Source organism: Brassica napus, chromosome C1 (genome assembly GCF_020379485.1).
Source record: "Brassica napus cultivar Da-Ae chromosome C1, Da-Ae, whole genome shotgun sequence".
NCBI classification, from domain to species: domain Eukaryota; kingdom Viridiplantae; phylum Streptophyta; class Magnoliopsida; order Brassicales; family Brassicaceae; genus Brassica; species Brassica napus.
The window spans coordinates 41,415,831-41,558,315 of NC_063444.1; the positions used below are offsets into that span (position 1 = coordinate 41,415,831).

Sequence of the window (142,485 nt, forward strand, 5' to 3'; positions counted from 1 at the left end):
TGCTATGAAATTATAGTTGAATAATATATTATAATTTTAAATAATATATTTTTTGATGGTAAATACTAACAATTTTTTAAATGATATGTATCTGTAAAGAAAGTTTTTATTTTAGAATATAATAAAATGTGAAACTATATATTTATATATATATTATTGTTCTATGTTTAAATTAACACTCAATTTACTCTTTATATTGTTGGATCGGAAGTTATTATAATATAATTCATGTGGTGCATCTAATATCGTTTTAGTATATCACTACTCATAGATTAAATATTTAGGAAACTAAATCTTAAAAATTTATTGACTATAGACGTGAACCTTCTTTTAGTTAACACTAGGGTCGGCCCGCCCTACGGGCGGAATATACCTTACTTGTGATTTATGTTATTATTTTTTATATAATTTTGTAATTTTTGTTTTAGGTTCACATTTGCAAAAGGTGCGTATGAAATATACTATTTTATTAATTTAAGTTATTGGTTAGTTAATTTGTAAATAATTTTTGTTTGACTTTTTGCTTCTATGATATTACCATGATTGAGTTATTATATCATTCTCAGATGAATTTTTTTTTATTAAAGTATTTTAAAAAATCACATTTAGTTAATGTCACTGATTTATTATATATTAACATCTAAATAATTTATTTTTTATATCTCAATTTTAGTGTTTGGCCCTTTTAAAGTAGGAAGTTTGAGTCCGTGAACTGATCCTTATATTTTGTCTTTTAAATGTTGTTTGGGTTAATATGACAATTCTTTTTGGTTTTCGTATGTGGCCCTGCAAAATTAATAGTGAGTTTTTAGTGGTGGTATGATAGGTAGACGATTTTGAACTTTTTTGGAATGTTTATAGTACTGTAAGTATTAACTCGGAGGTTAAATTAACATGAAATTTTTAACTTTATTTGGAAAACCACTTGAGTTCAAAATTAACATGCAATTTAAGTCTGAGCCCTAAGTTTCATATTCTTCCAATGATTTATAAGAAATATTTAACAGCCCTAGTAGGAAGCTCACATAAAGATTGTCGGAGACCGTTTGTTCTCTTATTCTTAAAGGGCAACAACCTGTTTAGGACCATATAAACTCATAAGTTTGGCGCTAATAGTTTTTTTTGTTTGGAACACAAAAAAAATAGTTTACTTACTAAAGTTGTGTTTAAAAAAAAAAGTTTGTGTTTTATTGGAAGAGGTAAGAAAAAAGTAAGAGACGGAAACTATCGCACTTGCACATGAAAGTCTGGTGCTATTTAAATTGAAACTCAAGTGGCATGTTTTTGTTATTTTCTCTTATTTTTAGGATTTTAAGGATTTACTAAAAGTTAAATGAATACTGATGTTTTTTAAGACAAATTAATGGATCAAAATTAAGTTTTTTTTTGTCACGAAGATTTTCAAAACATATACAGACAGTATACAGTGTATAGATTAAATGAAAATGCATTATTTAATTTTTTTCCGTAGTAAATACATAACTTAATAGGAAACTATTGTTCGTTTCAGTAAAAAAAAACTATTGTTCAAAAGAAATAATGTTTATTAATAAAAGAAATTGCAAATTACAAATTACAAAACTGGCATTTACTACTTTGTATTTGTATTTCTTTGAATGGGGATTTAATTTTAACATTACTAAATAACTCTATTTAATAAAGTTAACAAAAATATATGATCGGACAGTCGTAAAGAAGCTATTTACTCTATTTTTTTAATATATATTTTCGTCACCATCATCTTAATAGAAAGGACTTGAGAAAAATCAAATGCATCTTTATCTCTTCAGTTTTATTTATTTATTTGAGAGCTGGTATTCAATTAAAATAAAGAAGTGTAAAATATTATATCCCCAATGGGGAAGATTCGATTGAGACTTCAAATAAAAATCCTAGTATTATAATAGCCCAGAGTTTTATATCAACGAAACCAGTTGCCCATGTTTGTAGCCCATTGGATAGAATCACGAAGAGGCCCATCAAAAACCAATCAAATAGAGGAAAAGTCAATTCTAGAAAATACATGCAGACTTTGGTTTTGTCGAAGATTGACGAAGATCCGAGAGAAGAAGTGCACGAAAGAAACCATCTGCTAAATTGGCAAACCAGGAAGCATCAGGAGGTAAAGTACCAAACTTGCATCAAGTAAGATGAGAGATTAGGATTAGAATCCCGAAGACCTGAGATTTTATTCCTGATAGTAGAGTCTATCAATCGCAAGACATGAGAGAATTAAGAACAGAGTCTAGGCATTGCCAGTTAAGGAGGAGTAAACGTCTACGAATTGAAGAACCTCGCCAATTAATGAGAGAGTCAAGAACAGAGTCCCAGTCTCTCCAGTTTTCTTAAAGTTATCTAATCTCTCTTTCTTCTCGGCTTTTGAGAGAGAATAAAATGGCTTCAGGATTCTCCAGCGACGGTGGTGGGATGGAGTTTTACGGCGGTGCTGGTAGATCTATCCTTGGCGATACCGGAACTGTCATAAAATCCGATAACAAAATCTTCAACCGACGTATAAGAACCAGATTCCTAGATTCTTGAAATATTCCTCGATTAGATCGGAGACTGGTTATCTGGTGGGAATATATCACTGGAAAACGGACTCTAGATGATTATCAAGCAAATCTACAGCAACATTTGTTTCATAATCAAGCAGCTATCAACACATAATAATCTGTTGCCGACAATCGAAAAAAGACTGTAGAAATCTACTGAATGATTTAGAAGGAAAAAGTGATGATCTTCACTGAATTGAACTCACTTATTTATAGGTGTAAATCCACAACAATTTGAGATATGAGATGTATGGAATGAGACGTCTTGGATGAGTGGGTCGGTGATATTAATGAAAATATTAATTGTATTTAATAAATCTAACAGAAAACAGTAACGCCGCAGTTTTTTCTCAGCGGGAGGAAGAAGAAACATATCATAACCTAAGTCAAATAATGCTTTTCGTACAGACCAACTTTCAAAATAATAGTCTTGTTGTATGGCTCATCCTAAGTTAAACTTCTTGGTTTTTTAGCAAGCCTAAATTAAACTTATCCCATTAATTGAAACGCAGCACTTTGGAGTTGACTGACACGTGTCGAGACCAGAACATTCGACTTAATGACGTGGCGCTGAGGTGTCTTCACAGGAGAGAGACCAACATTTTTTTATATATATAGATAGATATATAGTATAATCGAAAATTACAATCATGCATACTCACACATGATTATATATCCATAAGTGTTTGCACTAACTGTTGTATCCTTGAGATCAGGGCCAACAACCTTTTATGGAGCCACATTAATGAAAAATCAACACCAAGATGTTGGAAATTATTATGAGCTAAAGATAAATAGATCTTTTAAAAAAAAGTTCACTAAAAAAAGTTATCTCCCTTCTTCTATCTTCTTCCTCTTTTCTCTTTTCTCTTTTCTCTCCTTCTCTGTTTATTCTGTTTCTTATCTCTTTTTTTCTGTTTCTTATCACTTTTCTGTCACAATCCGTCAAGTACAACGATGAGCTTCTTTTTCATCACCTTTTTGTGTTGTTTATTAAGAGAAATGAACTGATGATTTTCTTGGAAGAAAACCTCCATATTTATAATGGAGGATTAACACAAAGAAATGAATGAGGAGATTCATTGAATGCGAGATCGCGTGAGAAGTAGAGAGTATGTATTAATGTGAATGTTAATGAAGATGCATGAACCAAGTTAATTTCCGTAACGGCTCCAGATTAAAGAAGTCTATTCGGCTTCCGATTGACATTGATCGGAATCGTTCGTCACCGGTGAAACCGTTGGATTTCTATTGTCAGTTGACTGAACGGGAATTGTTGCTCGACGGCCACTTTCCCTAAGTTTCGTATACCGTTTTTTTATTTTTTTAGAGAAGATGTATTTGGACCGTAGTACATAAAACCCATTAAATTCAGGAATTAATGAAACATTGACTTTTGATTGGCCGTGACACGTGTCGGCTTCTCAAGACTCGAATTAGTGACGTGTCCGCCTATATGGACTGCCTAGGAGTGAAGGAAACCATTCTTTATATGAATAGATAGATATTTTATATCTATGTTTAAGTGTTAAGTTAGTGGAGTGAAAAAATTATATCATTTTTCTATTATGCAGTTGGCTTTTTTTTTTGTAACAACAGCTTGCTAAAGATTTTATAATCAAACATCTAAGTCTATTGATAGACTTGAGAAAACAACGTTTGATAAAAAAAATTTGTAATGTGATCAGTGTAATCAAAAGCGATCACCATATCTTAAGAATTTTATTGGTTTTATTATGATAATTTTTTTCAGACGGAAACACTACCAGCCACAAAAGTTTCATTAACTTATTCGTAAGATAGTGTCTTCAGAATTCATAATTGAAACAATGTGTTGAACCATGTACCAGGATCCACGGGTCACTTTTGGGTTCAAATTTCTGAGTAAACAGAAAGCCCAAACATGAAGCTCAAATATATTATGAACAATCGTAAATGAAATCGTAAATGAAACGCAGCGCATTGTGAGATGGGACACGTGTCACGCTGTCGACGCTCGACTTTCTGACCTGGATCCTAGGTGGAATCACAGGAGGGTCACCACCATTTCTTTATATATATATATATATATATATAGATACCCAGCCCTAGCTCATAATTAGTAAAAACAAGATCAATTTGAAATTCCTGTGACTTTATTATAATGTCGTCTATCATGTAAAACTATAATATCAAGGTTTTAGTAACCAAGAGATGCACTTTGGAACTAGTTTTGCTAAACTATAAATATCAAAATGAATATTAATGTGTTACAATATGTGATGTCAATAAACTATGAGATTTAAAAAGATTGTGCCACAGTAAAATCAATAGAAGCGTATCTCATACAATACGTATATTAACAAAACAAAGAGTATCAAAGGTTCTTCTTCCCAGTGTTGAAAGAAATTATAGAAAAATAAGACATCAAATCGGTCACTCGAGTAACAAAAACAATGGACTATAACGCAAAACGAAAGCTGTTTCTTTCAAACGCAAACGTAAGGTAAAAACCCATAAGAGTTTTGTTACACGCAAGTGCACAGAAACAAAAGAAAGAAAATGAAACAAACAAATGGAGAAGCAAATAGGATAGGAAAAAAAAAAGAAACTTTGATCCCATTCATAAAACCCACAGCTTTTACTTGAGAGAGAGCTTAGAAGCATTTTCTGTGAACAATCCCTGGACCTGCCTCATCATACTCAGCCTTGGAGATCCACATCTATTCAAGAACAATCATATAAATGATTATCAGTGCCTTTAGTTATAAGAAAATAAATAATCATGTTCATGTCAATGTCATACCTGCTGGAATGTGCTGAGGGAAGCAAGAATGGAACCACCGATCCAGACACTGTACTTCCTCTCGGGAGGTGCAACGACCTTAATCTTCATGCTGCTTGGTGCAAGCGCTGTGATCTCTTTGCTCATACGGTCCGCAATACCCGAGAACATAGTGGTTCCACCACTGAGCACGATGTTACCGTACAAGTCCTTCCTGATATCCACGTCACACTTCATGATCGAGTTGTAAGTCGTCTCGTGGATTCCAGCAGCTTCCATTCCCACGAACGAAGGCTGGAACAAGACCTCCGGGCACCTGAATCTCTCAGCACCGATGGTGATCACTTGCCCGTCGGGCAACTCGTAGTTCTTCTCGATGGAAGAGCTGGTTTTGGAAGTCTCCATCTCCTGCTCGTAGTCGACAGCAACGAAGGAAAGCTTCTCCTTGATGTCTCTCACAATTTCCCGCTCGGCTGTTGTGGTGAACATGTAACCTCTCTCGGTAAGGATCTTCATGAGGTAGTCAGTAAGGTCACGACCAGCAAGGTCAAGACGGAGGATGGCGTGGGGGAGAGAGAAACCCTCGTAGATTGGCACAGTGTGAGACACACCATCACCAGAATCCAGCACAATACCTGTTCCAAGGAAGAAACAATCAGCGATCAATGAGTACAAAACAGAGAAACCAAAGAGGCTTGGCTTAAGATGTACTAACCGGTAGTACGACCACTGGCGTACAAGGAGAGAACAGCTTGAATAGCAACATACATAGCCGGAGAGTTGAAAGTTTCAAACATGATCTGAGTCATCTTCTCTCTGTTAGCCTTTGGGTTAAGAGGAGCCTCGGTAAGAAGAACCGGGTGCTCTTCAGGAGCGATACGGAGCTCATTGTAGAAAGTGTGATGCCAGATCTTCTCCATGTCATCCCAGTTGCTCACAACACCGTGCTCGATCGGGTACTTCAAGGTGAGGATACCTCTCTTGGACTGTGCCTCGTCACCGACGTAGGCATCCTTCTGGTTCATCCCAACCATGACACCGTGATGCCTTGGCCTGCCAACAACACTGGGGAAAACAGCCCTGGGAGCATCGTCGCCGGCGAAACCAGCCTGTACATATAAATTATAAAGCCATCAAAAAGGAGAACATTCCACAGATCTGATAAAAGAGAGGATAAGTAACTAACCTTGACCATTCCGGTACCATTGTCACAGACGATGGGTTGAATGTCATCAGCCTCAGCCATTTTTTTAATAAGCTGCACAAATGAACCACGATCAGACTAGCTTTCTACTCAACCAACCACAGTGTCTGGTGACCGAAGTCAACCCACTAATCTTGAATACATCCATGAACAGAGTGTTCCTTAATCGGTTAACTTCATACTCAAAACTTCACCTGAGTTCAAGATTTCAATCTAACCTTAAGAGTACAGATTCTAATTGGTAAAAACAGTGAATCTGAATATGGATCTATGCCTATAGAGATCAAGATCAATCATCAAGACTAGTCAATCTAAAGATGATCGGTCAACTGAGGTTCGATTCTCCGAATATCATAACGGATCATAGATTCGAGTTCAACCGATTCCAGATCTAGATCCAGCAGATAAAGTAGATCCAGAAAGTTACCTTGAATTAGAAAGATCGGAAGAAGAAGAAGAGATCGAAGAAGAACTAAGGAATCAAGACGATTCTCTCTCTCTCTCTTTCTTCTCGCTTAGTCTTCCTCTCTCTCTCTCTCTCTTTCTTTCTTCGTCTCGCTGAGGATAACGAGAGACAATTCAAAGAGGGAGAAACAATGTTGAATTTAAATAGGCGGGTTTATTATCTGTACAACTTTATTTTCGGCCTTTCAAAAAATAAATAATAATCGACAGGGACGAATCATTTCGACCACAAGAACAGATAACGTGACCTGGCTGTCAGACAGCCTTTTCCCTCGTGTTAACTGTATGTACTTAACTGCCCTTTTTTTAATTAATTTTAATCATCTCAGCCGTTTGATTAATTAAGATTTATTTTCGTCATCCGTTGGATTAGTTAAGATTTAATTTGTTTTGCTGAGGTGGCTCCACTGTGATCGGTTCGGCCTAAAATGACAGCTCCATTTTCTTTTATTTTTTCTGATTGTTTTTCTTTTTTTCTTCTTCTTATTAGCTAGTGTTAAGCAAGCCGATTCAATCCAGGCAACGATGGTCGTGGTTGCTTGTTCGATTAAATTTCACAAAATTCAACTTAATTTATTCATTTTCTATTAGGATCGAATCGTTTAATTTTATTTTTGTAAGTGGAATAGTAAGATCAGGCCGTGAAAGAAAGTGACTTTCATGATGTGTTAAAATATAATATTTCATTCCATTCACGACTAATGTATTAAATAGTTCCTACTACATGTACATCCGAAGTCGTCAAAACTATTGTAAATTATTTATACTATATTTGCTGACACACAGATAAGAGTTTCTGAAATAGTTATTTATTGTTTACCATATGTCATTGCTATAAGCCTATAAGTAATGTTAAATACATGGAGTCTAGCCCTTTTTCTAGTGCCATATATATCTCTATGCAATTAGATAATGATAACCTATATAACCTATCTATCGATACAATTGAGATATAAGTCTTTTCTAACGTTACTAACGGGTATCTTGACTCTTGGCACGGAGCTATGTATTAATAGTTTTTCTATTACGAAATAGATATAACCTATGAATTTGAAGTATTTTAGGTTACAAATGCATGTATTACGTGGCCAATTTCCTCTGGACCTCATTCTATAGTTTTTCAGGGACCACATCTTAGTTAGATTACAAACTGAGTGTATTTTATTTTTTTACAAACTTAGTATATATAACGTATGATCGTTAGATCATATCATCCTAGGCATAACAAGTTAAAGTGTTAGCAGTAACGCTGCAATCCTCATATTCAGTCCCTAAAAACTAACAAAATTAAACGACTATGACCCATCCTCATTAGAGCACGTTTATCGCCAGCTCTTAGAGGAAGATCTTAGCTTAATTTTGATTAAAAAAAAAGAACAAACCGGACATTAAGGTAAACGCGTCTCTTAATTAAGCACTCGAAGACACGGTTTTTAATGGCTACGTGTCACAAAAGCATTGGAGAGAGGAGAGGTGGTGTTTCACGGTTCCGTCTCTTTCTTTCTTTTCCTTCTTTCTCTCTTCTTTCTCTCGATTCCTCCGCGACGAAAATGGCGATATCTCTCCCTGTCGGTGGCTCTCCTCAACCAATCGGCGTCTATCTCGGTGGCTCTTGTTGACGAAGTAAAACGGCGTCTCCTCTACCGGTTGCTCTCCTCGAGGAAGGATAACGGCGAGATCTCTCTCGTGGGGGTTCTCGGAGACGAAGGAAAACGGTGAATCGAAAGGTAAAGATGAGTTCATATGTTTTAATGTTTGAATATTTCAATTATGTATGTCTTTGATTGTGCTCTTTCATCGTGAATCTTAAGAAGTTCAATGTTCTGATTTGTTTTGATATTTTTTCTGTTTTTGTGTCTTGCGAGTGATTGAGAAAGAGGCATGATCGAGGATAAACCTTTCTCTTCGTCAGACAAAAATCCCCACTTCTTGTTCATAAAGGTAAAACCTTTCTCTTTGATCATTTGAATTGGATTAAACTTCCTCTTGGATCTGTTGATTTAGATAAATCATTGCTTAAATTCGTTGCTGGTTTGTGAGTTATGATGCGATTGTTTTTGATTTTAATGGTTGTTTGAAATGAATTTTGAATTGGATTAAACCTTTTTCTTTGCTCTTTTGAATCGGATTAATCATGATAAATATATTGGTTGGTTGTTTGTGAAATATGGTATGATTGTTTGTTGATATTTACTCATGTCTGAATAGAATTGAATTGTAGTTTTGTGTTAGGTTAGGTATTAAATAGCTGCTTAAGTGGTTTGCGTGAGATAATGGTAGGTTTAGGTAATAAATTGATTTATGGTTGGACTGAAATGAATGGTGTTCTGTGTAGAAGGAGGTTGTGTGATGAATGCTTTTAGATATATGTCTACTCGGTTATGGTTGGTTGTGATCAATGCGTTGATCCTTCTCTTCCTTACATAAACTGTGTCTCTTCTCTTCCTACTTTCTCACCTCACTTCTTTTCTTTATCTCTTCCTTGTTCAAACCGTGTGCTTCTCTTTCCACTTTTTTTTTCTCTCTTCCTTGAGCTTACTTCGGATATGGATTCTTATCCATCTACCCAGAGTTCAAAATTTGCTGAACTACTTCATAGTCAACAAAGCATTTCGTTCGGTAACTATGAAGATAATGTCTCACTATCTTCATCACAACCTCTGTTTCAACGCACGCTAGGAACCAAAGATAGTGGAGAGACTGCTACGGAGAGTAGAGAATGACGGAAGTGGACGCCAACAGATGATATTCTCCTCATCAGCTTGTTGTTAAACACAAGCAAAGATCCAGTCGTTAACAACGAGCAATAATCAGGCGCTTTCTGGACAAGAGTAGCAGCATACTTTGCGGCAAACCCTCCAGTTGTTGGCTGCGAGCAGAGAGAGCCTAGTCATTGTAAGCAACGATGGCACAAGATCAATGATCTTGTGTGTAAGTTTTGTGGAGCCTATGAAGCTGCAAGCAGAGAGAAGAGTGGCGGTCAAAACGATAATGATATTCTGAAACTAGCTCATCAGATTTTCTACAATAACCATAAAAAGAAATTCACATTGGAACACACTTGGAAGGAGCTCTGGAACGACCAGAAGTGGTGCGACCTTGCTACTGCTAAAAACGATGGGACCTCTAAGAAGAGGAAGCGTGATGACGGTGCTGATTCGTCAAGCTCTCAAGCTACTGAGAACAAGCGTCCAGTGGGTGTTAAGGCCGCAAAGGCTCGCGGTAAGAAGACATTGGCAGAGGAGAATGCTCTGAAAGATTTTGAAAGTATGTGGTCTATTAAACATCAAGATTTGGCAATGAAGGAAAGGTTATCGGAGATGAGTCTTCTTGACAGTCTGATTGCAAAAAAAAACCTCTTGCTGACTATGAAGAAGCACTCAAGCAGAAGCTAATTAATGACTTGTTGTCTAGCTAATTAGTATAAGTATAAGTCTAGCTAATGTCTTTGTTTCTCGGATTATGTCTAACTAATGTCTGTGTTTAATGTACTTGTTATGCTTAAATTGTGCTTGTTATAAAATTGTTTTCATGCTTTACTACAAGGATCTTTTTGCAATGGGTATTTTTCTGTTTATATACGTTCTGCTTAACTTGTTATTGTCATGAAAACAGTTCTGCTTATTTACGTTTGTCTATCTTTTAATAATGCATGTGAGAGAGTGGACCTTTGGGAGCACCCGTGAGAGAGAGAGAGAGCTGGTCATCAATCACGAGCAGCGACAATGGTTTTGTATCCTTGAGTCACATGACAATGAGAGAGTGGAGCATTGGGTCAGTGTTGTTAGAGTGGAGCATTGGGTCAATGTTGTTTGTATTTGTATGTGTTTGTTGTATTCTTGTGTCACGAGAATGTGTTGTGTCTGTGTGTTCTTGTGTCTCTATTGTTTTTATTTGTATGTGTCACAGGAATGCTCTTGTATGTTTGTCACGAACAATGAATGTGTGTGTGTGTGGGCTCTTGTATGTATGTGTCATGAGAATGTATGAATTGTTTCATTCACACTTTATAAATCTGATATAACAATACTTTCTCCATCTCACAACATTTCACACTTCTCTCCATTCTCTTTCTCTATTATTCTCTTTCTCGCAACAATTCATACGTTTTTCCACAACAATTCACACAACTCTACATTCTCTTTCTAAATCTGAAACAATATATAATCTGAAACAAGAATCTCAAAAAAACCTTTCATGGCATCATCTTCTCACAACACTTTCGAGGGTAATATTGATAAAACTTTCGATCAAAAATTTGAGAATTTGTGCTATGTTTATGGTGAGCAAGAAGATGAAAGGAAGACAAGGAAAAAATAGTTTTTATCGAAAGAAATCGTGAAGAAGACCATCTCCGGTTATGGAATGATTATTTCAGTGACACTCCAACATATCCCAAAAATCTATTCCGACAACGATTTAGAATGAACAAGCCATTGTTCATGCATATTGTTGATCGCCTCTCTAATGAAGTTCAGTTATTTCGTCAAATGAAAGACGGTATCGGAAGGCTTGGTCTCTCTACACTTCAAAAGTGTACACCAGCTATCCGTGTGTTGGCATATGGTTCTGCGCTTGATGCGGTCGACGAATACCTCAGGCTCGGTGCAACCACTGCTCGGTTATGTGTGGAAATTTTGTGGAAGCAATCATAAATTTGTTCGGCGATGAGTACCTAAGAAGACCAACACCGGCTGATCTTCAACGTCTACTTCATATTGGAGAGCTTTGTGGATTTCTCGGGATGATAGGAAGCATCGATTGTATGCATTGGGAGTGGAAGAATTGTCCCACCGCTTGGAAAGGGCAATATTCTCGTGGTTCGGAAAAACCCACAATCGTTTTAGAGGCGGTTGCTTCATATGATCTCCGGATATGTCATGCGTTTTTCAGACCTCCAGGTACCTTAAATGATATTAATGTTCTTGATCGCTCGCATGTTTTTGATGACATAATAAATGGTCAAGCTCCGCAAGTGAATTTCTCGGTCAACGGAAGAGAGTATAATTTGGCTTACTATCTCACCGATGGTATTTATCCGAAATTGGCAACTTTTATTCAATCTATTCTGATTTCACAAGGGCCAAAAGCAGTTTTATTTGCTCAACGTCAAGAAGATGCCCAAAAAGATGTGGAGCGTGCTTTCGGAGTCTTGCAAGCTCGATTTGCCTTTGTTAAAAATCCAGCACTTTCTTGGGATAAAGTCAAGATTGAGAAGATTATGAGAGCATGTATCATACTCCATAATATGATATTAGAAGACGAACGAGATGAATACACTCAATATGATGTTTCGGATTTCCAACAAAGAGAAGGCAGCGGAAGTTCACGTGTCGATCTCACCTATTCGACAGATATCCCTACAAATATCGCCAATCAGATGGGTGTTCGAACAAGAATTCGTGATAGACAAGCACATCAACAACTGAAAGGTGATTTGGTTAAACATATATGACGTAAATTTGGACGTGATGAAGACACCGAGATTTGATGCCTCTTTGAAATTATTATCGTTTATTTTAGTAATCTTTGTTTTTATGTTTTTATTTTAAATTCTATGTTTAAGACGTTATGTTTGACTTTGCTTTATTTAATAAATAAATTTAATCTTTGTTTAAAATTTTATGTTTTAAAAAAAATTAATATTTCTTTTTTTGTTAAGAATCTTTATTAAGAAACTACCATTAAACCACTCAATTAATTAAGTGTTTCTTAACAAAGTTTCTTATCTTTCATTTGGGAGTTAAAAATTCTCTAAGAACCATTAAGTGGGTTTTACCCAAAAAGTCAACTTTATGTGATCCACGTGAATCGCACATGCTGAGTACAATCGAATCAGGCCAGAGAGAGAGAGAAAGTTGGAAAAAGAATGTGGGAAGGTTAAGCTGGCACGTACGAAAACGTTGTGTCCATCATTACGAAACTACTTGTGGTCTTCATTGCTGCTATTATGATTACATTTGATTCTCACTATTTATTATATGATGAGGCAGACCATGTTCATGTTTTTAGCATAATATAAAAGTAACCTATATGCTGTCAAAATAAATAAATAAATCTCAATATATAAAAGTTGTCGTAAAACGAAGGTTTTAGGTCCGAATATTTCTGTATCTCATTAATGAATAAGTGTTCCCTTCTATAGGAGAATTACAAGATAAGTAAAAAGGAAAGTATCCAAAACCAAAATCCACTAGGATTAGGAAAACTAATAATACATAATAATGGAAAGATAATAATTACAAGGAAAAGGAAAAATGATTTCATTTTCTCCAAGCCGCATCTCTCTCTCTCTCCATGTCATGACCGACTCTCTCTCTCTCTCTCCAAGTCGTGGGCAACTCTCTCTCTCTAGTTGTATGGGCCGGTTATGGACCGGACCGGTTATGGACATCCACTAATTGAATTATAACACTCCCCCTTGGATGCCATAACCATTCAGGATCGTAGTACGCTTCATGTTGCCTCATTAAAACCTTATCAGGAAAACCCAGTGGGACAAAACCATGATGAAGGAAAAAGAGTACAACACGTACTACTCCCCCTGATGTGGACCTCAGTGGAGGTTTCTTCAGTCTACGCATCTGATGCGTGATCTTTCCTGAACGTGCAGGTAGGGAGTAAACAAATCGGCCAAGTTCATTACTGAACCGCAATTGGATTACTTTTGACCTTTCCGGTCTCTTCTCATGTCTTCTGACATCGTGTGTGCGTGGTCAAGAAGTGGACCTTTGGTTGTCGACTACTCTTAATTAGGTCGGACAGACTAAACACACTAGGGACAATATATATACTAAGCATGGTACTTATGAACTTATAGTCTCAGGTCGTAAACCTATGTTCCGGTGTATCTACTACACGGATGTGTACCCAATATCTCTGTCCATAGATCTTTCTTTATTATCATCGACTATGCACTAATCTGATCAATCCATATTGAGTCATAGACTTCTTCTATACATGTTTATAACTTGTCTCATGAGTGTTCTAGATCAAGATGTGATCAATGATTATTGCTGTAATGAGTTTTATAATCTCATCAAGCTATGGCTCTTCGGCCGAACACACTCATGAATCTCGATCAGTAATCTCTCTTGCATTCGGTAACGCTATTGCAGTCTTTTATCCATACCTTGATGGTGTCCCATGACCTTTGTTGCCGTGGATCATACCACGCATATTAGGTCATGGACCTCGGCCACATGTGTTTATGGACTACAACACGATGGCTGATCTTTCTTTTCACTAGCCATGATCAAAGAAGAAGGGCCGGACGCCTACACAGATTTAATTGATAATTTGTATCAATCAACTAACCTTTCTTTAGGCTGGTTTAGTATAAGTAAACACAAGGAATTCAAATCTATTTTATAAGTATATGGACTGAATTGGATTGTTCTTATACAACTCCTTTACATAATATATGCAGCTGCTTTGTTTCAGTCCATGAACAGCTTAGGAACAATGTTGTTCTTTATCCAGTGATCCATATGCTTCTTACTACATCAGTGTATGTCAATCTAATTTCTTTCTTATGACCAGACCTTTTGTCAATTTTAAAAATCTGTAGCAGCATCCACCACATAGGAGTTTATCTCCTTATAATTTGTTCCTTTGGTCTCTGTGAGTATCCTTGTGTAACAAGCTATGATCAAATGCTGTTAGTAGGAAAACATGAACACCTTTACACCTCGTGATCATGTACCATCTCTCACGGTTTATTTTCCCTCACAAGACCCATCTATTTCACTGGTTTATCAGATGGCATTTCTGAATATATGTATGGACAATACGCCTATCTCTTCTATAGATACTTTAAAACCCCACGTTTATCTTTCAATCTAGTCTTTAATCTTTATGAGTACTCTTTCGTGGGTTCATGATCCTCGTTTATATCTTTAAACTCAAGTGTTACTACTTTATGTATCCTTATACAAATATAACTCTCATGTGTCGACACTTATATATATGTGTGGTTCCATTGTGTTCCAGTCTTCCAGACATGATCTAATCGATTTGAGATTTCATTATCCAGGACCTTTGTTACCTAGTAGCTTAGCATCCCAAGGTACATGGTTTGGTACCTTAGATGTTTAGCTGCGCAGCCTTTTCTCAATGTCTGGTATGGTTTCTATTTTGACCTCGGATCTGTATTCTATGCACCTTTTCTTTCCGAGGTTCCTTATCTTATGGAACACTTTGGTCTATCTTGTATAGACTCTGTAGCAACTTGACTATGTCTCTAGGACATCAGATTTCGTCTGGTGCTAAGCTGGTTATGACTTAGTCATTCTTTTCTTTTCTTTTCGGGTCAGTGTCTGGCATCTCGATTAGCTAGCTATGTATAATCTTTTCTTTCTTTGGACGTCTATAATTCTAATCCAAGGATCTTTGGCAAGACAATAATGGTTGATACCATTCTGTTTCTTATCATTCTTTACTCTTTACCAGCTTATAGCTTTCTCCTTTTAATGTTGGATAGTCGGATTCATTGATCATGCAATCCGTGTACCTGGCCACTTTCTGACCACTCATATTTGGCTCAAGGTCTCTTAGAAGTCGTGGGAGAAAGTCATACTCTTATCCAACATATATTCTCAATCCTCTTCTGAGGTTCCATCTTAGACGACACATATGTCTGTGGTGGTTTATTCAAAGTCTCTTAAGATGGTATATGTCTTGTTTATGACCCGTATTCAATCTGAGATGGGAATATCTATGGTCACTTAAATGGCCTGATGCATCTTAACTTTATATACATGTAATTCATGATGTCCCTAAGCTTTATAGACTTTAGAGTCTGAGTTATACGGCCGAACCTTTGTAGGTAATGGCCTTTGCGGCCAAGCCGTTTATAGCATGGTCATAGACCATAGTAGTACACAAATTTGTAGTATTGATCATGGATCACGGGTTTATCCTCTCTCCCCCTCATGAACATACTATAATTTTGTGATGCTTAGGACAATAAAGCCTAATGAGTTTCCCTTTGTGTACATGTTACACAACGTGAGATCTTATGGGATAACTCTTTGTGCCTTTTCAATATCAATCTTTGCATCAAGTTTAGACTAGGATGGCTAATCCGGTCATGCCATATAGTGTATGATTTCCGTGGGATATATCAGTATGGTCACCACGACTCTTGCCTCTTATCATACTGATTTGTAGCATAGTTTTGATCAGTAGAGTACGTAGGTATAGTCTTGACCACTATCTCATAAGGTCTTAGGTGTTTTCTTTCTTAAATCTGAAGGAACTTGTTTCCTTTTGCCCATTGTTTCTATTTGGAAACCATTTTAACTCAATGGGTCACACATTCTTTGGGTGTATATAATGCCCTTTAGGCAATGCCTTGGCCATAGATTTCTTACTAGGCTACTATACTGTACCATAATGCCCTTTAGGTAGTTTCTTTTATCAATCATTCACATTATCAAATAAGATCAGGCAAGATATAATAGTAATGAACTCAAATCAAATCTATTATTTTATATAAAATCGTGAATGATAATTAGGTTTAAAGCAAAACACAAATCAAAGACTTTAAACAAATGTCGAGATCTTTCTTAGTTAATAGATAAGCTGGCCACACCATCTGTTACATTGGACACATCTGCCTTGGATTCATCTTGATCCATTGCCTCAGGATATCTCATCTCACTACTTTTCTTTAGCAACTTATCATTCTCAATTACTGTTAGGCAAGAGACCAGGTTATTTGTAGGTGGTAAAACCTCTTTCTATGTAGATATGTTTTGACAACAGATCTCCTGGATGGAATGTGGAGTATGTCTTGAATAACAAATCATCATCTGTTACCACTTCACCACATAGTCTCAGGCTGTAAAAAACTTTGGACAAAGCAAAGTGATACTCGGCCACAGACTCAAAGTCTTGGAATCTGATACTCATCCATTCATGCCTGACCTTTGGTAATAACACCATTGTGTATCTGGATTTTAATTCTATCCAAAGGTCACGAGGATTCTCAATATATAGATACTGATTTCTCAGATCCTCAGTGAGATGATGGCGCATAATTGTTATGGCTCTTAGCTTTTCACTTTTAGTTGCATAATCACCCTGAATGATACTCCTACCGAGTCCTCTTGATTTCAGGACAACCGAAGTGTTCATTTCCCATTCTAGATAATTTTCTCCAGAGGGTTTTAGAATGGCATAATCCAAGGGCTCAAATCTCGGCATCTAAAATCATATTATCAATCAATTCATGATTTAGAATTCATGCAACCAATTCAAAATAATCAGTGCATATGATTTCATAAGTCTCTCGACCAAAACACTTTACTACTCGACCATGGTGCGAGATAAGTCGAGAATGAAAGGTCTATATGTGATGCTTAGGCCACACAGCCATTTTGATGTGATACAACGATCCTAGAGATCGGTTCATGAGATATGCAAACAAGGCCACATGACCATTCAGATATGGTGTCTCACTAGACCACAAGGCCAAGCTATGATGCATTAAGCCACACGGCTTTCTATCACATGCTGCAAGCAAGTTATCAATCAAGGGCACAAGGCCGCGAGTATGAGCAATGCATCGGAACGATTAGGCCACATGGCTGTTCGGTATGATTCTTAACAAAGCCACACGGCCACACAATTCATATTAATTAGGTTTTTAGTTTTAAACAGTCAAACAATGCCTCACGGCCAAAGTATATGCCTCACGACCAATGGGTGCAATAGGTTTAACTCTTATGCATTTAGTTAACATGTAATTTCAATCCTAAGACGGTTTGTTTCTATCAATTCATGATTCAATCAAACAAACAAACCAATCGGCCAAGCAATGAAACAAATCATGCGGCCACTTGATTTTAGTTTCAATACAATCCTAACATTAGATTCTAAGTTCAATTGTAATCAATCAGTAGTGATCAGGTTCAGATATGAATGCAACAAGGCCACACGGCCACATGATATGATCTAGAACAATTAACCTAGAATGTATCAAGGCCATAAGGCCACAACTTCAAATTCGATTTCTAGGTTTTTTATTTTAGGATTTTAGTTTAAACAAGATAAGCAATTCAGATTCAAGTTTAAAACAATCCTAATCATAGTTCTAGGCGATCAATCAAACACTCAAGTTTCAAATCAAAAATTAAAACCAATTTTCCAAATTAGGGTTTAGGGGATTTCGAAAACTTTGATCTTTGATCAAAGGGATTAGATTTGAGATTCAAAAACCTTAAAGGTTATGATTTTAATTGATCAATGGATCAATCTCGATTTAGTGTTTAGGGGATCAGACTTATTCGAGCTCCGATTTACTCTTTAGGGTTTGATCTATTATCCTATGGCTTTCATCTTAAGGATTAGATTTTAGGGTTTCAATCTTTACAAACAATCCAAATTCAATTCTCATGTTCTTAGAATTAGGGTTACCTTTTTGTTTGCAGGTTGTTGAAACCGGACCACCAAGATGAACGGATGAACCTCAAGCTGCACACGGACGGACGCGAGCTGGTTGCTACCGAATCGTCGTCGGATGCGAGCGGGACGCGTCTGCTTCCTATCGGGTTTGCGAGCGGCTGCTTCCTATCGGGTTTGCAAACGGCTGATCAAGAATGCGAGCTGGCTGATGGGGAACGCGAGCTGGCTGTGATGCGAACGGGAAGCTGAGGTCGTCTAGGATCAGGAACACCTTAGGGCTGGAGCTGATCGGATGGTGACGAGCTGGGACGCGAGCAAGAACGGATTAGGGTTCGTCGGGTTCGGATTAGGGTTCCAAAGCAAATCGGCGCGCACTTTATCGGGGCGTGAGGGCGCGTAGGTGGTCAGATCGAAAAACGGTTTGCACTGAATGATTCCTCTTGGCAAGAGCTTCGATTTGATATCTTGGTCGTTTTCTGGGTCTTCACGGTTTGGGAGAACGACCCCTTTGAAGTTCTGAGGTAGATTCCTTTCGTTTTAGGGTTTTAGGGGTTTTGTTTTAGCCTCAGGGTGTTAGAGGCTATCGTGCTGATAACGTGTTGTAAAACGAAGGTTTTAGGTCTGAATATTTCTGTATCTCATTAATGAATAAGTGTTCTCTTATATAGGAGATTACAAGATAAGTAAAAAGGAAAGTATCCAAAACCTAAATCCACTAGGATTAGGAAAACTAATAATACATAATAATGAAAAGATAACAATTACAAAGAAAAGGAAATATGGTTTCCTTTTCTCCAAGCCACCTTTCTCTCTCTCTCCAAGTCGTGGCCAACTCTCTCTCTCTAGTTGTATGGGCCGGTTATGGACTGGGCCGGTTATGGACATCCACTAATTGATTTATAACAAAAGTAAAATATACATAGCAGGCCACGTTCATGTTCTTTTGTTGGAGAAAAGTCAATTAAGGTTAGTTTTTCTCTGGATTTAGAATGTAATTAATGGGTTGCTTGATCCTAGAGATGTATAGCTTTTTCGATCCCTCTCAACTTTGCTAGTAGTGGCACGCCACAATCATGAATCCACCCATAAAGTGGTATTGCTTTTTTTGGAATATAATTTAGTTACCTCTAAATTCATGTGGTTTAAGGCTTTAAGCTTACATGTAACAATAAAATGAAATGGATACTATATTAATACTTCATTTTTTTTCAACCACGAAGTTCCAGATTTATGCTTTTTCAAAACAAAAAAAGTTCCAGATATATGTATCTAATAATATATTGTTTCCATCGATAGTATACTTTATATTTAAATCTGTATAAGCAGTAGTATAAATTCGTACAACAAAGAAAATGATACACGCATATGAAGCATCTATCCCTACAATAATGTAATATGAAATTCGTTTTGCTAATTTTTATTTTAAATATTTTTAACCAACTTATTCAACAACTTACAAATAACGCAGTTATGATTTCATTGTTAAGATAACTAAATTAAATAGTTGAAAATAATTAACCACGTGCTAGTGGTCGGATGGTAGCACGGCGTTCCAGCGTCGCTGAGCGAGCTGAGTTCGAATCCGACTATATTCAGATATCCCTAACAAGTGATCACTGGTAATTTAGCGGTTTAATTTTTGTTGAAAATAATTGCTTAAAAATAAACAAGAAATAATGCCATAGTTAAGTAGATGAACCGAATTTTAACGACTACCATTTATTGCTTTATAAGAGATCAAGTCATCTTCATATAGAGGAGGTTAAATACATGATGGAACATAAAATGGGAAATAAAGCTCAAAGTTTTTTATATACTTTTACAAAATGAATGACGTCGTTCAATTATTAAAGTTATTGAATTCTTGTTGGAAAGAAATGTTAATTATTATAAACAAAACATGACAATAATAGATGAAGACCTAACCATTACTTGTTTATGGTGATTCAGTTCACGCGAACCATTCAAATATCCGGTACACCGTACACCGGACGCTTACGGGCTATGATCGTGGAAGATCAACTCAAGGAATTATGTAGAAGTAGAACTAAATTATTGTTTTTCAAGCAACAAATGATGATTATACTGTTTAGTAAACTTTGGTATGTTGGGCTTTATCAATAGGTTCAAAAAAGACCTGACTATACAATCTTTGGTTTTTACCTAATGCACAACTAGCAAAAGCATTCATGTATAATTGGTTTGCTATTTCTTTTTGAATTCCAGATGTCCATGTCTATATTTAGTTGAAACTGAAAACCATGGGCCTTTGGACCATAGTTTGAAGCAGTTTGTCAAGTTTACTCAACTAATTGCTTGTCTCTCTCGAATACTCCAAGATTGTCTCTTTAGGTGCAGTACCAGTATAAGCCACACCATTTTTGTTGGTACTGTTACATTTGATGCTCACTCAGTGGCTTTTCAGTCTTGAATGATTGAATTTTTTGGCACTTAATGTCTATAGATTCTGTAACCTCAATTTTGATATTTGACAGCACCAACACTGGTTGTTAATTCATCGTACCATTTTTACTTTCTATCTTCTGATTTGACTCTATGGTGGTTTTCTTGCTCAGATTCCATTCTTCTTTAAGCCGTTTGTTCTAGGTGTGTCACCTATATATCTTTCTCAATCTTGGACTTGTTCTCATTTGGGTGGATTATATTAAAGCATCTTTTCTCTTGTAGGGTCTTTTTAGTATTCCTTGTTGCTTATTTTGGTCACGTTTTTATATTATCCGATGCCTACTCACTTTAATACAAGTTTGATAACCAAACAAGAAAGGTCTCCTTCTTGTTCTTTAGTTCGAAATTATTTTAATTTACATAGCTTGTTATGTTATTAATCAATATGGTAATCACTATTAAACAAACAAGTTAGTGGCATTACATGATTAAGGATTTCTCTGAGTTGATTTTATACTCTCACTTAAGTGTTTTGCCTTCTTAATTAGCTTCCTTATCTTTGGAGTTTGAGTTGTTTATGATTTCATTCACTCACGTGACTCTAAATTTTTCTACTTTTGTGAAATGTACACTACTTTCAGACGTTCATGAGTGAACAAAGCAACATGTCATACATAATCTTTAAAACTGTACAGTGGAAATGAGAACGCTCTCTTGAATCTATATGAAACTACATATAAACCCTGATTTTATATATCAAGTTTTACAACATAACTGCACCCAAGTCTACTTGGACTGTATTTAGAAACCGAGTATCAATCTTTCTGGTCCTAATGGTGCTATATCCACGCTAATGATGCCATTTGGTGGTTGATTACGTGATGAGGACGCCTCACTGCAGCCAGATATCTTTTGGCTAGTCTGAATGAGGCAGTGCCTGCATGTGGGACAGGAAGAGTGTGAACTTAGCCATTTGTCTATACACCGGACATGGAATCCATGGTGGCACTTTGGCAGTAGCTTGACTCGCTCCCCGGATACAAACTCCGAGAGACATATGGCACACTCTGTACCTAGGCCAGGCAGCTTAAGCTCTGTAGAGTAACTTAACGTCTGGAAACTCTTCAAGGCTTTTCGTTTGACCCCTGTGTTGGCCAAGCGAACTGCGAGCTCGTTACTAGCTTCGGATGATAACAAATTGGAGTACCTCATCACCACTCTAATGATGGAATGTAGTCCAAGTGAGCAAACTAGTGCAAAGAAGAGAACTGATAGGACCATGACAACGTTTGTATCAAAGCTCATATGGTGGGCATAAGAGAGTGAAGCTTCTTGAGTGTCTGCAAATGGGGGCGATGCTATGGTAGGTGGTTGGGAAGATGTATGAAGTAGTAGTCTTCTTGAGTAAAAGTTTCCAAGAATATTTTGGAAGAGCACACTTGGTTTGATTGTGGGAGAAAAAGTTGCAGTCGACATGATAAAAGATAGATCTTCTAGGTTGCATTGCAGGTTCTATATATATATAGTGGAAAGGTAAAGGTTTCATATACTTTCTGATATACAATGTAAATTAGTTTTAATCAAAAAACTTTTGAATTAGTAGAGGCCCTTTGGTGTACTGTTTTATTTATTAGTCTGCACCTTATATAGTTATATGGATTATCCACTGAATTTGTATGATCTTAGTGTGCTTTCTTATTGAGAATGGACCCTTCTTACCATTTACTGCAATTGTAGACCCATGTGGCAGTAAATTTGGCAAATCAAATCCTCAAGAGTTGCTCATAGGGACCCATGAGCTTTAGCTGGAGCAGCCATGAAGCTTCCCTAATCTTTGAAGTAGCATTGAAATATACACCTGTTGGGTGTATACTGACCTTTCTCTGTTCTGTCTTAGATATTATGGTTTTTAGTATATCTTATGCCAAAAAATGTTTGATGCAAACAATTTTTTAATGACTATGAGGTTCTAGACCCTAATTCTTGTACATCTTCTACGATGAGGCACAAACTATACTAAATTAATTCTCCTTAATATAACAGATCTCTCCTAACGGAAATCAAACCTATGACTATGTGATCCAAGAGTTTAGGTAAACTCTTTGTTGGTATGTTTGATGCAAACTAAGTTATGCTTGTGACATCCATCTATACATTATCTTGAATTAGATCTAACAAAATTATCTCATATTCTTTCATCGTTATTATGTTTTTCTTGGTTGGTTGTTACTTAGACCATAATTAACTCCAGTCTCTTAACTGAGATTCTTAGTTTCGGCTAAGAGACGGTTCTTAACTTTTTTTAGATTTTAACTAAGAAAAGCTAAGAACCGTCTCTTAAATAAAAAATATAAGAGTCGTTTCTTAGCCGAAAAGTGTAAAAAAAAAAAACAAAACAAAAAGTGTCAAATCATGAGTTAAGAGACCGGGGTTAATCATGCATATTCTTATGTGTTTTTGGGACACTGATTCCAAGTGATGCATTAGTTAGTGGTAGATTTTATGTATATTGATGTTGCAAAGCAGGGGAGATCTATCTTTTTGGCACCAGTATCACTCTGAAAATTACTTAAAGACTGTAAGCCTATCTGAAAATGATTTGTCTTTTCTTTTGTATGTGCCACGAGGTTCCATATAACAGATAGTGGACTGTTTTCTTATCCCTTCCTGAAAGTGATTAACTTTGCCTTTGTTGCTTTATGTTGCTTGGAATACCATGTGATACTCGTGCGTTCTTTGGTTGACATTCTTTATTTGGTATTCTTCCTACTACGTGATTAAGTGAAGGAGTAAAATGTCAGTAGATTAAAGTTTAGAGCATGATTTAATGCTGTATCAGTTTACTGCATCTCTCCAAATGGCTTGAGAGAAATGTAACTTAAGTGGATCAGCTGATGATGTGATAGGGTGGTAATTGGAGGTATCCAGTATCCTTGGGACACCAATATTAAGAATATTTTTCAGAGTGCATTTGATTTTGAATTGGTTTGGCCTCATCGAATGTGTTTGAAGAGATCTAAACTTGTTATGTGAGCGCGGTAATTAAATATCTTCTTGTGCTGGAATTTGCTATTCTCTAATACAAAGCTTTTTGCTCTTTTAGTTCTATTATTGATCTTCAATCTTTAGTTATATTATTGGCCACCAAATTTTTTTTGTATAGAAGATAGGCTTCCAAATTAAGGAATTTTAAAAAATATATATTTATATCCCTTAAAATCTCAGATACGGTCTCTGGTTTGTCAATGAAAACCACGTGCCTTGTACTCCTGCCCCTACACAGGTTTGGCTTTTTAGGGTAATAATAGATGGTTCGTCCCCTCCCACCAAAGGAACAAGGGCTTAATTGAACACTATATACAGTGAGTGAACCAGTTTCTCATTAATAAAAGGTTGATAATGATTGGTTGCTTTCTAACCAGCCTCGGTTGTTTTTGTAGTTGTACAATCTTAGTCCAACGGGTAGTTTTTTTTTTTTTTTTCTTTTTTTTTAATATATATATTTAATAAATCATCCCCGAAGGGCAATCAGAATCTTACAAGTTCCGGTGTACCGGAGAAACATCAATACATAGGTTACAAGTGATTTGGACTCGACTAAAATACAGCTCAAGCAAAACAAAGAGGAGCTTAGGTTATGGGAAATAAGACAGAGGAAGACTACTCCCTCCTTCGATAGACACCGTGACCCCATAATCCAGTTTCCAGTGACTTCTCACGGCGGTGGTGTCAACGGCCCGCCAGATCCGTACCAGTTACCTTCAACGGAGCCATCCTCGGAGTGTCCCGCGGCCATAAACGTCGACCTCGATACGGAAGCCAACTCCAAAACCCTAACCCGCCGTTAACCGTGACAGCTTCACCGTCTCACAGGTCCGATGTATTGTGTGTTCATCAACTCTTCATGGCGGAGGAAGGAGGAAGACGAGCCGGCGAGATTAAGGACCTAAGAGAACCGCCATCTACAGAGGTGAGATCCACCGACACTGCCAAACCAAACCTTCCCATCGGATATTAAGCCCCTACCCCGATGACTGACTTGCGGTTCCGGTGGGTCGCCGTCGTCCTCTAACAGTAGACTCCAACCATTCACCGACGAATCCCGACGAATTACCAGAGCGGTGGAGCTTCATAGGAATTTCCGCTTCAGAAATTCTTCCGAGTCGCAGCGAGAAGCGAGAACACCTCTAGAAACACCAGATCTTGCATATTCCGTCTCGTTGTGCTGATTCCGTTGAGGGGGAGACCACTACAAACACCGACGAGGCCGCCGGAGATCCGCAGTGGCTCCATCCTTTTCAATCGGAGATTTTAGGGTAGAGAGAACCATGTGAGACGCGCGTGTAATACAACGGCCACTCAAATGCCACTAGATTTGTATATTCGTCCAACGGGTAGTTTAACTGCAACTGTCGAGTGTTGACCACTGTAAAGTCCTACGTTACCTGTAAACCAAATTCTTAAGTTTTTAACTAATGTATTAATTACCACGGTTTGATACTGAAGCTTTTCATTAATGTCTCTTTTTTTTTGTTCAACTCCATTAATGTCTCATACCACGTGTGATGTGCGTTGCCTCTTGACTGATATATTACAAGACTATAATTAAGCATTCCTCAAAGTAGCTTTTAGGTTTGACTATTACCCACTCCCGTAGTGACTTAGGTGGGTTTCCTTGACCTTATTACGGGTTGGGTCCCTTACCCTATACCTTTCCAGGCACACTGAATTGATTTCTTTATCATTAGGACCAATAATCCATAATATAGTCTTACCCAGTATACTTACCATGGGGTCGGTTTTGGGGCATATAGATGTTGTTACTATACCAAGGTTAATGAGTGGATGCAGATGGATTTGTAACTGATTAGCGCAGGCCTAAATGGAATCATGTAGTCTTTGTTCTGCTTCGTCGTGCAATACTTTGGCGTCCCTGAGCTCCATAGAAACCATAACTTTCAGACCTTTCAAAAGTAGTAGTAGTAGTTTTTTTTTTTTTTTTTAATGATACAAAGAAAGAGTTTAAAATGTAGAGTTCAGTCACATGGCAATGTCATCTTCACTATCAGGAAGCTGCGAAGGAACCGAAAAAAGTAGTAGTTACTTAGTTTTACTCTATGTTTGAGATATGAATATGCAGGAGAATTATTTGAAAAGAATTTATCAAACATTTCTTGGTAGATGATGGTTTTGATTTTAATTTGAGTATCTCATAGGAGTAAATAATTTAAATATTGATGAACTTATGATGCCACGGGAAGCTTAAGATAAGCTCTCTTTACATTTTGGGTTTCAAGAAAAAATAAATAAAAAGAAAAAGCTCCATTGTGTCTGACTTTGGAATTCTATTGGCTAGGAACATAAACTGTGTTCAAATCTAATTGTTTTGTTGACATACTCTAGCTGTTTTCTCTATAAGTATTTACTCTTGCTTCATGTTCTAGAGGAGCAATCATGACATCTATCCTCTCCGCTGGTGTTGCTACAACCTGATCAGCTTCATCCCCTAAGATCTTGTGGCATGTCTCAACCAGAGAGTGTCTGCATTTCGGACAAGTCACATGCTGCTTAAGCCACTTGTCGATGCAGCGAACGTGGAAGCCGTGATTACACTTTGGAAGCAGCCGTACCTGTTCTCCAGCTACGAAATCAGACAAGCAAATGACACACTCCTCACCGAGCCCTGAGAGGTTCATCTCACGTGAGTATTTTATTACCGGGAACATCTTGAGAGCTTTCTTCTTGACCCCTTTGTTTGCTGTTGCTGAGCCACGTGGTGTGGACGGGCTAGAGATGGGATCAGCGATCATGAAACTCGAGGAACGTCTGAATATGCAACCGATTACGTAATGCAACCCGAGGGAGCCGATGATACCGCAGACAAGGATAGATAGAACCATGAGAACGTTGCCGCTCAAGTTGTTCTTGTCAGGTATATGAGCTTCTTGTTGGTGCATGTAGTGATCAAATGGTAGTTGCTGAAGCAACTTTCTGGAGATGAAATGTTCTTGGAAGACTTCAGAATACATATTTATTCTCTTTTAGCTTTGCTTTGGTTTCTCTTGTGATGTTTTGCTCTGTGTTTATTCCCTTGGGTGATTGAAATTGGTGTGTATATATATAACTTTAGTGCTACTTAGTTAGTGGGGGCTATAAGAATTAAATATTTTAAAGAGCATTTAGTTGTTGGTTTTGGAAAGTTCATTCTCTATCTCTTAAAATGAGATGAGGAGTTTGGGACCCAGTAAGTGCCTAGCCAATGCTATGAGTCCTCGTGTGCATGTTGTGCCTCCGTCCATATCTTTTCCAAATACAAAATGCTTTTGTAGGGACATTCATTTAGTGTTGTTTTTTTTTGTCAACAAATTTAGTGTTGCTAAATAACTTGTATATCCCTTTACATAATATAATATAAATAAACGTGATACCTGTTATTGTATGAATGTTATTATAATTATGAGGAAGGGACCTAGTTGTATCTCTATAGTGATGTGGCGAGTTGTAAAGGAGTGCTGTGTTTGTGCTTTTATAATTCTCTGTATTATACAGTGTACTTCTCATTACATGTGCCGTGTCGCTTCATAATTCTATTTATACTGTTAAAAAAGTATGTACAAAATCTGGCTTTTTTAATAAATCAAAAATTTAGTTGGTTTTCTCGAGTAAAATTTCCTAATCTTGGAGATGATTTCAAATAAGGTCAGTGAACTTATTTTATATCACTACAAGAAAACATCGATATTCTGACGGACATTCCGACGGAAAATGAAATCCTCGGAATATATCGAGGAATTTCCGAGGAAATTCCGAGGAAACACAAAATTGGGTTTCCTCGGAATTTCCTCGGAATATACCGACGGGATTCCGAGGAAACTACAGTCCGTCGGAATATTCCGAGAAAATTCCGAGGAAAACTCTGTTCCTCGGAAAAAACCGATGAATTCCGAGGAAATATTATAGCCGTTGGAGAGCCGTTGGGGGATTTTACAAAATTCCGAGGAAATTCCGACGAACTAGTTTTGTCCGTCGGAATTCCGTCGGAATTTCCTCGGTATGTCGGCAGGATTTAAACTATAAATACAAGCACTCCTCTTCCTCTTCATTCACTTCATATCTTCATCCTCCCTCTTACTCTATTTACACACGAATTTGATTCATAAAAAATATGTCTTCTTCAAATTATTTTCGTTCTTGGATCGATCGACCTCATTTGGATCCGAACACGAGATTGCTTACGGAAGAATACCAACGAGGTATAACTGAATTCATGGGGTTAGTTCACCGACAACCGGAAGCAAAAACAGGTATGTTAAGATGTCCTTGCTCTAATTGTAAAAATAGAAAGGTTATTAAAGAGTGGGATGTTTGGACTCATCTATATTTGAGTGGGTTTACACGAAGTTACAAAATTTGGTATCATCATGGGGAAACTGATTATGAACATGGTAGTACTAGTGAACCTCAGCCAGCGGTTAGATTAGAAGAACCAATTAGAACGGATGTAGATTATGGTGTAGGTACTGAGCAGATGGTAAATGATCATTTTAGAGGGAAAGATTTACCCAATGCAGAAGCTAGGAGATTTTATGATATGTTGGATGCTGGAAAGCAACCATTGTACGAAGGTTGCAGAGATGGTCATTCAGCTTTATCATCTGCTACAAGATTGATGGGCATTAAAACAGATTATAATTTGGCTGAAGACTGTGTGGATGCGATTGCTGATTTTGTAAAAGGTATTCTACCCGAGGATAATGTAGCTGGTTCATAAAAGCAACCATTGTACGAAGGTTGCAGAGATGGTCATTCAGCTTTATCATCTGCTACAAGATTGATGGGCATTAAAACAGATTATAATTTGGCTGAAGACTGTGTGGATGCGATTGCTGATTTTGTAAAAGGTATTCTACCCGAGGATAATGTAGCTCCTGGTTCATACTACGAGGTTCAGAAACTCGTAGCTGGTCTTGGTTTATCGTATCAGGTAATAGATGTATGCAGCGACAACTGCATGATTTATTGGAGGGTGGATGAACAGCGGGTTACATGCAAATTTTGTGGAAAGCCTCGTTATAAAGATACAATTGGAAGAGTTCCAGTGCCATATAAAAGGATGTGGTATTTACCTTTGACGGAAAGGTTGCAGAGGTTGTATCTGTCTGAACGCACAGCGCAACCAATGAGATGGCATGCGGAGCACTCAACAGATGGTGAGATCAGACATCCTTCAGATGCAAAAGCGTGGAAGCATTTCCAATCAAAGTATCCCGACTTTGCGTATGAGAGAAGAAATGTCTACCTTGGATTATGTACTGATGGTTTCAGTCCGTTTGGCAAGAGTGGAAGACAGTATTCTCTATGGCCCGTCATTCTTACACCATACAACCTCCCCCCAAACTTGTGCTTGCGACGAGAGTTTTTGTTTCTCTCGATTCTCGTTCCCGGACCAGAGCATCCTAAGAGATCACTTGATGTGTTTCTTCAGCCACTAATATATGAGTTGCAACAACTATGGGCTCAAGGTGCTGAAACATACGATGTTTCGTGTAAAGAAAACTTTCAAATGCGGGCAGTACTAATGTGGACAATAAGTGATTTTCCAGCATATGGTATGTTGTCTGGATGGACAACGCATGGAAGGCTATCATGTCCATATTGTCAAGATAACACTGATGCTTTCCAACTAAAGCACGGAAGGAAAACGTGTTGGTTTGACTGTCACAGGAGATTCCTACCACCTGATCATCCATATCGTAGGAGTAGGAATTTGTTTACGAAGAACAAGAGGGTGTTTGACAGTCCACCTCCGGAAATTTGTGGGAAAGATTTGAAGATACAACTAAGAGATTTTGGTGCAGAAAGGACGCCAGAAGTCGGTGGACATGAGCGTTTTCCGGTAGATGCTGTTGGAGAACTACATAACTGGCACAAAAAAAGTATTTTCTGGGATCTGCCATACTGGGAGGATCATCTGCTAAGGCATAATTTAGATGTCATGCATATTGAGAAGAACTTTTTTGACAATCTCATGAACACGATCCTTAATGTTCAAGGTAAAACAAAGGATAATTTGAAGTCAAGACTGGATTTAGTCGATATATGTGCTCGTTCAGAACTTCATGTTGATGAGAATGGTAGGGCTCCTTTTCCCATATACCGACTTGATGCAGCGGGAAAAGATGCGTTCTTTGATTGGATTTCAAACGATGTGGAATTTCCAGACGGTTACGCATCAAATTTGCGTAACTGTATCGACAGAAAGGAAGGAAAGTTTACTGGCTTGAAAAGCCACGATTGCCATGTAATGATGCAGCGCCTCCTTCCGTTCGCCTTCAAGGAAATATTACCACGAAATGTTCATGAAGCAATTGCAGGGATAAGTGGTTTCTTCCGCGATTTATGCACGAGATCAGTGACTCTTGAAGGTATTGAAAATTTGAAGACTAACATAGCCGTGATTCAGTGCAACCTTGAGAAGATATTTCCTCCCTCATTTTTTGATGTTATGGAGCATCTTGTTATTCACCTGGCAAGAGAATTGGAACTTGGTGGTCCTGTGCAGTATAGATGGATGTATCTGTATGAGCGGTATATGTTCCATTTGAAGAAGATGGTGAAAAATTTAAGTAGGGTGGAAGGTTCTATAGTCGCACAGATGATCAATGAAGAAACTTCAAACTTTGCCGAGTACTACTTTCCAGCAGAAGTTCAGACCAAAAACAGAAGACCTGCTCGGCATGATGATAGAGGCGAACGGGCAACATATCATGTTACGGTTCCAGACATTTTCACAGACGTTGGACGACTTAGCGGAAAACCAAAGGACCGTCGACTTACTGAGCAGGAGCGCAGTCATTTGCAAACATATTTGCTCACCAACTGCGAAGACGTTCTTCAATATGAGAGGTAAATAAATGAGCTTACAAATTTTTATTTTAACAAGTTGAAATTTAAATCTTAATTAATTACATTATTGTCATCATATACAGGATTTTCATGGCAGAAAAGCGGTTCGAGTATAGATACGCCACAGAGGACGAACTAGAAGAAATGAAGCAGAGAGAATTTACTGGATGGATGTTTACTTATGTGAGTGCTTTAAACAAATTAAAATATATTTTATCACATATTTATACTAATTCACATTTATTGATATAATATATATATATGTGCTATTAATAGGTGTCTGCTGGTTTGGCCAGAGGTGAAACATTTGACGATTGGATACGTGAGATGGTCGTTGGACCAAACTTTGTTGTGAAGTCATATCCGAGATTTTGTACTCGAGGATATGCATTCACAACTCAGAAGAGGAGACGTTCGAGTACGACTTATGATGCTGGCGTTTGTTCTGCATCAGGAGATGATGTATACTACGGACACATACATGAGATTTTGGAAATCAAGTATTTGGGCATGGTTGGATTGCGCTGTACTGTTTTCTATTGTGATTGGCACGACAACACCCCAGATCGAGGTGTGAGAACAGATGCATTTGGTGTTATATCAGTAAATTCGAGGCGAAAGCTGCAATATTATGATCCTTTCATTCTTGCTTCCCAGGCCGATCAGGTAATTAAATGTTAATTATTCAGAATGATTCATCATCATGTGTATTAATTTATAATTTTTCTAAATGTTACAGGTTTGTTATATCAAGTACCCCCGGGTAAGGAACAGAGATGATCCATGGGTTACTGTTACAAGACTCAACCCGAGAGGCCGAGTTCAGGGAAGTTCTGAGCTGGAAGACCCACTACAACCAAGCACATCCGGCAACTGTAGTGCAGCAGAAGATTTAGCTGGAGTTGGCCTTGTAGTCGATTTAACCGACTTTGGAGAGGAAGCCGTCGTTCACGTAGAGGATGAACCAGTAATTGGAGAGTTTCACCAAGATCCAGATTCAGATTCATCTGGTGATGATGACTCGGAAACAGACTACCATTGAACTTATTTTTTTTTTTTTTAAGAAATACCGAGGAAATTCCGAGGAACACTTGATATAACCTCTTTCCTTGGATAATAGTTATTTGGTTTATCTAGCAAGGCAAAGCTGAATACGAATTAAAAGCTACACAAAACACAACCAAATAAAACAAAGAAACCATGTAAAAGAAATACGAACTCATAATTAAGAAACCTAAAAAAAAACTCAGTTCAAAATTAACAGAAAATAAGACCATAAAACGTTAGAATAGAAAAGAAAATAAAATAGCCGGTGATAGCTCCTACTCCTCGTCTCCTGCTCCAGATGTTCCTGCATCGTTGGGTCTCTTGGACCTCTTTCTTACCCTGTGTGTACCACTCGAACCCGAACCAGAGCTGGATGGAGAGTTGTCCCGATGAACTACATCATCCTTTTGGCAACGACACGGCCTGATACGTGAAATGGCAGCCCAGATCTTGTGTAGCATGTCGTTGTTTGTCTTTATGCTCTGATCTCTCCAATGTTGTTGCTGGCGCGAAGTGGCGTTCGGTGGAAGCTCTTGCAGCTTGTACTGGCTGGAGTCTGATGGGAGTAGCTGATGGGGTTGTGAATCATCTGGAATGGCTTGTGCAGCCTCATCTTGTCCTTCTTCATCAACCACGCCCTTGCCTTTGGTCTGATATTTTGGCGTGAAGAAGGATGGCTTGTCTACTAGTGCGGTAGCAGGGGGTAGAAACTCAACTGCAGCCTCTGAAAGTAGAGCAGTCAGGCCGATCTGAGGCAGGTGGCAGTAGAGTGTTTTCTTCGCTCGGTCCTGGAATACGTAGACGTAAGGACCATCCCGATCGATCCTCGAGTGGGGACCAGCTATGAACTCCTTACTTACTAGAGAAATGACATCCAGGTAGTTCCAAGCAATGTTGTTCGATCTGTCCAGTGCTACCTGGTGGTTCTCACAGTCTACACCCACATGTCTAAGGATCCGAGTAATCACTGCACCAAATCCACATGCATTGCTCTTGGATTTGGTTACTTTCCCCTTGTATCCTGCTAAGTTTGCGGCCAGCACCGCTCCCATGTTGAAGGCAGTAGCAGGTGGGAATGTAGAGTTTCCAAATGCCGGTAGCAAATGCCTCACACCTTGGTACAGGAGGCACAACTCCCATTGCGTGACTGATGCGGCTGTGGTTGTCCCGTATAGCAATGAGCCAATGAGGCGTGTCGCATATCTCAGTACTGGGCTCCGGATAAGTGACTCCTTTGCCTGAGAAGATCTATAAACCCCTGTGCCAATCGTTTCCCAGAAGTTCAACAGCTCTGAAGTCCAATAAAGACCATATGTCCTCTCCCCCGCACTCAATCCAAATAGTCCGCAGAGGTCTGTGAAAGATACCTCATAGTATACTTTCTGCACTACGAATGCCAGAAAACCTTCCTGATGGCTATCATCGGGACGGGTGACGTATGCGGATGCTATGAACTGGCGTACCAACTCCGGATAAGTGGGTTCCTTGAGGTTGCATAGTTGGCCTAGACCCATGTTCTGGAACAGTCCTTCAATGTCTGCTTTGATTCCCAATATTGTCATCGTCTCAGGACATGCTAGTTGTGTAGCCGGAACGGCTACCTTCTTCATGTTGTTGTAGTGGGTGGTATCAGACTTATCCCACTTCTTTGGCCTTTGCTTCTCCAGCTGTGACGAAATTGAGTTGTGATAAAAAAAAACGAAATTGAAAAAAATTCTCTATCCCTAAATCATCTCAAATCATGTTCCAAACTCGTTGATCACAGACAATTGTGTTCTATTCCATGTTTAAACATCTGTTTCATGCATATTTGATCAAGGAATCAACACGGAAATAAGAAATTCACAAAACCCAAAAAATTGCTCAAGAACACGATTTCAGAATGTGGAGATTCGCGGAGTATACCTTTCTTAGGGTGAAGACGAGTGTAGGAATCAGGTAGAGCTCGAAAAATCAAGTGGAATAGAGCCCAAAATTGTTCAAATCGGATGATTATAGAGAGAGAAAGGGGGGGGGGCGAATTATAGGGGAAATCGGAGGGGATGAGAGTTCTAAGGTTTAGATCCAAAAAAGGTCGGGTTTTGCCTTATAATTCTGTTTTCCGAACACGCATCGATCGATGCGTTTTGTTTCTATAACGCATCGATCGATCACATTCTTACGGCCCGGGCCATCTTGGTAATCGATCGATGCGTTTTTGTTCTATAACGCATCGATCGATGCGTTTTTAAAAAAACATACAAGATTTTCCGAGGAAATTCCGAGGAACAATTCAGATTGTCGATCGATCGATGGGATACTCTCATCGATCGATCACAATCTTACGGCCCGGTCCATCCTAGTAATCGATCGATGCGTTTGTGTTCTATAACGCATCGATCGATGCATTTTTAAAAAAACATACAAGATTTTCCGACGAAATTCCGAGGAACAATTCAGATTGTCGATAGATCGATGGGTTACTCTCATCGATCGATCACAATCTTACGGCCCCGTAAATCCTAGTAATCGATCGATGCGTTTTTGTTCTATAACGCATCGATCGATGCATTTTTAAAAAAACATACAAGATTTTCCGATGAAATTCCGAGGAACAATTCAGATTGTCGATAGATCGATGGGTTAATCTCATCGATCGATCACAATCTTACGGCCCGGTCCATCCTAGTAATCGATCGATGCGTTTTTGTTCTATAACGCATCGATCGATGCATTTTTAAAAAAACATACAAGATTTTCCGAGGAAATTCCGAGGAACAATTCAGATTGTCGATAGATCGATGGGATACTCTCATCGATCGATCACAATCTTACGGCCCGGGCCATCTTAGTAATCGATCGATTTGTTTTTGTTCAAAAACGCATCGATCGATGCGTTTTTTTTTAAAAATTACGTTTTGAAACCCCAAACACTAGTTCGTCGGAATTTCCTCGGAATATTCCGAGGAAATTTCGAGGAAGAAGAGGGTTTCCTCGGAGTTCCCTCGGAATAATCCGAGGAAATTCCGAGGAAATAGGGTTTTTAAACCGAAAAAACGTTTTGCCGTTTGAATAACACCTATATAACCCTTATTAAGTGTCTTACGTTCATTATGAAGTCAAAAATTTGTTCCTTACCGTATAATTAACACTTTTCCGATTGTATGAACGAAATCTCGCAACATATGAGAAACACTTATACCTTTTAACGAACGGTAAAGGGAATACTTTCAATTAGTTTTGAAATTTGTTATTTCATGGTTTATGCTCATGTATACAAAGAATCCTCAATGGTATGCATTACAATTGTATAAGAAATGAAATACGGCAAAAAAAATTGATGTTTTGAAACCCCAAACACTAGTTCCTCGGTATTTCCTCGGAATATTCCGAGGAAATTCCGACGGATATTTTACTATCCGTCGGAATTTCCTCGGAATATTTTCATTTTACCGGGCAAATATTTCGCGAAAATTGAAATTAGAATTCCGACGGAATTCCGACGGATAATGTCCGTCGGACCCTAGGTTTTATAACCACGAGCCTCTTCTTCTTCCCCATTTCTCTCTTCTTCCTCTGCGCCTCCTCTCCCTCTCTCCGGCGATTTCCCCCTGAAATCCGACGATATCTCCGGCGATCTCCCTCTTCTCTTACACAAATCATGTAAGGACCCTATCCCACTCTCTTAGGTTCTATTTGTTAGGTTTTTGTGTAGTTTTGATAGATTTTTGTTAGGGTGATTGGTTAGGATTGTGATTTGGTTGTATAATAGGTTTAGAATTGTGATTTGGTTGAATAATTTGTTTTGTTGAATTGATTTAGAATTTTTTTATAATTTTTTTATTTTTTGTATTTATAAAATCGATTTTTGTATATAAAATCGATTTTTGTATTTTACAAAACGATTTTTCTATATAAATTCGATTTTTTGGATTTTACAAAAAAAAATTCTATATAAATTCGATTTTTTGGATTTTACAAAACATTTTAAATATCTATAAAACTTTTTTGTGATTAAATACTATTATTTGGGATTTAAAAATATTTTTCATATATATATATATATTATTAAAACTATTTTTTGTAATTATTAAACAATTTTTATTTATTAAAACTATTTTTGTTTATTAGAACTATTTTTATATATTTATTAAAAAAATTTAATATATATAAATCTTTTTCTGTGATTAAATTATTTGGGATTTTTTTTTATAAAAAAAATTAATTTATATATTTCTGTATTTATTAAATATATTTTTTAATTTACAGGTCTCATGATGATCAGACCCGGCCTCGACAGCGTCGTGGTCGTGGTGGTACGGGGAGCCAGTCTCGGGATTCCAGCCATTTTCAGGATTCCCCTTCGCCCCACAGCTCCAACCATACATCTCCCTCTGCTGCACCCGCTCATGCTCCTCTCGCTCCCGCTGCTGCATCCGCTCCTGTTCCTCCGGGTCCTCCGGGAGTGATGAGGGTTGCGGAGTTGGTTCAACAGCCCGGTCGTGACCATCTTCCGTATCTCACTCCGTATCCACATGGACGGGGTCAAACATGGTAATTAAACATTTTTTTTCTTTAAATTTGGATTCATTATTAACCGTTTGTTCTTTTAATAAGGTTCAACCGATCCGGGAACGGGATCAGCGCATGGATCAACCGTATGATGTACTCGGCCCTCGACAGTGGACATCCGACTTTCACTCACTTCCCAACCGACAAGCAGGTTCTGTGGTTTCGTCAGTTTGCGGTAAGTATTCTAATTTTTTACTTATATTTTTAATCTTTAATATAAATTTTCTACTAATTGTGTTTTTTTTTCAGCAAGAGTTCAACTGGAATTCCGATGAGACGCTCTTTATCTATCACCACTTCGTCCATAAAGTAATGGACAACTATGGGAAGCAGATCCACGAGTGGAAGAAGAAGTGGGAAATCAATAAGGTTCGATTTAATTTATTAAACAATTTTTTAATTTATTAAACTATTTTTTAATTTATTAAACTTTTTCTTTTTTTTTTAATTAAAAGGTCCCAAAGTCGATGAACGATACGGTCTGGAAGGAGTTGTGTGCGCATTGGGATAAGGAGGAGACGAAAGAAACTTCTTCCACCAACTCCACCAACCGCAGGAGCGACCGTAAAGGGAAGGGCATCTACAAGCATAACTTGGGTGCTCAATCTATTGCCACTCTCGGAGATCGCATGGTAAGTTCAACCGCTTTTTCTTCAATTATTTGAGTTTCAGAATTTAAATTTATTGTGCATTTCTTCTAATTTCTAATGTTTCTTTAATTTTATGTTTTTTTTCAAGGCGGAAGAAAATGATGGCGAGCCGGTCGATGATCTCGCCCTAATGAGGAGGGCGTATACCAACAAGAAGACCGGCCAGATTGATGACGGTCTTGTGAGGGACGTGGTCGACCTGGTCCAAACTCAGGTGGTAGACGAAGTGTCTCAGCTTCAAACCGAGGATGACGCTTCGACGGCTTCGACCAACTTGTCCCGGTTTCGAATCAACGAAATCGTTGAATCCGTAAGTTCTTTTTTTTTAAGTTCAATTCATTTATTTCTTGGTTTAAATTTCTAAATTTGGCTTTTTTCTATTCAGTCGGTTCCAAAGAAGAAGGGACGTTTGTTCGGTTTGGGTCGTCGCACCCGGTCGGTTCCTCCTTCTTCTGCACCACCGCCCTTTGTTGATCCAGAAGTACTTACGGCTCAGTTGAAGGACAAAGATGATCGAATATCTTTGTTGGAGACCCAGATGGCGGCTCAACAGGCGGGCTATGAGGCACAGAGGAGGCTGAACCAGCAAATGATGGAGATGATGCAGAGGATGTACCCGAACGAGGTGTTCCCGGACGTGCCAGACCCGTAGTTTTTTTTTCCCCAATCTCGGAATGTTTTATTTTTATTTGTGAAACTTTGAATATTAATTAGTATGATTTCAATTTTACTTTTAATTTCATATTTTCGAATTTAAATTTCAGAAATTTTATTTTTTCAAAAAAATTAATATTTTTTACATTTCGAGGAAATTAATTATATTTTTCACTACATCGATCGATGCGTTTTTGAACAAAAACGCATCGATCGATCCGTTTTTTTTTTTAAATATAGCGAGGGACATTTCCCTCGGAATTTTCCGAGGGACAACTCCCTCGGAAAATTCCGAGGAACGGATCCCTCGGAATATACCGAGGGAACAGTTCCTCGGAATAAACCGAGGAAAAAGTCTGTCGGTATACTCCTATCGATCGATGTATATATGTCCAAACACGCATCGATCGATGAACTTCCGAGGAATTATCCCGACGAAGTTCTACCTCGGTATATTCCGAGGACTTTTCCGACAAACAAGGGATCCTCGGAATTTCCTCGGAAATTTATTTCCTCGGAATTCCGTCGGAAAATTCCGAGGGATTTCAGAGGAAAAAAGAAATTCCGAGGAATTATTTCCGACGACGTATTTCGTCGGAATTGCGTCGGAATAACGATATTCCGACGAAATTCCGACGATTTTTTCCCTCAGAATCTTTGATGTTTTCTTGTAGTGTATGTAGAAATAGAATTACAATTGCTTATCGTGGACGGTAAAAAGATAGACCTATGTTGTTTAGATAACTGTTCTTTTCATTTCATATCTCTATGCTCTTTGTAGGATATATATAATACATACAAAATTGTTTTCGATCAGTGCAATGATTTTCGAAGATTACAAAAAAGTGATTATTCCAGATCTAAAAGGTGAGCTTTTTGCATATATTGGAACCCTTTTCTGAATTATCAAGTTTTATATAATGAATCTATTCGTTTTGGCCAAAAGAAAAGAATAAATGTAACAGATGTTAACTGCTCTATTTCCCTATCTCGCCTCTACTCCACAAACGTTATCGTCTGAATTTCGTTGACTTTTGCGTCGTGGTAATCTTCCCTAACCTTTTTTGAACTATTTTGATGCATTAAAAATCGTTACAAGTTTGATGAAATCATAAAAAGCTATATAATTTGTTACAAGTTTGTTATAAGCAATAAAAATTTACGACATTTTCAATCCATAGAGCTTAATAACACCTTAAGCTAAAAATTAAAGACAGAACTTGACTAGAGCCAGTTATATAATATCATCTTCCCTAACCTTAATCTCTGATGCCATGTTTGCTTTTAATCAATGTTTTCGTTGATTCTATATGAAAATTTATATCTGATACGATAATTCATTTACGGCAATGACAAGCTACAAGCTTCATCAACTTTGACTGAGAAACTTAATCCATTGGTCCATTGCATATGCCACTTACTAAACACAGTACTCATCAAAGTCAATTATACATATTTTCTAACTAGAAAGGGGCATTAACTTTGCTTTTTAAACCTATTTTGTTTTGATTAATTTAACGAGCGGTTGATGAAAAGTCATGAGATACATATTTATCTTTGTAGTACTGTAGTACTTGGTGCATCAGGGGTAATATTTTGTTTTGCATCCGCCCCGTTGCCTAATGACAAGTTATAGATTTTGCATATAATCTTGTAGTAACCCCATTACCAAAAAATGAATATCTTGTAGTGCGTTAAAAGAGATTTTCAGATGAATACTATTTCCCATATCGAAACAAATGTCATACTTAAACGTACATGCAGCATAAAATTTGTCAGAAAGATTCGCATAACCAGGGGCGGACGTACGTTGATGGGTACGGGTCACGTGCCCCCGACTGATTATATAAATTTTGTGTTTAACGTTCGTGCTCTTTGGTCAAATATCTCAGTTGTTTTTTTTTTTTGGGCAAAAATTTCAGTTGTTTTAAGTGTGCCCAGGGGCGGATGCACATTAATAGGTACGGAGTCACGTGCCCTCTACCACTTTTAAAAATATTCTGCGTCACGCTTTAAAAATATAAGTTCAGTAGCTCAGTTGCTTATAGTGCCCCCGTTTGATTTTGGAGCAAGGTTCGATGTCCCCTATTATCAACTTCTATTTTTACCTATTTTCCCTTATTTATTCCTTTTACTTTAGACTAGATCTTTTTTCCGCGTTACGCGCGGATAATGTATTTAAATTTATTGCATTTATCATTTTTAGTTGTATGTGAATTTTTATATATTAAATTATATATAACTAATTTTGAATTTGAATTTTTTTAATATTTTAAGTTTGAAGTAAGTATTTCTATTATATGTAACACAATTAACTAATAAAATATAAAGAATCAAGTATGAGATTTTAGAGTTACGTAAAAAAATATAATTATGTATAGAACATAAATTATCTTAGTTTAAGAGATCGAAATCTCATATCGAATAAATTCACGAAAAGAAAAAAGTACTCCAATAACCTACTTAAAATATAAAACCTCTTTTTCAAAAAAAAAAGTACTTAATAATATTTTTTACGTATAATAGTTAAAAACTGACAATTGAATATCAATCTAGAATATTATTTTAATATATCTAATGGTAAAATATTAATTGTAATAAACAAATTTTTAATTTTTAATATTACATAAATTAGAAGTCTTTAAAATCGAAAATCAATTTTATTAACATAATATATTTTTATTCATTTATTATTTTGATGTTACAAAATATTGTTTTAGTTTTATTTGTATATTAATTTTTTAATAATTTAGTTTCTTTTAGGTAATTTTAAAATTATCAAGAATATAATACGTTTAAAATTATTTATTTAAATATATCCAAATATGATGTCTCATTTTTATGTGTATTTGCGTTAAGCATATTTAATAGCAATAAAAAACAAATTTTTTTTAACATTGTTAAACTTTCATACTAAACCCTATACGCTAAATCCTAAACACTAAACCTTAAACCCTAAACCTTTGGATAAACCCTAAACTTTTAGGTAAAATATAAAAAATAAATAAAAAATAGTAGCAGCTGTAAAAAAGAATTTTTAATGATTGGGCTATTGTACTAGAGAGATGGGTAGAGAATCCCCCTGAAGACTACTTGCAATACATTCCTCTTTGGGTACAGATTAGCAAAATCCCAGTAAACTACTACACTCAGGCTGCGCTGATGTCCCTTGGCGAAATGATCGGAGAAGTAAAGGTTTTGGCCTTTGACCCTACTAAGCCGATTACACAACCTTTCATCAGAGTTCAGGTACGCTTCAACGTAGCCAAACCGCTGAGGATGGCAAAAGTGCTGAATATGGGTGAAGGAAGAACTCACATCATCCACTTCGACTACGAGCAGCTTCAGAAACGCTGCTACACCTGCAAGCGACTTAATCATGAAAAGAGCATCTGTCCTTTGGAGGTTAAGAAAAGACAGGAAGCAGCTACGTTGAGAAGGGAAAAGATCATAGCGGAGAAGACTAAACCGACCACGGTTTTGATACAGAGTGACCCGCTTTTTGGAGTTCTTGAAGAGGAGCAGGTTGGTCTTAACCCGCTCACGGGGAGACCAAAAATTACGACTGAGGTGCTGGAGGAGATGAGGAGATTCCTCATGGCTGATACAGGTGAATCGTTGGCAATTAAGATTGACAAAGTGAAGAAGTCGGTTGCTGAGACAGAGCGTGACCCGATTCTCCAAAAGACAGTTCTCCGCCTGGAAGCTGCACCGATCATCACCACAAACCTCAACAAAGGCAAAGGCCACATCTTTGATTTCAGCGACCAGGAGATTGTTAGAGGTGAATGGGACGTAAACGTCAACTCAGACAAGCTTATGGCAGCTTCTATGAGGGCAAATAGAAGCTCTTCTCACCAGTCCCCTCTGTTGCTTTCCAGTAAAAGCTTTATTGATGATCCTAAGGGTGAGACAATGGGTGCTTTTTCTAACAGTCCTACGGTTTTCAGAGCTGGTTCTTTAACACCATGCTTTACCGGGACAGTTAAGAAAAGGATCACTAACAGGAGGAGACCACCAAAACTCCAGCGACAAAGAAACAAGTTGGCGCCCTCAGAACTTTCAAAGAAAGGGGATGAAGACAGAAGAGAAGGCAAACAAGAAGTTGGGTCTAGAAAAAGGAAGAAGACTAACCAGGGAACAGAGGCTGTTTCCACCAGCAAGGCGCAATGCCTTAAGGTGATCCCGTATGAGGGATCGCCCTCTCCTCAATGAGCCTTTTGAGTTGGAATTGTCAAGGCTTGGGGCGGCCTCAAGGCTTGACAATTCAGAGGCTTCGGGAGATGCGTCAAGACTTTTTCCCGGAGAATTTATTTTTGATGGAAACAAAAAATTGTCGGAATGCTTTAGTTGACTTGCAAGTGTGGTTGGGTTATGAAGGGGTTTTTACTATTGATCCAGTGGGATTAAGTGGTGGCCTAGCTCTTTTTTGGAAGAAAAATATTAAAATCAATGTGAAATTTGCGGATAAGTTTTTTCTTTCTTGCATTTACGGTGAACCTTCATCTGAAGGCAGAGAAGTGGTTTGGGAAAGGCTTAGCAGATGGGGAACGGCCAGGAAGGAGCCTTGGTGCTTAATTGGAGACTTCAATGAGATACTTAATAATGGTGAAAAATCTGGAGGCCCTAGAAGATCAGAAGGGTCCTTTAAGCCTTTTGCTGAGATGTTACAGTGCTGTGGTATGGAGGAATTCACCAGTAAAGGAGACAGATTTACTTGGGGTGGAACAAGGTGGAAGAAATGGATCCAGTGCTGCTTGGATCGCAGCTTTGGCAACAAAGAGTGGCTGGCTCTCTTCCCTGAATCAAACCAAAACTTTCTTGAGAAGAGAGGTTCAGACCACCGGCCAGTTTGGCTTAGATTAAATGCAGCAAAGGAATCCTTTAAAGGTCTCTTCCGATTTGATAAAAGACTCATGCGTCACCCTGAAGTTGTAAAAGAAATTGAGAATTCTTGGAAGGAAAGAACCAGGAATGGAGGGGACAGTGTCTTTGTCAAAATCAGAAAGTGCAGAACTGTTTTAAGTAAATGGAAGAGGCAAAGGCAGTTCAATGCAAAAGACAAGATCAATCTCCTCCAACAAAAGCTTGAATGGTTTCAAACACGGAACTTTCCTTGTCGATTCATGATAGATGCAGTGCAAAAGGAGTTGTTAATTGCCTACAAAGATGAGGAAACTTTCTGGCGACAGAAAAGTAGAGATAAATGGTTAGTCTTCGGGGACAAAAGCTCTAAGTTTTTTCATGGCTCTGTAAAAACAGCTAGGTCCAGAAACCATGTAGAAAAACTGAAAAACAAGATGGGGCAAGAGCAGTGGTCAGATAGTGCTAAAGCGGAGGTTGCGGTGGAGTACTTCATGGATCTTTTCACTTCCTCCAATCCAAAATCATATGAACCTGCATTTGCGAGCTTCACTCCAAAGGTCTCTGCGACAATGAACATAAACCTGACCAGAAGTGTGTCAAAAGAAGAGATCACAGAAGCAATCTTCTCCATTAAGGCTGACAGTGCGCCCGGCCCCGATGGAATGACAGGAGCTTTTTTCCAAAAGTATTGGGGGATCATTGGAGACCAAGTGTCTAAGGAAATCCAAGAAGTTTTTGAAACAGGAATCATGCCCAAGGAGTGGAACTTCACATATTTATGTCTCATTCCAAAGATCCCACATCCGGAGGAAATGACTGATCTGAGGCCGATAAGCCTCTGCTCGGTGCTCTACAAAGCGGTCTCTAAGATTCTCGTCAAAAGGATCCAACCCTTTCTGAACTCATTGGTGTCACTCAATCAATCAGCCTTCGTTGCAGGAAGAAATATTTCTGACAACATTGTCATCGCTCACGAGGCTGTTCATGCGCTGAAAGTTCACCCTACCGTCTCTAGAGAATTCATGGCCGTTAAAACGGATATGTCCAAGGCGTATGATCGCGTTGAATGGGATTATTTGAGGAATCTCTTGCAAGCGCTGGGGTTTGATCAGAAATGGAGTGATTTGGTGATGTCGTGTGTGTCTTCAGTAACGTTCTCTGTACTCATGAATGATCAACCCTTCGGTTTGATAACTCCCCAAAGAGGGTTGAGACAAGGAGACCCCCTCTCTCCTTTCTTATTCGTTCTCTGTACTGAAGGGCTCACTCACCTGATGAATGTAGTCGAAAGAAATGGCCTGATCAATGGTCTGCAGTTTTCGGAGGAAGGGCCTGCAATTCACCACTTGTTATTTGCTGATGACAGCTTATTTATGTGCAAAGCCTCACAGGAGCAAGCTACTGCTTTACACAGAATCCTACAGTTCTATGGAGAGGCCACAGGGCAGAACATTAATTTGAGGAAATCATCGATAACCTTTGGGGTAAGTGTGGAAGAGGAGGTTGGTGAAGAAATTAAGGACATTCTGGGAATCACCAAGGAGGAAGGCGCCAGTAAATACCTAGGCTTGCCAGAATGTTTTTCAGGTTCTAAAGTAGAGATGTTGTCATACATCAAAGATAAAACACAAGGAAGACTTGAGGGTTGGTACCTGAAACATCTGTCTCAAGGAGGTAAGGAGGTTTTACTGAAATCATCAGCAGGGGGAATTCCGGTCTTTGCCATGTCTGTTTTCCAGTTCCCAAAGAAGTTGGTTGCGAGCTTGATAAGTGTGATGGCAGACTTTTGGTGGGGAGCTGATGTCCATAAGAACAAGATGCATTGGGTATCTTGGGAGAAGATGTGTATGCCGAAAAATCTGGGAGGCATTGGGTTCAGAGATCTGGAATGTTTCAACCAAGCGCTACTTGCCAAACAAGCGTGGAAAGTGTTAAGTCAACCCCAATCTCTCCTTTCCAGGTTTCTTAAGAGCAGATACTTCAAGGAGAGTGAATTCCTATCGGCCAAGTTGGGATATAGACCATCCTATGCTTGGAGGAGTTTATTGTTTGGGAGGGATCTGATGCAAAAAGGGCTGAGACACAGGGTCGGTGATGGAAAGTCTACAAGGGTGTGGTTAGATAAATGGGTTAATGATCCAGAGGAAGGGCTCAGAGCCCCGTGGATTAAAAATCCAACCTTTGATGTTAACTTGATGGCATTTTCACTCATTGACCCTGCAACTAAGAGGTGGAATGTAGAAAGTTTGGAAGAGGTCTTCGTGCGTAAAGACATTGAGCTGATTTTACAGAACCAACCTGTCGTGGAAAGGGAGGATTTTTTTACTTGGAAGTTCAACAAAAGTGGAGATATGACAGTGAAGTCTGCATATTGGCTGGCTTCAACAGTTAAGGCCAAGGAAAAGAATCCGGAAGCGTACAGAGAGCCCTCGACTAATGTCCTCAAGGAGAAAGCTTGGCAAGTTAAAACAGTACCTAAAATCAGAGTTTTCTTATGGAAAGCTCTAAGTGCTGCACTTCCTACGGCGGATTTGATCAGTGCTAGAGGTATGAGGGTGGATAGTAGATGCCAAACTTGTGGTGAAGAGATGGAATCGATCAATCATATGTTGTTTAGATGCCCTTTTGCTAGGCTGGTATGGGCTAACTCGTCCATCCCTGAGCGTAATGGGGGTTTTGATGATGGCTCGATTTTCACAAATGTGAACTTCCTGTTCAGTCTCAGGGACTCTAAACGGGTAACAGAGGAAGATCAAAGAGCTTGGCCATGGATCATGTGGAATATGTGGAAGAGAAGGAATGAGGTTCATTTTGAAAACAGATGCCTTAGCGCGAGTGATTTGATCCATAAATCTGTTCAGGAAGCTAACGAATGGTTCACAGCTCAAGAAACAGAGGCGGAATGGGAAAAGGCTCAAACCCCGGTGGTTGTTTCTTCAAAGAAAAAATGGACGCCTCCTGAACCTGATTGGGTTATGTGTAATGTTGGAATGGAGTTCTCTAAGAATAACCATTGTGCAGGAGGAGCGTGGGTTCTAAGAAATAACAGAGGGGTTGTGATGTGCCATAGTAGGAGAGCCTTTTCGGGGATTATGAGCAGAGATGATGCGAAGCTGACGATTGTTCTTTGGGCCTTGGAAAGTATGAGAAGCCAGAGACAATCCAACATCATCTTCGCTGGAGAATTTGGTGAGTTGTTCGGTGCCTTACAACGGCCTCAAGCGTGGCCATCCTTCTCCTACCAATATTCGTTAATGGAGAAGGAATTGGAAGGGGTGATGAACTGGAAGACTAAGGTGGTTACCAGAGAAGCAAATAGAGGGGCTTTTTTCATTGCTCAAAGTGTCATCAAGTATGGTTTGACAAACTCATATGTGGCCAAAGGGCACCCATCTTGGTTGGATGAGCTCTTTGTCAATGAAAGTCGATCCCTCTGATTGTTGCTGAGATGGTAGATGGCTTTTTGAGAGAGATTGAAGGTGGCTCAGAGCTATTGAAGAGCACAGGGAAAAAGGATGAGCTATATTGTGTTGGTTGCTCGGTTGTTTATGGTTTTTTGGTTATTATACCCGACTCAGTTTTCACTGGTGGGATGTTTGTTATGGTTTTTGTAACTGGATTATGGTGTTAGGGCCAGTTAAATTCAATGAAATCTCCTTGACGGAAAAAAAAAAAATGTTGTTAAAACTGTTCATATTAAACCCTAAACCCTAAACTCTAAACCTTAAATATTAATCCTTAAACCCTTTGATAAATCCTAAACCCTTGGGTAAAGAGATATTCCAACAGTTATGAGTCTATCCATGAGTTTAGGATTTACCCAAGGGGTTGGGGTTAGTGTTTATCTAAGGGTTTAAGGTTTCACGTTTAGTGTTTAGGGTTTAGTGTTTAGTATGAACAGCTTTAACAATATTAAAAAATCATTTTTATTGTTATTATACTTTTTTATTTATTTTATATCCTTTTATTTAAAAAATAATTTTAAATATTTTGTTTTCTTTTTTGAAAAAATCTGTATATAAAATAACCAATTTTCATTGGTTGGTGAACCTATAGATTCACCTAAGGGGTGAACCCAAGAATTTCTCTTATTCTTTTCGGTCATCTTTCTTCACTTGTTTTTCTTAAAATATTGACCATCTCATCTTGATCTAGTGTATTTTTAAAGTATTTATTCTATATTAAGATATGCTAGACTTTGAAAACAATAAATCCCATCAAACTAATAAATCTATTTGATTTTTGCAATAACAACCGTTCATGTTTTAAGATATTAGTTTTGTTCTGGGTAGAAATAAGTAGGGAAATCATATAGTTAATTTGTGTTTGCTTGTTTTGGAACAGTTGGTGATTCCCCGTAGGGAGGTGCATAAACACTTGAAATAAATAGATATAGATACCAGATCATAACCAAAGTTTATGTAAAAAGTCTGTCTTGAACTTCTTTATCATAAAATCAGAAAAGTAACGGCGTAGAAACATATAACACACATGTTAAACTTTTGAAAACAAAGCTCCAAGAACTCGTATGTGAAATTTTAAAAAAAAATCCTCTAAGAACTTTTTAAAAAAATCCTCTAAGAAGCAAGTCTATTATGCATCACATGCAAAATGACTGCTTAATACAAATGAAATTAGAGCAAACACCACCAAAATCTCAATATTCATGGCAAGAACCCACGGTTTCCATTTTGTGAGTGCAGCATAGAGATTTAGTAGCCTAGCCCTAGTGTAGCATAGTAAAAAAGACAATTACGGACAGATTCATAAAAAAGCAAGCAACTGTCTTTATCAATTAAAACACAAATCAAATCAGAATCAGAATCATCAAATGCGAACATCACCCAAACTCTGTATATACATGGCATGAACCCACAATTTCCATTTTCTGACTGCAGCAAAGAGATTAAGTGGCCTAATCCTAGTGTAGCATAGCATTAAGGACAATCAAAAACAGGTCCAAATGGAAACCTTTGAAGGATTTTACGGCAAGGGAAGAGGAAGAAGGAGCAGCACACGAGCTTAAACTAAGACATAGAACATCTATAGACCAATCTGGAGATAAACAAAGAGCAAAACCGTGACGAACTTGAACAACTGCCATGATGGTCTTAGTGACAACAGCAGCAGCTCTCTAAGTGTAATGCCCTCTCGCCACAATCCTATCAAACAACTCAACACCTTCACAAAGCTCCATACCCAAATGCACAGCATGCTCATCCTCATAAGTCTCCTTCAAGGTAACAACGTTGGGATGCTCAGGCATATGCCTCATGATCTCTAGTGTTATATATGGTCATCCTATAAGAAGGCAACCAAAACTTTCTAGAAAATAAATATTCCAACTTTTACATTTTACCCAGCAACCACAAGTTCATATTTTTTTATTTTTTTTTCACAAGTTCAAATTTGTTTCAACTCAAACATGGAATCCAAATTTACAATGTCCTAGAGCAGCAACTAATCTTGGTAAAGAGAGAAAACAAAAGCAGTAGAAGTAGAAGAACCTACTCAGAGAGTTCTCTGGTGGGACACAGAACAACAGTCCTGGGACGCCTAGGCTTAGTTATTTTACCAAGGGTTGCCTCATCTTCTCTCATCAGCTGCAAAAACTCAAACCAATACACCTTAAAACGCCATGTTTTCAAGAACATCAACCAACCTATCTTCATATCTAAAGATATCATGAAATGACACTAAAGAAACGCATCAAATCATCTACTGTTACATAAGAATACACCAGCACACTTCGCGCTGAAGGTCCTTGATAGTGTTTCTTCAGGTCTGGCCATTTGATTAAAGACTGCAGAAGATCCTTGATAGTCACGTCCACGGTAAACCACCATTACACTTCCTGCTCTCCATATCACCATTCCACCAGTTCGACGCTGCCCATCAAGAGTAAACCCAATCAGTTCCCAACAAAACAATTTTTTTTTGCATCAACTTGTTACTACTTAACAGCCATGCTCAGCTCCATCTCCTATACAAAACTGCATTATTGTTACTAAGAAAGAGAACTACTAAGTTTCAGAACTAAGTTGAGATTAGGTAATGAGATTAGGTAATTATTGTTCAAGATCATTCAAGAACTAAGAGAGAACTAACTTGAATGATCATTACTAAGACCATTCTATTGCAGAACTAACTTGAGATTAAGTGGTTATTGTCCCTATATATTAGCTATCTAATTTCAAATTCCACACCTCAAATTCAACTAACGTCCTGCACGCAATAAAGAGATCTTTTTTCAACCAGGAATCAATTGAAACAAACCTCAACAATCTCATGAGCCGGTCTTCATATCACGAGCAAGCACCTCATGGAACTTAAGCCTCACAAGCTCCTCTTTCCTCCAAGTATCATGAATCTTCTCCATCACCGCCTGCGTGAGGCCAGCTTTAGGTATATTAATCCTCACCCTCAGATACATCCCGTCTCTCCTCAGCCTCCATAGCTCAGAATCCTCAATCGTAAGCTCCGCCAACGACGGAGCTCTAGCTCTCCTCTTCTTCACCGCCGACAATCCTCCATCTCCTTCATTCCTCTCCGCCACCTGTTCTTCCTCGTTCTTCTCCTACGGCAACAACACATCATCGTCCTCCTCATCATCACTCTCTTCTCCCTCAGCGAGTATCACATCAGGCCTCACCCACTCTCTCTTCAGCAAATCGCCTAACCTCTCTTCTCCAGTCACCGGCTTCTTCACATCCTCCTCGTCGTTATCCTTTGCATCGTCCTCCTCGTCGTCGTCAGAAGCTGCTAATCCTAAGTTCCGTAGACGGAGAACGATCCTCTCAATCGAGCTCTGTCCTTTATCCTTCTCCAAATAGCGGCGTTCGCCTCGGATTCCTTCTCCGGTGACTGGAGATTACCTCGCTCGTTCGCTAGAGGAGGCACGTGAGAGTAAGAAAGAAGGCAATTGGCTGACGTGGAGACTCTGATGAAGTATGAACTCGTGATAGGTTTTGGTATAGTATAATCTTGAGGAGGGAATACGTTTTGGTGAAGATAAGAGGTGGAGTGCGAGATCTATATAGAATCTCAGATTGGGAAAGCCAAAAGGTTCCATTAATGAGATCAAATAGTGTATAGAAATGGTGAGGGGATTGATTGCAGGGGAGGGGATTGATTGTTAGTAAACCAGAACGGCGATCGAAGGAAACAAATACACGGAGAAGACGAAGAGAAAAAGCAGAGACCCGCTTCTGGAGATAGCGTGTCTGACGTGGCAAAACAGAAACTCCTCATTGGTTGATTTAATTGAGGACGTGGACAGCCTCCCTACTCCTCATATATCCCTTTTAGTATATGATGATGATGATGATAGATTCTCGTGTGAGTCCCATTTAATATTATAACAAAATTAAAAAACATCTTATTACTAATTTCATTTATATCACATGTCTGTCTTTTTTTTTCCTTAAATCATTTGTTTGTCTTTCTAACTAGTTATCTTATTTTCTATTTCATTTAAGCAATATATATATATATATATATATATCACTTATTTTACATTATTAGTTGGAAAATACTTAATACTTTCCAATAAACTATTTAGACAATAAGACACTTAAATTAATTGAAAAAAAATATTAAAACCAAAATTTAAAATTCAAAATAGTTTGAGATTAGTTATGTTTATAATGTCATGGTACCAACTTTAAATGTAGTATAATATAATACTTTAAACTTAATTTTGTTAGTTATTCCTGTCGTTATTATATATATATTTTTTTTAACAATTAAATATTTATAAATATATTGTGCCCCCTGATAAAAATATTTTTGAATCCGCCGCTGAGTGTACCCCGTTTCTAGCTTGTGTCAAAGGTTCGATTTTCCTCGCCAGAAGCTTTTAATATAACATTTTGTTTCATGCCATATTGTTTTCTTGCGGTCCCATCAAATGAAACGTAATATATTCTCTCTGTGTTTAATTTGTTTTGCATGATTTTTTTGCTTCTTGCTCTTTGAAACTATTCGTACTTTCTTTTTTTTTTTATGATATTTGAAATTTATTGATCAACCTTTGAAATTTTTACAAACGATTAAAAGTTGTTTAGTGTCTTAGGTGCCAACGACAAACAAATCGAATGCTAAAGAGTAACTTGAAACCATCTTCTTAGTAACCCTTCCAATCTGTGGCCATGAGTGTATCGCAAAGAGCAAATGCGGTTCCGAACTGCCTTGTCTATGAGTCTTCTTAATTGATCCTTCTGGATCCCTCGTTGCTGGTGACGCCTTGAATTTCTTTCCTTCCAGACGTAGTACACGGCAGTTTGGAATAGCATCCTTGCGAGAATTGAGTCGAGGCTTTTTCCTCCCATAGTACGTAGCCGATTGACAGTCCATGCCCAATCTGGGTTGATGTTCCGTCCAACAAGTGGTCTTGCCAGAGATTCCCATATCGTGTAAGAGTATGGGCAGGCGAAGAACATGTGATCTCTTGTTTCATTTCTCTCTCCACAAAAGCCACAAACCTGAGTAATACCCCATGTTCGCATGCGATCTCCCGTTGATAACCTGTTCCTTATTGACAGCCATGTTATGAAGGAGAATCTAGGAACCCCCTGTGCGAACCATACCACTTTACACCAATCCACGTTACTTCTCCTTTCTCTTAGTTGATCCCAAGTTCTTGCCGCTGAAAACGTGGTCCTGTAATCATAAACCCCATGCTTCCATAGTATAATATCGCGCCCTTTAGTGGAGGAGGGAGCAGCCGCCGCTAAGATCTTGCCATAAAGCTCCCCGTACCGCCGACTCCTACGTCCGCGAATGTTCCACGTATTCCCCCTCGCTGCGTCACTGACTTTGGCATGGCGTGATATACCCAGATAAGTGGTGCCCACCGCTCCTGTAATATTAAACAATTTCCCAATTCCAAACCAATTGTCAAACCAGAAGGAAGTAGTTCTACCATCCCCGATATCAAATCTAACGAACTCATAGGCCACATCTCTTAGTTTCAGGAACTATTCGTACTTTTATTCAATTATTTTTATACTAGAATCGATAGAGAATAAATTTTTAAAACAACCTAAGTATTTTTTTCATGAACAAAAAGATGATTCACAAAAAAATAAAAAAGAATTATACTTTAAAATAAATATTTAATTACTATTTGGCTAATATATAATACTCCATCCATTTCACAAAGATATATTTTCTAGTGTTTTCACACATATTAAAAAACACATTAAATCACTATATTAAATGTATCATTTTCTGTAATTTTCAAATTTCAATAACTTTTAACCAATAGTAATTCAATAAAGTCAATTAATTTTATTGAAATTTACAATTTTTTTTTATAGAAAACATAAAATTTCTATTTTTGTGAAACAAATTTTTTTTCTAAAACATCTATTTTAGTGAAACGGAAATAATATTATCTAAAATGTTAATATTAAATTATATAATATATTTATAATATTGTACCCCCAATTAAAAGAATTTCTAGATACACCACTGCGCGTAACGATACTTGATATAGTATTAGTTTTGTCAAGGTGTAGACAGTCTTGCCTTCCCTTGTTTGAGTAGTATTTACGATCACCTAGCATAAGATTTTCAGTGAAGCTGGAGAAGCTTTTTTTTTAGAATTCGGTTTTCACAAATATCAGATATCGGTTTAATTTTATAGTTTGATCTAAATCGATCTGATATGCAATCGATCTGATATGCAATTTTATAGTTTGATCTAACTGATATGCAATTTAAAATATAAATTATATTTTAAAATAAAATTTTATTAATATTGTAAATTTTCATTTTCGTATCAATATTTTAATATATTTGATTTAATTAAACATAGAAATTATATTTAAGAATATGCATGTATATATTTGAAATTATAATCTTAGATATATTTTTCTATCTATTTATTTTAATTAAATATATTAAATAAATTTGTAAAAGTTGCATAATTACCAAAAATTAAAATTAAACAATATTTATAAATTTTGTAGATATATAAGAAAATAATGATTTTACGATTAAATTTTTATAATTTTCTAAAAAATTGTATACATTTTTGAAAATTTTAATAATAAAATTGTATAATTTAAAAAATATATAATTAAATTATATTTCGAAATTTATAATGCCATATTTGAATATATTTATTTTAATGATGATTTATGAGTTATTCTCATATTCTAAACAATTTCCAAAAATAGAAATTGACATTAGATGTAATATATGAGTTATTACCATATTTTAAAAAGTTTACCAAAAATATAAATTAACATTAAATGCAATTGATTTCTTATTTTGTTAGATATATTAATAGGCAATTCTCTCAAATAACATTTTTTAAATTTCTGTCACAAAATAACTTTCAAAAAAGAAAATGACTAAAATAGCCTCTTTTTATTTTGAAATTTTTAATATTTATTTTTTATTTTTTTAAATTTGAAACAATATTCCCAAAACCCCACCCCTTAACTCTAAACCCTAAATCTATATTAGTTAACTCTAGGGTAAAAATGTACTTTTACCCTTTAATAAAACTTCTTTTGATCATTTATTTCATTGAAATCTATTTTTGTTATAAAAACTTAAAAAATTGCTATCCTAGAAAAATTTTCTATATTAATTACTACTTCATTGCAAATCTGTTGAGAACATTTATAAAAATATTTTTTTTACATGACAAAACGGTTAAACGTGTAACAACAATGTAGTTTTAAAGTTTTTTTATTAATGTGCAGAAATCACATAGAAATTCAATTTTTTTACATGACGAAGATGATGATTGTTGCTTCAAAATCACAAAAATACCGCGACATGATGAAATCCAAACTCCGCATTTACAACTGACGATCTTCGACCCATCTTGTCAAGAAGACTCGGTTCACGCCATTGCATTCATAGATACCTGAGCCCATACAACAATTATAAATCCCAAGATTCTTTCTCCGTCAATGTGGCTACCTCATCAGCAAGAATTTCGCGTCGCAAACTCAGGGTCGTTGACAATAAAGCTCAAATCAAAACCAATCAAAATCTAACTTTTCTTCGGATGTCACATCACTACAGAAGTACTTGGCTCTACCGCACATGGAAAAGATCCGAAACTAGGATGGGATTCCTATTATGCCTTCAAGAAAACATTCGATATCTCGATCAAACCACGCAGATTAAAATGGAAATATCTCTTCAAAGCCTTCACGACAATTCCACGACTTTTCGCAATTGAAGGATTAGTCTCTCAAGAGTTTACAAAAATCAAAGAAGAAATGACGGCAATGTCATGTGCAGACTCCCATACAAATTTTCTCCAAAAATGCAATAACCCGTTGTGGCTAAACTCAGAATTCTTTGTTTCCTTGCCTTTCAAAAAAAATATTCAAACCACTCTGACAAAGGCGAGTCATGCAGGATTGTCGCCAACCAGCAAATGAAGAATGCGACCAGCTAGTGAAACAAGGAGTAGTCTCAGCAACCAGCTCTCCATGGGCATGCAAAGCTTTCTACGTTAATAATCGTGCAGAACAAGCAAGAGGGAAGCTCAGACTAGTCATCGACTATAAGCCGCTGAATCAATATCTACAGGACATCAAATTTCCGCTACCAAACAAAAGAGCGCTTCTTCAACATCTTCAAGGGGCGACTATATTCTCCAAATTTGATCTTAAGTCAGGATTTTGGCAACTTGGGGTTCATCCTGAAGAAAGATACAAAACTGCATTTTGCCTTCCTAATCGACATCTTCAGTGGAACGTCTTGCCTTTCGGCCTCAAGACCGCACCATCATTGTTCAACAAGCGATGCTTCGTATATTCAAGCCTTTGCTCCACACAGCCTTGATTTACATCGATGACATACTTCTATTCTCGTCTACCGAAAGGGAACATGTTCAACTTCTTCAACAATTTCAAAGCATCGTTACACAATATGGAATCATGCTTTCAGCCCGAAAAATGGTCATAGCCCAGCCCAACATCGACTTCCTTGGAATGCAAATCACATATGGTAATTTTACACCACAGACCCATCTTCCTACAACACTCTTAGATTTTCTCGACGAAAATCTCACAAAACGACAGATACACTAAAAATGAATCATTGCTACTGTCAAGTTAACAGTGGTAATTGTAATATTTGAGATTCAATCCAGAGGATCAGTTTACTCTTTACTCTTATGAGTTCAATAATAAGCTGAGAAAAAAAATGGGGGTTTTGAGAGTTAATTGGAACGCAAGTAACTAGAATACCTAGATGGTTCAAATTCGATTTAAATGAAGTCGGCTTAGGGTTATTAATCGGGTGTCAATGCAAAACTGAACAACTATTCAAGAGCAATGATGTGCAGTCTAGAACTCATATCACTCGGCTAGAACAATCCACTATCGTTGTCTTGCTCCCTTTGCAGATCGGTCTTGAATCCTAAGTTCTCACTTGGAACAAGACGCGATAACAAGCCTTAGAGACGAGATCTGATTAGTTCACTTAATACCCTAATATCTACTCTCGCTGATTAGGGATACAAAGCTCATTCAATATATGTCAATTTATCTCCTAAGCGGTTAGCTAGGTGATTAAATCAGAAATCGAACATTAAGTGATCAATTCAATGTAAGCAGTAAGAACAATATGAATGAAGAACAATATGAATGAAGAACATTTAAGATCACTTGTTTGTGTTCAGTTCATGCGGCTAACACCCTACAACCCTAAGCAAGCTTAGCCTACTACTCAATCATAAAGCAGGATGACACATACATGGTTTCTGAATAATACTGCATATAAAATAAAGTAGAAAGACAAGGGTTCAGGATGATCTTCTCGTGAGGATGAAGCCTTCTCCCTTACAAGTTGCTTAATCGAAAGAAAATAGTTCTAGGTCTCTTGCAAAAACTAGTGTCCTAAAAAGAAATGATAGCCTAGGCCTTTTTATATGGAGGCGCTGGTGGTAAAGAGATAAGAGAGAGTGGAATCTAGGGCAAACTCCCGGAATAGGAAGTTTCCTTAATGATCGGGAACAGTCAAACGCTTGTTCTCTTCGGGAACAACCTTCGGGTTGTTCTAGATGGCTGTTCCGCATCGAATCCTTCAAAAAGACATCTGACTTCCTGAATCTCTTTTCTTTGCTCTTTCACCTGCTCCAAACCTGGAATGATATCAATTAAACACGAATTAGGACTGAAAATTAGCTCAAAGCACACATATAATGGTATTAAAAACACCATATATCAATATATCAATTCCCCCAGACTTAGATCCTTGTTTGTCCTCGAACAAGGCCAAGCCTCAAGAACAGGGAGAAAGGTTTGAAAGAGTGGGAACTCGCTTTTCCTGAATAACCATGCTCTTACCACACATCTCTGAACCATACAAGCTGTAGACTTAGACCGCACACCCTTACCAGAACACCCACGATCGCTGTTCGAGAATCAGCTCCATACTCTCTATCTCATACCTGAAAAGGTTGCACTATCGAGACAAAATTCCTTAACTATCAATTAAGAACAGCGTGAGCTTCTCTTTACATGCACTATTCAGGGTAGACGGGTTGATAAGGAATAGACTGTTTTATGGTGGAGCTGAGAGTGTTTAAGGGTTACCGTATTTGAGTGTATGCAGGATATCGCGCAAAATAGCAAGAGAGGACGGATCTATTTATGTCCACACCCCTTACTCGTTTCTGCTTCACGGATTTGGTTGTTCTCCACTTCGGGTCAATCATATGACTGTTCTCCAGCTCTTGACTTCTTTTCTTATTCCTCAAAAATCGGTACCAACTCCTTGCTCAACCCTTCCCAGTGGCGTGTATCTTCTGAAGTTACCTTCCCCATCTCCATCATAAAATAAATAAAAGCATACTGTATATAAATAATATATATATATATTTTTTTTGAAGAACAGTGATGGGGTGTCGAGGGAAAGGTATCAGGGTGAATGTTTTGCTGCCACTGGTGGTCTATCCTTTTGTTTCTCACGGGTCGCCATTGTTCCTCTGGTCAGATCATGCACCATTGAATGTTCTTCTTATTAGGGCTTGATCTTGTCAACTGTTCTCATTATGTTTGCTCTCTCTTCTCTGAATGTAAGGCATTAACGAGTAAGGGGATGCGTCAATCCTATCCTCTCCGACCTTTTTGCACATATCTGCACATATGACATTGAAAAACAGAGTGCATGAGGGTGAAAATAAAGGCTTAGGTACAAGGTTGGAACTAGCTAAAGATGAGCTAGCCACTCAGGATCAACAAGATTGATAAAAAGAATAAGAAGCCCTGAGCGTGGGTCTCGTTTCCCTGATCTAGTGCCCATAACAAGAAGAATTTCAGTCAGGATTAGGTTCAAGTTAGGTGGAGTTGAGTCTACCCAGTGTAACCTGATCGGATGAGAGCTTCTGGAGAATCAAATGAGATAAGTCAGAGGGTGTTCCAGGTCCAAGTGTGGGTCTTTCATCACTGCTAAGGTCACTGGATAAGAATGTTAGAGCACGAGGTGGTTAAGAGAATATATCACAAGGTCCTAATTCCCACAAGGGTTTTAGCTGGCTCGATTCTAAATTGACTCAATAAAACATCCAAATGACATTAGGACTGACTCAAAAACAAAGAAATAAAGTTTCAGCACACAGTGCTTCCCCCAGACTTAATTTACACCATCCCTGGTGTGAAATGAATCTGAGGTCAGCCTAAAATCAACACAAGGCATAAAAATAAAACATAAAAATAAAGAGTTCAGAAGTATAGAACAATGGATAGAGAATAGTCCTCGCGGACTCAGTCGGACTCGCCGCTCTCGGCTGGATCAAACGAACGTCTGTTGCGCGAGCGATGAACCTCCTCGGTCGAAGTGCCTGTTCCCATAGGCGCCTTTCTTGGTCGGTGCGATCGTGGAGTCTGCTCTGCTGGAGGCTGTCGTTGGTTACTTCCGCCAATGCAGCCTCCAGTGATGAGATGGAGGATCCTCCGCATGAGGCTGTTTTTCTTCCGCTGTGAGTCAACCATCCAGCGTCGGTAAGCCTGATCATCGGTCACATCAGCCAGCTCTCCAAGGTCGTATGACGGTTCAGCTTATGGGGTGATGTCCTCAACATCTTCCATGTCCGCGTCAGGTGCTGCAGCACGTGGATCAGTGCAAAGAAGGTCAGGTGGAGGGAGGAAGCATATGTTGTCGAACACGCTGAACCTGGTGATCTCGGGGTGAGGCAGTTTGGTGAACAGCTGGGTACCGGCCTTATCAAAGAAGCTGTAGGTCTCTTCATCACGCATGATGTGGCATGCCATAAGGTACTTGATGTCAAGGTACTGAACCTCTTTGTTGACGCTGTACTTGCCGAGATCAATGCCGAAATGCTTGAAGAGCGGTGTGAGCAAGCTACCGCTTCTGTCCTTCTTATTCGAACCGTGCATAAGACACTGCCACCTCTCGCAGATCATGGTCATGAAGTTGAAACCGGGGTTCGTTTTGACCTTTTGAATTGGAATGCCGGACCCAGAAGCTTGGATTTCATCCTCAATACCAGCGTACAGGGTTTCCAGCTCCCCGTTGGTGACCTTCAAGGTGAGATCTTTAGCGAACAGGAGGTTTGAGATGATCTTTGCACTGACCTGAAGCGCCGGGTTCCTGATCTGCGACTGGTAAGCCTTTCCGGGTGTAAAGTTCCCATTCGCAATGCAATCCAAAATGCGTTAGAAGGAGAGAACTTTTTCCCCACCGCTACTCCTTTCGGTTCAGTGGCTGTCTCATAGATCTCATTGAGCTTGTCGAGGGACAAGGAGAAGTACTCTCCATCGGCCATGAAAGAGAATGAGCAATTGGCGTAGGAGGGTGCATTGGAATCCTCCTACGTGATCGTGGCGGTGGCGAGCACTTGGCGAGCAAGGTCTTGGTAGAGTTCATGTGTTGTATAGCACATAGGATCTATCCCTATGGCGTGTAGCGTCTCGAACACGTCCTCGTCGATCCCAAGATCAGCCAGAGTCTCCGCGTGGCAGAAACGAGTGGGTAACATGTCAACCCGGAGGAGGGCGTTGTAACGCGCTGCTGTTCCTTTATCCCATCCCTTGCAGTTGAAGTCCAAGAGCAGTGGACTGTCGAGATCAATCGGTTCACCCTCTTGTTCACGGGGCCGTGGGTAGGTCGCGGGGGTTTGTTGTTGTGCTTGCGGGGGTGGCGTACTGCTCGTGTAGGTCGCTCGCGTTTTCTTGGCTGATTGCTTAGTGTGTGCAATCTGCAAAGCAAACAAAAGAAAGCTTTAGTTCTGTTATGCGCACATAAGAAATGGAATAGAACAATTTCAATCCCTCCTTATGCAAACCGTAAATTGCCTTGACACGACAACCAACAAATCGAAACTCAACCCAATAACTCCATTCAACTATCCAGAAACCAAATCCAAACAGTCCTATCAATTGCAAATCGCAAATGTGAAATGAATCATGAGTTCATCTTCTAAATCAACCCTAACAGCAAAAGGGAAAATCTAAATTAAGTAGTACAACAAGGATCGATCTATTGAAGCGGTTAGAATGATGAACTTTGCAAACTGAGTATTGCGATTTGGATGACGATTGTCGAGCCTCTTACCTGTAGAAACTGGTGAAGTGAACTGCAAAAACAGAGAGAACTCGAAATTCCAAACAAGTGAGAAGCAAAAACCACTTAAAACGGTTGAGAGACAAAGATTTGGTGGTCTCTTAAAAATCACAGGGAGAAAGGTCAGTGTACGGCGCAGTGAAAAGGGGGAAAGTGGAAGGGTGGAGCCTTAAATAGGCAAAGCCCTAACTGCCCTTCTTTTTTTATTTTATTTTTATTTTATTTTTTTGGTTCGGAACACTTACCTGGAATAGGCAATGGGTTGTTCTACCAGAAGAACAGTCCTTTGGTTGTTCTGACTGAAGTGTCTGATTTTTTTTCTTCTTGTTTTTGACCTACAAAATAAATATGAAAAGAAATAAAATAGACTATAGAAAACAAGGTACACACTAACCAGTGGATTGGCTCCCACCAAGCGCTTGGTTAAAGTTATTAGCTTGACTTGGATCAGCCGATCAGGCTGATGGGGGATCGCTTAGGGGAATTTTTTCGCCCTCGGTGATAGTGGAGGCAGCAAGGTAATGCTTTAACCGCTGCCCGTTCACTACGAACTCGTCTCCTTTTCTGTCCAGTAACACAACAGCTCCATAGGGTCGAACTTCCTTAACAGTGAAGGGTCCGGACCATCTAGACTTCAGCTTGCCTGGGAACAACCTCAACCTTGAATTGAAAAGCAAGACCTTATCATTTGGTTCGAAATGTCTGGCAATGATGCGCTTGTCATGGTAGGCCTTGGTCTTCTCCTTGTAAATTTTGGAGCTTTCATAGGCGAGGTGCCTTATCTCTTCCAGCTCATGGATTTGGATCATGCATCGCTCGGTTGCTGGCTTGATGTCGAGGCACTCCAAACCTCCGAAAGATGATGGAGCTGAACATCTTAGTCGCCACTTTTGCATCATTAGTAGGGCTTGCTATCACTTCTACCCACTTAGATACATAGTCAACGGCGACGAGGATGTACTCGTTCTTGAAGGACGAAGGAAATGGTCCAATGAAATCAACTCTCCAACAGTCGAACACCTCAACCTCTAGAATGTAATTCTGAGGCATCTCATTCCTCTTGCTGATGTTCCCAAGTTGTTGGCATGCATCGCACCTGGCTATGTAGGCTTGAGCATCCCTGAACATAGTTGGCCACCAGAAACCTGCTTGAAGGATTTTGGAAACCGTTTTGAATGTAGCGAAGTGGCCTGCGTAAGATGAACCATGGCAGTGATGTAGGATTCTTGGAATATCTGCCTCTGGAACACACCTTCTGAACAAGCCATCCTTGCCATGTCTGTACAAAAACGGTTTATCCCAAACATAACGCCTCGCCTCCCTTAAAAATTTCCTCTTGTCGTTTCCAGTGAACTTAAGGGGTTGCTTTTCAACAGCAAGAAAATTCGCAATCTCAGCAAACCACGGGAGGTGAGAGTACTGCTTTTGGATCACGGCGACTGGATGTTCCGTGACGTGATAACAATCGAATCTCCTTCCCAGAGGCTGTTCCGCGATGCTAGAGCAGTCAGATGTGATTCGCAGAGGTTGTTCCGCGAAATGCAAACCATTCGCATTGACGTGTTCCACTGGGTGTTCTTCATCAAGAGTTGTGTCGTCATCAATCTTCATTCTGGACAGATGGTCTGCAACCCCATTCGCGACTCCTCTCTTATCCTTTATCTCAAGATCGAATTCTTGGAGGAGAAGAATCCACCTTAACAACCTCGGTTTCGCATCTTTCTTTGTAAGCAGATACTTAAGAGCAGCATGGTCAGTGTGCACAATCACCTTAGATCCCACCAGGTAGAATCTGAACTTCTCGAATGCAAAAACAATAGCCAGGAGTTCTTTCTTTGTTGTAGCGTATCTGCACTGAGCTTCATCCATAGTTTAGCTCGCGTAATAGATCACATGAAGTTTCTTATCCTTGCGCTGCCCAAGTACTGCTCCAACTGCAAAGTCGCTTGCATCAGTCATGATTTCGAAGGGGAGATCCCAGTCTGGCGGTTGCACAACAGGTGCGCTGACTAGAGCTCCTTTGATGGTGTGGAACGCAGCAAGACACTCACTGTCGAAATCGAACTTGATCTCCGTGCAGAGCAGTCTGGTGAGTGGCCTCGTTATCCTTGAGAAGTCCTGGATAAACCGTCTGTAAAACCCATCGTGACCCAAGAAACTTCTGATAGCTTTCACATTTGTTGGTGGTTGCAAACTCATCATCACCTCGATCTTTGCCTTATCCACCTTAATTTCTTTCTCAGAGATCTTGTGCCCTAGAACAATCCCATCTGTGACCATGAAGTGGCACTTCTCCGAGTTGAGCACGAGATGTTTCTCCTCACACCTTTTTAGTACCCTGCACAAGTTTGATAAACAGACATTAAAGAAGCTTCCATAGACGCTGAAATCGTCCATGAAAACTTCCATAATGTCTTCGATCAGGTCAGTAAAGATTGACATCATGCAACGCTAAAATGTTGCTGGCGCATTACCAGGCCGAATGGCATTCTCCTGTAAGCGTACGTTCCGTAGGGGCAGGTGAACGTCGTCTTCTCCTGATCGTCTGGATGGATAGGGATCTGAAAGAAACCTGAATAACCATCTAAAAAGCAGTAATATGGGTCGTTAGCCAATCTCTCAAGAATTTGATCAATAAAAGGGAGTGGGAAGTGATCATTTCTAGTTGCTGCATTTAAATTCCTGAAATCAATGCACATGCGATGTCCTGTCACTGTCCTAGTAGGGATCAATTCATTCTTTTCATTTGTGATAACAGTGATCCCACCTTTCTTAGGTACTACATAAACAGGGCTGACCCATTTACTATCAGATACGGCATAGATTATACCTGCTTCAAGAAGTTTCATAATCTCTTTCTTAACGACATCTTTTAGATTTGAGTTTAACCTCCTCTGATGTTCGACATAAGTAATTGATTCATCTTCTAGGTGTATTCTATGCATGCATAAATCAGGTGAAATGCCAGGTATGTCAGCTAGCGAATATCCTAATGCCTTACGATATTTCCTAAGCTCACACAAAAGCAATGCAGTTTCCACAGTATGTCAGCTAGCGAATATCCTAATGCCTTACGATATTTCCTAAGCTCACACAAAAGCAATGCAGTTTCCACATTATTTAGCTCAGCATTGACAACGACAGGATATGTGGAATTCGGACCTAAGAAAGCATATCTGAGCCCCTTGGGAAGGGGTTTTAGCTCAACCTTGGGAGGTTTAAGCTCGCTCCAGGGATCCTCTGGTTGGTTCGACAGAACAAGCGAGTTCGGTGTAGGGGTCGCTCTAGATGGAGTGGTTTCGACCCTGTTGCTTGGCTCCTCTAGACTTAGACTTGCTACCATTCTTCTCATACTTCTTGCGGAATCAAGCATCTTGGCATACCCATATGCATCAATGTTTACGACACTCTGCTCGGCCTCAGCTCTTACTAGTGCAAGCTCTAGTGGGTCTTTTATAAGAATCTCCTCGATCATTCCTTCGCGAGGTTGCAGCGGGTCAATCCCTTCATCAACCTCAAAGGTCTGCCCATCTAACATCGCCTTTTTTGGTAGTTCATCCATCTCGAATTGCATGACTATGTCCCCAAGATTCAGATCAATCTTCCCTTGTCGCACATCAATGATGGCTCCAAAAGTACATAGGAATGGTCTTCCCAAGATGAGAGGATCCTTAAACTCTTCTTCCAGCTCCAGAACAACGAAGTCTGCTGGAACAGAGGTGTTTCCGACTTTTACTTGGAGATCCTCTAGTATACCAACTGGGGATTTGACTGATCTATCCGCGAACACTAAGGACATCTTAGTTGGTTTGAAATGCGTGTATCCTAGACGTCGTGCTACAGAGTAAGGCATGAGGTTCACGCTGGATCCAAGATCAACCAAGGAGCACGCAAAACTGTCTTCCCAATCTGAATAGAGTGGACGAACTTGCCGGGGTCTCCTTGCTTCTTTATCTGCCTGTTCTGAAGCACTGCGCTACACTCCTTGGAAACTGTCATGAATTCGCTCTCCTCTGATATTTTTCCTGAGATCAATCCCATCGTAAAGCTGCACATGGAGGGCATCATCTGGATTGCATCCATCAAGGGGAGTTGGACGGTTAGGTCCTCTAGCATCTTCCTGCACTTCATCTCCTCTCTGTCCTTACGAGTGGCCTTTGTTGGAACAGGGTAAAAGACTTTAAAAATGTATTCGCGAGGAGGAACAACCTCTGGGATCGGGCGAACAGCTTCAGCTGGTTGTTCTGGCCCTGGCGAACTTGTTCCAACTGCTGGTTTCGTATTCCTCTCAACTGCCGGGGTATCGGATGGTAGTTGTTCCGACTCTTTCTGCTTCCCTTCCTCAGCCGTGGTGAACCTCCTCTTCTCCGGCTAGGAAAGTTGTTTTCCGCTCCTCAGTTGAACTACATTGCACTCCTTAGGATTTTTGTCTGTTTTACCAGGTAGAGTCCCTTACTGCCTCTTGATGCTCTCAGCAGTCTGAGCTATCTGAATGTCCATCTGTCTCATATGGCTCGCGACATTATCGTACTTGGTGCTCAAATCTCCGAACATATGGTTCATTCTGGTATTGATCTCGGTAGTAACCTGGTTTAGAGCTTTCCCTTGGAGTTGTTGTCCTTGGAGCAGCTGCTGCAACATGACCTTTGTCTCATCTTGCGGAGCAACGATAGGAGCGGAGGTAGCTGGTTGAGGGTTCTGGTGTTTCTGCAACTGGGGTGTGGTGTTCTGCGGTTGGCTTAGAACATAAGCCCGGGGTTGGTAGTTCTTTTGATACCCCGGCATACTGACACGGTTACTCTGCGCATGATCAGTTGGTTTATCTTGCTTAGGGCAGAAAAGCTGTTGGTTGTTCTGCACGTTAGGGTTTGGGTGGTAGTTTTTGAGCTGCCATCCTTGCCCATTCACGTAGCTCACCTCTTGCTGATCGTCCCCTGATAATTCAGCTTTAAACGCCAGGTCACCGACACTCTTCTCAGGAGTTGCTTCTTCCATTATGAACACTTGGTTTTGGTTTCCCTTAAGCAGTTGGTCCACATTCGCTGCGAGATCATCTATGATGTTCACACTCTTCGAGCGGTCATGCTCCTTGTTCTTGTTCAGTGAACTTGATGCCATGTTCTCAATCAACGCAAACACACCAGGTGTGGTTTGAGTCATGAAGTCTCCATTACTAGAAGAGTCAAGGGTGTTTCGGAACTCATAACTCACTCCATCGTAGAACACCTCTAATATATAATCATCATCAAACCCATGGTGTGGGCACTCTCTCTGGTATTCCTTATACCTTTCCCAAGCTTCATGAAAAGGTTCATCAGACTTCTGCTTGAAGTTGGAGATTATGTACCGTAGAGCCGCGATTTTGGACTTTGTGTAGAAGTGGCTCAGGAATGCTGATCGAACCTGGTCCCATGAGGTGAGAGAACTGTTTGGGAAAGATTGCAACCAGCGAGAAGCTTTCCCTTCAAGAGAGAATGGGAACAACGTGCATTTGACATAATCTGGTGGTACTCCATTAGAGCGAGAGAAATTGCAGATCCTCTCAAAGGCCTCTATGTGGTCCATTGGAATGTCTGAAGTGAGGCCGCTGAACGTGCTCTTCTGTACCAGACCTATCCGTGCTGGTTTGATCTCATAATCTTGTCGAGTACAGGGTGGAGGGTTGATGGGGGAGCGGTTAGTAGCGAAGTTCCGCAGAAGGTTTTCCTCCCCAATAAAAGCACCACGCTCTTCTCGCGCGGCGTTCACGCCTGCTTGTTTCTGAGCAGCTTGTTGATGATTTTGGATGGTCTGCTGCATCTGCAACATCTGCTGTTGCTGAGTCTGCATTTGTTGTTGAATGAGTGCCAATGCAGCAGTGAGTTCATCCATAATGCCGTAATCACCCATGTTGGTGTCGGTTGTTCTTGGCTGTTGACGGTTCTGTCTTTCTAATCTTGCGTGTTCGTCGTTGGTCAATTGATGTAGTGGTCCTTGTGCGTTGCTCCGAGTATGTCTACTGGTCATGCACTTGGATCATCTGTTCCAACAAAGAAATAAAGCAAGTTAGATATCTCAGACTAAATATTAAACCAAAAATAAAGGTAAAAGCTTAGTCCCCGTCTCAACGGCGCCAAAACTTGATACACTAAAAATGAATCCTTGCTACTGTCAAGTTAACAGTGGTAATTGTAATATTTGAGATTCAATCCAGAGGATCAGTTTACTCTTTACTCTTATGAGTTCAATAATAAGCTGAGAAAAAAAGTGGGGTTTTGAAAATTAATTGGGACGCAAATAACTAGAATACCAAGATGATTCAAATTCGATTTAAATGAAGCCGGCTTAGGGTTATTAATCGGGTGTCAATGCAAAACTGAACAACTATTCGAGAGCAATGAGGTGCAGTCTAGAACTCAGATCACTCGGCTAGAACAATCCACTATCGTGGTCTTGCTCCCTTTGCAGATCGGTCTTGAATCCTAAGTTCTCACTTGGAACAAGACGTGATAACAAGCCTTAGAGACGAGATCTGATTAGTTCACTTAATACCCTAATATCTACTCTCCTTGATTAAGGATACAAAGTTCATTCAATATATGTCAATTTATCTCCTAAGCGGTTAGCTAGGTGATTAAATCAGAAATCAAACATTAAGTGATCAATTCAATGTAAGCAGTAAGAACAATATGAATGAAGAACAGTTAAGATCACTTATTTGTGTTCAGTTCATGCGGCTAACACCCTACAACCCTAAGCAAGCTTAGCCTACTACTCAATCATAAAGCAGGATGACACATACATGGTTTCTGAATAATACTGCATATAAAATAAAGTAGAAAGACAAGGGTTCAGGATGATCTTCTCGTGAGGATGAAGCCTTCTCCCTTACAAGTTGCTTAATCCAAAGAAAATAGTTCTAGGTCTCTTGCAAAAACTAGTGTCCTAAAAAGAAATGATAGTCTAGGCCTTTTTATATGGAGGCGCTGGTGGTAAAGAGATAAGAGAGAGTGGAATCTAGTGCAAACTCCCGGAATAAGAATTTTCCTTAAAGATCGGAAACAGTCAGACGCTTGTTCTCTTCGGGAACAACCTTCGGGTTGTTCTAGATGGTTGTTCCGCATCGAATCCTTCAAAAAGACATTTGACTTCCTGAATCTCTTTTCTTTGCTCTTTCACCTGCTCCAAACCTGGAATGATATCAATTAAACATGAATTAGGACTGAGAATTAGCTCAAAGCATACATATAATGGTATTCAAACACCATATATCAACGACAAGTCCAACAATTCCTTGGTGTAATCAATTATGTTAGTGACTTTATCCCGCAACTTTCGAAACTGACAAGACCGCTACTGAAGATGCTGACAAAGAATCCTCCACAATGGACAAAACGACAAACCGAAGCTATCAGAAGCCTAAAAATAGAGGTGCAGAAGCTACCGCCTTTAAAGATTCCCTCTCCTGGAACACGCATTTTACAGACTGGCGCGAGTGACAAATATTGGGGAGCCATTTTATTTGAAGAAATAAATGGAAAACGTCAAATCTGCGGATATAAAAGCAGACGCTTTAAAGATTCTGAAATGCATTATCACACTACGTTCAAAGAAATTCTGGCCGTCAAGATAGCTATCGAGAAGTTCGGGTTCTATCTGATAGGACATCGATTTCGCATCGAAATGGACATGTCATCTTTCCCAAAGATGTTACAATTCAAACAGAAGATGGTCCTACATCAATAATTATTACGAAGGAGCGAATGGTTCTCAAAGTACGATTTCGAGTCCGTCTATTTAAAGGGCTCGAAGAACACTCTCGCAGACATGCTCAATAGAAATCCAGTAAAAGAAATACAAATAATGGAGAGCTCCTCAGCAAGAAGCCATAATCGTCTTATTTCACGTCCTAACGGTGGTTGAGCTAAGCAAGAGTAGTGCCATATTGCTCCCAATACTTGGAAATTGTCATACCCTCGCACGTCAATAAGATAATGTCAATACGACGATCCGTTTGTTTGTTGCTTGGCATAATGGTATCAGATCCTAATTCCCAGACTTGCGTTATGATAGATAAAATCCTCGTTTATCATTGATTGTTTTAAGAATTCTGGAAAACAACCTCTCGTAATGTTCAAACCCTACATCCATTGATTCTCAGTTCGCAATTTCCACTTTCCCTAGAAGTAAAAGTCGTTCTTCCTCTTCAAAAATAGATTCCCTATACGAAATCGAGTATGTTCCGGACGATCAACTTCCTGAAACAACCTTTCCCCTAGTAAATCCATATGAATATTTTGCAAAAAAGCCTAGCGCCTTTTCGGTCAAAGGCGTTCGCGATCTCATAAAACCTTCATCAAATCGGAAGGTCATGGAATATGTCAATCAATCAAGTGTTCAAAGTTATTCGAGAAATGACTGGTTGGCCTTTTCTCGCATGTAAGGTTAAACCAATTCTTACTACACCAAAGTGAAGATGAGTATAGCCTTGTTGCTGCCATAATCTAGGTAGGTTCTCCGGGATGTTCAGAGAAATGAATTGCTCTTCTTCTGTAACTGGAACTTGGCAAGATGAGAACTTGCTGGACTGGACATATTCCATGACCTTCCGATTTGATGAAGGTTTTATGAGATCGCGAACGCCTTTGACCGAAAAGGCGCTAGGCTTTTTTGCAAAATATTCATATGGATTTACTAGGGGAAGGGTTGTTTCAGGAAGTTGATCGCCCGGAACATACTCGATTTCGTATAGGGAATCTATTTTTGAAGAGGAATAACGACTTTTACTTCTAGGGAAAGTGGAAATTGCGAACTGAGAATCAATGGATGTAGGGTTTGAAGTAGACATTACGAGAGGTTATTTTCTAGAATTCTTAAAACAATCAGTGATAAACGAGGATTCTATATCGATCATAACGCAAGTCTGGGAATTAGGCTCTGATACCATTATGCCAAACAATAAACGGATCATCGTATTGACATAGTCTTATTGACAGGCGAGAGTATGGCAATTTCCAAGTATTGGGAGCAATATGGTACTACTCTTGCTTAGCTCAACCACCGTTAGAAAATCGCCTCCCCACGAAAGTCGTGTTGACAGAATCGTGTTGACAGAACCGCTTATGCTTAATTAATGCAACAGACAGAATCGGGACTTGCGATCGAAGATAGAAAACAAAGCCTATCAAAGATGAGATAAAGTTCGGAAAACTTGAGAGGTCAAAGGTCAAACCGATAGTGCCATATCTGAAGGGGTGAAGCTTTGTTATTTTATTGTAGTGTGCTCCGGATTTTTCCAAACATCTTTGTTTGTTTGTATAATGCTCATTTTTAAATGTCTTTAAGGTGGGTCTGGACTCTGAGTAATACAGTACACTTGTAAGAATTGAGACGGCTTGTATCAGATATGAAACCTGACATGTTTGAGAACATGTTCTTTTCTATTTTTCATATTATCTAATAAAAACTTATTTAATGTGACAGTTTTATTTATTATATATATAAAAAAATCATTGTTGGTACACAATGTAATTAGCTAAAAAAGCATACACTGTATTACAAATTCACTGCAAAACATTAAATGTAATATATACTTAAATGTAGTGATAAAGCTTTTTACGGAATATTGACCAATTGAATTCTAACTGGGTACATCAATAAGTTATGTTATTATCAATTTTATTTTTTCAAATTATATAATTAATATTTAGAACACATGGTTTTATATAACTAAAGCTATAAGAACATAATTTCATACATATAAATTAGAGCTTACATAAATTATATAACCAATATTTTAGGATACCGGATTTTGTATAACTTAGTAGTGTTATAAACCGTAATTCGCATACATATAAACTAAAACTTACATAAGTTGTACGATAGTAATGATAAATTAAAAATAATAATTCGAGAGCTGTATATAAAAATTAGTTCAAGAACAAAGGAAGCAAAAAAAAACAAAGAAAGTAAGCATTGAAAAGAAGAGATCAAAGAAGCAAACAAAGCAAAAAGGAGAAATAAAAAAGGATTATTACCCAAAAAAAAAAAAAGAAGTAGAGCAAGCAATGATCTAAACATAAAATCAAGGAAGCAACAAATCACTTTTTTTTTTTTTTGATCAAACCTTTCCATTAGAAACTTAAACAACCGTTACATCTCTAGGAACATAGTTTTGTAACGAAAACAGAGCATCCTTAGCCAACTGATCAGCGGCCACATTACAAGTGCGATTGATAAATTTAAAAGAGATAGAAGTCAAGGAAAGGCTCAACACGCAGATGTCATGGAGGATTCCTTGGAGCTCGATCACAGACTTGTTTCCTGTGATGAGAGAGATGAGACTTTTTGAATCAGAGAAACAAATCAGGTCTTTTACTTCGTGGGATATCGCAGTTTCCATAGCTGCCTTCAATGCCAGCGCTTCCGCAATCAGCACAGATGCTACCACTTCATTTGAAGCTGAGCCCCCGTCTAGCGTAGTTCCGTCTGGTTTCAAACAAATCCATCCCAAGCCTCCTGCACCTGTGGAGTTGTTCCAAGCGGCATCGGAGTAACAGGAGAAGATATTGTTGTTTACCTGAGGGGCGGCTGGAGTATGTATTCGATCTGTTTTGCTTTGACAGTCTTTGAGCGAATCAGAGGGGATTCCACTTGAAGTTTTCAAACAGAACAGTCTCAAAAGATTCATACTATACCTCCACCTCTACGCCATATGCATCTTGAACAGGGACACTCTACGTCTTCCAACTTCGTACTGCAAGAGTTTCTCCAGAAGAAACAGTGGCAAGCCTGCAATTGGCAAAAAGGTCAGGACCTTGGCATTGTTCACAAAAACGTTCTTACTAAGGCAATAGTACCATATCACTGATTCCACTCTCGTACCTGCACGGAACAACGGTGTTTTTTTTTTTCACAGGAAATAAACCTAAGGCCATCAGGAGCTTCTGTTATGCTCCCAAATTTCGAGCTAAGATACGAGACACCTGACTCGACACACGCCACACACCTATGAAACATGAATAAGGTATTATATATCTAATCAGGAGATGAACAATAGCTAGTGAAATAGTTTCTCCAGAGATGAATAGTGTAACCATTTTTCATTACCTCCTCAAGAGCCAAGTTATAAATTCAATCTCTTGACAGAATCTGTAATGATTTTACGACTTTCTTCTGCGCTGATTTCCGGTGGAATTTTGACTCTGATACTTCTAATAACCATCACCTAAAGATGAAAATAAAAACACACACACACACGTTATTAGATTAAAAGAACACCATGCCTTCAAAAATGAACTTCGAAAAAGAGAAAGTTCATAAATCATAACATTTGAAGTTTATTCTCTCACTTTCGCATTTCTGTGAACTAGGAAATTGAAAAGAAATTTGATTGCTCCAACTATAATTCTGAGATGGGACTTGAATTCACTGCAACAGAAACTGAATAAAAAAGAAAGGCAACTATTATTAGGACATGTGAGTAGCAAAGATAAGCGAAATGGTATCTACTTAGTTCTCATAACTGCTCCCACAAGTGGAACATAGTCTCAGCTCTAGAGTGATGTCAGATACCTCAAGTGCCTCACAAGTAAGTTTAAATTTGACCCTTTTTGAAGTTTCCAAAGCTAGTCCAAATAATCAAGCGAATGAGAACACTGTGACATATAAGTACTTTTCTGTTTCTGAGACTACTAATGAGAACATAATTTTGGACTCTTTTTGTGTCTCTGCCAATTTAGAGTTCCATGGTCTGACATGGACATGGACTCTGCCATTTTAGAGCTCTATGATCTGATTATGCAATTAGACACTTAGATTCTTACTTAATCCCTAAATGGTTTCAATTTAGAACTTAAATTTCTAAAGTTTTAGTGGAAATAACTTATGCATATTCCTTTTTTGTCGTATCGCCAACTGCTCCTGCAAAATTGGATCTCATGACTGTGATGTAAGCCCTGAACCAAACATAAAAAAAATTATGGATTCTATCTTATTAAATGGTGTGTGGTAACAAAGATGTAAATCTAAATATATACCTGAGAAAAAATACCAAGACTACTTGAGTCACCAAAGAGGACGGATTAAATAGTGTGTCGTATCGCCTTGTCTTTGGCTAGAATCCAGATTCATTGAATGTACTTGTGCTTTTTATAGGTCAGGACACAGAAAACAAAAAAAGACATTGTGTGTGGTGGCCTCTTGAACATAACCGACCTGATGAGTGTCTTTGATTGGTAAAAACTTCTCGTTCAGTTTATCTAATTCCAGACCTTCTACAAGGTGAACAGCTTGATCTGACAGCAACGCAAGCTCGGTCTCAGGTGCTGAATTTTAAGAAAAAGTTGATAATTCTTTTCCTGCAAATCAAATTATCGTATTGAAACACGCACCAACAACACTGTAAGATTTACTAAAATTAGCTATCGTTCACCAACCTAGCTGAAGCCCCGTATGATGCTTTCCCATGAGAAGACTTGATAGTGGAGTCATCACACCCAGTAGTACAGCTGTCACAAGATGTCTCTTTCACAAACATCTGACCTGAGAAGCGATTGATTATAATCAAATTAAAAAAAAAAAAAAAAGAAAAACAAGGTCGAATCAAATAAGAGGCTGAAATCGAACTCAGGAAACAATCTGAAGAACCATTAACTGCTTAGCTATAAGAATACATAATGCACTTAAAGCAACAGAGATGAAGAGAAACTATACCTTGATCTGCCATGACTACCGCAATTAGAAGTGGCAATAACCACTGATCTTGTTGTGAGCTCTTAGTATGTATGTATGTGTGCATATGAATGTATGTATGTGTCAATATATGCATTCCTCTGAGAAGAACACTAAACTAAGTCTCTGCTCTGCTGCACAAGAAAGACACGCAACATCAATTAGTGAAAAAAGGAATCGAAAGGGCTAAAGCAAAAATTGACTTGAACAGACAGTTTTCTAGAAGCTTCGTGATCAATTCCGAAGATCAAAAACAGTGATCCTATGGTGTGAGATTATTATACCTTTTCTCAAAGAAACCATTAAACATCAGCTAATAGGAGTCTTCATCCATGGAAGATGTTAATTTTTTTTCTGGAATTGAGAAAAGACGAAGGAAGGTGAGAGAGAAGCAAGAGTAACTGAGAAGAAGAATCTAATCGATTAAAAACACGTAAAAAAGATTCAACCCCTAAAAATAACAACAATCGCAAGGAAATAGGAATCAAACCAAAACTCTAATTTCAATTTCGGATTCAAAATCGTACCGTTCAAGCCAAGATCAATCTCTCTCTCTAAACGGCTATATCTTCTTCCTCTTGAGCATCTCTTTACAATGATTCATTTTAATCCGTTATCTTGAATTATATACTATCAAATTTTAATTTGAAAACCAAATGCCCAAAATATATCCTAAGGCTGGCCCGTTTCGTTAATGTAATTTTATGGGTGATTAACCTTTTTGCCTTTTTTTCTTTTAAAAATCCAGTGAAATAAACTTAAAACACTTTTCAATAATGTATCTCTTCATATTTTATTATTTTATGTATAAAAAATTTAAAAATATTTATAGGATCTCATTAAGCCAGATAAAGTAAAAACTAAAAATGAAGTATGAACAAAATACGTCGGACAGTTCGCCCTAGAGACTTTTTTTCTCTGGCACACCGTCCAAGGCACTGTTTCAAGGTCACCCTCCGATCTCCATGGATTCACACTGCAAGGTCATCTCTGTCATCGTCTCCTTCCAAACCTCCATTTAAGAAGCTATGCTTCTCCTCGTCGGGTTGTTGCTGCAACACTGGTCTCTCTTTCTCGTCCATTAATCTATGTTTTATCTCAGAGATTTTCTAACTTAATGTTAGGTGATGAGTTGATATCCTTAGTTTGGTATCTTGAACTCTCTTGTGGTTTGTCTCTGTGTCTCGCCTTGGCCTTGGTGCGCCCTTTTACTGCAGTATTCAGTCTTTTTACTGTTTTGTGCAGTTCTACCTTTGTGGTACTCAAGTCATTATATGTTCAGTTGTGGCAACTTGATGGAGTGATGCCTCACATATCCATTCATCATGTGAATCGGGTTTTGCTGGACAGTTATTGTTTGGTTTCCTCCTTTATGGAGGTTGTTCCTCTCTCAATTTCATCATCTACCTTGTGTGGTTTTGTTGCAGGGAATCTAATGTTGAAGATTAGAAATACTTCTAACACTAAAGTTCTAATCAAAGGCTTTGTAGCTATGTTGAAGATTGTTGATTGTGCACTTGTTGCTGCTTCAATCCTGGGAGTTATATCACTGATTGTGGTCTCTAATTTCCAAGGCTTCGTTTCACTTTACAGCTCGATGGTCGTTGAGATCAGAGGACTTCTCGACGTCATTAGTTGTTTAAGCATTTTGTATGCCCCTATCCTTCTATGTTGTATTTGTTTCCTTGTAATAGTTGTTTGTTTAGCCTAGATGGCTCTGTTTTCATGTTCCATAAACACTCTCTCCATGAATGGAGAGTAAAAATCTATAAAAGTTGAGGTTTGTCCAAAAAAAAAAGAAGTATGAACAAATTGCTTATTTTGTGTTTGTAGTAAACTGGTAATTAGTAAGAAAATAAATCTACTCTTTCATAGAGAAAGATTTGATGACATTGTTGGCAACAGCCAACAGCCAACAATGTACTATGTTGTTCTTGAAATACTAAAGCGCAGATCAAGGATGTGTGGAGCATTGTTGTAGTGATCACATGATTCACATCTATGTGTGGAAGACGACCTTTTTGGGACAAAACAGAAGATAGTGTGTTTAAGGAGGTGTGTAGTTTGAATTCCATTTTTTGGGTGTTTTCTAAACATTTTCTTGTTAAATTATTAATTTTGTTTCTTGTTTAACATAGATAGTACAGAAGAAGTCGGATTTTTTGCTTAAACCATGGCAGAGATTATGAGCAAGAACTCTGAAGGATTTTGTTAAGAAGTTACTTGCAAAAGACTCACGAGAACGGCTAACTGCTACACAAGCCCTATGTATGTGTGGTTTATTGCTTATGGAATACTTCAACTTAATTATGTCTTCAACACTAATGCTGTTTTTTTCACTCACTTGTCTTTTGTAGCACATGAGTGGGTTAGAGAAGGCGATAATGCAACCTGACATCCAAGACAAACCAATGTAACTGAATGATAATAACAACTCACATACGACGTTTTGGGGGATTATACGTTCAAGTGATACTGAATGTATTTTGTTTTTATTTTCTACTCAAAGCTACTTTTATCGTAAGTCAACCAATCCATTCCACTATTTAATATACATATTTGTTTCGATTTTGATGAACCCTTGAGAACCTCCTAACGAAGGTGTTTAAATAACCTAATCAAAATCATGTTTAAAAACGATCTTGAGAATCATAGTCTATAAGGTTTAAGTTCTTAACTCAAATTTCCAACACCCACCAAGAAAATACAACCTTGACTGGAGCTTAAACATCATATATAATTTAGCAAAACCAACCTTAGGTTTCTAACTTAATCAACGATAAAACCCCACAACAAAAAATATAAAACGAATCTCAGAGAGTAAAAAAAAGTTACTTGTTGTTAAGTTTGGATCAAGAAAACTGAGAAATAACAATCTCTTGAGACGTAGACAAAATTAAGCTATTAGATTGCAGCCTCTCTGGTCTCCATTGCCATGTCCCACCCATGGTCCCATAGTTTGATGAGAAGATGATAAAAATGTTGAAAGGTTCTTATATTCCCCTTCCATCTAATTAGCAATCAGATGTTTCAAAGTTGTGTATGTTCCAAAGCCATTGTCTTTGTATGTCTATAGAGCCACTATCATTAATTTAAATTTGTTTAGAAAACATATATTTTGTTCTTATGAATTAACAACAAAAACATATCAAAACTTTAGATAAACCAAACTAGTTTTCTTTTTTTGAACTTTTAAACCAAACTAGTTGAACAAAATGGAGTTGGTTCAGTGGTAAATATAGTCTCTTTCAAAACAAATCAACAAATCTTATAGGTAATTAACTCTTTTCCTAAGGAAAAATGACTTTATCTAAATAAATTAATTTATATACTGTCAATGTATCATATCTAGAAACACATTTATTATACATCCATATCTCATGTAATGACAAAACTAAATCAATTGCATCAATTTCTTTTAGTCAGTTGCAACAGATTTTCCTTAATAACATTTTACTAAATATAACAATTTTTTGATTGGCCAAGCAAACGATTTAAAAAAAAGGTTTTCACCTTGGAGCCATAATTGGTATATTCGTAACTTCCCTCACCTAAGAATGACCCACTCCAAAAGCAAAAATAATAAATTCGAAAGAAGAAAAAAAAACAAATTGAAAGTATAAGTGTGGATCGAACGAGTCATGAAGAAGATATCATATCATCACCGTCTCTGAATAAACAAAGTAAGAATAGAACGAGCAAAGTGTTTGAAGTTCGAAAGTCGACAAAACCTCACTTGATTCAAATTCAGTTTCGGTTTCTAAGGATTTAAAGCCGCAAGACAAAACAAGTTTTCTCTTTTTTTTTTCCCTTTTCCTCGTTAGGGTTCTTTCAATTTTGCCGATAAAATCGTGAAAAAAACCAAAAAAACAGTTCAAAGAAGAAGACGAAGATAGTCTTCGACGTTTAAAGGAGCGACACAGGCGAGGAAAGGAATCGGTGGTGAGTCGATAAGGTTATGATGCTTAAAGTTTAGGTTTTGGGTTTTGTGTACTCTGTTCTGGGTTTTGTAGATGATCCTTAAAAGTTTAGGTTTTTACTGGAGATATTGTTCTGTTCGATTAGTTAATTTTTAGTATTGATTCCCAGGAACAGTGTCTTCAGTCCCAAAAAGATGAACAGGAGTAGCAGCAATTCAGAAGGTGCTAAAGCAGAGCAGATCATATTCGAGTTCTTCGCCAAAAGCCTCCACATAATCCTCGAATCAAGGACTCCTTTCATGTCTTCAAGAAACTTCAGCGGTGACCAGATGATCTGCTCCCCTTCCCCTTCCTCCTCCTCTTCATCTTCCTCTAGCGTCAGGCCTCGCGACAAATGGTTCAACCTAGCCCTCAGAGAATGCCCTGCAGCCTTAGAGAGTTTCGACATCGGCCGCAGAAGCAGCCTCGAGCCTCTGGTCGTCGATGTAGTTCTTGTAGCGAGACAACCATTTGTTGGTGATCAAATGAGTTTGTCAGATCAAGATGAGTTAGCGTGCGAGACAAAGAACGAGCAAGTGATAGAGAGGTGGTTGGTGCAGTACGATAACAGAAAGGTTAGGGAAGCTTCTGCTTCTCGGTCGAGTAGTAGTAACAGTAAGTTGCAAGTGATGTATAAGAAAGCAACTCTGCTTCTGAGATCACTCTTTGTGATGGTTAGGCTCTTACCTGCTTACAAGATCTTCCGAGCGCTCAACTCCTCCGGACAGATCTGCAAGTTTAAGCTCGTCCCTAAGGTCCCCACCATTGTCGAGCCGTTCACTCGCAGAGAAGAGGCGGAGATGCAGAAGTTCGCTTTCGCTCCGGTTGACACCGTCTGCGGTAGGCTTTGCATGTCGGTGTTGTATCGTTCTCTCTCTGACGTGAGCTGTGAACACTCGGCTCCTGTCTCTCCGACGTTTATAACGGATTACGTTGGGAGTCCTTTGGCTGATCCGTTGAAGAGGTTCCCTTCTCTGCCTCTTTCTTACGGTTCGCCTCCGTTGCTGGCGTTTCAGAGGCGGCATAGCTGGAGTTTCGATAGGTTCAAGGCCTCCTCTCCTCCGCCTTCGGTTTCTTGCTCGCCGTCTCCTACACGGTCGGATTCGCAAGCGTTGGTTCGTCGCCTTCCTGATATACCTACTGGTCGTAGGAAGGATGAAGAGGGAGATTTCTCCCCTCCTTGCTCTCCTTCAGGACCTGTCTCGAGAGGCATCACGCGTACTGAGAGTGCTCCTGTGAGAATCCCGGCTCCTAGTTTTGAGTCCAAGCAAAACTTGGTGGCGCCTTCTCCTCGTTTGAAACTGTTGAGACAAGCTTCTTTGAAGCCTGTGAGGAACAGTGGTGGTGCTGTTGAATCTGGAGCAGGATTGGAGAAGGTTAACTAACTCTCTCTCCACGTGTTTATCTTTTTTTTTTTCATTATGTGGTTGAACCTATGTATTGTTTTGTTTTTCTCTTTTAGCTGTTTCTTTATGGGAGAGAAGAATTTAGGAGGAGCGCTGGAGTGAGGCTATCTACTAACAGCTCACCGAGGATATCGTTTTCTCGAAGTTCCAGTAGATCATACCAAGAAGATTTTGATGATAATGACTTCCCTTGCCCGTTTGATGTTGAGTATGACGAGATTACTGATCCTAGCAGCAGGTATGGTCTTCAAAAAGTGACAAATCTCACTTTGATTTTGGAACTGCGTGTATGAAACTGATCTTGCTTTATTATTGCAGACCAGGGTCTTTCGACCAGAGAGGAGATATACATGAACCACCACTAGAGTCGAGCGGCTCCTACCCAAAGAAGTCACAAGATGCTGCAGTTGGTGCTCTTGTGAATATGCTGAAGAAAGCTCCGCCTCTTAGGCAAGACGTCTCTGAAACTTCCATACCTGAGATTTACTGGAACAACAACAAGAAACCTGCAGGGGCTCACGATGTGGCAGCGGCGTCTATGACAGCGTCGGGGATTGCTCTGGCGGCAAAGACAACAGCGGATGCGTTGGAAGAGTTGAGGTCGTACAAGGAAATGAAGAATGTGTTGCTTAGCCAATCCACAATGGGTTCTTCCTCAGTTACTACTTCACCCTTTGCTGTTTCAGGATCTTAACCCTTTCGGGTTTCGGTTTGTTTCTGGTTAGTTTCGGTATTGGTGTTTTGGTTTTGATTACATAATGTGCCTTTAAGCTCTCGTAAGTTTGATATTGGTCGGTGTCCATGTAAATAAACTTTGTACCCCAAAAAAATAACAAAAAACTCTGTAAATAAATGGTAAACCTTTTAAAAAAATATAATATATATATATATATATAAATAGTGTTTTTTTATCAAATGCTTTAAATAGTGTAAAAATATTATTTACATGGGAAAAACAAACTCTGGTGCCCTACCTCATTTTATTATGTGCGCTTTTTAAATGGATAGAATATATAGTTTTATGATGAATAAACAAATCTTTTTTCTTGGCACTTGTATGTCAAAAAAAAGAGAGAGGATATCAGTACAAGCTTTAAACATCAACCTCAGCATATATGTACATAAACTCGCCATTACAGTGAAAAAAAATGCACCTTTCTAGCTTCTTTACCAACAAATAATTCAGGATCACCGGTTTGGTTAGCAGTCATTGATGAATCCTCAACGGTTGAAGAAGACGATGTATTAGGCTTATCGTGTCGGTGTTGAATAGGAAAAGAAAAACAATTGTTTGTCCATCTTTTCTCATATGGTTTGGTCATTGACTTGGTGGTGTTTTGGTCACACAATGAAATATTTTTATTCATGTACAATAATAATTGAGCTTATGAGAGATATTTGGCTATTTTCGTAACAAGAGAGATTACAACGTGAGCAATTAAATGCCACATGTATTGTTGACACGTCATATTGTATGGGCAGGAGAATGGTTTCTCTGTTTTTAGAACAACTTGAAATTTTTCATTTATTTGTAATTTATTTATAAATAAAGGAATTAAAAATAGAGGGGGTGATAAACTTGAAACAAACACTTGTTGGTTCTATTTCCCCCAGATTTTTTTCTCAGTTAGGGTTTCGGATCATTGTTCCTCTCCGTCTCCTTCTCACGTTAGCGATTTGATCATAAACACAGCAAACGCTTCATCTCTAGGTAAAATTCAAAACCGGAGCTCAGAATCATATATATATATATATATATATATATCATTTTGCTGGATTTAATTTGGCGATCGTCGTGCGTTTTGAATGCATGGACATGGTTCTCTCAATCTCAATGGTTGTTTTTTATTATATATATTAATGATGGAATGAGTCAATGGTAATTGTATCTGGAATCTGACTGTTGACCGTAATGCAATCTGGGAAAGAAGAAGAAGAAGAGGAATATTGAATTGTGTTTAAAAATAAAAAAAAAATTAAAGTTAGACGAGCTTCACTTGATTCTTCTTTTTCTTTTCAATTGATCTGAGCTGGTTTATTAAAGGACTAATGTCGTCTTTGAATATTCGTTCGAATCTTAAGGATTTGTTTATAAGATTCTGTGCGTATTTCGCTGATCGTTTATGTTCTAACCTCTTACAGGTGGATACCTTTTCAAATTGTGAGAATAATATGGAAGGTGCGGAGGATACTGCTCCAATTCATGAGCCTCCTGACCCTGAAGTCCTCGAAGTTGATCCTACTCTTCGTTATATTCGGGTATTTTATTAAAAAAGTTTTGATTTTTATTGTGTGTGTGCTGCTTAAAGTCTCTTTTATCTTGTGGAACTTATCAGTATAAAGAGGTTATCGGAAAAGGCGCTTTCAAGACAGTGTATCCTTTCCTCTCTTCCTTTATTATCTGTGACAAAAGATTATTCTTTTGTAATAAGAGATACTTCTTATATCATGTTTTATGTTCTGCATTGTTTGTAACCTTAACTTGAAGAAAACAGTTACAAGGCTTTCGATGAAGTTGATGGGATTGAAGTCGCGTGGAACCAAGTCCGAATTGATGATGTTTTGCAGTCTCCAAACTCCTTGGAGAGGCTCTACTCTGAAGTGCGTCTTTTGAAATCGTTGAAGCACAGTAACATCATCAGGTTCTATAACTCTTGGATCGATGATAAGAACAAGACTGTTAACATCATAACTGAGCTTTTCACTTCAGGGAGTCTCAGGCAGTACGTATCTCTTTACCACACAACACTTTGACTTCTCTTTTTTTCTATTGTGGAGTTTCAAGTAACTCTTTTTGGATGTAGTTACCGCAAGAAACACAGGAAGGTGAATATGAAGGCCGTCAAGTGTTGGGCGAGACAGATTTTAATGGGTTTGAGATATCTCCACACTCAAGTGCCACCCATTATACACAGAGATCTCAAGTGCGATAACATCTTTATCAATGGCAACCATGGAGAAGTCAAAATAGGAGATCTTGGCCTAGCCACTGTCATGGAGCAAGCTCATGCCAAGAGTGTCATTGGTATAGTTTCTCTTTCCCGTTGCTTACCTATTCGCATTTCTCCTTTAACCAAACTTTGTTGAATTTAATCATAGCTATGTTCTTTCTGTCACTTTTTGGTTACTATATAGGAACCCCTGAGTTTATGGCACCTGAGCTTTACGATGAGATCTACACCGAGCTAGCTGATATCTATTCATTTGGGATGTGTATGTTGGAGATGGTGACATTTGAATACCCATATTGTGAGTGCAGAAACTCTGCTCAGATCTACAAGAAGGTCTCATCGGTGAGTTAGAAACAAAAGTCATATATCCCATATTATACTAGTTTAGTGACTACGTTGTTCAAAAAAAAAAAAAAAAAAAAAACTAGTTTAGTGACTACATTTTAACCCAATCTTGTTCTTGGTGATTTCAAGGGGATAAAACCTGCCTCACTCTCCAGGGTTCAAGACCCAGAAGTAAAGCAGTTCATTGAGAAGTGCTTACTCCCTGCATCCGAGAGGCTATCAGCCAAAGAGCTTCTATTGGACCCTTTTCTTCAGGTGAATGGTTTAACGATGAACAACCCTCTGCCACTACCCGACATTGTAATGCCTAAAGAAGGTGCGTTTGGAGAGCGTTGCCTTATGTCTGAAGGCCCTCCTGCAACACGGCCTAGTAAACCCACGTCTATGGATCTCGATGAAGACAGTAACCTGCCGATTGTTACTTTTAGCGACAACTCGGGATCCAGGTGTATCGAGGTCAGACGCGCAAAGAGAGGGAATTTCTTTGTCCTCAAGGGTGAAGAAAACGATGAGCAGTCTGTCTCGCTGATTCTTCGTATAGTCGATGAGAATGGTGAGCGTTTTGGGTTGTTAAATACGTTTCATTTGTGTACATTCTGAAACTTAATGCTACTGTTTCTTGTTGCAGGACGAGTGAGGAACATTCATTTCCTGTTCTATCAAGAAGGTGACACTGCTTCCAAGGTGTCGAGTGAGATGGTTGAGCAACTCGAGTTAACTGACCAGAACGTCACGTTTATAGCGGAACTGATCGACATACTGCTTGTCAACATGATACCCACATGGAAAACTGATGTCACGGTCGATCATCTCATCCATTCGCAGCTTAATCAGAGCTCGAGAAGTCATCAGAACGAAGCTAAGCCACAGAGTCAAGAGGAGAGCACTTTTCACGATGCTTGCGAGTCGGTTAGACACTCTTGGACTTCGGATTGCCCACGTTCAGAAGAGGAGGAAAAGCAGTTTGTCGATGCAATTAAAGGAGAAAACGGGAGTGACAACCAAGAAGCAGAGGAGGCAACCGAACCGGTGAGTTTGGAGGAAGAAGAGAGGTTAAGACAGGAACTGGAGGAGATAGAGGCTAAGTATCAGGAAGAGATGAAAGAGATAGCAAAGAAAAGAGAAGAAGCAATAATGGAGACGAAGAGAAAGTTATCTCAGAAGAAGGTAGAACAAGCTGGTTAAGTAGTTAAAAAAAAAAAAAACACAACAAAGACATCATTGGTGGTTTTCTTTTTTATTTTCCGAGTTTAATTTGTTTCTTGAACAAGAACAAGCACTTCGCTCTCCCTGAAAAGTGTAGAAAGTTTCCTACAGTGTGAAGAGTTTTGCATTGTTTTGTTGTTTCTTAAATGTTGGAGGTTGGAAGCTTTTTTGATTTCGTCAAATGATGTTAGAACATGTAAGAGATTGGTTTTGTTGTGTGAAGGTGATGATTTGAACGGAGCATTACAAACTAAACCATTGGCTGTAATAGAATAGAAATTGAGTTTTCCATTTGAATGGAGACGATAATAATACCTTAAACCATAAGGAGGAGATTAGAGAAACCAAAATATCATTAACCATAAGGAGTTTTAGAAACCAAAAACAACCTACTAACAATCTTTGAATAAGACATAAGAGTTTCATAAAGCAGAGAGATAGGATAACAAAAACATAACAGCTCGTTCAAAAATCAGATTCACTGGTCTCCAGGAAGTGACTTGATGATGTCGGAATCACCAGGATCAACAATGCTGAGGCATGAGACACGGAAGTACTTTCCACAAGCGGTACCCAAATCGACATTGTTGCCATTGTAGTGATGAACACCAACTTTAGCAAGCATAGCGTAGTACTCAATCTCTGATCTCCTCAACGGAGGGCAGTTGCTAGAGATAAGAATCAACTTACCTATAAATTAAAATTGAAAAATCCCTCTTTAACCATTTACCTAACAGAGTTTTTACGAATACTAATCACAATTAAATCGAGTCGGTGAAGAAAGTGTTTACCTTTGGAGCTGCGAAGAGACTTGAGGACAGATTTGTAGCCGAGAGTGTACTTTCCACTCTTCATGACCAGAGCTAATCTGCTGTTGATTCCCTCATGGGACTTCTTCGTCTTCTTTGCCGCTACCATTTTCTCAACGCCGGGAAGAGTCGCAAATCGCCGAGTTAACAAGAAGAGAGGCCTTCGGGGATGACGAAGAAGCTGTTGGGCGGCGCAAAATGAGAAGTTAAATAGAGAGAGACGAAGGAACCCTAATGGTTTTGTTCTTTTCGTCAAGATAACAGGCTTATGGCCCCAACTAAAATCTACCTAAGGCCCAAACACTTTGGATTTAGTAGGCCCAACAAGGCACTTTCAGTTCAGAACAATTATTTTCCTTTAAATCTTTTGTTGTAGCTACAATTAAACCAAATGTCTTCTCATTTTTGAACTATCAACTAAACCTTTTGCAAATAATAAGAACTTCGAAGAGCTTATCATTTCTGAGAGTGCTAAAAATTATAATGGATGAGACTGTGTTTGGTGGGCCTATGAAGGGAAGCTCGGAAACGAGACAGTTACATGTACATCCATTACCGCAATGGACAACCTGTAGTCTCGAGACCTTTTGTTATTTGATTAAATACAGTGAAGTTTCTTAGTAAAGTGATATTTTTTTTTTGTTCAAAGTAAAGTGATATAATAATGAATAATTGAGAAGGTACACATTACATACGTGTATTTGTAGTTTAAGAATCGATTGCGGAATCATCGGATACTAATCAAATCATTTCTATATTTAACGGGTAAATACAATTATCCCCATCATATCCTGAGTCATGCGGTGTTTGGCCATTTACTGCCAATTAAACGAGCCATCCTTTTACATAATTGTTCGAGATATCATTAAATAATAGGGTTGATAATATATATATATATATATATATATATATATATATATATGTATGTATGTAATTTGGAAGATATTAAAGTAATTAAAAGGAAAAAATCATTATCTAGATTAGCATAGTTTTTTTTTTCTTTTTTATCAAAGATTAATATAGTTTTGAGTGAGCTTTTTCTATGTAGCGAGAAAGAGAAAAGTAAAGCTTTTGAACATTTGTATGCATTAGAACCTTCGGCTAAAAAATTTAAAGCTTAACCTTTTGTAAAACGGCACATCTTTCGGCTTCGTGTCTATTGCGTAGCTTGATCTTTTTTATAACATAGATACTTATCATGTTTTCCATTAAACCATATTAAATAACTTAAAGTGAAAAATGTATTATACATACATGCATTTACATATATAACTTTTTATTATAAAATCATTATGCAAAAATTAGTTGGTTATACCACATAATCGTTCTTTAAGGCTCGTGTTTTCTTCACTATGCTGGGATGGGATAAAGATCCCATATTGAAAATATGATAAGGGTTTAACTAATATATATGAAATTTGGGCTACTCCACTTACTGGCAATTGGTTTTAAGTTGGAAACTCAGGAAATTTGTCATGGTATCAGAGCCAGGTTCACATCCTAACCCATTTAATTCGGCCCGGACAGTGGTTCAATCATCCCATTAGCTGATGATCCGTAAAAGATTCAGTTACGACGAGATTGCTAGAAAATAAAAGCATTGTTTCAGAAGAGGTATGATCGATTCTACGAAATTAATGTGTTGTACGCACCATTATCTCGAAATAGGGTGTTGGAAGAGAATATCCCACATTGAAAATATGTAAGAAAACCGAGTAATATATAAAAGACTTGGACCAATGTACTTATCGCCAATTGATTTTAAGCTGGAAGGACCAACACCCTGCCCCATTAATTGGGCCCGGACAGTGACCCGATCAATCCATTAACGTATGGTCTATAGGAGGTTCAGTTCCTCCGAAATTACTAGAAAAAGAGCATTGTCTCGGAAGAGATAGGCAGAGCCGTGCCTCTGTTATGAAAAATGAAGCGTTCGCCTAGGGCAGCATTTGTTTTATAAACTTAATAGGACATCTTTTGCTATAGTTGTTGTTTTTGATTAAAACATTTTTAATTAAGTATACTAATTTTACTCCTAAATAAGAGAAGATATCTACGTATAGTATATGGATTTATGTTAAAATAATTTGGATAAGCTAATATGGGCTGGGTAAAGAAAGTAAGAAAAGATTGATTATTATGGTTTTATGGATTTCTAATGACATTTCCGTAGTTTTATTAGTAGAATACTCAGATAATATTTTAAAATAGAAAAATTGACAATAATAGAAAATAAGATAAAAATATGAAGAAGTGAAATTGGTTATTTTCCATTAAAACGGTTTATGGATATCAAAAATGAAAGTTTTTTTTTTTGATAAAAGAAGAATTAAACCCGGGTCTATTAAAGACACAGATCTAACCCCCGGATGGAGGTACAACCCACGGATAGACCCTCTCCTGGGCATTCAAATGAGCCGAAAGCAATAGCCCATATCCGTGTGGCCAGCGGGGTTCGAACCAGGATTCGCCGTATTGAGTTTATTCTCTCAAGCGCCACTAGACTACCATAAAAAATGAAAATTTAGTCATCAATTTTCATAATAAGAATAGGATAAATTATGTTTAGAATGAATGGTGTATCTTGTTGGTGTTTTTCATCTGTGACAATATTACTTATTTTTATAAAAATTAAGACATTTTATTTTCAACCGCTTATGTTCGCTATGGATGCTCGCACGGCTCTGGAGATAGAGACTTGGACCACTTCATTTACTGCCAATTAGTTTTAAGTTGGAAACCCGAAAACTTGTCGAACTAAAAGTAGTTTTTATTAGTTCGGAAATTCTGATTGACAAGCAAATGAGTCTGTGTCCACTTGCTTTTTACATGATCATAAATAAAACGTAAACGAGTGTCAAATCAATCCGGGCGTGGCGGGATGGGTTATTGGATACTCTGTACATGACGAACGAAGGCTATTCTTATTTTTACCGATTTTACGCTAAATAATAAACCAACCTTGCGTGAATTTTTCACTATTTCAGTCTCTCTTATTATAATATATATAGTATGTTCTTCACCCAAGAATATTTATTTTTTATATCTCATTGGTTGAACGAGTAAAAGATGGTGATCCACGGTAACGATAATGAAGTTGTTGGTCTTTTTTTTTTAAGACGATACACTACAAGAAAACATATTTTTTACTAGGACAGTATTCGTTGTAAATTCGTCGTAAACGGTGTGTTACGACGAATTAACGTCGAAAGACGTTTCGTTGTTAAACGTCCGTCGTAACGGAGGTTTCGTCGTAAACGACTCGTTACGTTTACGACGAAATATATTCCTCGTAAATCGCAGGGAAAGGATTCGTCGTAAACGACACGTAAGCTTTCGTCGTAAAGCCCACGTAATTATTTCGATGTAAAGCACACGTAAATACATTCGTTGTAAATCACTCGTAAATATTTCGATGTAAAACCCTCGTAAATGTTTCGATGTTAATCACTCGTAAACATTCGATATAAACTCCATGTAATGTTTACGAGGAGTTTACATCGTTTCTTATTATATTATTATTAATTAGTATATAATAAATTTTAATTTATATTTAATATTCAGAATTTAAAATAATTTAAATTTTAAAACGAAATATGAAATTGGAAAACATATTTTAAAAAGGCATACAATAATATTTAAATTCATAATACAAACAGAAAAATAAAAAAACTACATATTCTCGAAGTAGTTGGTGGGGTTGCTCGGCTGTTGACGGGTTGGATCGGACTCTTGGGGATCTCGTGGTGGCATTCCAAGAGCGGCTCGTCTCTCACTCAACATTCTCTGCATAACCGGGTTTTCCACGGCCATCACGTCTAGCAAATCCTCAAGAGAGTCTAAACGAACCTGCTGGCTATCCATTCGAGCCTTCATCTGAGCAGTCTCTTCATCCCGTCTCGAAGTGTATGACGAAGTTGCCCTTGCAACTTCGTTAACAGAGCCTATACCGACTATCCGTCCCTTCTTTTTAGGAGCCACCTATAAAATCAAAACATATATTAATATAGTTAATTATGTTAAAATATTTAAAATAATGTAAACAAAAATTTTAAGTTGTACCTCTTCGAAGATTCTGTCGACCTCTTCGGTGGACAATGTGACTGGTAATCCATCGGAAGACTCCTGGGTTAGTTGCGTCTCCCGTTCTTCAATCCGACCAGCCACTGTTTGGAAGAGTTTCTCAGATGCAGGATCCACAAAAACTCCGTCGGATGTGGCGTGAGTCATCTTGAATAGGTCAGACAGAGAAGGTAAGACTCCCGTCTTCTCGAACTACAAAAAAAAAATTAAATTAAATATTATAAATTATATTAATTGAATATTTTAAAATATATATTTAAAACAAAACTTACAGCTTCTAGACGGACTCCTGCATGAGGTTTTTGTCCGGTTCTGTGAAGCATGGGCAAATGACCATCTTTATCCTTCGTCCTTCGAGAAGCCGAGCACGAATTGGCCTTTTTGATCGAAGAGGGGTGCTCCCAATAGGCGATGAGGCCATCCCACACATCCGTCGTGAGCTCAGTGGGCTTTCCCTCATACCCGTAGATCTCCCACTTGTCCTTCCAATCAGAGACTGTGTTGCAGAGGCGTATCTTTGCCTTTGCAACGAATTCCGCCTTCACCCTCTCGGTGATTCCCAAAGACCAATGCCACTTTTGCTGAAACATAAAAATTTAAAAAAATTACAATTAATAATAAATATTAAAAATATATATATATATTTAAAAGTGAAAATTTAATTAAATTTAAAAATCTTACTGCAAAACATTTAAACCACGTGATCTTAACGTGATTTGGTGTCTTGCTCCAATTCGGGTATGCCCCGTCGTAGTAACCCTTAATCGTCGCCGAAACGCTCCGGCTAACACGGTTGTTAGCACCAAACCTGAAAAAAACAATTTAACCGTTAGAAAATAAAAATTAATTAAATTTTAATGTAATAAAAAATAATAACTTACCAATAAGTTCCTCGGGGTCTATCAGAGTCTAGAACATCCAAACCCTCCCGTCCAGGCTGGGCAAGCAAATCCTCCACCGTATATCTCACGAAGGGAGCATATGAAGGCACACGCAAATCCAGATGAACTGCATCTTCTGGGACAGGCTCAGGTGCAGCCGCTGGAGGAGGAGGTGGAGGCATCTGCGGTGGAAGAGGAGGACTCGAAAAAACTCTCTGAGAAGTCTGAGAGTCTGGAACTGCATCGGAAGACGATGGACCGGAAGAAGATGTACCGGAACCATCGCCAAACAACTGGGCATAAGTAGGTGCTGCTGGTTTCCTTCTAGGAGCCATCTAAAAAAAATTAAATAAATTTAATCAATTATGACGACATAATTAAAAAATTATTCCGTTACCTAACTAATCACCTAAACTATAGTATTCTGTCATCTAACTAATCACTTAAACTAATTATCTAACTAATCACCTAAACTAATTACCTAACTAATTAATAACCTAAACTAACTTAAAAAAAAAAAGGAGGAAAGAGAATGTACCTTAGAGGGAGAGGAGAGGAATTTGGGAGGAATGAACGAGGCTGCCTCGTCTCAGCTTCTCAATATATAGAAAAAGATTCGTCGTAAACGCGACGTAATATTACGACGAAGTTACCAGGCCCGCGTTTTTTCATTTACGACGAAGTTACCAGGCCCGCGTTTTTCGATTTACGACGAAATTACGTCGAAAAGTCGGTTTACGATGAATTTACCAGGCCCGCGTTTAGGACGAAGTTACCAGGCCCGCGTTTTTCCATTTACGACGAAATTACGTGGAATAGATAACCATTTACGACGATTTTGCAACGCTTAACCCTAAACACCGAGAATGAAATCCCTAAACCCCAAAGTCACATATCATCTAACATCATATCTCTTCTCTACTACTTTGTGCTCTTTCTCCAACTTAAACTCTAAAACCCTAAAACTCCAAATAATTTTTTAAAAACTAAAGAAATACATAGTATATAAAACAACATTTGTTACACATACATTAGGATGGTAAAAAATCAATATTTCTTTAAACATACGTTACAATAGAGAAATACAACATTTGTTACATATATTACATCACTCTAAATCGTTTTCGTTCTCATCAATATTACATCACTCTAAATCGTTTTCGTTCTCATCACTATCATTACAATCATCATCGTCGCTTCTCTCGAACTCGTCTTCACGTGCTTCATCTGTCGCATCTTCGGGAATATCTTCATATTGAAAGTTTTGCGGGTCGATCAAAAGGATTTCATCAGTTGGTTGTTCTGGTACCTCAACTTCATTGATAGCGTCTTCTTCTTGCAAGGGCGGTTCTTCTCCAGCGACAATGCGTCCACGAGGTGTAATTTTGATAGCAGCTAACCAGTTTATCCCGGAAGTTCGAAGCCGAGGATAAGGAAGGAAGCTAACTTGCTCGGCTTGTGAAGCTAAAATGAAAGGCTCAAATTTGTTGTATCTTCTCCCAAAATTGACATCCACAACACCAAATTTGTTATACCGAATCCCTCGGTTCACAACAGGATCGAACCATTCACATTTGAAGAGGACGCATTTTAGCTTCAATAACCCCGGAAATTCCACTTCAATAATCTCCTGCAAGATCCCGTAAAAGTCTGTTTCACCTTTCACACATATTCCGTAGTTACTCGTTGCCCGATGTCTCCCATACTCGTATGTGTGAAAGGTAAATCCTCGTGTGAAATACATAGGTGATGTGGTGACCTTTGCAACTGGACCTTGAACCAATTCGTGAAACCATACGGGATAATAAGGATCGTCATAATCAACCTGCACAAAGCAGTTATTCTTAATTAATATTGAAGTATCAAAACACTTACTTAATTAATCAATGTATGAGATATATTACGTACCTGTGATTTTAACCACTTGACAAAGTGCTTATCTTTACGTGTGTCCACATCAGTTGCAGATATTCCTGGTATTGCTTCTTCAACTTGAGATACAAACATGCTGCAAATTAAACAAATAATCAAGTCATACATAATTAACTTCAATTCATATAATTAACATTCACAAAAATATTTACCTTTCAAAGTAACGGGTCACTGCATCCTCGCAGTTGAGCAGAATATAAGTGTGGGCACTATGTTTATCCTCTTCACATGACCACCATACTTCTTTCGTTTTACCACCAAACCGTGCAATTTCGCAGAAAATGTCAGGAACACCATCAATTGGATATGATGTCGGTACTCCACCATCATCATATCTTCTAGGAACTCTTTTCCTCGTACGAACAGTTGGAGCAAAGTAGTATGATGTGAAGTTAGATGTTTCGGCTGTCAAACTCCCCGCAACTATTGAACCTTCCACCTTTGCAAGATTTCTTGCTTTCCCCTTCAAATGTTTCATCTGTCGCTCATACGGATACATCCATCCGTTGTGAACAGGTCCACGAAGCAATGCTTCATACGGTAGGTGGACAACTAGATGCTCCATGACGTCAAAAAATGAAGGAGGAAATATCTTCTCCAGGTTGCACAATATGATCGGAATGTTATGATGAAGTTGTTCGATGACTTCTTCCTTGAACGTACGTGTGCTAAGATCTCTGAAAAAAGCGCCGATGGCTGTATATTGCAAAAGTAATCAAATTAATAACATTTCATAACATATGTATATATATTATAAAATTATAATTACCTGCAAGTGCTTCATGGACATTTGCTGGAAGGAGCTCGGCAAAAGCAAATGGAAGTAGTCGTTGCATAAACACATGACAATCATGACTCTTCATTCCGGAGAACTTTTGACCTCGTTCAACACATCTTGACAGATTTGAAACATAACCATCAGGAAACTTAACTTCTGATGCAACCCAGTCAAACAAGGTTGTTTTGGCTTCTGATGACAACCGGAAGATGGGAACAGGAACGTTTCCATTGCTCTTGATATGTAACTCACTTCTTGAGCAAATATCAGGTAAGTCCATCCTTGACTTTTTGTTATCTTTTGTCTTCCCAGAGACGTTAAGTAATGTATTCATGATGTTCTCAAAAAAGTTCTTCTCAATATGTATGACATCCAGATTTTGGCGTAAGAGAAGATCCTTCCAATAGGGTAGCTCCCAAAATATACTCTTCTTATGCCAATTGTGAGACACACCATACCCATCAGGCATATTTCCAGGAACATGCCAATTTCCTCCAACTTTAACTGTTTCCTGAGCTCCGTAATAATCAATGTCTGCTTCGATCTGCTGGCCGGTGAGATATGGAGGAGGACCGTCTCTGACAATTTTTTTTTGCCGAAACAATGTCTTATTTCTTCTGTACGGATGGGCAAGTGGAAGAAAGCGACGATGACAATCAAACAATAACTCTTCCTACCATTCTTCAGTTGAAAAGCATCCGTCGATCCAAGACAATATGGACAAGATAATCTTCCATGTGTTGTCCAGCCAGACAACATCCCATAAGCAGGGAAATCACTTATCGTCCACAGCAGAACTGCTCGCATCGTAAAATTGTTTTTCAAGGAACAATCGTACGTCCTCACCCCTTATGACCACAATTGCTTTAGCTCTTCTATCAACGGTTGAAGAAAAACATCAAGAGACCATTTTGGATGCTTCGGCCCAGGGATTAATATGGTCAAAAATAGAAATTCTTGTTCCATGCACATATCCGGCGGTAAATTGTACGGCGTAAGAATGACTGGCCACAAAGAATATTGTCTACCAGACATTCCAAATGGACTAAATCCATCGGTGCATAACCCAAGATAGACATTCCGAATATTTGTAGCAAAATCTGCGTGTACCTTGTTGAAATGTTTCCACGCTCTTGCGTCTGATGGATGTGCAACCTCACCATCTCTCTGGACATGTTCCGCATGCCACCTCATCGACGCAGCAGTCCTCTCAGATTGACATAATCTTTTCAATCTATCTGTAATTGGTAGGTACCACATCCTTTGGTATGGTACCCTATTCCTCCCACGGCCTTGCGGTTTGAATCGTGGTTTTTTGCAGAATCGACACTCTTCTAACTTGTCATCTTCTTTCCAGTAGATCATGCATTTATCGATGCAAACATCAATCATCTCCGAAGGCAACCCAAGACTATAAACCAATTTCTGAATCTCATAATAAGATTCAGCAGACACGTTGTCTTCTAGCAAATACTCTTTAAACAACTCCGCCCATGCATCCATGCAATTCTCAGGTAAATTATGATTCGTTTTAATATTCATCATCCTAGCTGCTAGAGACAATTTAGAGAGGCCTTCTTTACAACCAGTGTAGATTGTTTGATTTGCAGCATATAGCATTTCATAAAACTTTTTTTGCATCCAAATTAGGTTCTTCTACATTTCCAGTTCCATCAGCTATTGTTGTAGTTGTTTCTAAAAATGCATCACTAATCATATCTTGAACCCTATCATGATCTACCATCTGCTCCTGATCTTGATGATAATTATATTCATTATGCAAATGATTCGGTTCTTCACTACGATGACCATCCTCAAAATTATTATTACTACTACTAGCTTCATTTCCCCCATAACCCTCTCCATGTTGATACCAAATGTAGTACTGTGGTGTAAATCCTCTGTTTACTAAATGCTTCCATACAGTTTCACTACGTGCAAATTTTGAATTCTTGCATTTTCGACAGGGGCAGAACATCTTACCGCTTTCCTGTGTGATCGGTGTACAGCCCGCCTAGTGCATGAATGTCTCTAGCCCGCTCAGAAATGCGTTCGTCACCCTCCCGTCAGAATCTTTGTGCAAATACATCCAACTCCGTAACTCGTAAATACTACCGCCACCGGCCATTTTTTTCTTAGATTTTTTTTTGAAATCTTTTTTTTCGGATTTTTTTAGGATTTTTTTTTTCCGTTTGTGTGGTGTGAGGAAGAGAGTTGTGAGAAATGACATATATATAGAGAAATTTTCGAGTTGGGTAGTTGAAATATAACAACGATTTTACAAGGAATATTTTACATGGATTTTACATGGTTTTAACATAATATTTACAACGACTTTACGACGAAATTAGGTAAGTTAAAGCGCATTGAATACACGTTTTCACCTAAATATAACGGTAACATGTTTCGTTGTAATGTCGATGTAATGATTACGACGTATTTTTCATTCCACGTACATTCGTCGTAAACTTACATGGATTTTACGACGAAAACGTAAATTTTCATGGCGTTTACGACGAAAGTTGGATTCCTCGTAAATTCGTTGTAAACACCATGTAAATTTACGACGAAATATTTTCGTCGTAAATCTTCGTTGTTATGGGCACGTTTTCTTGTAGTTGATAATTTTTCAATTTATTTTACCAATTCAACTTTACGAATTGAATTATCAACAGCTTTGATATATTCAGAAATCAATGAATTGGTTATTTAGGTGAAAAACTAAAAGATGTTAAATTATGTACCCTCTGAGGTAACGAGATTGTTGCATTCAATACTTCATTTAGTAAACTTTAATTACATATACAAAAGGAAAAAAAAAGACTAAGAATAACAAAATCCAGATCTAACCATACTATCTTCTTTTTTTTTAAAAGAACCCATATTATCTTTCACTTCTCTACTCTAAGGAAGTTCATGCAAACAAAAAAATAACTAAAAGATCGAGCAACAACTAGAAAGGTCAAACATCTGAAACCCTAAGTATACATGCCAAAGCATACAGCAGAGATCGATTAATGGTATTATACTGTTGTTTTGTACTTTTGTGTATGAGTACATGCATTACATTATATTGTACAATGTACTCTAGAGAGGGAAAAAAAGAGAGAGCGCATTATCATGGAGACAGCAAGGCTTGTATACCAATGTCGTTGTGTTTTCGTGAAGGACCCGAAGCTGGAACAGGGAAGTGTCTTGGCAAGAACCCCAAGAAATGACCTCTCCTCATGGTATTTCTTTTGTGGTCATTATTAGGGTTTCTGTAGGAAACGCTTGATGGTGACGAGGCTCTCGAGGCGTTGCAGTGGTGGACGAAGAAGAAGCAGATGACCAGAAGAAGAAGAACTCGTGAGTTTAATGATATTCCTTTTCTCCAATAATGCGGATGTGGAGGAACCATTTCTTGATTTCAAATCTAGAAAGAGATCAATAGAGGCGTTTTTGTTTGTTTCAATGTGAGTGAAGTGGGTTTTGGTTGAGGATTTTTGATGGAGTAAAAGATGGCAAGTTGTAGTGAGATCAGCAGATTCAGAGAGAGAGAGAGAGAGAGAGAGAGAGAGAGAGAGAGAGAGAGAGAGATGAGCTTTTGAAAGCAACCCCTTTTGAATAAGTCTTTCTTTGGCTGGAACAATTATAATGGCCAGTAGTAAAACTAAATAAAGGTAAGGGTAAGTACTGAACTTTCATTTATTGCATTTTATATATTTGAATCACTGAACTGAACAATCACTTGTGTAAACATTTTTTTATAAATAAATGTTTCTTCTTTTGAGTCCCTTTTTTATATAAAATGGAGTCTGCTAAAAATCATGGATTTGGAATTTTTTGTTCTATATATATGCAATGTCAGGTGGACCGGGGGACATGAGAAGCAGACTATAAGGAAACGAATAGTTTTTTTAAAACGAAAAAGCAAGAGTATTAGCATTTTTGAGACAAGTGTTTACCTTTTTATTTCTTTAAATCTCTGTATGAAACAACCTCTCTTATAGTTAATTTGAAGCTAATATATGTTAGCTAATATATTTGTTATCACACTTTGCACTTCTATTATCTCGAAAATAGGTAAATGATTTTCCTGTAACTTTTGAAATAGTATATTGAAATACCAAAACTAATATACTTACATTTTCTCACTAACTTCAAACGTAGGGTTCTATCTTATGCATACCTTACCTTCTATCACACAATTTTATACAGAAAATGCTAGTATAATGCATCGAAATAAAGAATTGTCAGAATTAATCATTTATATTAGCAAAATGGATGGTCAATGAAGAAGGATTTTGGGTCCCCAGTCCCCAAAGTTAAGGTTAAGAAGATAGAAAGTGGGAACAGGTTCATCTGTCCTTTTTATTATATTCTCAGTATTTGTTTCTTGTCTTTAGATTTCATTATTTTATATGGTTCGTGCCACTTGTAGGGTTTGATGAGCCAACTATTTGTCCAAGTACTTTTTCCTTTTGTCAAAGATAGTCCAGTTACTTTTTTTTTTTTTTTTTTGTAACACTAGTCCAGTTACTTAATTATCAAAGTTTTAGTATAATAAAGACAGGAATATTGAAATTGTTTGGTTTTATATATCGAGTTTAAAGTCTTAACAACACGAGAGATCTCTATTTACTGGTAAAGATGAATACAAACTCAAACAGGATCAATTTTAGTAATCTCATGTATGCATATTATATATATATATGTATATATATATATGATATGGTTCTTTTTTTCTTATATGATATGATTATTTTATTTAATGCGATATATATCCGTATGTGTACATGTTTTGTTAATCATCAAATATTAGCCCTTTCAAATGGGCTAATAAGAGTACCCATTATGGTTACTTATATCACTTTTCTAAAAGTTTTATTTCCTAGATAATAACAGCATGAGGCTGTGTATATCCTTGTATAAACATATAATAGCTCTAGCATTTAATTAAGACACATTACTGGAGATCTTATTCTTTATGCATATTAATAATTTATCAAAAAAATTGAACACCAATACACTGATATGATTTGTTTTGTTTAAAGCACAGTTCAGACTATTTGGGTTGAACTTAAATGTATATATAACGATACATTTAAATGTATACTTATTGATAATTAATGTTTGTTTTCAATTAAAACGTGTAATAAAATAATAAAATTCAGTATCACTACAAGATCACGAGCTGAAACATTCACTTTTGTAGACGTTAAGATTCTTAGTTGGCTAGCTCATGTAGCTGGCTTAAACGGACCTGTTTGAGTTTTAATGAAAGATCAGATTGATGCCAAAAAAAAATAATTTCTACTGGTGCATTGGTCATTTAAAGAAAGAGTATCGAGAAGGTTTCGAATCTGAATCTCAATGATGAAAAGGTGACTAAATTTGCATGTTAATTTTGATCCCAACTCAAGCAAATGTTTTTATAAATATGTGCATTACAATTTCATACGTATAACCCTCGTACGTGCGAAATTCTTTCAACAATCCTTTGATCCTTTCAAGTTCTGCTGTTATTTTTTATATAAACCCTGGTTGATCTGGTCGGTTCTGGCTACAAAATGGACTGAATACCATACTGCTTGGCCCGAATTTGGAATATATTTCGACTAACGCCAAAAATGAATCGATCATCTGTTATGATCTACCATGTAAACCGTTTGGGCCAAATCCCAAACTCAAACTCGTTCGAAGTGTCACCTTGATTCCAAGCTCATTTTTACAACTATGATATTTAGTTTTTATATTTTTTAGTAGGCCAATTTTTTTGTAAATTTCCCTATGATCAATAAATATGAAATTTCATAAAAAAAAAGGTCAAATAATGATAACTAGATCTTGATCCACGCAACTGCGCGGATATTTTTTTCAATTTATATACATAGATATTTATTTTAAATCATCGGTGATATACATTTTTAACGTTAATCATATATATAAATATTTGTATAACTATTTCAAATACAATAATTTCATAGTTTATATGTTATAATTAATCAATTGTTTAAGATCGTTACATGCATTTTTCGCTTCTTATTATATATTTATCTTATTGTGTTTGCATTTAGTTACTGAAAATTTTAATATATGCATGAAAAAACATATCTGAAAATTGTTTTGTGTTTAATTTATAGTAAATTCTGATCCACCGTCTTTCAAAGCTGAATTTTCTTTTAGCAATATTTTTTAAGTTTATTCATTTTAGATAATATATTATTGTATATACAAAATTTTAAGATATGTAGATTTTTTTATACATGTATTATATAGTTTACGAATATAAGCTGTTCTGTCATCATATTATATTTTTAACATAAATATTTATATTTATGAAAATAAATTTATGAATTTAATATAATTTATCATGTTTAGTTCAATATAATAGTTTATTTTAACATGATTTATTATTATTATAAAATATATAAAAATAAAATAGAATTTTTATTTTTTATTTTATAAACGATAACTAAAAGTAAAATAGAATTTATCATATTTAGTTCAATATAGTAATATTCTATTTAAAATTAAACTATATCATTATTAAAGTAGTTACAAAGATTTTATATTATTAGCTTTAGTGAATATATGGAACTTACCAACATAATTTCTGGTTTTATTTCTAAATTTGAAATTTATATATGGAAGTTAAATTAAATTGGACCTATATAATAATAGAGAAGAAATATTTGGAGATATTTTTAATAACAACAAAAAATATTTTTAAAAGAGAAACTATAATATATTATACGTACAAACTAATTTTGTAGTAAATTTTTTTATTTGAAACATAAAAGATATTTCTTTCTACAAAATCTTTTAAAAATCTTTATCAAATGTATTTTGAAAATTAATAAATTTAAATTTTTATTATCATTTGAATAAAATTAAAATATTTATATGATTTAACTTTTGTTCATCAATTAAAAATAAATTTAATTTGAAATTCTAATTATATTTTATGATAATTAAAATTAAAGTTAATTAATTTTCGAAAATAAATTGTATCCTGATTCTGAAAATATTTTCTTAGAATTATCTTAAACAATATTTATTTGTATTTTAAATAAAAGATAAAGATATTAAAAGATATGATGATTAAGTTATGTAAAACTTGATAAACTTTCTAGAGAAAAGTCCAAACAAAAAAATCACGCATGAACAAAATCATGACTTCTGTTTTAGTATATAAGATTTAGTTCCGGGGTTTTGCTCCTCTTGATTGCATATAAGTGTGATCAAAAGCTTCCCGTATATTAAGGAACAAAAATGATGATCTTTATTCCTTGATATAGTACAAAATTGAACTGTTATAGCACGCGAATAAATTTATCATTATCACCCATTTTGTTTTACAGTACCTCATTTTACTCTCATCATCTTCCTTAGTTACCCGTAGAGTGTGAATATCTTAATCATTAAAATTATATAACCATCACTCCATCTTTTAAAGTTTATAATGTTAATATCTTACCGTAGCAGCAATATTAGTTTACTTTTATTCATGACTAATCTATGTACTTGGTACAACTATGTAATCAAACGTAAGAGAAGTTGGTATGCATGTATAAACACACAAACCCCCACATATATGTAACATAACAATAGTACAATACTACCTAGTGCTGAACCTGAACCTGAAGAAGAAAAGCTGATCAAATCTGATAAATTTGTTAAAAAAATGCTATAACTTTTTCATATATATATTTATGTATGTAACTCACTAAGAATTGGATGATTGACTTCGAATGGGAACATCCGAACATGGATATATATATATTTTTTTTTTTTGCATGTGATGCAAACTAGTTGCCTCTGCCCCTGGCAACCTCTGAATAATATGAAACACAGCCTCACTTGGAACTCGATCCTTCTTCATATCTCTATCTCCCAATATTTATTTTGAACTATTTGGACCATCAGTATTATGGAGAGCTAGTTTTCAAATACGCGTCATGCAGAACTGTCTGTTGCCATTTAACCAGTACCATTTTTTTTTAATCAAAACCAGTACCATTTTTTGCTAAAACTTTATAACCGAAAGCTGGTCACTCAAAAGAAAAAAAGAAGCTGGTCACTCAATCAACATTATATAGCATCTGGCGACAGTGTAATACGGCTCTGCACCTCAACGGCTTCACAACTCCAGCCACTACCTTCAAAGCAATCGACAGAGATGTTCAAAACTTGATCACAGCACGAAGACATAAGTGAATGTTTGCTACACCTGTGTCATTATGGATCCGGTGATACTGTTGAATCCTAAATCCGGTAATAGAGTTTAGAATACAGTAGTTGGTGGTTAAAGGAGATTAAAAGGACCCAAGGTTTTGTTTATTGAAGTGTAAGCAAAAAGCCGAACAGCGAATACAAAGGAAGAACTCCTCGTCCTAAAGACAAACTCGTTGCTAAGTGATTTCTCTCTATATTCTAGCTCTAGTCTTTCTCCGTATTATTTTCTCTTTCTTTTCTTCATTGAATGCACTCTTCTTTTATAGGCGTTCATTACGTGGAAGAGTTGTTGGTTTGTCATCACTGTCTTCTGACTCGTTACAGTGATTGGCGGAGTTGTTAGCAGTTAGGTTCAACGCCGTAGCAGGGGCTTCGACCTATTCCTCCTTCTGACACTCGATAGCGTATGTCAGGTCGTCCTGACGAGTTGGTGAACCAGATCACGCTTTCTTCCAGGGCTATTCATGAATTGGCTTCGTCTTTGCGATTGGGCTGAGTGAACTCCTGGGCCGTGATGCTAGTGGGGGTCCATATCCAACAGATACTATCACTTGACCCTTTCTCTGTGTTCTCCTTGTTTTTCTCTTTTTGCCAAACATTACATAATTATGTATTCACATTTAAGCAACAATTTTTTTTTTTTTTGTAAATTCACGGAAAACATATGTTTGATTGTTTGTTAGATGAGTTAGGAGAAGCTGAGATATTATGGGTTACTTCTGCACCATGCATGAAGTTTGAGAACGAAATCTCATAACATGCAAACAAAATAGGGTAGGTTGTGAATTCAAGTTTTTGAAGATTCACCATGTTGAGATATGAATTGTTTTATGTTACTCGTTCAAGTTATTGAGGATAGGATTGTCCCTATTTGTAGATACGCAGACCTAACATTTAATATGTATTACTAGTACAACATGCTGCAAGCAAAGTTTAGGACGTAAATCTCGTTTTACCCATTAACATTAGTAGTTTTCTGTAGCAATACATCTTTTCTGTTAATGAAAAATTATTTTTCCCCAATTATATTCAACAAACATGCAAAGGAAAAAGAGAGTAAAGTCCTTACATATGAGAACAAACGAAAATTATTGTCCACTACCAAGAACAATAATGGATGAATAAGACGATGAGTAAAAGGTAATTTATTAAAAGACGAGATTATAGAAATTGGCGCGGATTTTGTTTTCGGATTTGCCATAATTGCTAATTGTAGACAATGATACACATCGATCATTATGTTTTTAACTTTCTTTCGGTGCAATTTTACCCTATTATTTACGCGATTAGTAAATTATATGCTCACGAGTTAAATATATACTCAATTCATTCGTCTGCTATGAAAAGGGTTATGAGAAGAACACAAATCGGTAAAAGGTATTTGTAGTCTGATTAAAGTGCTACTTAACTACCATTCATTGCACTTTAAAACACGGACATGTTAAAAAGTATTTGTAGTTTGATTAAAATTCTACTTAACTACGATTCATCGAGTTTAACTTAAGGGTTGCTAAGATCTTACGCTCTTTAAGTGGCCACAACTCATGAAACACTTCAAGAAAACATAAGTTTAACGAGGCGGTTTTCCTCGTGAGTTTGTCGTAAAAGAGGCTTTACGAGGAATTAGCGAGGAAACACGTTTCGTCGTTACTCGTTCGTCGTAACACATATTTCCTCGCCAATTCGTCGTAAATTAGCGAGAAAAATATTTCGTCGTAAAGACGAAGTACATCATTTCGTCGTAAAGACCACGTAAATATTCCACGTAAGGAGCTCGCTATATTTCCTCGTAAATACCTCGAATCGTGTTCCTCGTAAACTACACGTAAATATCTCGAAAATGTTTCCTCGTAAAGTACACGTAACTACCACGGAAGTATTTCCTCGTAAAATACTCGTTTATCTTTCCTCGTCATTTCCTCGTAAACGTTTCCTCGTAAAATACTCGTTTATTTTTTCTCGTCATTTCCTCGTAAAGTTTCCACGTAAATATGTCGTAAATTAGCTACGAATTTACTTCATTTTTTTATTTTACAGAATTTAAAAATATAATCAAAAATAATAATTAAAATTATTTAATTTATTAATAAAATTAAAAAATTTAACAAAAAAATCAATACCAAAATATTTTATATATAAATAAGTTTTTAATTTATAATTCAACAACCGAAAAAAAACTAAGAGTCGTTCATCGCCCGGTAGAATTCATCACTCCTCCTCTCTACATCCGTCTCGGGATGTGTGTCGGATGATGACTCGCCTGGAATAGGATTTTATCGTCGCAAGTTCCTCAACAAGGACTCCCATTCCAGATTTGTGGCCGCTACAACGTCCAAGAAGCCCTCAAATCCACTCATACGAGCTGTGAACGCAGATCGCGTCGAGTCCATCTCATTACGCAGCTGAGCGGACTCTCTACGCAGCTGCTCGGACTCTCTACACAGCTGCTCGGACTCTCTACGCAGCGCAGTGACTTCATCTTCCCGTGTCTGAGCATAAGACGATGTCGCTCTCGGAACATCGTTGACGGAACCAATCCCCAACGTACGTCTCTTTTTCTTAGGGACAACCTTAAAAAAAAAAATATTGTTATTAAAAATTTAAAGTTAAATTAAATGAATAATAAAAAAAAATAAAATTTAAAAAAATTTACCTCCTCGTAAATCTTATCCACTTCATGTGTGGATAAGGTGACAGGTAATCCGTCGGTGGACTGTTGGGTCAGCTGGGTCTGGCGGTCGTCAACCTGAGCAACCAAGTCGTTGAAGATTTGCTCGGACTTGCCATCTAGAATTTGGCCCGCCTTATTCTTATGGGTCCTCTCGTAAAGTTGCGTAAGAGACGGGAGCTGTCCCGTCTCTTTGGCCTAAAAACATTTAAGAAAGTTAGAATATATATATATATATATATATATATATATATATATATTAAAAATTTAATTAAATAAAATATTTAATTACCATTTCCAAACGAACACCGGCGTGGGTTTTTGGCCCGTAGAGTGAAGCATCAGCCCGTGGCCGTGCTCATCTACCGTGTTACGGGAGGCAGAGCAAGACTGGGCGATTCTGATGGACTCAGGATCCCGCCAATAACGGATGAGGCAATCCCATACACCCGTTGTGAGCTCAGCGGGTTTGCCACGCTCATATCCCTTCACGATCCAGTCACCCTTCCAGTTGGAGACCGTGTCCAACAAGCGAACTTTCGCCTTCGCGTAAAACTGTTTCCTCACCCTCTTAGTGACCCCCATGGACCAATGATATTTTTGCTGCAAAAAAAAATCATGAAAAAATAAAAGTAAATATAATTAATTAAAAGTAACTTACAGCGTAAATTTTGAACCATGTCTTTCTGATGTAGATCGAAGTCTTTTTCCAGTTCGGATGTGGCATGGAGAAGTAACCTTTGATCGTGTCGGTTACGTCTGATGCAAGACAATTGTCAACCCCAAACCTGAAAAAAAAAATTTAAAATATAAATTATTTATTAATGTTCTAAGAGAATTGAAAAAAAAATTGAAAAAAAATTAATGCAACATACCACAAAGTTTCGTCCGGTCGGTCGGGGTCTATGACTGGTAAATCTTCTCTGTCTGGATGACGGAGAAGGTCCTCGACAGTGTACTGCGAGTAAGGAGCACTCGAAGGCACCATCAAATCAGGATGAATCTCGGCGGGCATCGGAGGAGCCATCGGAGGAGGCACAGGAGGAGTCATCGTCGGAGGAGCCATCGGAAGAGGCACATGAGGTGCACTAGAAGACGGCGACCGAGAGACTCTCTGAGAAGACTGAGTCTCGGGGACAGTCTCCAAACCCGAAGAACCGGGAGCTGAAGAAGACATGTCTAAACGACTACCAGGCGCACCGAACATCTCTCTGTATTGGGAAGTAAGTCTGTTCTTTCGAAGCTGGAATTTTTTTTTTAATTTTTAAAATTAACATCAACAGTAATTAACAAATTCTATAAACATATCTAAATTCCCTACACTAACCACCTAATCAACACTAATTAACATAAAATCCGTAAACCTATCTAAATTCCATACACTAACCACCTAATCTATCCTAAACTAATCAAATTAGAGAGGAATTAGAGAGACTTACCATTGCTACGAAATAGAGAGGAAGTGGATAGGAATTTGAGACAAAATAAAGAGTGAGCTCTCGGGAGTATATATAAGAGATTACATGTCCTCGTAATTTCCTCGTAAAGTTACGAGGAATTACAAAGGCACACGTTTTACAATACGAGGAAATAGCGAGGCCCGCATTTTACTATATGAGGAAATAGCGAGGCCCGCGTTTTCCAGTTACAAGGTCTTTACGACGATTTTGCCTTACGTGGAATTAACGAGTCCTTCCTTTACGAGGAATTAGAGAGGCCCGATTTTCTATAAATACCCACAAGTTTCCTTCTCAAATCACACACAAACTTATAAATCACACACTATCTCAAATCACACACTAATTACTCACCAGTTTGCTTTTCAAATTAAAAAGATTTGAAAAAAAAGAGAGGAGAAGAAGATATTGGAACACATGTGGGCTAGACTTACGTAGGTCTCGCCACATGTGATTCAAGTATCTTTCTTCTCTTTTTTTCTTGTTTTTATTCTACGAGGAATTAGCAAGGCCTGCGTTTTCCGACGATTTCTTCTTACGTGGAATTAACGAGCACCGTGTTCTTTATTTTTATTTTCATCGTTATTTCCTCGTTAGCTTACGAGTTGTTTACGACGATTTCTGCTTACGTAGAATTAACGAGTCCCGCGTTCTTTATTTTTAGGATTCGTCGTAAGTTCCTCGTTAGTATACGTGGAAATAAAGATGATTATGTTTAAATCCCTAAAATCCGAAACCCAAAACCCCAAACCCCATCTTCCTTATCTTCTACTTCATATATTCCAAACCCCAAACTCATCTTCCCTTTAACCTCAATCTATTCTTTAACCTCAATCTATTCTTTCCATTCAAAACCCCAAATTCTAAAACCACAATTCTTTAACTTATAATCTCAATATATCTTATTTCTAAAACAAACTCCCATTACCTTACAAAAAATCAAATACATCAATCGGATACATCAACATTCTCGTCATCACTAGAAACATCATCATTTTCATTAAACTCATCTTCAACAGCTTCGTCCGTGGCATTGTCGGTAAGATCTTCGTACTCGTGATTATACAGATCAATGAGAAGGATGTCATCAATTTCTTGTTCAGAGTCCTCGACTTCATTTATTTGTTCTTCTTGCAATGGTGGTTCTTCTCCACTGATGATTCATCCTAGAGGTGTAACTTTGATCACGGCTAACCAATTTATACCCGAATCTCTCATCCGAGAGTATGGAAGGAAGCTAACTTGGTCTGCTTATGAAGCTAAGATGAAAGGCTCGAATTTGTTGTACCTTCGTCCACCGTTGACATCAACTACACCGAATTTGTTAAACCGTACACCTCTGTTGACGACGGGGTCGAACCATTCACATTTGAAGAGGACGCATTTCAGCTTCAGAATCCCTGGGAATTTGACTTCAATAATCTTCGTCAAGATCCCGTAGAAATATGTTTCCCCTTTCACACATATTCCATAGTTACTGGTTGCCCGCTGTCTACCATACTCATATGTGTGAAAAGTATAGCCTCGTGTGAAATACAGCTGTGATGTGGTGACCTTTACAAGTGAAGATTGAATTACTTCGTGTAACCACTTAGGATAATCTGTATCGTCGTCATAATCAACCTGCAAAAATAAAAAGAACGTTGAAATACAGATCATGTATGAAAAAGAGTTTGAGTTAATACCTGATTCTTCAACCACTTAATAAAGTGTTGATCTTTACTTTTGTCTACGTCACTTGTGGACATACCTGGAAATGTTTCTTCGACTTGAGAAACAAATAGGCTGTAAAATCACATTTTATATTAATTAATCTTTCGCAATTATATAATTTATACTTATATGTGTTTAGAAGTGTTCATATATGTTACCTTTCAAAATAACGCATCAATGGATCCTCGCAATTGAGTAGAATAAAGGTGTGTGCACTATGAGCGTCTTGTTCACTCGACCACCAAATCTCTTTTGATTTCCCACCGAGTCGCCCAATCTGGCTAAAGATGTCTGGAACACCAGCAACTGCATATGTTGGCGCAACACCACCATCATCATTTCTTCTTCGAGCTCTTCTCTGGGTACGTACTTTTGATGCAAAGTAGTACGATGAGAAGTGAGAAACTTCTTCCGTCAAACTTCCAGCAATTAAAGAACCTTCAACTTTGGCGAGGTTCTTTGCTTTTCCCTTCAAACATTTCATGGCTCGCTCATACTGATACATCAATCCGTAATGTACAGGTCCACGAAGCATTGCCTCATATGGGAGGTGGACAACTAGATGCTCCATGACGTCAAAAAATCCTGGAGGAAATATCTTCTCCAAGTTGCACAATAAGATGGGAATGTTCTCCTGAAGCTGTTCCACAACTTCTTCTTTAAGAGTGCGTGTGCTCAGATCCCTGAAAAAAATGCTCCAATGCCTATTTTATATTCCAAAAATAATTAAACACATTATTAGTCGTATATTATTGCAAACTAAACCATTATAAAATTACTGCGCTATAATATACTACCTGCAAGTGCTTCATGTACGTTTGTTGGAAGTAGCTCCGCAAATGCAAAGGACAGTAGTCGTTGCATAAAGACATGACAATCATGACACTTCATCCCGGAGAACTTTTGACCCTTTTCAACACATCTAGAGAGATTTGAAACATACCCATCGGGGAACTTCACTTTTGATGCCACCCAGTTGAACAACACCGACTTTTTTTCTGAAGACAATCTGACTATCAGAACGGGAACTTGTCTATTGCTTTTTATATGTAACTCACTTCTTGAGAAAATATCCGTCAAGTCCAACCTCGATTTTATGTTTTCTTTTGTCTTCCCTGAGACATTCAATATTGTATTCATGATGTTCTCAAATAAATTCTTCTCTATATGCATCACATCGAGGTTGTGGTGCAAAAGAAGATCCTTCCAATATGGCAACTTCCAAAATATACTCTTCTTGTGCCAGTTGTGGTGAACACTATCAGAATCATGCATATTACGAGGGACATGCCAATTACCAACTCAACGAACTGTTTCGATAACTCCGTAGTAGTCGATTTGCGCTTCAATTTGTTCTCCACTTAGATATGAAGGAGGAGTGTCTCTCACAACCCTTTTGTGCCTATGCAAATTCTTGTTTCTTCGGTACGTATGGCCAATGAGAAGAAATCGACGGTGACAATCGAACCAACTTGTCTTCCTACCATTCTTTAGTTGAAACGCATCTGTCGTTCCATTACAATATGGACAACCCATGTGTAGTCCATCCAGACAACATCCCATAGGCAGAAAAGTCACTTATGGTCCACAAAAGCATCGCTCCCATCATAAAATTCGTCTTCGTTGAGCAGTCATACGTCCTCACCCCTGTTGACCACAAATCCTTCAACTCTTTTATCAGTGGTTGTAGGAAAACATCCATAGAAATTTTTGGATGATTAGGACCAGGTATTAATATGGTCAAGAATAGCAACTCCCGTTGCATGTACAGCTCCGGTGGCAGGTTGTATGGCATAAGAAAGACTGGCCACAATGAATATTGTCTCCCTGACATTCCGAATGGACTAAATCCATCTGTGCATAATCCGAGATACATATTCCAGCTATTGCTAGCGAAATCCGGATGTCTTTTGTTAAAATGTTTCCAGGCTCTTGCATCTGATGGATGAGTCATCTCACCATCCGTCTGAGTATGCTCGGCATGTCATCTTATCTTTCCAACAGTCTGCTCTGATTGGTACAATCTTTTCAGCCTGTCTGTAATTAGTAGGTACCACATCCTTTGGTACGGTACCCATTTCGTCCCCATCCTTGCGGCTTGAATCGTGGCTTCTTGTTTAATCGACATTCTTCTAACTTTTCATCATCTCCTCAGTAGATCATGCAGTTGTCGATGCAAACATCTATCATCTCCGAAGGCAACCCAAGACTATAAACCATTTTCTGAATCTCATAATAAGAATCCGCAGACACATTGTCTTCCGACAAATACTCTTTAAACAAGTCTGCCCATTCATTCATGCAACTTTCTGGTAGATTGTGATCAGTTTTAATATTCATCATTCTAGCAGCAAACGACAATTTAGAGAGACCTACTCTACAACCACTGTAAAGTGGCTGATTTGCCTTGTTTAACATTTCATAAAACTTTTTTGCATCTATATTAGGTTTTTCATCTTCATCATGAGCTATGAATGCATCAGCTACCATATCATGAACCGTATCATAATCTACCATCTCCTCCTGATGGTAACTATGTTCATTATGCAAATGATGATCAACCGGTTCTTCCTGGAAATTGCTATTACTACTACTAGCTTCATTCTGATCATAATTATAATCTTCCCCATGTTGAAACCAGATATAGTAATTTGGCGTTAAACCTATATTTATTAAATGCTTCCAAACATTTTCACGGTTTGCCAATTTTGAATTTTTGCATTTCCGACAAGGACAGAACATCTTACCACTTTCTTGGGCGAGCGGTGTCGAATCTGCTTGATGCATAAATGTCTCCAGCTTTGCAAGGTATTCTTTCGTCACTCTCCCGTTAGCATCTCTATGCATATACATCCACTTCCGCAACTCGAAAATATTCTCGGAGCCCGCCATTTTTTTTCTTTCACGTTTTTGGTTTTTGGTGTGTTTAAAATGATGTTAAAACGTCCATATTTATAGAAAACTTTCGAATCTGGTAGTTGTAATTTTCCTAGGAATTTACGACGAAAATTAGTTAGGTGAAGTTGGTGGATTCAAAATTTCCTCGCTAAGTACACGTAAATTATTTCCTCGTAAAGAACACGCTAATTTTACGTCGAATTTACGAAGAAAGCGTATTTCCTCATAAAAGTCACGTTACTTTACACCAATTTTACGACGAAACGGTTTCGTCGTTACTTTACGAGGAAATAACACTGATTTTATTTTTCTACGTAATTTCCTTGTAAACTCTACGTAATTTTACGAGGATTACTTTTCCTGGTTAATTTTCGTCGTTAAGCTTGTGTTTTCTTGTACTCAAAGTTCTTGTTTAATTATGCTAAACCTAACCGAAACTTGACCTAATTATGAGTAACTTAATTACATAAATACAAAATACTAAATGGTTTCGTACGAGTCAGCGAGCATTTCAGCCGTTTCCTACCCTATGGAATACAGAAATATTTTCAACACCTAAGTTTGATTTTTCGATTAGGCCAGCAACTTTCGGTCACCCTGCTTTCATCATCCACCGAACAAAAATAATAATATAATTTTACGTATTTTAAATTCAATGTAGGAGTAATAGAGTATATATGATCATTCAATTAAATTATCCATGCAAAAATAAATCAATGGAGCAAGGGAGAGATATGGTAAACCAGTTGAAAATACAGGAAAGAGAAAGAGCAATGGACCACACTTATAAGTGGAAAAAAAAACTGAGACAAAGTTGTGAGTACTATAGACAACTTTAATTCTCTTCACAACACTAAATTAAAAACAATCAAGTTTTGGTTAATTTTCTAGAGCACGCTTTTTAATGCTTTGGAAAATGTTTAGTTGTGAGTACTAAACATGTACGCCTCATTTCCTCTATAGTAATATATTTCAGTAATATAAATATACAAATATATATCTTACATATATAATCCACAAAAATGTTACAAATATTATTAAAACCAAATCGCATCACTCAAACCTTATTTTATCATTTTGAACTTATGTAATGGAACAACCGTACGTGATATTAGTCAAAAAAAAAAAAAAAACCGTACGTGATCGTGATCAGCAATAATTAACAAATAAACAGAAGGATCAAACTTTTTTTTTTTGAATTATACGTAAAATTTATTCAGAAAGGATCAAACTTAGTTCATTGAATTTGCATTATTTTCAATAATTATATAATCATGCAACCCCTTATTAGTTGATCATTGATTGACAGAGCATTATCATAAGTATTATATTTTACATTCGTTAAAAAAATTATTAAAAAAATTATTTACCAAATGCCTATGATCTCCGGATTCTATCTGTCAATGCTTTCATATGGAGTTTTTAATAGAGTATTTGCATTTATAATTTATAAAATTGAAAAAAATATATAATTTATCTATTTATTTTATTTAATAATATCATAAATTTATTTTTATATCCAGAAAAAAATTATTTATAAAATAAAATTACAATTAAAATATATATTTTTCAAAAAAGTGTTTCAAATTTAAAATATAATTTAATTATAAAAATTAAATTAAATTAAATTCTAAATGTTAAATATTATTTTTAAATTAATATATAAAATTAATAAGATATAAAATTAATTTATTTTATTTAATAATATTAAAATTATGTTTATGTCAAAAATGTTATTTTAAAAATAAATTTTACAAGTAAAATTAATATTTTTAAAAATAATATTTAACATTTAGAATTTAATTTAATTTTTTTAATTAAATTATATTTTAAATTTCAAGCACTTTTTTGAAAAATATATTTTTTATTTTAATTTTATTTTATGAATATTTTTTTTGGATATAAAAATAATTTTTAAAATGTTATTTAAAAATATATATATATATATATATATATATATATATATATATATATATATATATATATATATATATATATATATATGAAATATATTCAATAGAATTAAATATATTATATATTATATACTAATTTTTATAATAATTTTAAATAACATGTTTATATTGTTCTACCAATCATTTTATTAAATAGTTTAACTAGAGCATAAAGCTTATGTATCAAACTGCTTCTAAAGCATGCTGCTACGGCGTTATCATCCGCCCTGCCAATGAAAGCCTAAGTCAATTATATATCTTCATTAGATAATTACTCGGTTTAAAAGATTTTTGTTTCATGATAAAAAGCATGAAAAATATTCGACCGGGACATAACTTTGTGATAAATTGTTTTTAGTTGGTAAAGATGATTTCAGAATCAAAAGAAGTAGTAGGTTTTTGCAATTTATTTAGAAAAAAATTAATGCCTAAAGGAAATTTTCAGTTTTTTTTGCAGCAACATACGTATTCAGGATTCAAAATACAAAAAAAAAAACAGATAATTGCACGTGTCAGTCCTACTTTGTCTACATAAAGTCGGAGTCTCTAGTTTGGTTAACAAACTCTTAATCGATTTTTTTTATGTCAACGACAAAAGAAAAAAGAATACGTTACTGCTCATCACAGCAAGTTAAAATATTTTATTAACATATTAGTGACCAGAAAACGACACTCCACAAGAAAGAAACGCTTTTGCTTTCGCCCCGAATCAAACATCTTCACTCGAATAATAACCTTTTTTTCTTTATCCGTAGTGGAAGCTACAACACAGCTTATATTGTTAACGTTTGACGATATCTAACACAAATTTAAATGTCAAAAGTATAATTCGCCATGACCAATATTATCAGATTCTATATATATGTACCACATTTTGATACTTGCTGACTCGGAGTTTTTTCTGCGTTAACACAAATAATATAACTTCTTTGTAGTGAATGTACTACTAAAAATAAACACTGACCCTTAATTTTCCATTAATTATCAAGTGGATCATCTGAGCAGTCTAGATTTGGGTTTCTGCTCAAATGGTTTACACGGTGAATCGTAATAAATGATCGATTCATCATCTGGTATTAGTCAGAAGATATTTCAAACTCGGATCATGCAGAATGATAGCCAGTCCACTCTGTAACAATAAGCGTATTTCTTCCGAAACCGATCAAATTAGGCGATATGATTTATCAAAAAAATATAAGTACTACTAAAAATAAGACAAAAATGGAGCAAGTCCTTAGAGCATCTTTATCAATGTGACCCCATATGGGTTTCTTAATGTTTTTAATTAATTAATTGTACTTTAATTGTACTTAAGGATTGTAGTTAAGAAACTATTAGAATGTATGCTCCAATGGTAGTTTCTTAATTAGGGGTTTTTAAAAAAATAACTTTTTTTTAAACATAAAATTTATTTATTAAATAAAACATAGTAAAAATGAAAATTTTAAACATAGATTTTAAATTTTTTTCAAAAAACAAGGATTAATAAAATAAACGAGAATAATTTGAAAAAAAACATTCCGAACTCAGTTGTTGTCTTCATCACGTTCAAATTTACTCCATAAATGTTCAACCAAATAAGCTTTGAGTTGTTGATGCATTTGTCTATCACGAATTCTAGCTCGAACACCCATCATATTGGCGATATTTGTAGGCATATCTGTAAAAAAATCGAGATCGAGATGTGAACTTCCGGTGTCTTCTCCTTGTTGGAACTCTGAAACATCAAAGTGTGATTATATAGGCACAAGCATGTTTGATTCATTACATGTAATCGACTTTGATTCTTTACAAGTCTGTGACTTCAAAAGCACAAGAGTACAAGAAATGTTTGATTCTTTTTTTTTTTTTTACAACAAAAGGCTAGTAACCTAAGCAGATTCCAGACCCGTTAGCCACCTCGGGGGAATTGAATCAACATAAACCATAGCAGAAGGCAGATTCCGAGCACCACGTGCCAGCTTATCCACCAGCTTATCCGACAGTATACAAGTCACATAATACACAAGAGTAAAAGTGAGATAAAAAAGAGAGTGGCCCGTGAGAACACACTCGTACAAAGTGACATATGCATGAGTATCAGTCCGTGACATATGCCTGAGTATCAGTCCGCGACACAACAACCTACAAGACAGGACAAAAGCGTTATCAGTCCGTGACACACCAAACTATAAGACATTACACAAGCGTGTTCTCACAAGTGGTCACTAGCAGATAAGAAGAACCAAAGAAACAGAATGCAAGAACACAAGTTAGACATAAGAACAAGAAACTTAATTCCATTGCATAACATTTTAAACAGAACAACAACATAGAAGACACTGAAGAACAGAACATAGACGCTTCTTAACGATTGAACAAACAAGAACAAGATATAGAAAGCTAATTTTAAATGCAAAAAACAAAACATGAAACTGGAAATATGAAACATAGACACTCGTTTTTAACATCCCACACTAACTAGCCAACATTTTTGTAATTAGCTTCTTCTTTAGGGCTTATTCTTCTTCAGATAGTGGCTCTTGCTTTGCAATGAGTTTGTCCAACAGATCCATCTTGGACAATCTTTCTTTCACTGCCAAGTCTTTCTCCTTAATAGACCACATGGTCTGAAACTCAGAGAGAGCCTTGCCATCCACTACAGTTCTCTTACCAGACGCTCCTTTCGCTGCCTTCACACCAGGAGGTCGTTCCTCACCTAGATTGGTAGTTGCTTGAGAGCTAGATGATTGAGGACCGTCCTCACACCTTCTCTTCTTAGAGGTTCCATCAATCTTACTAGTAGTGAGTTCACACCATTTCTGGTCGAACTGCAGCTCTTCCCAAGCATGTTGAAAGTTAAATTCATCTTATAATCTTTGTAGAAGATTTGATGTGCTGCCTTCACAACACCATTCTCATTCATCCCACTAGTTTTATGTCTTGTTGCAGCCTCATAGGATCCAGAAAACTTGCAAACAAAATCATTTATCTTCTGCCACCTTTGCTTACATTGCATCGCCTCTCGCTTTTCACCTCTTTCAACCCTTGGACTAGCTGCAAAGTAAGCAGCTATGCGTTTCCAGAAAGCCTCTGCTTTTTGCTCATTTCCTACAACCGGATCTTTGCTCGTGTTTAGCCATGAGCTAATGAGCACTACATCATATGACAGACTCCATTTCTTTCTTTCTTTGCGCTCTGTAGGTGTCTCTTCAGCGAGGCTTGGAGCTTCAGTACATTGTGTGCCAAACAGAGGGAATTGTGAACTAACAGGCTCATGAAAAAGGGTTCAGGATGGAAACTATCTTGTTGACTGTTCAAAAGATCAACAAAACTGGGGCTTTGACCATACGGATTCGTTGAATCCATTTCTTAAACCGTGAAAGAAGAGAGAAAGAAGAAGAAATGTTTTGCAAGACTTGCAGAAAGAGAGTATGAAACGTGTTTAGAAGATGGAAAGAAAGTGGAAATGAACCGGCTTTAATAGATGAAAACAGAAGGAGATCGTGTTAGATAGGAGATTTTAATTAGCTTTACTCTTTCAGTTGGTTTAACATGAGTTGACATGTATCTAACTTATTAAGAACAAGCATATTCACTAACCACAACTAACTCTAACAAGCACTTATTCATCACACTCATATTCACTAACCACAACCTAACTCTAACCAGCATTTATTCCAGACAAAAGCAATAAAGAGTAAAGCAAGAAAATTGAATCAAGTAAAGAGAAGTGGAGTAATCGTACCATCACCAGTAAGCATACTTCACCAGAAACAGAATCCTCTGAAACGAGTGTTGATCTTCTTCAGGGACTTTCAAGACAAATCGACTGAGACATAGACATCACAAAACATCAGAACCGAACACATCACTTCACAGAAAGAAAAAGCTATCATTTTCAATTCAGTTCAAGAACCACATCACTGAAACCACAACTTCTCTTACAGATACATATAATTCATTCAAAGATCAACAATCATTGGAACCGAGAATCATACTTCCATGTGTGTACTAGCATATGTGAGTATAAATACCTGATATGAAGGAGCAAAATCATCATCGCTTGAATCAAGAGGATTAAGAGGTTTCTCCTCAGTACCCATTACTACACAAATCAACAAGAGAAGAGATTAATTACACACAACCTTAATAATATCCCCCACAAAATTGAAATAGTGTCTCCACCATAAGAAGAAGGCTAACCTTAGCAAATACAAACCGAAACCTCAGGAGCTCTATACCAAATCGTAACAATCTCATGAGTATAAGACTTCACCGGAACAGTGAAAGCACGAGAGAGAGGTCGCCGACGACAACGAGGTCGCTGACAAGAGCCACCGCGGGTGACGTCGCGGAGGAGAGCAGAGCGACCGAGAGGGAGAGAATCGTTTCGGGAGAGGAATCGAGAAAGAGATAAGCTGAAATGGTTGAACTGAGGGAGAGAACCGTTTCGGGAGAGGAATCCAGAGAGAGGAATTGAGAGAGAGATAAACTGAGGGAGAGAACCGTTTCGAGAGAGGAATCGAGAGAGAGATAAACCTCTCCTCCACCCACTCAGTTTTCGACAAACTCTGCCTTAGATCATCCAAAACGGAACTGAGTGAACAAACAATTGAAGGCCCCGACGGAGAGAAGACGAAGAGAAAAAGAAGAGAAACTGAAGGCGGAGAGAACAAAGTCGAAAAGAAAAAAGAGAGAAAAAGAAAAAGAAAAAGCATTTATTATTCAGGTTTGCCTACATGCTGACACGTGGCCTTTTACTTTGGCTAAGAAACGATGCCGAAAAGCACAGATTAAGGATCGATTATTAGAGTTAATTTTAGTTTTGATTTAATTAAATGCTGTTATTTCTTTAAAACCCCATTAAGATACCTATTATGCCCTCGACGAGATCGGAGGCCCCTCGTGTATAATATTGGTCCCATATTATACACACGCTTCTGGATTCTTAACTCACACGTGTATAAACATCATTACCGTTGGTCAAAGCTCCTGTCAAAACCACAGATCTAACGGTTACGACATTTGACCGAGCAAGACACTCAAACACGAGCTTTGATTTTTGACTCAAGACCAACAAATATTAGTTGAATCTCTCAGTATATTTGACCCCAAAAATGATCCCATTCAAAAATTTCACATAAATTAGAAAAATAAAAAATGATATTATTTATTGTATACATAAACACAATTTAACTATAACAAAAGAGTATACAAAATATAAAATAATCAATGTAGATAAAATTATTTTATTTTATATTAGATTTTTAAACATGATCTACAAAAAATGGACATGGAACAAATACTATCAAAAATTTCAAAATTTGAGATTTTTTCTTTATTTTATGAATATTTATTTTATCGATTTGTTTTTTTCTTCTGAAAAGATACATATATTTAAAAATCCAAATATATACATATGTTTGTGAATTTTTATAGATATTTGTATATTTCATCCGCTTTATTTAATGCAAATAATATTTTAAAAACTATACAACTATGTTTTTATAATATTTTTACATGATATAAAATAAAAAATTTAATTATATTTCATAAATTTAAGCATAATTAAATTATTTAGAAAAAGTAAAGAAAAACTTATAGTTTACATACAAAAATTATTTTACTTTTTTATTTGATACTTGTATAAGTAATATATTTGAATAAAATTTAAGAAATCATATGCTGGAATAATAGTTATATTAACTTATATATTTAATATAGTATATCTAATAAAACAAATGTACGCTTTTTAAAATTTTAATTTTAATATTTATATTTTATTATGTTTTTAATGGATATGATTTATAATATCGATTTTGCTTAGATATTCAGATTTTTTGAATCAAAACGAATTTTGAAGATATCATATACAACCGTACGAGCTTCTATAATTAATTGTTTCCTCTAGAATTTGACCGAAGATAGTATAGAGGAAGTATCTAGTTTATGATTTTATATTTCGTTTTAACATGTTTTATACAGAGTACTATAGCATATATCCAGTCATCCAGATATACATGAAACTGTCATGTCCGGCGAATATTTAGGACCGAATGTTTTTTCTTAACATTGTAAAGAGAATATTATGAAGAGAACTAAAAAAAAAAGGTTGAAGGGTGACGCAAGCGTGCGTTTGACTCTGTCTTTAAAACCACCTCCACTCACTTCCTTCCCCACCTTTCACTTACCGATACCATCTCTTCATCATCATCCTTCTCTCCGCATCCCTCTTTCAACTTTTATTTTCCCGCATTTTGCTCGCAGCATTTTTACGAAACCCAGAAATCAATGGGAACCGAGACGTACATTACGGTTCCTAGCTTCTTCAAGTGTCCAATATCTCTCGACGTGATGAGATCTCCCGTTAGTCTCTGCACCGGCGTTACTTACGACCGTGCAAGTATCCAGCGGTGGCTCGACGGAGGCAACAACACTTGTCCCGCCACTATGCAGGTTCTCCGAACTAAGGAGTTTATCCCCAATCTCACCCTTCAACGACTAATCAAAGCCTGGTCTGATTCCGTCGGCCGTTACGCCGCCGCTTCTCCGCCTCCGGATCCGACGTTGAAAGAGGTGAATGAGTCGTTGCGGAGACTGAGCCTCGAGAAGGACGACGAGATTCGTCTGGAGATTTTGGTTAGATTCGTGAAGGATTCGGACGCGAACAGAACGTTTCTCTCGGCGAGAAAGGATCTCGTACCAATGCTCGTCGATATCATCGCCGGAGGGACACGCACGACGACGAAGATCAAGCTAGTTCTTCTCGCGATTAAGATTTTAGATAGTATAATCAAGGGAGGGAGTGAGGAAGATCGGAAACGGTTATCGAATCTAATGTTAACAAACGGTGGCGGCGATTGCTTAACGGAGATTCTCCTCGCGATCCAGCGCGGGAATCTGGAATCGAAAATCGAATCCGTTAGGGTTTTGGAGGTCATCTCCTCCTTAGACACGCAATCGAAGCTAATAATCGCAGAGCGCGACGAGATTCTCACGGAGGTGATCACATTCATCAGCACAGAGTCAGATCCTTCCTTGATCGAAGCGAGTTTATCATTCCTAATCACGATCGCAAAATCGAAACGAGTGAGATCGAAACTAATCGCCGCGAAAACGATCACGAAGATCAAAGACATTCTCCTAACGGAAGAGACACCAAGCGTCGCCGTGACAGAGAAATCGCTGAAACTGTTGGAGACTCTGACGTCGAAGCGAGAAGGTAGATCGGAGATTTGCCGCGGAGACGGAGGCAGGTGCGTGGAAGGAGTGGTGAGGAAGCTGTTGAAAGTCTCGACGACGGCGACGGAGCACGCCGTTACGATTTTGTGGTGTCTCTGCTACGTGTTCGGGGAAGATAAGAGGGTGAAGGAGACGGTGGAGAGAAGTAACGGCGTGACGAAGCTTTTGGTTGTGATACAGAGCAACTGCTCGCCGATGGTGAGGCAAATGGCGAAAGATGTGATTAAGGTTTTGAAGGTTAAACCATCTGCTTCCGATTTGGTTGCATACGAGACCAAGACCACTCATATTATGCCATTTTGACTTTTACTAATGTATAAAAATGTTATCAGCTATTTTGAACGTAGATAATGTAAACCATACCAAGAAATTTTTTTTGTTAGTGCGGATCAATTTCACAAATATTCAATTTTGGTTTCGCCTGATTTGATTAAGAACTATACGATGATTTTTCTATATTTCAAAAATTTATTATGTGTTCAACACGCATTTAACGGTAAAAATGGTTTTAAGGGATAGGGTATTTTTAAATTCCTATCATACTTAAAATATTAGTCATTCAAAGTGGCGTATTTTAATAGGCGTAAAGTTATAGTATAATTTTATAGTAGGGAAGGGATCAATCAAGTGACTTATCATATCATCTGATTATTTTGATTTGTTAGCTGAGGCTATGTATGAAATTTGTATTGGCTAAACACCCACAGTTTTGCTGCAATCAAATTCAAATGACAGCTTCGTGTACTAATAAGAATAAAATTATGGGAAAATTGGAAATATGGAACAAAAATACAAGTAGATTGTCCATTTGCCATAATATGAATTATAAGTTGTCCCAATGCCATAATTTTTTCTGTAAACCCAATTAAATCCCTAATCTATTTTTTTAAACGTTTTTGTTAATTTAATTATTTAAAAAAAAAGAAAAAACAAAATTTAAAAAAGATTTTGTTAATTTAATTATTAAAAAAAAATGCAAAAGAGAAAAATTGACAAAGCCCGACGAACCCTAATTGTTGCCTCCTCCTTTGGCGATAGAGAGAAAAGACGATTTGAAGTGCTCCAAAAGGGGATCTCGCCGTCGCCGGTGTCCTTCTGGCCGGTAATACTCCACCGGTGTTCTTTTTCTTCTCAATCGAAGTCTCAGAGACCTCGTCTCACTTCGCGACTCGTTCTCAAGTAAGTCGCCGAAGACCACTGAAGCTCGTACCTCGCCGATAACTAAACTCGTGCCTCACCGCTCCGCTCTCACTCTCTCAGGCATAGTTTCAAGCAAACCAATCGATTCTCCTCAGGTTTGTCTATGAATTTTTTGCATGTCTGTGTATTTTTTACTTGAGCTTTTTTAAGAGCGATTTTGACTGTCATAAGTTTCGATTTTTGTTTCTGTGAATTATTTAGGCTTCAATCTTATCAAAGTTTCCTACTTTTTTGAGCTTTGGTTAAATTGTTTTTGTAGCAACCGATCTCTTGTAACTCTTGTTTTATCTTGTGACTTGTATTATGATGCATTTGTTTTATGAATATTGACTGTAGGGATTGTGTTTCTTTCATTGTTCACAGGTATGACAATTGATCAGTTGCCTAAATGCTTATTCAAATAGGGAACTGAAACACAAGTTGAGAAGGTCAACAACAGTTGTCGAACTTCCATACTTGCGAAGGTGGCGAAGTACTGTCCAGACGAGTACAAAGAAGTGTCGGAGGATCCGCTATTTGCTCAGGTTGTGGCCATTTATGTACACAAGCTTCAGTTTTCGGAAAGAGCGATCCACACCTTCGTTTGTAAGCAGCTTCTGACCGCAAAGCGTCATGAGTTGTGGTTCCATTATGCTAGGAGGCCTCTCAGATTTTCAATGCAAGAATTCTATGCGATCACAGGTCTGAATTACAATGACGAGCCTGACTTGGAGATTGATGACTAGGAATATGATGGAGGGTTTTGGAGTAAGTTGCTAAGGAGACAAAAAAATATTTCGGTTCAGCAAATCAGGAAGGTGCATGTGAAGTTGTGTAATACCTGGTCTCGTGTTGATAGGCTGAGGTTGGTGTATTTGTGTGTGATTGCTGGTATTCTTATGGCGAAGGATGAAAAGGTGTGGATCCCACACAAGTATATCAAGCTCGTGATGGACTTCGAGAAGATGAGGAAATATCTGTGGGGTCTTCACTCTTTTGATATGCTGGTGAGTTCCATTATCAAATCTATGGATAAAGTGAAGACGTAAAACAGTTATGTCGTAGATGGATTCTCGTATGCACTTCAGATTTGGTTGATGGAGGCTGTTTCGGACATTGGGTCTCTTTTGGGTCAGAAACTGAGAAAAGGCGTAACTACCATGAGGTTCAAGAATTGGAAAGGATCTGCTAAGATTTCCTATGAGGATATTATTACCATAGAGTCTAATTTTGCATCCACCGTAAGTTCTGTTTCCTTTAGTTGATGTTATTGATGTCCATAGTTCTTAAATTGTTGCGTCTTTAACCTTTTTTAAATTGTTTATTTTTTGTAGGGAGATGTGTTTCCATGCATTTCTACGTCTGGAAATTTCAAAGACGTGATTACTGATGCTGAGTTTGCTCGACCCTCTGAGATGAAGGATGAAAGAGTCGATCTAATCATTGACATGCAGCGAAATAAGTATGACTGGAGTAAGCATGTTTGGGCTTATAAGGAAACAGTAAAACCATTTCAGTACAGTTCTGAGGAAGATGGTTCAGATGAAGAAGCGGATGTAGAGACAAGTGATACTGAAATTGAAGACGAAATAGAAAGCACCCGTGTGTCTCCTACTAAGAAGAGGAAGAACAGGTTTCGGGATACTGGTGCCGAGTCAAGGAAGAAGAGGTTACTTTGCCAAAGATCAACCGAAAAATATAGAGATCTTGAAGAGGAAATGAAGTCCTATATCCAGAGTATGTTTAACTCTTCTTTTACTGCCTTAGAGCTCGAGGTACGCGAGGTTATTCAAGACCGCTTTATCAAATTAGAGGAGAAGATCCTTTCATCTCAGACTCAGGGTGGTGCGCCTGCTAATACTCAGACTCGTGGTGCTGATCCGTTTTGGACTCCTTCTGCTGCTATTGCTCCGGCTTCGGTTTCTGCTCGTGCTCCTGCTCCTACTCCGGCTTCTACCGAAGCTCCTGCTTCGGTTTCTACTAGTGGTCTGGCTCCTTCTCGCAGTGAAGCTTCTGCTCCTTATCACAATCGAGCTTCTGCGACTGCTCACACTGGTGGTCCTGCGAATGCTGCGAAGACAAGGTCTCAGACAAAGGTAAACAAGAAGTAGATCTTTTTTCATGTCTTCGGTTTCTGTTTTATTTTCATGTCTTCGGTTGCTTTTCTTTTTCATGTACTCGGTTGATATTCTTGCGGTTTGTAATATTATTGTAAGGATGATGTTGTCTTTGCTGTGTGTAATATTTATGTAAGGATGATGTTTTGGATCATGTGTGTAATATTATTGTAAGGATGGATGTCTTTCTTTGTAAAATATTTCTTTTAAAATTATTAATGTCATGTTTTGTGTTTTATAACCAGGATGCAGACTTGTCTGATGTGTTTGCCAGCTTATTTAGCACCTTAGATGTCAATGTAGGGACCCAAGAGCACTTACAGAAGACAATGGGCAACCTTACACAAGAGTCAAATGTTGACGGTTTTGATCCATCTCAAGACAAGCAGTCCGAAGGACCTTCTGCTTTCACTACGCCAATGACTTCTTTTCGGCCTGAGATCTTCAAAACACCATTCTTGATTGATAGTGATGATCTAGAAGTCTGTTGCAAAGCCAAAGACTACGAATTGGTTTTCCTTCCAGAAGACAAACGGGCCAAACTAATTGAATGACCTTGAATCCCACGTAAGTTGTATTTGAATTGTTTTACTTATTTTTCTCAAATCTACCTCATAAACATCATCACACCAATGCTTTCTCTTTACAGAGTACTTCAGATTGGGCCATCTACATTTGATGCAGAGTTAGCTTCACGGATAAGTGGGCCTAATATTTGGTTGAAGAACTTTGTGAGTTTAGCTCAGAATTATTTTGCAGATTGAATTTTGTTGTTGGTTCTCATTCCTAAACAAAATTGTATTGTCTTTTTTAGGACATGGACGCCATGATGTATTTGTTTCGGGAAAAAACCGCATTGCGTTGGTGGAGGCCAGACCGAGTCGCATTTTTGAACTGTATGTTCAGTAATCAGATCACCACGGCCTATGGCAAGTTTGATGGAAACAGGAGAGGGTACAAAATCGACGACAATTTTCTCGAGTATGGAAGAGGTGAGCTTCCATATAATGGAAGCACAGGTTCAGTATGGAGCGTTGACGTCGATCGTCTCTACATCCCTATATGTGTTAACCAAATCCACTGGATCTCTATTTACGTCAATCTTGTGAACCGGACAGTTGATGTCTTCGATTGTGGGGGTAAGGAGAACAACAGGGTCGTGGAAACTTTTACCGTCCTCATTCCACGAATCGTCAAGGCTGTCCAGTCGCCAGAGAGGAAGAAAGATTTCAATGTGAAACAGTATACTGTTTCATATGTCCCCATGCGCGGCCTAAACATGAATGGTAATGATTGTGGTGCTTACTCGTTGAAGTTCATAGAGTGCCATCTACTTGGCTTAGATTTCTCTTTGGTGAATGACGAGAACATCAAAGAAGCCCGACACAAGATAGCGTATGATCTTTGGGAAGCAGCAAATGATGAGGTCTTGTAGTCTCGGATGTCCACATTTAAGCCTCCAAAGCGTTTTCTGGTGAAACCTGTTGACCTCGGTTGAGTTTATGATGTTTTTGCTTGATGCTCTTAGATTTCAAGTTTGTTTCATCTTTGGGTTTAAGACATGGTTATTTGATTCTTACATTACTCTTATTGTTATGGAATTATTGCTTTGCTACTATTTTACTGTTTTATGAATTACTTTTAGGAAATAAATCACATAGGGTGTATACCCTGAACCCTAAAATACCATAAACCCTAAATTAGCTATGATTCATACCCTAAAACCTAAAGTAACTATGATTCATACCTAAACCCTTAATTAGCTATGATTCATACCCTAAATCCTAAATTAACTATGATTCATACCCTAAACCCTAAATTAGTTTGGATTCATATCAAAAACTTTAATATAGATAGGTTTCAAATACAATACCCTAAATCACATAAAGAATGGATAATAATTTTTTGTTTAAAAATTAAGAATTAAGTATATTAACATGACGATTTTATAGATTATTAAGTTATAGTTATAAAAATTAGTATTTTCAAATTTTGTCTTCATTTAGTTCTCAGATGTCGATTTTAGTGTATTAGGGTGTAGTATTTTAGCAGCCAATATAAGGGTTATAGAGTATAACCGTTTATGGTTTATACCCACTAGGCCCACCCGAAAGTTCTTAAAACCCGACCCTAAACCCGGATCCACACACCCCCCAAACACGTGATTTTCTTTTCATTTGTCGAAACTTAATAAAATAAAGTTGAGAGAAAAGGGGATTAGGGTTCTTTGTCTGCGAATCATGTGAATCTCGAAACGAAATCACAATGACCAGTTCGTCGACTTCTTCTGCTCATTTTCCTCGAATCTCTAATCATGGTGTGCCCACAAGATGTTTGTGTGGCGAGGGTATAACCACTTTTGGTTCATCGACGGCGGAGAATAGGTATTGACGATTCTACAGATGCAAAATCGCAAAAGATGTAAGTCCATGTTTCGATTTCGTGTTGCAGTTAAAACCATACTAACTGATTTTTGGTTTCTTTTGCGATAGAGAAAAACTGAGAATCATCTATTTAAATGGATTGATGAAGCTTTGATTGACGAGATACGGATGGTAGATGCAAAACATGAGAGAGTTGCTCAAGAGATTACGAAGTTTGAAGAAAGGGTTATGGAAAAAGTGAAGTCCGAGATTGTTAGAGTTGAAGCTGAGATGTCGGAAAAGCTCAAAGAGAAGGTGAACTTGGAGATTGCTAGAGTTGCACAGGAGATGAAACAGAAGCTAAAGATTGCGACGGTGGCTATTGTTGTTGTGGGAGCAATCGTAGGAATATGGACTTCTCTTACTGTCTGAGCAAGTTCTAGTGATTGGTTGCTTGTTGTCTGAGTTTGATGGGTTCAAGATAGCTTAAGTTTACATTATTGTTTTCATTATGATCGACTATAATACACTTAATGGCTTCTTGTTGACTTTTGGTTGCTGACTATTATCAGCTTCAGTTCACAATCTAATACTTATCGTTTGTTTTCTGTTGTTTCAAAGCTAATAGCTTCAGTTTATTGCTTCAGTTCACAATCTTCTTGTATGAGTTTATTGGGTATGAAAGAGATTAATGTTGCAGTAAATTGCAGTAAAAATACGAGAGGGATAACAAGATGTCTAATATCCATAACGAAGAACAATTAAATCCAAAACCAAGCAAAACAAGTTAATCAAGTAACCAACACCATAATGAAAAACAAGCTAATCAAAAGCAAGAAGATCCAAAACAACGAAATGGCTAAATAACTCTGTCACATGTAGCTCTGTTATGATTCTCTTCGCCACATCGACTGCATCTGCGCCTCTTTTTTTCTTGAGCTCCTTGCGATGAACGGAGTTTGTCTTCAACCGTCTCGTATCTGCGCTTTCTTCTCCTTCCTGCTCCTCTTCTTGATTCAGGAGGTACCATATTAGCATTCCGAACATCATCTGGAACAACCCAACTATCCTCAGGAACACCTATTGGATTGATAGTTTCTTGATAAGTTGTTCTCCAAGTGGAAGTCGTGTACATGTCATCCGTTAGTGAGGATGGGGCTCGACCAACTGTTAAACCAGCCTTGATTGCGTGTCTACATGGGATTTTCAGTAGGTCGTATTTCCCACATGAGCAGGTTCTTCTGTCTAAATCAACCAGGTAGTCGATTGTATCTCTGCGAACCAAAAAACGGTACTCGTCAACTGGCTGCACCAGAAACGTTTTACCTTTATTAAGCTGCCTGTCTATCTTTTTTTCGATGGCAATAGTTAATGGTTTTTTGTGCTTCCTGCTTCGTGTGCGGCGTTCGAAGAACCAACGGGTCAGCATTTCTCTGATGCTATCCAACAAAGGAATGACTGGATACTCTATTGGTGTGCGCAAAGCAGAGTTTATTGATTCAGCTGGGTTTGTCGTCCTGATGTCATACCTGAATCCTGGAAACTGACAGCGAGCCCACTTTGTAACATCTGCATCTATTAAATATTTTCCAATAGCTGGACTAATATTGCACACAGCTTGGAATCGCTTTTGAAAATCAATGACTCTATAAGCTTTAGAAGCTTTTGCAATCAATCCAGCCAGTCTCTTTCCTCTGTAATGTGTGACCACATTATTCAACAAATGGTGGATGCAAATTCCATGTTGAGAAAGAGGATGCACATTCTCTATTGCCTTACAAAGTGAGGCATTTCTGTCTGACACAAAAGCTAGAGAATGCTCGTCCGCAACAACAACCTTTAGCTGTCTCATAAACCAATCCCATGAACAATCATTTTCTGAGTCCACAACCGCAAACGCAACAGGATACAAGTTAGAGTTTCCATCTAAAGTTGTCGCAGCAAGTAATACCCCTTTGTATTTGCTATTCAAAAATGTCTCATCAACAACAAGAACTTGTCGCATGGCTGTCTGAAAACCTCGTACTGATTGGCCAAACGAAACGAAGAGAAATCTGAATCTACCATCAACATCGGTTTCATAAAACGTATGCGTTCCTTGATTAGCTTTTCTCAGCATGTGCAAGTACTTTGGAATTTTTCCAAAACTCTTCTCCGGCATACCTCTAATCATGCTAATTGCAAACTCCCGAGCATCCCATGCTAAGGACTTAGATATCTCGCATCCATGTTCCATCCTTATAATCTGTATGACATCATTATTTTTGGGACCTTCTTTCACACCATCATACCTATGCATTATTAGACCGCCAATTGTTTTTGCAGAAGCTGTCCGACCACCATTATTCATACTCGACGCAGCGCATGTATGATCCGCCACATATTTTTTGATGATGAAATATGTGGAACCTGATAACCCCTCAGCCCGAACACTCCATTTGCAAGGGTTGTATTTGCATCGGATGTACCAAAGTTTTCTGTTAGATTTCACAACTTTGTAATCGAAGTTATGCTTCATTGCTGACATTTCCAAAGCTGCTTTCAACATGGTTTTGTTTTGAAACGTTTCACCCCTCTTCACAACATCCATCAAAGAAAACCGAACACTTTTTCCACTATCGTCTTCTTTTGCACTTATGGCGAGAACATCATCTTCTTCATAGCCGTTTGAGTTAGAATTATCTTCAACATCCTTGCTTGATTCAGATGAACTAACACTGTCATCTCGAGGTGGAAATGAGGAAGGTTCACCTTGCTCTCTGAAAGGCGAGTTAAATTCCTCATTATCAACCCCAATGTTTCCGTTGTTTCCACTGATAGGTGAAGTAGACACACACAACCTTGTAGAAGCTTTTCCACGTACATATGTAAGAAAATTTTTGACTTGCCGATCACTCTCAATGATAACTGGGGGACAGTCTATTGAACTGATTAACTCCATAGGTAAGTAGCTTAACTCAAGCTCGACAAGGTTTTGGTCAATTCCAAAATCTTCAAATACCATACGCCTTAGGTCTTCAAAGGAACTTGTCAATTCCATGTACAGTACTCTACCTCGTTTTGTTCTTATCAACTGAAAACCCCATCCTTTAAGGGGATAAAAATTTCCACAACCCACAAGAAGCATAGATATGCATCTTCTTCAACAAGAAATTCAAAATTTTTGGATGAAAAAAAATCAAAATCGTCTCACCAAGAAGAAGACCACGATTTTTAAAAAAATATATATATACTTGGAAAACACGAAATTTAAGGAAAATAGATTTAGAATATATTCTCTTAACAGATTTTGGAGATATTTAAGGAAAATATACAATTTGAAATTCGTAGAACATACATTACGTTGTCCAAAGAATAAAGCAATGTGGTAGATTATGGAATCATATTATGGCAGAGTCATGAGACATGACAGATTTTGTCATTTCGCCTCTATAGATATATAGAAAATAATTGTTAATCAAATCTACCGTAGTTCAGAAATAAAAGATATGGTAGTCGTTTAATTCTACCATGTCTACCGTAGTTCAGAAATAAAAGAAATAGTAGTCGTTCAATTCTACCATGCTAGAATTATAACAAATGGTCGATTTAACGTTCTGCTGGTTGCAGATATTCATGTAGTTAGCCGAATATGCAATCTGCATCCTCGTAGACACTAGATTATGTTTTCTGCCATCGGTTGACCAAAATATGAAATTGTGTTCCACAAATATTTATTCAACAAAAGTATTTTTCATATGTTTGTCACTTGTTTATATACATTTTGTATATTTTTTCCATATTTTTCTGATTCTTAAAATAATTGATACGATTTTTCAAAGTTGATCAGAGGTATTTAAGTCCAAATCTGACCAAAAAAAGATTTATGGCAAAGAGACAATGTAATTGTTTTTCTATTCTGTTTTGGCAATTTTTTCTAAAATTAATCTGAAACTTTGGTCCATTGAATCCGGCTTAAAGTTATATTAGTATGAGTAAAATGGATGGTTATATATATTTTGCTTACTAAGCAAAAATAAAGGAATAAGGTTCCTTTGGACGGAAGTATTAAAAAAAAATGCATGGTCTCAAATTTTCAAATCTTGTAAACCAGCTTTTTATAATTTACTTTTTGGTTAAAGGAATTTGTAACATTTTAAGGTCATGCCTCTCACACACACACTTTCTACTCTCTCCTTTATTCGAATTTGGATTTCGATGGTATTCTTTAACATCTGCTGTGTAACTTATGTTCTTTTATAAGACAAAAGCATAATGTATTTATAAACACAAAAATATATATTCGAAACAAGTGCTCGGTGATGGCGAGACAAATGGCGTAAGCAAGTGCATGGTAATAAAGAGACAAAAAAAGTGAAGAAAGATATGTAATCAAAGTGTTGAAACTTAATACATTTGCTTCTTCATACTGACAATGAATATATTCGACTGTACGAGTCTTGTTCATTCGATAAATCAAGCGGTAACATCAAAACGATTGAACGACATGTCCCAGAGCGGCTAAAACTTGGAAAAGGATAGAGAAATCTTCAAGGAAAAACATAAGAAGACATATACTTTTTTTTTATTCTTTCACTAAACTTGACTCAGAACTTTAAACACCAAGATTTAGAGACTGCATATTCCAAAAAGATCATACATATGTAAGGAAAAAAAAACAAAAAGATCACGCAAACAATCTCAAGGTTCAACGGGTTGTGTAAGGTTTCAGCTAAAAACTCCTTGTAAACACTTGAGTAATAATAATCTTTAATCACCCTTTTCCAAAAAAATAAAATAAAAAATCTTTAATCACATATATGAAAACTAAAACCGGCTATCGGAAACATCTTATTTTCTCACTTGATAGTTTTACTACTATATACAGGCCCGGCTCTAAACATGTGCTAGAGGCACATTTGTACAGGGCCCGTTGCAATATTTGGACTTTTTAACCTTACATTAAGACCCAATTCTTTTTGAATGTATTTTTGTATGAGGAATTGAGTCTTAAATTTTATTATAGCACATGGTCCATTTTGAAGTTGAGACTATATATATACTAAAGAAGGAAAATATGCTATTCTTGAATCATCTTGCAAAGACTCAAACTCTCAAATGGGATAGGTTTAAATCTAAATATCATTTAGATGACCAATTTGTTTGTTACTTAGTATTTAAAAATCATTCACAAGTTACAACGAACCTTGAAGAACAAATAAATTAGAGTTCTTTTCCTATTCTTGTAAACTCTTACTCTTATTTCAGCAACTTTTGAAACTTCATTGCACACGAGAGTGAAGTGATTAACTTATTGATTGGGCTAAACTATAAGCAAAATGTGGGCTTTATAAAATGAAGTCCATTTTCCAAATGACTTCGATGTTGGATTTTGTTATGGGAAATTGGGCTATATAACCATTAAACAAATTATAATTCACTCACTACCTAATTTTTTTTTTCTCTATACACTGTACACATTATTAATTATTACCATATTGCCCTCATATTCAACCGGTGAAACCTACTACAAAAAAAATTAAATAAATAATTAATTAATGTAACAAGTAAAATATGTGGCCACGTTGTATTCAGTTTCACCTCCCAAAATAATTAGATAGCTTTCATGAAGATGAAGATGAACATGGTCTTTCATTATGCACACAATTATGCACACATCTTCTTGAACTGAATTTCTTCTCTTGAGAAGAACAAAGAACAACGACGAAGGCGTATACGGTGAGCAGACGTAACAACTTTTTCATTTCTTTTTCTCCTTCTCTTAAATCATTAATTCTCACATCATGATTTTGGTTTCATACTTTGTTTTCGTTTCTTTTTTATTTTAGTGATTCAATGGTGAAGAATAACGACGGTGGACCGGTAAAAGCGTCGCCGTGTCGAAAAAAGGACAAGAGATGAAGATGATCTCTATATGGTAGTGAAGAATAACGACGGTGAACGAAGTGAAGGTGTATCAGCATGTTTGACAAAACAAGAATTGAAGAAGATGAACTTATCGTCTACACTATATTCGGGAAAGGAATAGTATAGTATATATTCTTTAGTGTATTTATTTATGTAAAGTTACTATACTATTTGGGATATATATATATACTACTTCTTAAAAATGTAATCATCTTTATATTTAAAAATTTGATTGTTTTCTTCTATGTCATTTTGTGTAATTGATTGTAATATGAAATTCATACTATATTGGTTTAAGTCTAATGATTAAAACCAATTTTGGATAGATGACAAATAAAATTTTATATTAGTGTATTATATTACATTTCTACACTACAAATAATATTTATATAGTATAAACTAATTTTACATAATATTATGTATTATTTTAGATTTTGATATTTGGATTTAGAGTTTTTATTTGAGTTTAGGGTTTAGTAATTAGTGATTAAGGTTTAGTATTTAGAGTAATATGGTGAGTTTGAGGTCAATATTAGATTTTGAGATTTGGGTTTAGAGTTTTTGGTTTATACTTGGGTTTAGGGTTTAGTGATTAAGATTTAGGGTTTAGTATTTAGAAGCGCGGGGTTGGGATTTGGTTTAGTGAACATGTATCGTTTCATTTGACGATTAATAAAGAGTGTTCTATTTTGTTCACCAATATGTACTATACTATTTATTTCATTTCATTCTATTTGGGTTTAGGGTCTATACTTGGGTTTAGGATTTTGTGATTAGAGTTTAGAGTTTAGTATTTGGAATGTGTGGGAGTAAATTTTGGGTTTAGTGATAGCAGTTTAGGGTTTAATATTCAAAATGTGCTTTCAAGTGTCCAATATTAGAAAAAAAATTATATATTGTATTTGGGTTTATAGGTTCATGCCTAGGGTTTAGTTTTACTAAGTAGAGGTTTGGGTATAGTAAACTATATTATATGTATACTAATTGAGTTTAGGCTTCCTTAATTAGGGTTTAGCTTTAATAATTAATGGTGTATCTTGTATTGTTGTATTTTTGCGGGTGGGGAAGATTTACTATTTGCATTCCATACTATGGATACACCACTGAAAAAATTTGATTATTTGAAACATTCGTGTACTATACTACTTAGACTATACAGAATAGAAGATATGTAACATGCTATCCAAGTAAATGTATCTTTAAATGTCTGATATTGAAAAATAATTTATAGATTGTATTTGGGTTTATAAATTCAGAGGTTTGGGTTTAGTAAACCATATTATATATATTCTATTTGGGTTTATGCTTTCTTAATTTGGGTTTAGCTTTATTAATCAGTGATGTGTCTTTCTTCTTTCTTTGGGTCATTTCTTTCTTCTTTTGTACCGGCAACTTGCATATGTGGAGGGTATACCCGGGTAATACGAAGCTTAAATGTTAGTTTATTCATTTAGGGTTTAGTGATTAAAATTTAGAGTTTAATATTTGGAAGGTGAGGTTGAGATTTGGGTTTAGTGACCTTATCATGTATCGTTCTATTTGACGATTAATAAAGATTGTTCTTTTTCACCATTATGTACTATACTATATTTTTCGTTCCATTCTATCTGGGTTTAGGGTCTATACTTGGGTTTAGGGTTTAGTGATTAGCATTTAGGGTTTAGTGATTAGTATTTAGGATTTAGGGTTTAGTAATTTGTATTTAGGGTATAGTAATTAGGGGTTGTGTTTAGAGTTTAGTATGATATTTTCTATCTTTATATAGTATAATTTAATATCACAAAAATATTATATATATTTTTCAGATTTTAATTTTATTTTAAAATTATAAATATATAATATAGTTTACATTTGAGTTTGGGTTTAGTGAATTATTTAGGGTTTAGTATTTAAAAGTTGGAGTTAGATTTAGGTTTATATTTGAGTTTATGGTTTATATTTGGATTTAGGGTTTAGTGATTAGAGTTTAAGGTTTAGTATTTAGAGATTAGTTTTAGATTGAGATAAGTTTTAGTATTTAGATTTAAGGGTTGATGTATAATTAATATTATATATTATTTTGGTGATATGAAGTAGAATTAATGAAATGTTTGTGGTTATTATGTATGTGATGTGGCTGTATTATCTTTCTTTTGTTGGTAACAATTTGTATTAATTATTGGACACACTTGGATTTTGTCAACGTCATCTTTACATCTTTAAGCTACCGGCAACTTGTATGAATCAAGGGTAAAACCGGTGGAAATAAAACACAATTGTTAGATATATATTATGTCAAAATCAGTGTTCTGCACTTAATTTCTTTCCCAAACTTGGTCATTTCACAAATTCACCTAGGCCTGAGCGTTTGGGTCTTCGGATCGGGTTCGGACCGGTTCCTTTCGGGTCCGGATCTTTTCGGGTCCTAAATATTTAGACCCAATAGGTACTTAGAAATTTTTCGGTTCGGGTTCAGGTCGGTTCTTCTTGGATCCGGATCGGTTCGGGTCTATAATTAACATACCCATAAAATACCTATAATATTTCGGGTTCATATCGGGTCGGGTCCGGGTATCTAGGATCTGAAAAGGATATGATATACCCAATTCCATCTACTTTAGTTGAATATTTGTCATATATATCTAAAATTTTACAAAACAATTTAAATGAAACTATTAATAATTAAAATAAAACATTTTAAAACTCTAAATTTTACATTTTAAAACTTTATATTACTTTAAAAATGTTAAAAAATAATAACAAATGTTGTTAACAAAAGACATTTCAACTAAATCATAAAATAATATATATAAAATAGAACACAAAAACATCATAGTTTTAGATATACATGTTTTTAAGTCGGGTACAAATCGGTTTTTATCGGGTCGGATCTATTTGGATCGGTTCTTTTCGGGTCCGGGTCTATTCGGGTCGATTTCTTTTCGGTTCCGGTTCTTTCGGGTAAAAAAAATTTAGACCCAAAAGGTACTTATAAATTTTCGATCCGGTTCCGGGTCGAGTATTTTTAGGTCGGTTTCGGTTCGGGTCTTCGGGTCCAGGTTAAAATGCCCAGGCCTAAATTCACCCTTGATTGCACACGAGAGGGAAGTGATTAACTTATTGATTGGGTTAAACTATAAGCAAAATGTGGACTTTATAAAATGAAGTCCATTTTCCAAATGACTTCCATGTTGGATTTTGTTTAAGCTTATTTTTCGTACAAAAGTACATCAAATTCCACTCAAATTAGATTCTATTAAAATTTGAGGAAATCACAAAATCACGGGTTTGCACGCATAACCAAACCAAACATCGTAAGAAATTTCCGGCAAAGGTTTATTAAGTAAGTTACATCATATTATACTTCATACATTTAAAATAAGCACGGTGCTGACAAGTTTCATGGAAAATAAACAGATTAGTTTTCTTTTTGTTGTATTCCTGAAATTAAATTAACGTTTAAACTTATTTTTATCTTTTACATATTTTATTAGTTAGTAAGTAGGCCAATAGCATATTTTCAAGCTGCAATATATTGAATTAAAAGGACCAGTGTTCTTTTAAAAAAAAAGAAACAAGTCATGTTAATAGGCCTTAGTCTCCTCTTAGGTTTACATCAATTCCAAACTTATCATGCAATGTCAGCCATCATATTGTGAATTAAATTATCAATAGATTTTGATGCGCATATATTTTTTAATTGACTATTTTGATAAATTTGCATGAGTTCATAACCTTTAATAGAAAACAAATAATTTTCAATTTTTTATATTATATGTTTGAAACCCGATCTAGATCCGTAGTGGAACATGTAGATCAGTATATAATATTTTTTCAGATTTAAAAATCTATTAATTAATAATTTACAATTTTTTATATTATATGTTTTAAACTTTGATAAAAAAATACAGTTATTTGAAGATAATGAAAATACTAAAAAACAAAATTTAGTGATATAACAGTATTAGTTTATTTTTGTTATTCATAACCCATATGTTAGATGGAAAATTGAATTTATTGGTAATAAAAATATTCTTGAACTCTCAAAATCTTAATACATTTACACTGAAGACTGAACTGAGAAGCCTTTAGAGCATGCGCAACAGTGAGATTCATTGGAATCTTTAGCGACAAGGACATTTCGAATTAATCATGGATATTTTGAATTTAAAAAAAAAAAAAAGATGACCATTCACGGGCCGTCACGTAGTCGTGGAGACCCGTAAATAGTGCAAGGATTCACTAAGAAAGAGTCTTTATTTAAGAATTTTAAAGATTGAATCATTAACTTTTGATGGGATCCACTGGTTATTTAATTATTTTTTTCCTAAAGATTCCCACTTAAGGATTTCCATTGTGCATGCCCTTAGGTACTGATAAAATAATTGTGAACTGGTTATAAGTTTCTTTTGAACCATGAACTGGTTTGTCTTTACACCGAGGAACCTAAAAATATTTACACATTTATTGAAAATTCTAATGAACCAGTTTCTATTTTTTTTGGTTTACTATATTAAATCATTGGAACTGTTAGTTTTAAAGCCCAACACGTTATTAAGAGAGAAGTGGGTTGCGAGAATATTGGAATTGAAGAGGAAGTTACAAAATATCAATATTATTAATTAAGTGTTAATTTTTATTTTTTCTGACGTCAATTAAATGTTAATTTTTTTTTTTTTTTTTTTTGACGTCGAACGGCCATTCTATTACTCAAGCTTGAGGTGGTCTGGGTAACCAGACCGGAATAGAACAACCAATGAAAAGTAACTCTCTACGAAAGGTCCTAGCTGTCTTAGCCAAAAAATCAGCAAACAGATTGCGCACTCGTGGCACATAGGTTATTTTGAAGTCCGGGAAGCAAATCTGCAGCGTTTCTATCTTCTCCAGTTCTGTCGCAAAGCTTGGCCACTCATGGGGTTCTTTTATCATTGAAATCAGCTCCTTGCAGTCTGTTCCAAAGCTCTGGCATGGCGAGTGTTGAAGCATATTCTCCATCGCCCATCGCAGTGCTTCTACCTCCGAATGCAAAGCTGATTCACATCGAATGAAATTCCGTGATCCCATAAGTTGTGTGTTCTCCCCGCTATCCATCCAGACCCATCCACATCCACTAAAGCGATCCGAAGCTGTCCAAGATCCATCTAGTAGACAAATATTTCCCAAGCTTAAGACTTGGTTCTCCTCATTGCTGATGGCCTGAACTACTGGCGATATCATCTCGTTTGCAATGAACCAGGCTTGACATTCACTTTCTGCATATCGAACTAGTTCCAAGGGGTCTCTATCTATTCCCCTAAAAAGTTTGTCATTACGAGCCTTCCAAATATACCATATTAACCAGGGATAAGGATCCCTGTCTTGGTCTGGCGCTAAGATTTCATTCTTCCTCCAGAATAGATAGTCCATGTTTGTGTAGACGCTGGCCACTGGGAATATACCTGTGCTCGTAGGAGTTGCTGATAAGGACCACACTTGGAGAGCCGGAGGGCATTCAAATATTGCATGTGTTACAGATTCCTCTAGTTCTCCACACCTTGGGCAATAATTATCGCACCTCATATTCCGCCTTGCGAGATTCCTCGTCACTGCCACCTGACCCGTTATCAATTGCCATATAAGATGACACATCTTTCTTGGTGCTTTCAACGTCCAAGCAAAGGCTTGGAGTTTAGTAATACTTGGTTCCAGTATTTTCTTGTCCTCTTCTGGCTTCATCAGGTTTTGAGCAACCCAGTATCCAGATTTAACAGTGTATTGGCCATTCTTCGTGTAGTTCCAGCAGAAGGTATCACGGCGATGGGCAGAACTTATAGCCATACTACGAATGAGTGGTATGTCATCGGGGTGGACATAATTCTCTAGTAGCCCTACATCCCATTCCTTCAATTCTTGGTTAATGAGGTCACTAACTCTCATATTCGGATGCATTACAGGTGCTACAGGTGTAGCTGGTCTAGCAGGTATCGTTGGGATCCATTGGTCCTCCCACACCTTGATCTCATAACCAGAATGAATCTTCTGTCTGATCCCGAGAAGCAAAAGCTTTCTTGCAGCATAAATGCTTGTCCACACATATGATGGGTTACTTGCAGAGACTTCTCGTAATGGCGAGGTCATCCTATAGTACCTGCCTCTCAAAACTCGGGCAACCAGTGAATCAGGGTACTGAGTCAATCTCCAAAGTTGCTTTGCCAATAGTGCTAGATTAAATTCATGGATCAAACGGAAACCAATCCCGCCCTCTTCTTTTGGTAGACAGACTTTTTCCCATTTCGCCCAGTGTATTCCTCTCTTTGGTGGATTCGAGCTCCACCAAAATTGTGCAATGGCACTAGCAAGGTTCTCACAAATCTCCAATGGGAGCAGAAATGTCGACATAACGTATGTCGGAAGAGCGAGTAAGATGGATTTGATCATTACCTCCTTCCCCCCTTTTGAGAGCCATCTACCTGTCCATCCATTAACTCTGTGCATAAGATTGTCCTTTAAAAATGCAAAGAGTTTACATTTGGAGCCACTAATATCCTCTGGGATTCCCAAGTACTTTCCCATCCCACCATCATTATGTATTCCAAGTACATCTTTGATCTCTAGCCTAGTAGCTGTATTAATCCTCTTACCAAAGAGTAAGGAAGATTTGTCAAAATTGATACATTGGCCAGATGCTCTACCATATGTCCTGACTACTTTCATTACTTCTTCACATTCACGGGGCTCCGCCTTACAGAAGAAAAGGCTATCATCAGCAAAGAGAAGGTGGGATACTGAAGGACATGCGCGTGTGACACGCATCCCCGTTATCTTCCCTTGGTTCTCTGCATGATTAAGAAGGCTAACGAGCGCTTCCGTGCACAGAATAAAAATGAAAGGAGACAAAGGATCTCCCTGACGCAGGCCTCTACCTGGAACAATATGTCCTCTTGGCTGCCCATTCATAAGAACTTTATATTTCACCGACGTAATGCACCTCATGATCCATGTAATCCATGTTTCCGAGAATCCCATCCTTCGCATCACAGCTTCAATAAATGACCATTCCATCCTATCATATGCTTTACTCATGTCTGTCTTGATGGCCATCCTCTTATTACGTCCACTCGGTTTAGTTCGCAGGGCATGAAACATCTCTTGAGCAATCATGATATTATCTGAGATCTGTCTTCCCGCAACAAAGGCTGACTGGGTTTCTGATATCAATCCTGGCAAGACTTTCTTTAGTCTCTGGCATAAGACTTTAGAGATGATCTTGTAGCTGACATTACATAGGCTTATGGGTCTGAATTGAGCCATATCATTTGGCTTAGGTGTCTTTGGGATAAGACATATATTTGTATCATTCAATCCATTAGTCACAGTCCCATCAAAAAGGAATTTATTAACCATAAGAGTTAAATCCTCCTTGACTATATCCCAAAACTTTTGATAAAAAAGTGCAGTCATCCCATCTGGCCCTGGTGCCTTATCTGGATGCATGGCAAAAAGAGCTAGTTTGACTTCCCATTCAGTAACAGGAGCTGTAAGGTTGTCATTCATTGATCCCGTGACCGTCGTCGGAACTTCAGATAACGCCTCTTCAATATCTTCTGGAATAGAAGACTCAAAGATTTGCCGAAAATAGCTAGTAGCAATGGCTACCAGGCCTTCCTCGTCCTCAACTATGTTACCATTTGCATCCAGTAACTGCGTGATTTTGTTCCTTGCTCTCCTTTGCTTCGTTAGGGCATGGAAGAATTTAGTATTTTTATCTCCCTCTCTCAGCCAAAACACTCTACTCTTTTGTTTCCAGAACATTTCCTCTGCTTTAAGAGCATCAGAGAGTTCTTTCAACGCTGCGGCAATTTCCTCAGTCGTCGCATTATCGTCTGCGTATAGGCCCTCAACTTTCTCCTTGAGCTCCTCTACTAGCTTTGCTGAATTAATATTATGTTGTCTCCTCCATTCACTCAAGGCTTTTCGGCAGCTGGAAATATGTTCCATTATATTCGCATTGGCGGGAAGATCAGGAGATTTCCATCCCTCCAGAATGACTTGCCTTAGCTCCTCATTATCTAACCATCTTTTGTCAAATTTGAATTTTTTTGATCTTCTAGTCGGCTTAATGAGTATGTCTGCGAGAATCGGACGATGGTCTGATCCCCATAGCCTCAAATACTTCACAGTTGAGTGAGGAAAGTTCTCGTGCCAATCTGCATTTCCAACCGCTCTGTCTAAACGACATCGAACGGTTGTTCCTCCTGCTCTCTTCCCTACCCAAGAGAGCATGTCCCCCGTGAAAGGAAACTCTAGCATCCCACAATCATGAAGCATCTGTTTAAAAGGGAGGAAAGAACTATCAGGGCGTTGTCTTCCTCCTGCTTTCTCATTATGACATGTGATTTCATTAAAATCTCCTATCATGAACCAAGGTCCATTTCTTGTTGTTGAGAAACGCGTAAGACGTTCCCAAACTTGATCTCGTCTCTCTAATACAGGGTCTCCATAAACAAACGTCATATAGACTTTTATTCCATCAATGACTGCCTCAATGTCAATCATACGGTTATTTGAAAATAAAACATTAACTTGAAATTCGTCCATAAAAAATAAAGCTAAACCTCCGCTGAGTCCAAGTGGCTCAACAGTAAACAAATGATCAAATCCTAAGTTGGCCTGAATGTTTTGCAACAACAGCCTTCTGTTCTTTGTCTCAGAAAGGAACACAAGTCCTGGGCGATGCTTCTGACACATCTCCGTAAGGCGTCGAACTGTGAGGTCGTTCCCTATCCCTCGACAGTTCCAACTGAGTGTCTTCATGGATGATGTTGGGGGGATTTTTTGGATCCCTCCAAACCCCTATCCCTGCGTGTACTGCCTTTCGAATGATTCCCCGGACCCGAGCGGTGCCTCTGAGAATGTGATGTGTCCCTAGATGATGATCTGCGAAGCTTTGGGGAACCTCGACGGAGGAACTCAGCCTTCTTGCCTAGAAAACCCAAAGGGGCTAGACGCTTTCCACCACGCGTGGATGATGATGACGGTTTTGATCTCTCAAGAACACCTTTATCATTGCCCTCCTCTCTCTCCGTACGCCTAACAATGTCAGCCTCCATATCCATCAGGTCCTCTCCCAGCAAATCATCCGCATTCCCATCCTCACACTTATCTGCATCATTTAATCTTCCTGCACTGTTACTTGTAATTTCCATGTCATTTAAAGCACCAATAACCTGTGCATCAACCGGTAATACATCCTCCGTAGGAGAGAATGTTAACAAGCGAGGAGAGACTCTAGGTCGTTTCGTCACATTATCATCAAGAGCTTGCCGAGATGGAGTGACGATCAAACTTGCTATCCTTTTCCCACTACTCTGCTGGGTGTCTTGCATCATTATACCATCAGCCTGTTGTGTAGATGAACCTCCAATATCCCCTGTCCTTGGTAAAGGAACATAAGATGCAATGCTTTTCATATTACCATCCTCACGTGTCTCCGACTGATCCTTGGGCCTCCAAGAATGTTGTTTTTTCTTCTCGTATGGAGCATAACGCACGCGCTGTCGCGTGAAGGCCGAGCGTATCTTCCTATCATGGCGACCATAATTCCCCGGAAACTTATCATTGTGCTCATCATAACGATGATGAGCAGCTCTCGCATCTCTCATAAAGCCACCATCATAGCGTTGTCCCCTCGTCGGCGATCTGCTCCTGCGACTGATCCTCTCGTGTCCATGACTATTTAGCCTATCGTTAGGTTGATGTTGCCGCAGCGATGGCTGTCGGGGTACATCAGCCGTAGGGAGTTGGACTCTATCAAAGACTCCAGGGCGCTCAACCTGGCTTCTCAAGTTAAACTCTTTTGTTGGACAATAAGCCATCTCATGAGTAATCAGTCCACATGTCTTGCAAAATTTAAACAGCTTCTCATAGTGAATCTGAATGGAGACTTCATCTCCTTCTGGTGATGCTATCTTCCTGGTGAAAGTGAGGGGTTTCCTAGAGTCAACATCTATAAGCATGCGTCCTGCCTCAAGCTCAAGCGTATCAACATAACCGAGTCTATTCCCAATGTTCCGAAGGTTTTTAATTGTCCACAGATGTAGCGGAATACCAGTAATCTCGACCCAAAATGGGATTACCCAGGGGTAATCATCGTGAACCACAGGCTCCCATCGAACGAGCACAAACATGCAGAAGTTATAGTGAAACGGCCCCTGACGTAGCACGGAAAGGAGGTCCCCTTCATTCGCAAAGTTTAAAAGAAACTTTCCATTTCCAAGATCGTTAGCCGTGATCTTATCCTGCATCTCCCACTGCGCTGGCATTGTCTGGAGCAGCTTCTCAACCGACTGCTTCTTAGGGTTAAGAATCTTCCCGATCAGGGAAAGCCGGTAGTCACGAATGGTAGGCGAGTCATCCTGATCTGTGAGTTGAATGGGTTCATCATCCCTCTCATAACAGATCCCTTTCCCCTTCACGTCAGTCATATGAGCTGAACGTAAATGCGTCCCATGATGGACACGATTCATCATTAGAAAATGAGAGAGACGATGCCGTAAGAGTCACGTCGGTATCGCAGCCGTGATATCCCGAGGGTTTGAGATCAAGGTTTCACAGCCGTAATCGTGGAACGCTCCGATCGATGGTTGAATGAAGGGCCGCTGTAGATCAGCAATGAAACGGATCTATGTTTGGGGGGATGACCTTCGACGTGTGTATCGCAAACCGTGATGTCAAAGAACGCCCCGCTCGTGCTAGCTTCCTCGTGATAATCTCACGCCAAAGAGCGAGAGATTAGATGGAGATCACAATCTCAAAGGAGATCACGATCTGAAATCGCCATTGGAGTCGCCTAGGGTTTCCACCGATAATTAAATGTTAATTATATGTAAATAAACTGCAGTTTGTATATTTTGTTGTATATAATAGGCTGGTCAAAAATGAATAGATGCAACAATTTTGTTAAGTAGATTTTTAGAATGTTTTTCTTTTGATAGTATAGATAAATGATTTGTTTTTAATTTGTGTGGCACACAGTGTCGGTCTAACGTATACACTGTCTTAAACTATTTTTAATTTATGCATTTTGATAATTTTTTTCTAAAATTTCAAAATAATAATATAAAATTAACTTAAATTTGCATAAAACAATCAAACTTATTAATTATTTATAAAATAATAAATATAAAATGAAAATTTAATGTTTTTCTTACAAAATCATTCATTACTAAATTTTTGTAATAAAAAATTTTAATCATAAGTTTTGTCATCTAATAACACAATCAACCTACCGTACTTAATTAGCTATCTGCAGCAATTTAAAAAAAAAATGTATATATTCTTTCAACTGTGGTGACTGGCTTAAGAATAGTCAATAATATGTGATATACAATTTATATATTTTGATAACAGTTCTCCATTTTTCAAAAGAAATTTTTTTTTTCTCTTATAACTTTCTTTTGATATTGATTTTCGTAAAATCTTTAGTTTTATAAATAAATTATCATCAATTATATATGAATGCATATCATAATTTAAAGAAGTTTTCATATTCAAATATGATACCTCAAAGTATTGTAACTAAAAATGTATAACCAATATTATTTTAATTTAAAACTTTATCTATTTTATTTATCTATAAAGATTGATAGAAATAAATTTAAAATGTATTTTTGAACTTTTTTTACAACAGTTCGAATTTAAAAAATGTATAATTAGAAAACTTAAAAAAAAAATTATTTTAAAAATAATAATAATTTATTATATATATATATAAATCAAGGGCATAAAAATGTTTTTTTCTTTTAATGAAATATATATTTATAAAAATGTATTTTTAACGAAGATAAACATGAATAATGGTAGCAACAATGCGGTAAACGCGAGAATTATCTTTGTTTTAAATCAGGTGACACTTAGATGGCTTGCCCTTTGGACTGTTCTAGTGGCACATAAGTTAATCATTTAAAACATTATTAAAATGTTGTTGTCACTGATGGTGAAATGATTCATGAGAACTTTCCCACTAGTTTCAATGGAAGACAAGATTAAGAACTTCCTAAACCGAGCATGTGCCGTAAAAAGACTAGTTGAATGCAAAAAGTCAACATTTTAAAAGTCAAAATAATCGGTCTGAGAAACCAAATAATTTTTCCCTTTTTTTTTTGTTTATAAATGTTTTGGTCAATACTAGCTCGTCGTCGACAAAGATTCATTTCGATTCCCAAACCACACAAGAAGAACACAAATTAGCTCGAAAGAAACAAACTCTTTTGAGAAAATAATGGATCCGTCGGAGTCTTTCGCCGGCGGCAATCCTTCCGACCAACAGAACCAGAAACGTCAGCTTCAGATCTGTGGTCCTCGTCCCTCACCTCTCAGCGTCAACAAAGACTCTCACAAGATCAAGAAACCTCCTAAACACCCTGCTCCTCCGCCTCAGCATCGCGACCAAGCTCCGCTCTACGCTGCTCGAGAGCCGGTGGTCATCTACGCCGTCTCGCCGAAAGTCGTCCACACCACAGCCTCGGATTTCATGAACGTCGTCCAGCGTCTCACCGGCATCTCATCCGCCGTCTTCCTCGAATCCGGTAACGGCGGAGATGTATCTCCGGCGGCGAGACTCGCCGCGACCGAGAATGCAAGCCCGAGAGGAGGAAAAGAACCGGTGATGGCGGCTAAAGATGAGACGGTGGAAATCGCGACGGCTATGGAAGAAGCAGCCGAGTTGAGCGGCTATGCGCCGGGGATACTCTCCTCTTCTCCGGCTATGTTACCGACAGCTTCTGCCGGAATATTCTCGCAGATGACTACTCACCAAGGTGGGATGTTCTCGCCGGGATTGTTTTCGCCGGCGGGGTTAATGAGCCCGTTTGGTTTTGCTAGCTTGGTTGCTTCTCCAACGTTTGCTGATTTGTTCAGTCATATTTGGGATTAGTTTTTGACACTCTTGACAGTGAAGACTAGAATAGCAAGTTCAGAACTTAGGAATGGATTTTTATAATCAGCAGAGGCCACTACACCCAGCCCAGGTGGATCCACGAAATATATTTCCTCCTCCAACAACAATCGCAACCTATGAAGATCAAGACAGAGCATCATCCTTTCAGTATACATGTCTAAAGCATAAAAAAAATCTCCGCCTCATGTTTCTTGTAAGTTTGAACTATATAATACAGTGTGTAACCTCTACACAAGCAATCAAATATATACTTCCATTTTATCATATGCTTTGTCAATCATCGCGTATAGGAGACAGCTCAAATCTTAATGCCTAAGCACTAAAAACTACTAACTGAATCCATAGTTACAGTAACCAAATCACAAATAGAACAAAAAAAGTGTTGGAGAATAACCTCAATGCCAAGGCGAGTCACTGCTGCAACCTCCCTTGCAGTAGACATTTAAGTGGTGGTTCCGATGCTCCATCGAAGGAAGCCATTCCAGGGAACGATGGCTGATAGAAGAAGAGGTTGAAATTGGGGAGTAAGAAGTGAGGGGCAAGGGAGTCGCCATTGAGTGTTAATGCTCCAAGAATCACAAGCTTAGCAGAGACTGCGACAGTACGTGAAGCTCTTATGGGTAATCAGTGGTGGTTGAGCTCATCGGGATCAAGAAACCCTATTATCTCTTTCTTAAGAGACTCTTTGCCGGATCCGGCAGATATTATCAACTTTGAAGTGGATGATCACTATCTTTGGCAAATTGGAGGGAATGCTCCTAAAGATAGCTACTCTTCCTCAGCCATGTGGAATTACTTGTATAATCAGTCTCCGGCAGTACCTTGGTACAGGTCAGTGTGGTTTACAGGTATGATTCCTAAGCATGCTTTTATCTTGTGGCTAGCAGCTCTTGATAGACTGTCAACTAGAGACAGAATGAGACGTTGGGGGGGTTTCTGTATCTCCTTTATGTATTCTCTGTGGCAGCAGCAATGAGTGTAGGCAACATATCTTCTTCGACTGTCCTTATAGTAAGGAGGTCTGGTCTTTCTTCTACTCTAGACTCCATCTTTCTCCTCCTCCATTGTTTGAAGAAGGACTCAGGTGGATCAGAAGTCCCACTCAGGACAACAATGTCAATCTTATTCTACGGCTGTCGTATCAAGCTTCCGTCTATATGATATGGAAGGAGAGGAACTTTAGGATTCATTCACAGGTTTCACGACCTCCTGCTCCTCTTATTGCTGAGATTAAACGTCTGATTCGCGCCAAATTGGACTCTTTGTCAAGGGCACGGTGAAATCTACCTTCGACTGTTACCTTTCTTTCTACTTGGTTCTCTTTCTTTTAGTAGCTAGCAATAGAGTAGTTCTCCTTTGTAATGCTTGAGAATAAAAGGAATAAAGGTAAATTAGAAAGAAAATAATAATAATAATAAAAAGGTCTGGTTATGTAATTTGAACTGATTGATTATTTGTCCTTCTCCCGCTTGAACAATGTTTGATGAAATTAAATCAAACATAAACTATAACACAAGGCATATTCTGAGCACCACCGACAACCTTGTCATCCATTGTATTTTTAGTCCTTAAAATATGTCCGATAGCAAAGTTTAGGAAGAATTTTTTTTCATGTGAATAGTGAAAGCTATTTATTGATGTCATTTTTCCAATTAAGAATAGTATAAGAATAGTAAGTTGTAAACACCATTTCCGGTCCTCATGCACTTCATCACCTAAATTAGAATTTTATATTTTACAAGTAAAATTGATAGACTTATATAGATATCC

At 37.5% G+C, this 142,485-nt stretch overlaps 15 protein-coding genes, 2 long non-coding RNA genes and 1 other non-coding gene across 26 annotated transcripts; 8 read left to right on the forward strand and 10 right to left on the reverse strand.

Moving 5' to 3' along the window:
• Positions 1-4,988: 4,988 nt before the first annotated feature.
• Positions 4,989-7,150, reverse strand: LOC106390277 (actin-2). 2 transcript variants are annotated; one of them, XM_048743572.1, is made up of 5 exons: positions 6,951-7,150; positions 6,506-6,577; positions 6,035-6,428; positions 5,341-5,954; positions 4,999-5,257 (listed from the first exon to the last, which is right to left on the reverse strand). In XM_048743572.1, the coding sequence occupies exons 2-5, from the start codon at positions 6,563-6,565 to the stop codon at positions 5,192-5,194; spliced, it is 1,134 nt and encodes a 377-aa protein (XP_048599529.1). In that variant the 5' UTR covers positions 6,566-6,577; positions 6,951-7,150; the 3' UTR covers positions 4,999-5,191.
• A 2,384-nt stretch (positions 7,151-9,534) lies between these two features.
• On the forward strand, positions 9,535-18,646 carry LOC106393493 (glutathione S-transferase T3-like). Its single transcript, XM_013834190.2, has 3 exons — positions 9,535-9,700; positions 9,803-10,298; positions 18,424-18,646. Exons 1-3 carry the CDS (start codon positions 9,535-9,537, stop codon positions 18,644-18,646), a joined length of 885 nt encoding a protein of 294 aa, XP_013689644.2.
• Positions 18,647-21,453: 2,807 nt separating this feature from the next.
• Positions 21,454-23,698, reverse strand: LOC106394873 (RING-H2 finger protein ATL78-like). The gene has a single exon (XM_013835424.3). The coding sequence runs from the start codon at positions 22,277-22,279 to the stop codon at positions 21,605-21,607; it is 675 nt and encodes a 224-aa protein (XP_013690878.1). The 5' UTR covers positions 22,280-23,698; the 3' UTR covers positions 21,454-21,604.
• Positions 23,699-26,016: 2,318 nt separating this feature from the next.
• On the reverse strand, positions 26,017-27,548 carry LOC106394574 (RING-H2 finger protein ATL77-like). The gene has a single exon (XM_013835143.3). It carries the CDS (start codon positions 26,830-26,832, stop codon positions 26,203-26,205), a length of 630 nt encoding a protein of 209 aa, XP_013690597.1. The 5' UTR covers positions 26,833-27,548; the 3' UTR covers positions 26,017-26,202.
• A 13,225-nt stretch (positions 27,549-40,773) lies between these two features.
• On the forward strand, positions 40,774-41,826 carry LOC125580032. Its single transcript, XM_048743971.1, has one exon. The coding sequence runs from the start codon at positions 40,774-40,776 to the stop codon at positions 41,824-41,826; it is 1,053 nt and encodes a 350-aa protein (XP_048599928.1).
• A 21,072-nt stretch (positions 41,827-62,898) lies between these two features.
• On the reverse strand, positions 62,899-64,929 carry LOC106393494. The gene is made up of 2 exons (XM_048743972.1): positions 63,628-64,929; positions 62,899-63,411 (listed from the first exon to the last, which is right to left on the reverse strand). The coding sequence occupies exons 1-2, from the start codon at positions 64,927-64,929 to the stop codon at positions 62,899-62,901; spliced, it is 1,815 nt and encodes a 604-aa protein (XP_048599929.1).
• On the forward strand, positions 64,289-64,395 carry LOC125581131. Its single transcript, XR_007318842.1, has one exon. It is a non-coding gene; the product is annotated as a small nucleolar RNA R71 (small nucleolar RNA).
• A 4,690-nt stretch (positions 64,930-69,619) lies between the features above and the next one.
• Positions 69,620-72,571, reverse strand: LOC106390284. Of its 5 annotated transcripts, none has more exons than XR_007318033.1 (10): positions 72,279-72,571; positions 72,036-72,105; positions 71,734-71,885; positions 71,457-71,557; positions 71,058-71,378; positions 70,904-70,976; positions 70,371-70,461; positions 70,129-70,246; positions 69,904-70,027; positions 69,620-69,810 (listed from the first exon to the last, which is right to left on the reverse strand). It is a non-coding gene; the product is annotated as an uncharacterized LOC106390284 (long non-coding RNA). The 5 variants fall into 5 exon arrangements; XR_007318034.1 differs by having other exon boundaries at positions 71,734-71,882; positions 72,279-72,570; XR_002655369.2 differs by having other exon boundaries at positions 71,457-71,562; positions 72,279-72,556.
• Positions 72,572-75,343: 2,772 nt separating this feature from the next.
• LOC106390281 (autophagy-related protein 13b-like) lies at positions 75,344-77,989 on the forward strand. 4 transcript variants are annotated; one of them, XM_022695183.2, is made up of 4 exons: positions 75,344-75,706; positions 75,841-77,086; positions 77,173-77,354; positions 77,435-77,989. In XM_022695183.2, the coding sequence occupies exons 2-4, from the start codon at positions 75,866-75,868 to the stop codon at positions 77,808-77,810; spliced, it is 1,779 nt and encodes a 592-aa protein (XP_022550904.1). In that variant the 5' UTR covers positions 75,344-75,706; positions 75,841-75,865; the 3' UTR covers positions 77,811-77,989. The 4 variants fall into 4 exon arrangements, with proteins under 4 accessions (XP_022550904.1, XP_013686165.1, XP_013686164.1 ...); XM_013830711.3 differs by having other exon boundaries at positions 75,847-77,086; XM_013830710.3 differs by having other exon boundaries at positions 75,345-75,693; positions 75,847-77,086.
• A 586-nt stretch (positions 77,990-78,575) lies between these two features.
• Positions 78,576-81,818, forward strand: LOC106390282 (probable serine/threonine-protein kinase WNK6). Its single transcript, XM_013830712.3, has 8 exons — positions 78,576-78,827; positions 79,259-79,375; positions 79,453-79,490; positions 79,612-79,839; positions 79,921-80,141; positions 80,252-80,409; positions 80,542-80,965; positions 81,041-81,818. Exons 2-8 carry the CDS (start codon positions 79,289-79,291, stop codon positions 81,595-81,597), a joined length of 1,713 nt encoding a protein of 570 aa, XP_013686166.1. The 5' UTR covers positions 78,576-78,827; positions 79,259-79,288; the 3' UTR covers positions 81,598-81,818.
• Positions 81,819-81,953: 135 nt separating this feature from the next.
• On the reverse strand, positions 81,954-82,655 carry LOC106390283 (putative 60S ribosomal protein L30-1). Its single transcript, XM_013830714.3, has 2 exons — positions 82,410-82,655; positions 81,954-82,308 (listed from the first exon to the last, which is right to left on the reverse strand). The coding sequence occupies exons 1-2, from the start codon at positions 82,534-82,536 to the stop codon at positions 82,097-82,099; spliced, it is 339 nt and encodes a 112-aa protein (XP_013686168.1). The 5' UTR covers positions 82,537-82,655; the 3' UTR covers positions 81,954-82,096.
• A 9,975-nt stretch (positions 82,656-92,630) lies between these two features.
• On the reverse strand, positions 92,631-95,789 carry LOC111201972 (protein IDA-LIKE 4-like). The gene has a single exon (XM_048744540.1). The coding sequence runs from the start codon at positions 93,499-93,501 to the stop codon at positions 93,220-93,222; it is 282 nt and encodes a 93-aa protein (XP_048600497.1). The 5' UTR covers positions 93,502-95,789; the 3' UTR covers positions 92,631-93,219.
• Positions 95,790-110,748: 14,959 nt separating this feature from the next.
• Positions 110,749-114,555, reverse strand: LOC106395501. Its single transcript, XR_001279272.3, has 4 exons — positions 113,195-114,555; positions 113,026-113,096; positions 112,737-112,820; positions 110,749-111,133 (listed from the first exon to the last, which is right to left on the reverse strand). It is a non-coding gene; the product is annotated as an uncharacterized LOC106395501 (long non-coding RNA).
• A 562-nt stretch (positions 114,556-115,117) lies between these two features.
• On the forward strand, positions 115,118-116,644 carry LOC106391484 (U-box domain-containing protein 29). Its single transcript, XM_013832149.3, has one exon. It carries the CDS (start codon positions 115,283-115,285, stop codon positions 116,534-116,536), a length of 1,254 nt encoding a protein of 417 aa, XP_013687603.1. The 5' UTR covers positions 115,118-115,282; the 3' UTR covers positions 116,537-116,644.
• Positions 116,645-122,751: 6,107 nt separating this feature from the next.
• On the reverse strand, positions 122,752-124,932 carry LOC106393497. The gene has a single exon (XM_048743973.1). It carries the CDS (start codon positions 124,930-124,932, stop codon positions 122,752-122,754), a length of 2,181 nt encoding a protein of 726 aa, XP_048599930.1.
• A 7,755-nt stretch (positions 124,933-132,687) lies between these two features.
• On the reverse strand, positions 132,688-136,085 carry LOC125580033. The gene is made up of 4 exons (XM_048743974.1): positions 134,746-136,085; positions 134,681-134,702; positions 133,117-134,393; positions 132,688-132,808 (listed from the first exon to the last, which is right to left on the reverse strand). Exons 1-4 carry the CDS (start codon positions 136,083-136,085, stop codon positions 132,688-132,690), a joined length of 2,760 nt encoding a protein of 919 aa, XP_048599931.1.
• A 3,752-nt stretch (positions 136,086-139,837) lies between these two features.
• Positions 139,838-140,979, forward strand: LOC106391355 (protein MKS1-like). The gene has a single exon (XM_048744541.1). The coding sequence runs from the start codon at positions 140,038-140,040 to the stop codon at positions 140,689-140,691; it is 654 nt and encodes a 217-aa protein (XP_048600498.1). The 5' UTR covers positions 139,838-140,037; the 3' UTR covers positions 140,692-140,979.
• Positions 140,980-141,331: 352 nt separating this feature from the next.
• LOC106393498 lies at positions 141,332-141,995 on the forward strand. Its single transcript, XM_013834194.1, has 2 exons — positions 141,332-141,546; positions 141,683-141,995. The coding sequence occupies exons 1-2, from the start codon at positions 141,332-141,334 to the stop codon at positions 141,993-141,995; spliced, it is 528 nt and encodes a 175-aa protein (XP_013689648.1).
• Positions 141,996-142,485: the final 490 nt, after the last annotated feature.

What these genes read in the sequence shown, in the direction of transcription:
- LOC106390277 (XM_048743572.1), bottom strand. Translation starts at nt 6,565, where the DNA reads ATGGCTGAGGCTGATGACATTCAACCCATCGTCTGTGACAATGGTACC. An exon ending in ATGGTACCGGAATGGTCAAG is followed by an intron (nt 6,429 to 6,505) that starts GTTAGTTACTTA and finishes TTATATGTACAG; the next exon opens with GCTGGTTTCGCCGGCGACGA. An exon ending in CCCTCAGCACATTCCAGCAG is followed by an intron (nt 5,258 to 5,340) that starts GTATGACATTGA and finishes GTTCTTGAATAG; the next exon opens with ATGTGGATCTCCAAGGCTGA.
- LOC106393493 (XM_013834190.2), top strand. Translation starts at nt 9,535, where the DNA reads ATGGATTCTTATCCATCTACCCAGAGTTCAAAATTTGCTGAACTACTT. An exon ending in TGGAGAGACTGCTACGGAGA is followed by an intron (nt 9,701 to 9,802) that starts GTAGAGAATGAC and finishes AGCAATAATCAG; the next exon opens with GCGCTTTCTGGACAAGAGTA. An exon ending in GATTTGGCAATGAAGGAAAG is followed by an intron (nt 10,299 to 18,423) that starts GTTATCGGAGAT and finishes TTTTGTTTGCAG; the next exon opens with GTTGTTGAAACCGGACCACC.
- LOC106394873 (XM_013835424.3), bottom strand. Translation starts at nt 22,279, where the DNA reads ATGTCGACTGCAACTTTTTCTCCCACAATCAAACCAAGTGTGCTCTTC.
- LOC106394574 (XM_013835143.3), bottom strand. Translation starts at nt 26,832, where the DNA reads ATGTATTCTGAAGTCTTCCAAGAACATTTCATCTCCAGAAAGTTGCTT.
- LOC125580032 (XM_048743971.1), top strand. Translation starts at nt 40,774, where the DNA reads ATGTCCCTTGGCGAAATGATCGGAGAAGTAAAGGTTTTGGCCTTTGAC.
- LOC106393494 (XM_048743972.1), bottom strand. Translation starts at nt 64,929, where the DNA reads ATGGGTGATTACGGCATTATGGATGAACTCACTGCTGCATTGGCACTC. An exon ending in AAGGGAAAGCTCTAAACCAG is followed by an intron (nt 63,412 to 63,627) that starts GTTACTACCGAG and finishes CAACTTTCCTAG; the next exon opens with CCGGAGAAGAGGAGGTTCAC.
- LOC106390281 (XM_022695183.2), top strand. Translation starts at nt 75,866, where the DNA reads ATGAACAGGAGTAGCAGCAATTCAGAAGGTGCTAAAGCAGAGCAGATC. An exon ending in CTGGAGCAGGATTGGAGAAG is followed by an intron (nt 77,087 to 77,172) that starts GTTAACTAACTC and finishes TTTCTCTTTTAG; the next exon opens with CTGTTTCTTTATGGGAGAGA. An exon ending in ATTACTGATCCTAGCAGCAG is followed by an intron (nt 77,355 to 77,434) that starts GTATGGTCTTCA and finishes TTATTATTGCAG; the next exon opens with ACCAGGGTCTTTCGACCAGA.
- LOC106390282 (XM_013830712.3), top strand. Translation starts at nt 79,289, where the DNA reads ATGGAAGGTGCGGAGGATACTGCTCCAATTCATGAGCCTCCTGACCCT. An exon ending in AAAGGCGCTTTCAAGACAGT is followed by an intron (nt 79,491 to 79,611) that starts GTATCCTTTCCT and finishes TGAAGAAAACAG; the next exon opens with TTACAAGGCTTTCGATGAAG. An exon ending in TCGTATAGTCGATGAGAATG is followed by an intron (nt 80,966 to 81,040) that starts GTGAGCGTTTTG and finishes TTCTTGTTGCAG; the next exon opens with GACGAGTGAGGAACATTCAT.
- LOC106390283 (XM_013830714.3), bottom strand. Translation starts at nt 82,536, where the DNA reads ATGGTAGCGGCAAAGAAGACGAAGAAGTCCCATGAGGGAATCAACAGC. An exon ending in GTCTCTTCGCAGCTCCAAAG is followed by an intron (nt 82,309 to 82,409) that starts GTAAACACTTTC and finishes TTTAATTTATAG; the next exon opens with GTAAGTTGATTCTTATCTCT.
- LOC111201972 (XM_048744540.1), bottom strand. Translation starts at nt 93,501, where the DNA reads ATGGTTCCTCCACATCCGCATTATTGGAGAAAAGGAATATCATTAAAC.
- LOC106391484 (XM_013832149.3), top strand. Translation starts at nt 115,283, where the DNA reads ATGGGAACCGAGACGTACATTACGGTTCCTAGCTTCTTCAAGTGTCCA.
- LOC106393497 (XM_048743973.1), bottom strand. Translation starts at nt 124,932, where the DNA reads ATGGAATTGACAAGTTCCTTTGAAGACCTAAGGCGTATGGTATTTGAA.
- LOC125580033 (XM_048743974.1), bottom strand. Translation starts at nt 136,085, where the DNA reads ATGCTTCATGATTGTGGGATGCTAGAGTTTCCTTTCACGGGGGACATG. An exon ending in TGGATTACATGGATCATGAG is followed by an intron (nt 134,703 to 134,745) that starts GTGCATTACGTC and finishes ATGAATGGGCAG; the next exon opens with CCAAGAGGACATATTGTTCC. An exon ending in AAGAGGACATATTGTTCCAG is followed by an intron (nt 134,394 to 134,680) that starts GTAGAGGCCTGC and finishes CTCTTTGGTAAG; the next exon opens with AGGATTAATACAGCTACTAG.
- LOC106391355 (XM_048744541.1), top strand. Translation starts at nt 140,038, where the DNA reads ATGGATCCGTCGGAGTCTTTCGCCGGCGGCAATCCTTCCGACCAACAG.
- LOC106393498 (XM_013834194.1), top strand. Translation starts at nt 141,332, where the DNA reads ATGGGTAATCAGTGGTGGTTGAGCTCATCGGGATCAAGAAACCCTATT. An exon ending in CCGGCAGTACCTTGGTACAG is followed by an intron (nt 141,547 to 141,682) that starts GTCAGTGTGGTT and finishes TCTCTGTGGCAG; the next exon opens with CAGCAATGAGTGTAGGCAAC.